Source organism: Aptenodytes patagonicus, chromosome 10, assembly GCF_965638725.1.
Source record: "Aptenodytes patagonicus chromosome 10, bAptPat1.pri.cur, whole genome shotgun sequence".
NCBI classification, from domain to species: Eukaryota; Metazoa; Chordata; class Aves; order Sphenisciformes; family Spheniscidae; genus Aptenodytes; species Aptenodytes patagonicus.
The window spans coordinates 19617392-19761570 of NC_134958.1; the positions used below are offsets into that span (position 1 = coordinate 19617392).

General features: G+C 37.2%; 1 protein-coding gene across 3 annotated transcripts; it reads right to left on the reverse strand.

The window, feature by feature from the left end:
- Positions 1–20929: 20929 nt before the first annotated feature.
- VPS13C (vacuolar protein sorting 13 homolog C) lies at positions 20930–121319 on the reverse strand. Of its 3 annotated transcripts, XM_076348376.1 has the most exons (85): positions 121114–121319; positions 119284–119327; positions 115282–115324; positions 114406–114501; positions 113329–113430; positions 110797–110859; positions 108593–108658; positions 106296–106405; positions 105370–105429; positions 104710–104769; positions 103880–103960; positions 99585–99642; positions 99127–99254; positions 98144–98250; positions 97290–97461; positions 96768–96830; positions 95409–95544; positions 94724–94818; positions 92688–92830; positions 91093–91285; positions 90832–90946; positions 90367–90503; positions 89519–89645; positions 88759–88876; positions 88279–88408; positions 87813–87891; positions 85978–86117; positions 85221–85374; positions 84711–84787; positions 84493–84552; positions 82613–82766; positions 81161–81277; positions 79727–79830; positions 79252–79419; positions 78163–78467; positions 77697–77844; positions 76741–76849; positions 76166–76299; positions 73979–74135; positions 73153–73232; positions 72234–72293; positions 70863–71028; positions 69745–69861; positions 69092–69195; positions 68464–68631; positions 67725–68029; positions 67179–67323; positions 65859–66015; positions 64918–65048; positions 63694–63863; positions 62892–63130; positions 61123–61352; positions 60270–60362; positions 58886–59251; positions 57516–57605; positions 56945–57100; positions 55634–55898; positions 54642–54802; positions 54007–54128; positions 53467–53761; positions 51724–52113; positions 50579–50683; positions 49672–49836; positions 49190–49318; positions 47490–47623; positions 46975–47101; positions 45310–45545; positions 44826–44976; positions 43636–43776; positions 42468–42549; positions 42294–42363; positions 41323–41434; positions 40203–40316; positions 38482–38618; positions 38149–38230; positions 37590–37703; positions 37262–37337; positions 36428–36591; positions 35120–35165; positions 33971–34094; positions 33163–33277; positions 26032–26123; positions 25416–25539; positions 25068–25151; positions 20930–22640 (listed from the first exon to the last, which is right to left on the reverse strand). In XM_076348376.1, exons 1-85 carry the CDS (start codon positions 121211–121213, stop codon positions 22539–22541), a joined length of 11289 nt encoding a protein of 3762 aa, XP_076204491.1. In that variant the 5' UTR covers positions 121214–121319; the 3' UTR covers positions 20930–22538. The 3 variants fall into 3 exon arrangements, with proteins under 3 accessions (XP_076204491.1, XP_076204492.1, XP_076204493.1); XM_076348377.1 differs by lacking the exons at positions 108593–108658; positions 110797–110859; XM_076348378.1 differs by lacking the exons at positions 20930–22640; positions 25068–25151; positions 25416–25539; positions 26032–26123 and adding an exon at positions 32111–32305.
- Between the last annotated feature and the right edge of the window lie 22860 nt (positions 121320–144179).

Genomic DNA, 144179 nt, shown 5'->3' on the forward strand with positions numbered 1-144179 from the left:
AGATTTATACGGAGCATTGTTGGTTTAACAAACACCCCAGAAATCCACGTAATACATTGCTAGATGGTAACAATATTCATGTATTAGATTGATTTTTAGATCTCAGTCTGAGATCTTGTCATAATAAAGCATCCTACAGTTAGTTTGCTCATGAAGACATTCCTGTAATCAGGCCGCAATAATTGGTATTTAAATTAATCATAAAAGAAAGAAATAACAATATTGAGGGTTGATTCATCTCAGCTCCGAATTGCTATTCTGGACTAGTGACCTTCCCTGAAAGTGCTGATGTTTGAGGACTTCATAAAATTACTTTCTTGGTTAATTCTCATTCATATCTTTTGCAACTACAATAGTGACAACATTTGACATACCTTACAAATACTTCTGAGCTCACAGGCTCAGACCATCTCCTGTTTCTGGTTACTTCAGTGTACCAGACAAATACATGATACAAGTACACAGTAACTTCTACTTGGGACAGTGTTTCCGTCAGTAGGAAAAGAGAAGCCTCCCCAGGGCTCCTACCAACACCTCCTGGATCGGTCATATTACTGCAACAAATGCATCCTTACAGCTGTATACCATATGGCAGGAAATAGTAAGAAGCAACTCTGACAGTTTAGAAAAAAGTATGTCTCAAAATTCAAAACAGCAAAGGATAAGAATTTCATATGACACACTTTACTTCTGGCATGCAATTTTGCAGTGCAGGTTAATTCTAATGTGCATGAGAACGCAGCAAGTAGTATCACCTCGTACTTTGGCTTTTAGTTTAATTGAATCACTGGTTCATCTGTGTATGAATTGTAACATCCCTCACGGACAGCCAAGTCCACTTCAATATCCTTATCAGGCCAGCGCAGTTCCTCAGGAACTTTGCTTCTTTGCTTTTAAGACTGGCACAACTATGAGAAAATTCAGGCTCTAGGACACAGTGCTTTCTTCCCTCATTCACTTCCAGAAACCATTTTTCTCCCTATAGTTGTGCAACTAAGAGATGTGCAGTAAGAGTTGTCTTTCAAGTTGTGTTTGGAAGAATACTGTATTAACAGTCACTAATGAATACTTCATTTACAACATTTTACTGTCTTCAAACATTATCTGGCTGGTCATAATAATTCACTGACATATTTTAATGTAAAAGGAATATACAGGGCCATAGCACCACTATTTGTACCTGTTGATAGTGCATGCAGTCCTTACTGAATTGGATTCCTTTGCTCAAGGAAGTAGGATCATATACATTATTTGTAAACAAATAAGACCATATCAAAGAAGTGTCTGACAGCATTGCTAATTTGTCTTGCTCATCAGAAACACAAAGAGAGACTCTGCATTTTGCTTAAATCCCTGTCTGGGGAGAGAAAGAAGGGAAAGCCTCACAACACACACCTCACATCTGCGCAAAGCAGCCTTCCCCTTGTGTTCTATGTCCCTGTTTCTTTTCAGAAAAGGGAACATTTTGTAAAGCTACATGGAGTGTGAATGCAAAGACATGTCTATTGCTTCTACTGACCTCTCTGTATCCAAGTCTGCTTCCTTCACATACATGCAGAGAGATAGAATTGAGTTTAGGCTCCAAAGTAGGTTTAAAAGGTTAGCTTGTGTGTGAGCACTAAGACACCAGGACAACTATTTTTTCCAGCCTTTCTCTATTTTTCATGTAACTCCTATGAGCAGTAATTGAGAGTGCATGCACGCACACACACTGACAAGTCACTATGTGGCTAGTTAAGGTTTAACCTCGGTGTTGCCAGGTACATAAGATGGTATCATTTATTCCCAGTAAGACCATAAATAGATTACCAGCTGTCTGCCACAGTAATGTATTTGGTCTCACATTTTTAATACCTATCTTTATAAGGTTATTCTCATAAGTGTCCTCTCCAAGGAGCTTTGCATCACCTAATTTATGGGGTATTAGCTGTGAAGTAAGTCAATCCCTTCAATACCTTTTGGTAGGGGATGGTTGTTCTTGTTTCTAACTGTCGCTAGTCATCACGACAAATTCATACCGTTCAGTATCCCTATGGGGTAACAACTTCCACTGGGGGTGGATTAAGGTCGGGTGACTGAAACAGTACCGCTGCCACAGGTTCCTGTCACAGCAACAGTAACAAAACCAATTCTCATTTGGTAAAGTAGTGCTCACCAACATCTCCCCACTACACTTGGAAAACAAATTGTGTCAGTTTGTTTGCTTTCTCACTAGCATCTAAACTACAGCACAACCAGGACAGCTGAAAACAGCCCTTGTCAGCTTAACAGATACTTAGCATCTGACATATTACTATAAAACCCTATTAATGAAATAACTTTTAAACAGAGAAGGTAGAAGAATGTTTACACTACATCTTCAGCAGCCTTTCTGGTGCACATGGTGACAAGCAGAAAAGGAGCAGAGAGGACAACTGACGACAGTAACTGCTACAGCCATCTGAGTTCGATGGGCTGTTGAACACAGACAAAAACTTCAGTCTTGCTTTTTCAGTAGATAGCCAAACATGAATTATGGCACAGATATGACCACACTGCAAGTCAGCAAGGCTAAAAGTCATTGGGATCATACCATTGCATAACATCTTCACTACATGCATCAATTCTGCATACACACAAACAGCTTCTCAAGAAGCTGGAATATGAGTTAGGTAGTAGATTACCACAGGTACAAATCATACTGTTTCCAAGTTATTCAGTTCTGTCACCCTATCAATCTAATTTAAATATATATTTCAAATATGTATTTTTGTTTTAATCAGAAATCAGACATGTTGCTTGCCGGTTCCCACAGAGTGTGCAAACCACTCATAAAAATCATCTATGGCAAGTTTCCTACAAGAACTTGTGTGTTGGACAGGCAATTGGGTGTGTTGCGACCACAGCTTATTAGTCTTTATCCTACTGTCATCTTACGTTCCTTCATCCAGTCAACAGTTATGTTTTGTCTTACCTTACAGACCAGCTAGGAGACATTTAGCATTAGTGCTCTTCAGCTGTCGTTTACAGTGGGTTTGAACTTACTGGAATTCTCAATCCTGTTGAATATGATATTTATGGCATACTTCAAGCTTATGCAAAAAAATAACAATTCATGGCAAGTTCTGCCTGTCTTATTATTTACATTAATGCATATTCATCTCAATTTGTACAGGAATGCATCAATTTGCAGAGGCAAAATCCGTATTTCTTTGCCACAAAAGGTATAACATATTGAAAATTTTCACACTGCAAAATGCAGTATTTTTTTGTGGGTAGAAACATCATGGTTTGGCTTCCCTGGCGTGTCTGTATCTACTAAAATACTTGCCGTTCATTGACTAGATCCTTAAGTTTCCAGACATATTTTTTTGGCTCTTTTCTCTGGCTTCTTGCTTTAATTAATTTTGGGAGTCTTGCAGTCTGTTCCCACTAGGACAGAACAAAACCAAATCTGGTATTTCTCTAATATATGACATCACTTACAAAGAATATATACAGTTCCTGTGTATCAGGAACTCAGCTTATCACATACCAGAGAGTACCTCTGTTCACAAACCAAAACATTTTAACTGGTCTTGCTTAGGGTATGCTTCCAGATACCACCTTCATAGTCATAGTGCCTTAAAGGGTTCCAACTGGCTGCTTGCTTCTGCCCTCAGGCTGTCCATTTGGTTGTGCTGATACAACTGTCTGCAAGGCCAGACTGTGAATCGGATAAAAAATTGACCCAGGTTAAAAAGTACTTATTTCTTTTTAACATTTACTTACTTTGTTCACAAGCATAAACATAAACAGCGGTGCTGCCACAACCAAATGAATAATGTGGGAAAACATTCAGCTAGCATCCGCAGCAGGATGATTACTTACTGAAGCAATCAGTGTTAACTCACAAGGCCCTTCACATAGCAGTGACTGGCACATTTGGTAATTGCCAGGTATCTGCTATCAATTCAAACTTTACTGCAATGTTGCTGGGTTTTTTTAGTGTATCACTGCCTCTGACAACTAGCAAAATAGCTAGTGGATACCGGTGAAGCTGAGAATGAAGCATTGTCCAAGGAGGACAGTCGGAAGTAGAGAAGTGGCAAAAACTATGAATAGAAAGCAGAAGAAATGTGCAGCAAAAGCAGCCTGTAAGGATCGAGGAAAGATGATTCTTCATAATTATATAAAGTACAAAGCACACGCTGACCCAACTTATACTGACCCACTACTGACACTAAAGCTGCTGTGAGTTTTGAAATTCAGGTTCTGGAAGGCCTCAACTATAACAACACAATCAGATTCCACTTTAAACTTTATGCCTGACTTATGTCCTTCCTCTCTACCATGAAAACAACACTAGTAGTGCAGTTTCAGATCTCAGACTTGGATCAGCTTACGGTAGCACAAATGCCGGGGGACAGCATGGTGAAAAAAAGGCATTTGCATTTAGTTCAACAACGTTCAAGGGCTTCAGCAGCACTGGGAGATGTTCAAGCTTAGTCAGCCATTGAGCATACGGCTACACATCCCTTCATAATTAATGAGATCATTCTGGAAACTGCATCAAAGCTATAGCACCCCTTTTCACTGTTATCCAAACCCAAGACTATTTTTCACATCAAGCTGTAAACATATTGGGTGGAAGCCCAACATGTCACAAACGTGGAACCTGGCATTTTCAATGTCTCCCATACAAGTAGTTTGGAGGTACTCAAAACCAGTGAAAATTCTGACCATTTGCTTTTCTCAGCTACAATATAGCAGAAAATTCAAAAGTTCTCTCTGAAACAGATTAAGCATCAGCTAATATTGAAACCTTTTATGAAATTTAAGTAGTGCATTTGCTTTACTATTTAGCTTAACACTTCAGTCATGTTTTTGAGGTGACAGTGATGAATGTATACTCATACCTAACCTGGTGCAGTGTCACGGCTCTGATGTGCTTGGTGTACATGCAGGACTTGCTGTCTTCCTAGAAAGATTTCTCTTTTTTTTTTTTTTTAAACTATCAGTATATCTTGATCACCAGAAACAGAGCAATTATTCACAAAGTGTTTTTAAAGTAATAAAATAGGCCTCAGAGTCAAAAAGAGGGACATTTAAGTATGCTCTACTTTATATTTGCCAAGAAAAGAAATGCAGAATGGCCATGTAAGTATAAATAGAGTACACCAATAAAACAGCAGTCCTAAAGAGTTTCCAGGAATTAATTCTCTAGAATTAAGATGGGAGTGTTTACTTATAGTGTGGGAAGTGTTTAAATCTTCATTTAAAAACACAGCAGGTGGCAGTGTCACTGACAGGTAGTATTGAGAAAATTAGTATTAGCAAGAAAGCAGGAAAACTCTCCTTCAATCCAACATTTACCTAACCAGAATGTGGGCAATAGAGTTATATGCTTATTCTTTATTTAAATGCCCTTACTTGAATTCTCACTAACAGAGAAGTTCTGACAAGAAAAGGTTGTTCATTTTAAAGTGGATACTTGTTACGAAATAGATGTTCTTCAGAAAAGGCCACAAACTATAGGACTCGATGACCAAATTGATTTTTTTTTTTTAAGATACATACAGATACAGAAACATCCCAGACATACGCACACAAAACCCTTTTGTTGGGCCTTTTTCAGGTGTTCCGTGACCATCCACTGTTTTAACCAAAGCGTGCTCACCCACACACTTGAAATATCACAAGCGTCACATAACAATGCTCCGTTCCACCCCTGAAGGACTTACCATTGAATCAGTACAAAGCTAGGTGAGGCTGGCAGCCTTTACCCAGGTCAGTACAGCGTTACTGATGACAAATGCTTCCTGCAGCATTGATTAATGCAATGGACATGCATAGGCCTCAACACAAGAAAGCAAGATTTCCTCTCCAAACGATTGTCAATGCTTATATCTGGTTTCCACACACTTTCTGGCCCCTGGGCTCCACAGCAGTTGCTAACCTCCATCTTTGACAACTATGCCATTGCATTTACCCTGTTAGCTCTTTGAAACTACGCAGCCCCAACCATTTTTGTATGCATTGTATTACTACCAGGTCTGTACATTATACAAATGCGTGTCATGCCCTTTGAAACTGCAGCACACAATCTCTTCCCTCCTGAGACTCTGACTTCCTATGCACTAAAACCGGTCACCGGATTTAGTCAGTGTGTGACTTGAGGCACCATGTTAAAACAACTGATATAAGTCACTTGCAGAGGAGGAAGATCTTAACTTTTCAAAATATTAATTTTGAATGGCATAGTTTTGGCAGGCCAAAACTATATAATCACACAACTCTGTGTTAACATCCTCTCATAGTCACAGAAATCTTTAGGATTTCAACAAGATATTTAGAGAATAGCACAGGAAATGGCAGGTTTTAACAGCAATACGGGTCTTTTACCAAAGTCTGTAGGCATTGTCATAACAATGCCAATAGAATTTTTACTTCATCTTTTTCCAGAATGTCCACTAGCATGGAGAGAAAGAGTTCATGTAATGGCAGATAAACAAGAGAGGAATGAAAAAAAAGCAGCTAAAATGGGGCCATTGCAAACAACCTTAAGGAATAGTCTCAATTTTTCATTACAGTCTGTAAACAATGTTTTCCATGAAAAGAAACAACTGTATGTTAAACGTAATCGTTATCCATCTCTTACTGCTTCAGGCTAGGCATGAGGGGTTTTGGTTTGGTTTGGGGGGGGGGGGGTGTGTGTGTGTGTGCGTGCATGTGTTTTGGGTTTTTTCCTTTCAGAAAAAAACCCCCAAAACTGCCATATTATATTGGTACCACTGATCTTGATCTAATTATTAGGCAGGAAAAGGAAAAAAGTGAGATTAAATTCAAAATTACAAGGCCAAAACCACATATAATTAAAAAAGACACATAAATTAAGGGTTTAAGAAACAAGTAGTGAACATCTTTTTTAGATGAGAAATGGAAGCTTCCAGGTACTGGCACAGACCTCTTATTTAGTTCTATAGACTTAGAAACCTGGTTTTTAGAAATCTTAGAGAACATCTGATCTCAAACATGGATGTAAAACTACCTGTGTGTTTGTTCCTCTGCTTAGCTGCTTTCTTCAAATACATAGAATCTACATTCTAAGGAACATATTTTCTCATCAGAATCATCATGGCAAAAATAACAACTCAGCAGTCACTTCTCTACGGTACTTAAATTTTAAATGAAGATAGACCAGAAGGAAAGACAACTGTGTGCTTTCTCAATGTTTCTGGATTTCCTTAAATGAGCCACTGCCAAGACATTGTGATCTAGAGTAGAATACAAACAGAATACAAGGATCTTGTGTGTAGGAACACCAAACCAAGGAAAACTTGTTTTTTAAGTAATTTTATCATCAGGTATCATTATCAGCCCCTCCATAGGCTCATTTTGGGTGAGAAAGTTTTAATTTCTTGCAAGGTAGTTAGAACTTCATATCACAACTTCTTTCTTAGAACTGCCAGTGCTAATACTTCCTAGATTTTAAACCACTGAAAAACACCTTTCTATGTGGTCAACAAGAAAAATAAAGACTGTGTACAAAATTAGCTTCAGCCCAAAGGAGAACGGAACCCAGGACTAATTATTCAGACTTTGCTGCACATATAACCTGTTTGGACAAACAAACAATGGCAACTGTCAGCTACCATCGATCATTTATGTTATGTTTAGAGCGAATCTTAAATCATTGTCTCTTTGGAAAGAAAGAGAAAATTGAGATAGATACTGAACTGTCAAAAGCAGAAAGCTTTGTAATTGAGGGTCCTTCACGAAAACTTTTGAACTTAAGTCAACCAGTGGCTATGCAAGCTATTGAGCTTTTAAACATCATGATGACTCACTAATGAGCACATAACTGTAGCAACCCTACATGAGACAAATGCTATAAGCTTCATCGCAAACTAGAAATAAGAGTCTTGGGAAATCTATGCCTAATCAGAGCAAAAGCCAATTTTCTTATAGCATATATGAAATAAATGCCTTAGAAAGTGAATTTCAGCAAGTAGAATCAGATTAGAGGTATTATAAACAGTGCTCACTGGTTCAGCACTGACAACAGTGAAGATAGAAACAAGTAAAACACACAGATCAGCTAATTTTTGTTTTTCAAAGTTTAAGGCTTTTTTAAACTTTGTGCAAAATCTTTGAGGAATTTACTTATTATCGTAGAGCTATGATTTTAACTAACTCAATGTAGACTTCAGAACACACAAAGTAAATACTTTAGAATTTAAATATAATCTAAAAACATTCACTGCCTTTATTTACAATCCTTCTAAAGTTCTTAGGAAAATTCTCCAGATAAGCATTATATCTTTTGTAAAAAGGAATGGCTAGCCATCTGAATTTCTTCTGTAGATTAGAACTCTGGTTTAATTCTCAGACTGTTACAGAAATATCTCACAAAGAAGAAAACAAAGTTTAAGCAGTTTGCTGTCCCTACAGATGGCCAATTCAAATGCTCAAACACCCACACAGGAGAAATATAGCTCCAACCTCTCTAGAATACTGATATCTTGAGGAGGAATCAGCATTGTCTTGTATTCTCCATTCCACAGTATCATGAGAAGACTGATGTACTCAGCACACAATTTTTTTTCTAAGGCTTAACAGGACAACATAACAGGACCAAGTTGAACTTAAAATCCAGCTTAGATTCACAGCTATGAGAAAATCTGATTTCCTGTTCCACTAATACCTTTTCCACTTTTTCCTTCATCACCCATTAGGGCAAAAACACTAAGTTTTGAAGGTTTCATGGTACAATCAAAGAAAGAAAAAGGTTTCATCAGTGTATGGTTACCTGGAATGTGGGAGACTGGTGCTCTAACCACCATGTTACTATCCTTAGCTGAGGGAAGAAGAGGGAGGAAGAAGTCTCTTGTTTTGATTTCAGTTTTTAACTGAATCTGAGCAACTCTCCTTCAAGTCAGTATGTGTCAACATATTTATGCTTTTAATTAATCTGCTTTCCCTCCCATTAACAAAATATCCCATTTATGAAAACTCAACAATAACTCTCTTTCCTAAACTTTTTCACATAACATTATTCAGAAAGCTAACAAGCCAGTGTGTTTAATTTGTGTGCTCTCTCAGAGAGTTTTGGCTCAATACATTCATTCAATTTTGCAAGAAATTCTTAAGTTTATCACTAGGATTGAAAACACCCACATTTCAAAAAACAGCATTTCCAAGATTTGTGTGCTGCCATAATAGGGAACTAGATCTGATCAAGCAATGAGTAGGACGTTTGGATAGCAAACGATCAGTCTGATTTAAACCCATTTCTTGTAAAAAAAAAAAATATTAAGTCAAGTTTGACATAATCCAGCAATTGTTAAGATTTTAGTGAATCCACATATTTTGATTAAAATATTGTTCAGCAATTATTATTGTATTTTCCAGTGCCCCACAGGAACTCTCCAAGTACTTGTTACAGAAGTGAAAGGCAAGGTGTACAAAGAGATAGACAGAATTTATTTGGCATGCTTTAGTCTCCAAGCATCAGCCAAAATGAATGTGTGTAAAGAGATTAATATTTTCTGATGTTTATAAAACATCAAAGGACCGCCAAGTATCTATCATACTTTGTTACTGACATACTTGCACTGTCAATGCACAGAATCACTTGAACAGAGATTTAACTTCAGTTAACAGTATTTACATAATTACATTTGATTACTTCACAATTTTAAACATCAAATACCAGTCAGTTACAAAAGCACTGCAATCCTATTTGCCAGATGGGAAACTGGATTGTTTAAGGGCGAGGCTTTAAAAAGCATGTAAGAACTCTGCTGCAAGACACAGTAGAAGTCTGGGACAGCATTAGTAATTGCACAACAATCCCAAACTAGCATTGCAGTCCCCAGCTCAACCTTTCTCAGTGAAAAGCAAATGCCTCAGTGAACCAGCTGTGAAAGGAAACTTTAAATTATTTTGATCAGTGGCTACATTATTGCTTATAAAGTGGCTAAGATACCTTTAAATGACCATCACTTCCATACGTTTTGTTGCAGAAGTCTGCTACTCTCACGGCATTCCCATGTTCCAAGCAGAAACTGTTTTTTATGCTCCGTAATAGACTACTCTTGTCAGCGCTACTTTGGAGATCTCAGCTAACTCATCTTGTATGTCACTTAGCTTGTACAAGCTGATAGGATTGTTAAAGACATAAAATTCTCTTAATTTCATATTCTAACATTATCATTATATTCTAATACAGACCACACAAACGAAGTAGTGCTCACTAGCATACAGCACCTTTATCACTCACACAAATATCTTTTAACATTTAGAAGTTTCAACATAAAAGTAATTTCCCCTATGATCCACCCTTACCACACTTATTGTAACTTTACTGAAGAAATGCAAGACTATATTGGGCTTTTTTTTTGGTCCCCCTCTCCCCCGTTTTAGTCCAGAGTGAATGCTAAGAGCAGGGTTTGTAATCGTCTTTATTATAAAGGTTTTTCCCAAATGGAAATGCATTCCCCTCGAAGACTTTATTTCCAAGCCCTTATCACCTGTAATAGAATAGGCCTGGTGGAACAGTTGAATAATATATTATGCATGCATTCACTTATGCTAAGATCTCCACCTGGGTGCTTAAAAAGAAGCACATTTTCTTAAGAAAAACTGAGAGTAGAAACATTCATCTGTGTTGAAAAGACAATGCTATTATTCTGCCCTGTATTGCTTTGTATGAATCTATTTCAGGTTCCACTGAAAATGCACAGTAAGTCTCTTGACTGAACTGCTAGAAATTCAGGTGGCCCCAGTTCAGACACATGCTGTGCTCTCACACCATTTTCCTTGTATATTTATAAACGTGAAATGTTAAGAGGTCTTTCTTCCCAAAACTCCTTGGAAAACACTATCATCTCGTGGCAAGTGGATAGCTGCTCTGACCCCAGATGTGTAGGTATCATAGAATAGTTTGGGTTGGAAGGGACCTCTAAAGGTCATCTAGTCCAACCCCCCTGCCGTGGGCAGGGACATCTTCAACTAGAGCAGGTTGCTCAGAGCCCCGTCCAACCTGACCTGGAATGTTTCCAGGGATGGGGCATCCACCACCTCTCTGGGCAACCTGGGCCAGTGTCTCACCACCCTCAGCGTCAAAAATTTCTTCCTTATATCTAGTCTGAATCTACCCCCTTTTAGTTTAAAGCCATTCCCCCTTGTCCTGTCGCAACAGGCCCTGCTAAAAAGTCTGCTGCCATCTTTTTTATAAGCCCCCTTTAAGTACTGATAGGCTGCAATAAGGGCTCCCCGAAGCCTTCTCTTCTCCAGGCTGAACAACCCCAACTCTCTCAGCCTTTCTTCACAGGAGAGGTGTTCCATCCCCCTGATCAATTTCGTGGCCCTCCTCTGGACCCGCTCCAACAGGTCCATGTCATTCTTGTGCTGAGGGCTCCAGAGCTGGATGCAGGACTCCAGGTGGGGTCTCACCCTGCAAAGCTTTTATTTCAATTTATCTTCACTAGGTACACTTGTGACTGGATTCTGAATCATGCCCTATTTATTGCACACTGGCATCTGTCTGACCAATGTCATTGGAAGGATTTGGAGGTTTAACTGTCTATTTGTTGCTCATCTGGCATAGGTCTTTGAAAGTGTCACACACTTGTGTATCTGTTGGTGGATTTATCAATTGCCTGCCTGCCAACAGCCTCTCTGCTAGAGTTTCACACTCCCTTCTTTGCTTCTTGCCTCTGGTTTTGGGGCATGTTGTTGACTCCACTCTGCCAATGTGAGCATTATTCACCTGCCCCAGAAACAGGTCACAGACCTCAGCATATAGAAAAGAACAGAGGTGATAAAGCCACCCGAACAGTAACATCTCATATCAGACAACACTAACACTTCAAAACCAGAGTATTTCAGCTTCCAGCTGAAATATTTTCTTACATTTCTTTTCTAGTACTCAATTCTTCAATGACAACAAAAATGGAACACTGTGGAAAGCTGTCATTTTTCAATGAAAAGCTTAGATCAAATGAAAATCCACATCTTTAGCGTGCAGCTTCAATTGAAAAATTTCAACTAATTCTTCAGCACTGCTAACTTTTAGGATGAAGCTCAGACAAACTAACACAGCTTGCCATCATCCAAAGGGAACATTCACTCCCCTCCTCTCCTTTTCCTCACCCTCTCTAGGTACTCAGCTGACTGTTAACCTGGCAAAAGATTAATCCAGCGTAGGAAAAGTGAAATATGCCTTTACTAAACTAATCCACTCTGGATAATTTTGTTGATTGTGTTTAGGTGTTGGTATCACAGTACTTAATATATAAGCAGAGAGTAATATTTAACATGTATATTTCCCACCCTTCCATTGTTTGTTTGATCTCAAAGTTAAGACAATTGGTACCGCTTCAGTTTCTTCCCAACATTAAATCACGCCACTCATTTGAATTTACAAGCAGTCTGCATTTGAACAAACATCATCTATGTTCCTTACCGGTTACAAGAAGCTGAAGAACAGCTAAAGCACAAAAGTCTTCTATAGCTGTCCTCTGATTAATCAAATATAGGCTGTGTCAAGCATACTAATGTCTACTGGATTGTAACCACACAGTGGTATACACTATACACATACACCATGCAGTGATACATGAATTTTGGTGCAGCTTTTGCCAAGGCGAGAAATGTAAGGCTGTCTTCTATTTTGGTGAACCAAAACAGAGAAAAGCAATCAGTCAGCACACAGATGCTTTGATTGCTGTGAATGATCAAAACAGAGGAGGAAGGTTGTCCATGTGTTGTTGACTTAACTAACTACTGTATTGCAGTAACCAAAATCCTAAAGTACATGGATAATTGAGTAGTTTCCCCAAAAGTTGTAAGAGGATAGATAAATTGTGTATACCTTGTGCTTAAGAACAGAAATAACCTTTAAAAACTCCAGGTTCTCATTCTGATGTACATAAGCATGACATGTCAAAAGAGTAGGCATAAAACAAGAGCTACTTAAGCTAAGTCTGTGATTTGACGCTACAAATCATTTGGTGGCAATCTCACTACTTCTTCCGACTGCTAGGTCCCACCACTGACAGGTTTCACTGGTGTTAAGCCCCATGAGTTTCCTGATCTCATTTAGAGTTTGGTTCGATGGCCAGTCAGATTTACTCAACTGAGGGCATGGCACAGAAACAGGAATGAGTGGCTTGGACTGCTTTTGAACTCCACAAACCAATATAGTTGCTAAATGCTTCATATTATGACACAACGTCCTGTTCCACAGAGCGACCGAAACAGAGTAAGGTAGACCCATGATGAACATCAGTGCCTCCTTGCCAGAACTGCAGCACTGGTAAAACTGCCTGCCTAACTGGCTTTAATACCACTTTAGCCATATTGTTTAATGCTTATTATTTGCAAACGTGGCCCTAAGTGTGCTTTCAGCAAAGTTATGTATTTCCCAAGTCTACAAGCTTGCTAAGTCCTTAGATTAGTGAGGGCTCCTACATATGCCTCCATGTAGGAAGGCAAACAAAAGAATAGATGGATAGCTCTGGAAATGGAGTTTTGTTCTCACAAAAAAGCACAAAACCCAATCATGTTAGTAGCCCTGTGAGTACTTCCACGTATTATTATATAGAATCATAGAATCATTAAGGTTGGAAGAGACCTCTAAGATCGTCGAGTCCAACCGTCAACCCAACACCACCATGCCCACTAAACCATGTCCCTAAGCACCTCATCTACACGTCTTTTAAATACTTCCAGGGATGGGGACTCAACCACTTCCCTGGGCAGCCTGTTCCAATGTTGAACCACTCTTTCAGTAAAGAAATGTTACATCTATTTTCAAAGACGTGCATAGAATTCTGAAGACTTGAAACAGATAACCTGCAACATCAAGAATATGTGCCCTACATACAGGTACAATTTACATTTAAAACTGCAAATGTGCAAATACAGAAGAAACAACTATTAGAGGCAGAACACGTTATGAGACATCTACAGAGGAAACGAAGAAATCCTCTATGTACTCTATCTATGACAGAAATTAGTGTTATCTCAGTCTAAGAAAACTTTTAAAGACTTCTTACGAGTCAAATGTAAATGTTACAATAGCTAAGTATTGTTAGGGTTTTAAACCTTGTGACTACAGATCACAGGGAGCAAGTACTAGAGTCACAACGTGATTCTCAAGTTTACTGGCCTATCCAGTTTTCTCCATTCCACTTTTTATTCGCCATTCTTCCTTTGTTCTAAGCTCCTAAATCTTTCAAATACCTCTAGATTAGTCAGGTAGGTGCCACAGAAATTACTAGAAAGAAATGAGAGGCCATCCAGAATTTGTTACTCAGCATATCTAAAGTGTGTCAGTGCCACCACAGCCAGCTCAGTTTACCCTTTGTGCCCATTGAAGTCATGAAGCTTCCCCTGAAAAAGGCCAGATATTAACCCAGAACACGATGTCTAGCAGAATTCCAAGAATAAAAAGGCTAAATTGGGAATTAAAAAAACATTCCATGTGTTACTTGCTGGCTACCCGGGATATACTAGATGGGACACAGAAAGTCACGAAGTCTTGTCTTCTGGATAGGATGAGAGCAGCTAGGCAGAGACTAGAAAAGGAGAAAGGCAGCAATCTTGTTGCAAGTGCTGTCAGTAAGCAAGTGCCTTCTCTCCCTCTTTCCTTTCTTCTCCACAGTTCTCAGCCCCTGCCTGCAAGCCCTAGATGCTACAGTTAGGAAATTGGGAGGGATGGCAGGAGGAACTGAGCAGCCCTCAGAAGCTAGCACAGAGAGCACTCTACGCCTGATAATACTAGAAATAACCCGTTTAAAAATGTTTAATTCTCCTACAAATGAAGATTGTCTTTTCTCCCGTATGTCTTCCCAGCAAGATTTTCTCTCATTAAATATTTTTTGCCAGTAAAAAGATATGGCCAAATTATTATTTTTAAACATTTAGATAGCCTTACCTACTCCCTGTTTTAGGTATTTCTTTCCATAGAATTGGCAAGACAATCTTTAAAAAGTAGGAATTGGAAAGGATCCTAAAAGCAGACAAAGAAAAGGACGCTTGCAACCAACAATACAGACTCAAAAAGAGCAAATGAGCTAATACATCTTCAATTCTTGCACGCTGCAAAGGAACATACATGATATTCTGCACAGCCCTGGAAGCTCACAAGTGTAAGAATGGCTCCTACAACTGAACTATAGAAGTTGAGTGAAGACTAGTTCTCTTAAGCAGCAGCTCATAGTGGCAATCTCTAAAGTAAAAAGTGGCAGTCATGACCCAAATACAGAATAGTATTGCTTATTTTTAATTTTTGCTTTGTTTGCAAGTATTAGTCTTAGGTAGTTTTTAAGTACTATTTGAAATAGGTGTAATATCTACCATAAAGTAGGCATTAGCTTTAGCTAAACAGTGCAAAGAAAAAGTACGCAATCCTGTTAAACAGTTCTGAGATGGCTTCTTGGGCTGCCTTAGATCTCTCTGAATTTATTAGCTACACAGAAGAAAAACAGGATATACCTTATATGACACTGTCTGTTACACAGCCATCTTCAGATCAATTTCTGCAATTCAACAGTAGCATTAGCAGAATAAGCACTTCAGTAAAAACCACATAGAAAGGCTTTTACTCTAAAACATTTACCCACTAAAGCAATTTGTACACATGGAAATCTGCACCAATTCCTATAACACTAAGTACAAGTAAGAAATAATATGTGAACATGTTGTACTATACCTTTTCAACACTTTAAAACTTCAGACTTGGATCTACAGTTTGTAAAGCTTCTGACAGTCTCTGATTTATAGCTCTACGCTCTGCACTGACCATATCAATTAGATGATTTTAACAGTATGGTATCCAGGCAGGAGGAGGGTGGGCAGGAAAGCTGTAAGACAACAGCAGTAAAATAGAAAGTTTCATTCCCCCACCTTGTGGGTAACTGCCGAAACAACAATTTACAGTAGCATTTCATCATTTGCAACCTAGACACGTATCCATCTATCAAATTTCACACATCGATTTCTGCTATACCACAGTGAGTCAAACTTAAAAAAAATCTTTGCAATTAACTCAAAGTTGATTTAAGTAATACGCTGTTCTATTTTTAAAATTCCACAAAAACTTAGAGAACATCTATTCTTTTGATGCTTATCAGCATCGGTAATCAATTACTCAAGGTTCGTGCGCTGTTAAAGCATGAAGAACGTCTTAACAGCGTACAGAAAAAAGTTAGCTAACTGGCATCCCTGTGACAAGCCTACTGATACTATTCTAATTTAAAAACAAGTGTACAATTGCTTCCCAATATGTTTGTCAGAATATCATTATACTAAACTTTCATTTTTCTCTTGTTATTTGATTATATACCTTTCAAGACAGGATGAGGTCTAAAGCTGGGTTGCTTAAGTATAAGTTACTGACTTCAAGATACTTCCTGTGCTGCTTTTACTGATCATTAACCTGCAACATTCCTATGGGATCAGTTGCAGAAATCTTTTTGGACTCCTTAAGAGCACCTTAGCCCAATGTCATAGCTCTTTAAAAGTCAACGGCAAATTTCTTTCCAGCATGGAAATGGAAAGCACAGCCAGAGGCGAAGGCGACAATAAACACAAGAGGAAGCTTTATAAGCACAATACAGTCCTCATATATCAACTAAGTCAAGGGCAGATTCAGGGCCACATTTATCAGAGCAGAGACTAGGACCTGTACAGCTCAGTGATTTACCTATAAGGCTTTGATTATATATGACAGGAACTTGTCATACCTGATGGGGAAATGTTTCAAACCCCTAGAAGTATGCTACATTATAGAGTGCATAAGCACCTTCCCTATTTTTCAAGTCTTTGTTTTCGACAAGCATTTTTCAGAATTATACATCCTTACTGTGCTTACCTTTGATAAACAGCAAGTCTAGAAACAATGTGGACACACACACACAAGATGAACACTGGAATTTGAGTGTTGTCATGTTATCAATAAAGAGGATTTTCAGTGTTCCATCTGCTGACTCCAGTAAAGTGTCTAGGAATGGCTCTGCCTCCCTGACTGAAATCCAAACAAAAATTTATTTTCCTTGTTAAAATTCAACAGTTGTTGTTTTCAAGTACTGCAGTTTGTCTTCATAACTAGATGAGGTATTTTCCCAGTTACTGATGTAAAAGGAATTTGTAGGAGGATATCAATGTATCGAGTTAGCTTTTTACCAATTTTTTACCTCTAAAGAGTTAGCCATTTTACAGATGTATCACCATCCTCCTTTCGCTTTCCTTAACTCCCAACGTACCATGCCAACATTATGGGGTTCCTCCTGCCTCCCTCACCCCCCCGCCCCAATGCAATCTGAAGACTACATCAGGATAGACAATGAACATTCTCACTCTAAAATAAATAACAAAGAATATAAAATAATTTCAAAGTAGAAGTTTGTTTGCTGACCTGTAGGAAGGGCGAGGATACAATGAACTGAATCAAGTTTTAAATTCACATGTTCCTTTTGATAGGTCAATTCTTTCCTTTTCAGAGTTATTTCTCCATTCATACTTAGGCTTTTCTCCTTCAGACAAGTCAGGTGACTAGATTAAGCTACCATCTTTGTTGCTGACAAACATCTTGAAAACTCCAAAACAGAAGCAAATTGCAGCACGGAGATAATAAATGCTAAAGTCTGGAGATCTGTGTATTTGCATCATTGTTACTTAGTGATTATGCAAATGAGATTCATAACTCAAGGAAGGGAATTGCATTAGGATCATTAGTAAACTGAATAATATTCATATACTTGGAACAAATTTTATTTTACATCTAGATGTCTAATAATTTTTTTTCCGTCAATCTGCCCTTCATGTGCTGTGTGGCATTGCATGTTTAACCGATAACTGTCCTCTCCCTCAAAAGCATACCTTTGTCCAGGAAATTTTAATAAAGAGACTAAAGCTTTGATTTTTCCGATGGAACCTGAAGTTGTATATGTTGATTCTCAAATCCCTCCACTTCTTTCTTATAATAAGAGTTCTCTTGAAGTGGTAAGTCCACTGGCGTCCATTTCAAATTATGTCTTCACACTCAGGTTTGAATAAATGCAACTTTATAAGCTGTTGAAAGAATTATTTTGTCAAATAGATGCTAGCTAGTTTCAAAAGGTTTCACAAGTCAGTTTTCACTTTTAAAATTAAATCCTTTTTATTTTATTTTTAAATACTCTGAGTGACCCAAGATCCTCTTACATAAATAATCCTTGTTTGTCAACCAAAGACCAAGATTAGGATATACCTAGAGTAATCACTATGTTACTCTACTACAACAAAAGCATATTTACTGCCAGCAATGAAATAAAAATATTGGTACCCTGATTGTTAAGGTGAATTACTTAATTTATTCCCTCCTTCAACTTCACAATTAATCCCCTCTAAAACTATTTAATCTCTTACTACGAAAACACTCCCTATTCAGTGTCTATAATAAATGAAACATTCTTCCAGACTCTTTTAAGTGATGATAAAATGGTTAAACACAATGGTGAAAGCTGTAAAGTTGTATAATTTAAATTAACCCAAGAAACACAGAACCTCACATGTTTGGGGTTTTTCTTTCTTTCGGGGGGGAGAAGGAGGTATTTCAGATTTCTTATTGCAAAAGAATCACAGAACAGCTGGGGTTGGAATATATCTCTTGAGATTGCACAGTCCAACCACAGTCAGCTAGAGCAGGTTGTCCAGGACCATGTCAACTCAGGTTGTTAATATCTACAAGGATGGAGATTCTACAATCTGAGTGTTTTTAAGTGGTGGGGGTGGGGTGGTATTTGCTTCTTTTAAACGTTCACTTCAGTAGTATTAAATTGTTGGCTTATTGTAATTCTGTAGAGAACGACTGGTAGTAGTAGACCTCATGAATATAGGGTCCTTTTAAGAGGAAAAAGTCTGAATAAAATCCAATTAAAATTCCCATTGAAAGATACCCTAAAAAATCCCTCTGAACAGTTAGCAGCAAAATGGACCAAGCTCATGTAATAAATTGGTAAAGAAGCTGACTGATAATTTTCATTGAATTTCTGTCCAATCTGGAGACTAGTAAGGCTTCACATGCTGAAATGTTGTACTTTGAAAATACAAAGTAAAATACTCCCTAAAAAAGCCCACAGTTAAGTGGAATTGATAGCACCACCCTGTGAAGAACCACATATACCTATTATCTATTCCAAAAGTTCTCATGTCTTTTTTTTTTTTTAAAGGATTAGATGGTTCCAAAAACATAAGCAAAAGCATATTAACATATTTTTACATGAAACAGTTTGATTTTATTATAATTTTCTGCTACTGTCCTTTAAAATGATTACTAGGTTGAGATAGATCTACACTGAGGAAGGACACACTGGTCTCTACCTAGGAAGCAACTGAGCATGCTGGTGGAGGGAGGGCATGACAGAAAGGACTGAGGGAGTTTCAGAAAGGAGGCTACAGCTCAAGCAAGAGACTGAGAAAACAGTTGCAAGGACTAAACACCCATCCAAGGCCTTGTAAAAAAAAGAAAATAAAAAATGCTTCTGAAGAGCCAGAGAAAGCTATGATGAGCCAGAAAGCAATGGAGTAACTGAAGCACAGCAGGGACCCAGGCCCAACCTAAATGCTTGGAGTTCTAATTAACAAGCTAGTATTCCATGTCTTATATTCAGTAAAACTTGGCTTTTGAGACAGCAAAAACTTCTGGGAGCTCATTGTAAGGAAAGGTCTAGGAAGATCTCAACAGTTCATCCAACTTGTGTGCTCAGTAATACTGAAACTCTAGAGCTTCATCGAAACACGAAGTCTTAAAGGTATGCGAAATCACTTCGTTGCCAGACAGTTAAAAAAAAAGCTGAAATCTTTGCAAAAGCTCTTTCACATTGCATTGCAGCACCTGGTTGAAATGCATCACTAAAGATTGTCTGAAAACGCACTCCACCCCAACAATGCCTCATTCCTACAGTTCATCTAAACAGGATTTAATTCTGCAGTTGTTCTTATGCTGGACATATACTTAGGAACTAGACAAGAGACCCTCCTTGTCCCTTAACTCCCTCAGCCAGCACTTCAAGAAGATGCACCAGCTTAAGGAAAAGGGCAGAAAGGGAACAGGAAAAGAAAGTTGCCACAGTCAGAGAGCAAAGCCTAGGTACAGCCAACAGCATTTACAGCTGGAGAGAATGCAGCAACGCAAAAGGCTGGATAAAAAACAAGAGCAAAGACAGAAGGACACATCATAAACCGGAATGGAACACCTGAAGAAAGCACAGGACAAGCACTGGAAACCTATTGGTCCCGAACATCTATCTTCATTTATTAAGAAATGGAATTCCTTAGCAAATGATCTTTCTCATGTCCTCTTGAGTGCGTGATCCAAGTGGTAAAGAAGGTCGTTCATTACTACTTCAGCTGGAATTTTTAGTGCCATCTACCAGTTCAAATTCAGCTAGCAACCCAAAATGCAAAGACATGCATTTCAAAATAAAAAAAAATTGTTCCATAGAACCCTAGTGCTTCTTCAGACTATTTTAAATAGGAAGCTACTTCATTGTACCTAATCACATATAAAGTGAGAAAATAAAATATCTACTGTTTACAATTCAAGCCAGAAAGCTTACAAATAAAAATGAGGAAGTACAGAACTGAATCAGGCAGAAGACTGTAGTCAAACGTGTCATCAGAACTGTTTTAAGCTCCAATTCTCCATCTCAAAAAAGGCACATGGTACCATCTAAACATGCACTGTGAGTAGACTGAAGTGAAATCTGTTTTCAACTATGAATTAAGAGACAGTACACATACACATCCCTTACATGCCAGACAACAAGGTGAAGGAAACGCTGGTCTGTAGAAAGCTCTTCTGCCGTACACTACTACTCCAATGATTTTTTCCATATAGTGCCAGTGACATGTGGTAAACCAACAGCATATAACGTATATTAGAAGCAACAACATTTAAAATCATAGCACAAATAACTGCATATAAAAATTTATTGTCTTTGTTTTCAAACATGGGCTTGAAATACATACAACCTAGACAGCTAATTTAGTTAATGTTTGAGCAGAGCTTTCTAGGAAATGGGTGATATCACAGAATTGAAGTTTGTACCACATTTTTTCCAATCACAGCAAACCAGATTAATAGCCATGTGCATACAATAGCAATAAAATCATGTCTGCAGATGCTCTCTGAAAGTTCTGTGTTTGGCAGCTTACTTTCAAATATCTTAAGCTTTCTAATTTTGGTGAGATCATAGGTACAGGTTAAGAGTACATTTATAGAATCCACCAGCCCTTAAGTATAAAGAGAGTTTAAAAATCTAGAACTAGTTCTCATGATTGCTCCACTTATTGAATAGATCTATGCAAGAATATTGCCATTTCTATTTATTGAGTTCATATCTATAGCTGTTCTCTAGTACAAAACTAAATAAACATAAATCATTCTTTCTAAGTGAAGTAAGTTAGAAAGAGCAAATTTTTAAGAGTAAGTATTTGCAAGGACACTTCATATCTTATTCGAGAGCCAAAGACTGACAGCAAGAGCTCTTAGTTTACTGATCACTGAACTAAAATCTGTTTGCTCATATACCCCTTGACCCAGACAGCTACTTATGTATGTGCCTAGTGTTAAGAATGGAACTTGTCTCAATGAAGTTTGTGGGATCATACTTTAAATGTGCTTAAATATCTTGCTAAACTGAATGCTAACAGTCTTCAGGAAGAGAAACTGCAACAAAAATATTATATCAGAACTGACTTTTAGTTTAATGAGATGGCACTCTTCCAGTGGAGTAACTATACACTGAAATATGGAAAGCTAATTACTTTGATTTAAGCTTTTGACATACAATGCTGTCTAAAACCAGCGTGCTGTTCCTCCTGGAGGAGTCTTTAAGCTACAGCGATACAACCAAAATCATATACATGCACATGACACGTGAACAATTTTTTCCATTTTTCAGGTGCAGAGTTTCATTTACAGTATAAGTGACAACATTCCCAAGTAAGCATTTCCAGACAACAATAGCCTATTTCTTTCATACATATTCAATTCTTACATTGCTCCAGTGCAGTATTTTCTGATACTAAACAGACAGGGATGAAATTATAGTAGCTAAATTGTATACACTTCTTTCTTAATTTAAAGAGAATGCTGTCTAAAATAGAAGTTTTTAATTAGTTTCAATCACTAACATAAGTACTTTATTTTGCAAAACACTAGAACCACAATTACTACAACCTGTCTGTAAACCATAAACTTAAAGTGCAAATTGGATAATCACTTTATTTTAGAATCCATTTACAAGAACTCCTGACATGAAAAAGGGCAGAAAAAACATTTCTGAGTGGGAAAATATTTTAGCAAAAGTTGTAATTTTTAAACTTAAATGCGTATTTTAGAAGAATGAAATCCATAGTTTTAGAAAGAGGCATAGCTTCTTAAAGTGTTTATGGCTGTTAACTTCAAAGGAAGACCTAAGATATTTTATCTTTATTTTCTGCACAACGTTTCCATGTGCTTCTAATCAATTTCAGGGATAAAATTGCATACCAAAGGTCAAACCCGACAAATCCTGTCATTATCAAGACAGCATTTGTGGTTTCTTCAACTGCAACGATGCTTGCTTCACCAACTTTTGTTGTTTTCTTGTTGCCTGGGCTTCCTGAATGGCACAACAAATCCTCTGTAAAGCAACATATTGAAAGAAAGAAAATTAAAGCATGCAGTCTGCGGTTTTCTTCTGTAAGATGCTACTAAAAATAGTAAAAGTTTAAATACTGTAAGAATAAGGTCTTTTGAGGAAAATTCACTATCAGATCAAATTAAGCAATTTTTTCTCCTCTAAAATGGATAGAAAAGTATTGAGAGCCCACAACTACTAGATTCAGTCTGAGGTAAAGAGCCTCAGAAGAGGACTATGTTCAGGCCAACCAACCAAGAGGTTTGCATTATCATTATCTGGAAACATAAGAGAATCACTCACGATAATTAAAAGAAGATATAAATGACAGCAGGCACTTTTGAAAATATTTACAATGACAAGCACTCTCAAACTGTATAGTTAGCGGAAATCCACAGAAGGATACATTGAAATAGAACCTAACAATAATCCTAAAATTACAAACAACTTAACTGAACAGAGCAGTGCAACTAAACCAGTCATTTTTATTTAATTCCTGAATCCAAACAATCTAATAGTTAAGAAAATCCCACATCTCAACTGTCTAACATTAAACATACTGTACATTATGAATAAAATGTGTATACATAATATTAACATAGTGATACATCTCTAGTGTGAGAAAATTAACGTCCATGTGATATGTGTAAATGCCTGGGGGAAAACAAAACCAACAAAAACCAAAACGTACTGGGGTAGCTTGGATGGTCAGTCTGATTTTACCCAAATAATTCCAGCATTTAGTGAAAGCTGAAGTGTTTGAAATGCTTGAGGGCTTTTCTTATCCACAATTTCAATAAAAGTAAAACTCATTTATACAAGGAATATTAAAATAAAGACTAAGTTACCTGGATGGACAAGTAACATGCATCAGGTGTACCTGAAGTATTTCAAACATTTATGGATTTCTGGTAACTCATGGAGGCCAGCGAAAGATTCAGAGGACTGAAGAAGGGCAAACCTAAAACCCTTGTTTGTTTTTTAGGGGAGACAGAAAGAACAAGGAAGCTACAGCTAACCTTAATCTGATCTTAAGGACATTTGTTTCATGCACATACAAAGGGCACCACAGAAGCCTTCACAGAAGTGACAATTATTTGTGAAGCGTACTTTTTTTGTGTCTTCCTATCAAATTGGTATAGTTTTACAAGTGGGATCTATGCAAAGAAGGGAGATGCAAAATGAAGAGTAATACTGAAACTCAAGAAACAGAAATCCACGGAAGTTAAATGGGTAGTGTTGCACTTCAGGGCAGAAAAATTTATTTTCAATGTATGCATACCAGCATAAACACTAGCAAAGGAACATGTAGTTAGGCAGTAACAGAAAACAGAGAATTAAACACAAAGAAGTATCCTTCTAGTGTGGCCTGTGCATTGTATACAATGTTCCAGCTTTGGCCATGACAACAAGATACAGATAAACTAAAAGGATTTAAATTAGTTAACCAAAAGTGTGATTTGGAAGACATGCTGTAAGAAAAAGTTGAAGGAACTTTTTCTTTAGGCAAGAGACAGTGAAGAAATAATATAGACTCTTCCAGCAGATTAAAAAAAGTGCCTCAAAATGATAGCAATTTTTTTTTTCCTTTCTGGTCTAACCCATTCTTTTAGAAGGCTTGATCAATTTAATAGAAGCAATTTGGCCCCTATTCTGATTCTAGCTGCTGACTTGCCATTTACTGGAGCTACAATTTCAAGTGTGCTTCCAAGATGCTGTGGGTCTAATCGATTTCACTTTTGGTACCAGGGAGAACTCCTCCTTTCCCATCATCTGATACAAAACTACAGCAAGATGCATGGTTTCCTAGGTAAATTTTTCTATTGTTGAAGGACCCTGGAATTGTTAGTTCAGCTTGTGTGAGTTAGCTATGAGACCCAACCATCCACAGAACAAAAGCTCGCAAAATAAATCAGACTCTCCAGCATCAATATGAAGAAATATTTAGAGATAAATGGTAGAAACCCCAGGTGCGGGGAGGGTGGGGCTGGGAAGGGGGAGGAATTTAAGTAAGCCTTTTCACATAAGGTACACTTATTGGGTTAGTCCAGTGATCTTGAAGTAATGAGGAGGCAGCAGAATTCAGAGGTATGTTGAATCCTAGAGACTATAATGAACTTTACCTAGTACTTTAGGTATTTGAATTTTTTCCTTTAATGAGTTTTAATATACAAAACATAAGACCATGCAACTTCAACCTTAAATTATTATTGCGTATGTTCTCTTGAATGCTTTAGACTATCTTGTGTCATCTTTCTCCTGGTTGAACTCATTTTTCAACATGAAAGTATGATAAACGGTCCTCAGGCACAGCAGACTATTCTATAACCAGTCTCTGAACGTTACCATCTTTTTTACATGCTGAGTTTCAACAACTGTTAACAATATCATACGGAAAGAAGATGAAAGAAAAAAAAAGAAAGAATATACCCTTGCTGTAGTTTCATCCTGAAGCTGAACTGTCTTTACACATTCATAACCTGTACTGTCCTTCCTTTGGAACATCCTTTGATCCTGTTGCAGAGGGGAACAAAAATGTACTTCAGGTGACTCACAAAACAAGAATGCAGAATCTGATACTGAAATGGCTTGAATGTCAACTTCAGGTTAGATTTCAATGTCACCTCTGTCCAACCCAACTCATACTTTCAAGAAATCTTAAGTAAATCCTGTCTCATAGTCCCATCGTTAGCAGTTAGAACCATAAATAAGTTAAGAGCATGTTTGGACCTCTAAGTAGTGTTAAATAAAAAAAAAAATTTTACATGTTTTACTTACCAAAAAAGTTATTTTTAAGACATTTGCTTCGTAGGAGGGACAGCATGTAAAGTCTTCAAATAAGTAACCCCACTCTGTTATTAAATGGCCCAAGATTTCCACTTCTTTTACATATATCACTCTCCTGTTCAGAAGAAAAAAGTTAACACTCAATTTCTCCCTGGGACTAAAACTTTGCCAGAAAAACAAAACAAGAAGAAATTTGTTTGAGAAGGCATTTTCTATGTGGATTAAAAGTATCCACTCATTCACAGTGGAACCATATTTCCTTAATACATATTCTGAGATAATCACTTTGTCCTTAAGACTCATAGATGATCTATGATATCGCATAGTATCCGCAGGCCAACTTAATTGAAACCCACCCAGCCCTCCAAATCCAAACATTTTACTAAAACTGGATACTAGAGGGTCATCAGTTAATTCAAACCAGTTCCTCAAAGCCAGCCTCTACCAGATGAAGGTAGTCAAACAGCTACATACTAGCTACATAATGACACAATTACTACTAGACTGACAGATGATCAGTTGCTAGTATTCACAGTTGCTAGCTAGCTGCCCCTTAATTACTTCAAAGCTCCAATGTCAGCCAGCACACTAAGACAAAACTTAATACCTATTGGTAACAATAAGGTTTGCTCTTCTGCCTCTTGGAAGCGCACAGTGGTATCGATAGCTCTCTTTTTCCAGTTTTCTGATGTGCAATTTCTGAAACAGAAATAGAAAATTTTTGGGCTGTGAAAAGAAAACTCAAAGCGGTGTTTTCAATTCAAAAGCCTTTTTAAAAGTTGCCTCGTTGAACTGGATCTTTAAAGACAGGCTCTCACAGTATTCTCACTCCTGAAGCTGAGCCACTGAAAGGTCTCATCTGTTCCACTCAAAAGATGGAACATTGACACTGCAGTATCAGACTATTTCTTCAGCTTTCATTTCCTTTCTGTGCTAATAATTGTTCAGTGATGTTCATTCTGTTACATCCCATGCTGCAGACTTGATTCAAGAGTGAAAATCCTGCAACAGTACCTTTAAAGGCGGCAGCATATGACCCAGACCCTTAGAAATAAACTGTCAAGTTACAAATACTCAATGGACCTCAAGGTCAGGCTTCTGAAGCGTTGAACAGACATGTCTATTCAACATCCAAAATAAGAAGGCATATGAAAGCATGGATCAAATTACTCATCACGTTTCTGTTAGACAACTACAACTCAAGTGGCAAACTGTGAATACAGAGGTTAAAAAAGTTTCCAAATCAAGTACTGAAGTGCTTCCTAGCTATTTTTTTTTCAGTTCTTCATTAATTTTTTGATTAGCTATTTTTCAGATTTCCTATTCTGTACATGCTGTTTAACTGGAGTAGAATACTTCCTAGAGCATGTCACCAGGTTTACAATATTCCATCGACTCCAAAAAGCAGCATGGAAGACAGTCTCACAGTTATCCCTAAATCAAGCTCACAATAACACTGGCTTCAAGGCAACAAGACTCACAAAGCGACACATCAACATATTTGTGGGAAATGGATACACATCAAAACATCATGTAGAAAAACATAAAATTGTGAAATGAATAATGTATTACGAATGGGAACCCAACCTCAAACTGGGTATGAGAATAAATCTGTGCCAACTACTGGTTCTCCTGCTATGAATTTGTCAGAAAGCAAGCAATCTGTTTCTGTCCACCCTACTTTGCCGCCTGCTTGATTAACTAATGTAACACATTAACTATGAGTTACAGGTAAATATACTTGGGTTACTAGCTTGAATGAATGTTAGTTTTCAGGACAGAAGTGGTCTGCTAGAATTAAATACATGTTTTCTGTTATAATCCTGTATATATTTAGTAGCTGTAAGGTTGCTAGAATTCACATTCCAACTGTAATTGTCATGTACATGATAAATACGTAATTGTTTTTCAAGAACCTTATCTGTACACAGTTTGTATTAAATGCAGAGATCATGAATTCTCTGGGTAGGAAACCTACCATAGTAACAGTGTCATATCACACACATCTGATCTAAAACCAGCTACCAGCAGAACACTCCAATGGGAAGCCCCTAAAATACCCATGCTTACTCTTCTCTTTGGGGAAGCCGTACATTGTTACATTTAAAGATGAAAACTCTAGCATGAAAAAACCTGAAACAAGGAATATACACATCAGGTTTAAAGCTAGTTCTGCATTTATTTTGGACTGCAAAGCTAAGTATAGTTGTAATATGCAATATGTACATTCCTATACTTCTATCATCTCATGTCTGAACCGACAAATCAAAGTGCCGCTGACGTTGGAATTCTGCGAAGTTATTCATAAGCAACTAGACAACGTTTAGAAGCTAGCAATATTAGCAATAGTAGAGCAGTTGGATTATATAGTGTCAACCTTGGGAACAAGTGTTGGAAAGAGGATGTGCGTACCCAGAACTTTGGCCTAAGACTCTAGCCAGTGAAAGCATCTGGATCCCATTTATACTCAAGAAACTTCTAACAAACACAGGGCTGCAGCACAGTAGTCACAAAAGCCTGGTCAGGGTCACTAACCTAGTTACATTCTCTGACAACCACGAGCTTTTTATATTTAAAAATTACGATGGTCATCAACACAGGATTTTACAGAAACTCCATTTATCACAGTCTTCCTAGGTCACAAAATAAAACTTACCATTTATTGCTAGGATCAAGAGATTTCAACTATCGCCACAGAGAAGTCAACTGAGATGCTGAAATTTAACCTATGCTACATGCATCTCAAACATCTACTCTACCCTCTACCACTAAGAACGTTAAGTCAGTGCAAAAAATCTTCGTAAAATACACTTTCCACTTGTAAATAACATTTAATTAGTTAAAATGAACAAAGACAGTTATATAGGCATAATGTCAATGCACATTAGCTTTGTACTCTCTAAGCCAATACAACCGCCTTTTTTATCATGACAATCTGTTTTAATGGAAAGTGTGCAGCTCCTGTGTAGGAACGTGAGGAAACATAAGGAAGAACGAAGGCCATACACGCTCTGCCTGGATGCAGAATGTATGCACCTCAGATCAATGTTTAGCAAGTGCCTGCAACTGGATGGCCCAAAATTGGTTTGATGTTCTTCACAGCAAAATAAGATGACCTTCGGTTCATTTTACAGCTGTTACTGTGGAATTCAGCCTCTGTATAACAGTATATTTCTCAAGTTGTTTCTGACAAACTAGTGAGAACAAATTAAGGAGGGAGGACTAAAATTCCAGTATGTTTTTAGTTATTCCTTGTAAAGATACATTTCCTTCTGTATTTCCATAGCTGGATCTATAAAACCGGTAAGATGACAACAGAAGCTAAACTTGACTCCACATGTATCTGTCTATGATCAACCACACAGGCTAAGAACTCTATGTAGTTTAAGTAACCAAAATGGAAAGATCTTTTGTCCACTCAGCTTACACCAGAATCAATTAAAAGAGGCTTCAACATTTATTTATATTTGCATTTTATTTTCATATATTCAAAAGTTCAACAAATGTCTTAAAGCATCATCATACATTGCAACTGACCCCAAAAATCCTTTAAGCTCAAAAGTGGATTAATATTCAAGAGTTTAAATCAACAGCATCATGTTTTCCTGTATTTGCTCCCTAGTGATGCAACGTTTTTGAAAAACATTTTAATTCAGCATTTTCCAGCAACCAAAAATATAGGGTCCATGTCTTCTGTAAAAAAAATATCACTTTCTGACCACCTTAAAAATTTCTGAAACTCTAAGACGTACATGAAAGGAAGAAAAATGCCAAAAAGACTGCTTATCTCAAAGTCTCTTCAAAACATCAGAAGAAAGATGGCAGCATAGGACTAAAATCAAAATATGAACTCACATTTTATACCTGAACCATAGCTATTTTAAAAACAAGTAAAAATTAAAGAAATACAAAACGCACCACCATGTAAGACTGCAATTCAAAGGCTGCAATCCATATTCTGAATCCTTTTGTTGGATATGCAGAAATGAGACATGCCACATATTTAAACAGATTTATTCATAAACATGTTCCTCTATTTCAACTCAAAGCTTTGGAGAGAAACCTGTTTCTCATAACTTCAGAAACAATCCTGATAGTATTTTTAGATTTTACATGCAATAAGTTACTAAAGTAAGAGTTCCCACTGAGCTCTGTGCTTAAGTGATGCAATATTTCTCTGAGCTATTCTCAATACACCTGATAGATATCAACACAATGGTGGTGGCATTATGTAAAAAGGGGGTTGCATTTGATGCAAATTACTCCATGATCTGCACACTCAAAATTCAGGCACCTTTATCAAAAGCTTTTATTTTTATGAGAACACTAGAGCACTTTAAAGAAGTTCAAGTCATTCTTATTTTACATGGAAATGAAAGAATCAGTGCAAATTCACACAGCAGAACAGTGACTCAACCAGAAATAGAATCTGCAGTTTCTTGAAACCTAGTATATTATTCTCTCTGCCAACCACTGTCTCACCACCATGTCTCAATTATTCACTAGGTGTTCTGCATTCTTTATAAAGCTCCATGCTTTAACTGGGAGGTGAAACAAAGTAACGCCACATACACTGAATGATGTATGAATTGCATCATGTCAGACCCTAAGTGCTGGGGTTAGAAGACAGTCTCCTCACCAGAGCAGGCAGCAATACCTGCGTATTAAAAGGCAAAGACTAACAAAGCCAAAGGCATTCATTACCTGTTCTAGCAAATCTCATCAACTACAAACACTCCTCATATGAAGATTAAAACTCATGAGCACTTATTCCCTGGAAAACAATTCTCCTAGAGTTGCCCTATTTGTTCTTTGATTTCTCCAGCTATACATACTGTGCATTTATGTTTAACAAAACGCATTCGTACTACTAAGCCTCACTGCATGAGTTAGAGACATGGCCTGCAAGATGTCAAATCTGACTTTCCAGGTTTTGAATTGGCTGAGGAGATCCCTATATAGCCCATATACATTAGATACAGCACTTCTGGGAAAATGCACTGCGTAAACAAGTTTACACAAGTGAACTGATGTACTCCATCTGGCTACTGTCCTCATTCTGCACAAAAAAAAAACCCTTCCGAGTGGAAAAAAGTAACTTGGCTTTCAAGACCTACATATATGCTCCTCCTAAGCTGAGCTCGAATGTCTACCAATGTCTATATTTCACATACAAGTGAGTATGTAAGTGAAACACTTTTTTTGTCCAACCACTGGATAGTATTGAGGCATCCATTCCTTAAGGTAACCTTACAAGGTTTCAACCTTGTAAGCGTATATTTATTTTCAAGGGACACATGCATTAAAGTTAGTTAAAATAGATGAGAGGGTAGGGATTCTGGTTAAACTACTTGTACTGTTGGGTCAAAAGTGGATCCAAAAAAATCAACAGCACTAGTATGTATAAGTTGTTATTTGCAATTAAATTTGTAAATGCATATAGAACTGACTTTCTGACTCATCTTCCTTGTTAAACATCTTATTTCCTGTAAAGACACTGTCCCTCCCTCTTGCTTGTAATTTACATTAGAAAACAAAACCTTCCCAACACTAACCTCTAGCATAATAATAAAAATCAGTCAGTTAATTGAATACAGTTTTGGGGTTTTTTAACTGACTTCTGAAAGGAAGAAAATGCATTTAGTGAACTATACAGAAGATTCATTCTTGGTTAGTATACAATTCCAATCTACACCATTTAGATCTAAGAAAAATACAAATATTAGATATGCAGGAACTGCATAATATCCAGTTTTCAGTGTTAATTGTGCTACCTTTTCCTTTGTGATAGATGGAAAAAATACAGTGCAAAAAAATCTCACTATGTGAAGAAATTTGGTTTGCTTAATATATCACAACTTAATTTCACTTAATTAGCTGAAATAAAAATTCACTGTTTTTTTAAAAACAATTTTAAGTTAAATAAGCTGTCTATTGACCATTAAATTCTAAAAGGCATTAGCAGCAGAGAGATGTCTCTGCTCAATGTGTTTTTTCATGTATGACAGGCAAACAATTTGTTCTAAGAACAGCTTGTTAAGCTTAGCTTGTTAATTTATGCGATGTTGTATTAGAAATTAAATTTATGGCATCACAATTTAGAAATATATTTTTTTTATTTATATATGTATATGTAAATTCATGTTAACAGCTGAAAGTTTACATTTAAGTATGTTGAACAGCAAAGCCCTAGAAGATTCTGTGAATGAAACCAGAGTCAACTGAGCTGGCTATATTTTTTAATTGATAAGTTTTCATAAAGAAGTAGTAGCAGTAGTAGTAACTTGAAGTGATAGTGGTTCATCAGATGTATAAATGACAGGCCTATGGCATATTACAGAAACCACAAATACAAGTTTTCTTAGCATTTATATGAAACAATTTCTATAGCATGAAATTGTAAGCATTTTCACAGAAGAAAATTCCATTCAATATCACTATTTTAAATTTTGCACAAGTATCAAAATGTTGCTTTCTCCCTTCATCCACAGCCCTAGCTCTACGAGAATGCTAATAAATGAATGAACGAACTCAGCGTCTACCCTACCATGATTTTTTTTCCAAGTGCCTCCTGTTGTTGCCATTCATAAGGAGCTAAGAAACCTTAGAAAAACAAATATACAGGAAACAAACCCTCCCTGTCTCTCTCCTTAGTCACTCATCTAATCCTACTGAAGATGGTTTGTTTGTTTGTTTTCTTAGCTTGGACAACATGAAATACTGTTTTATTTAACTGCTACACAGAAAAGATATGAATGAAGGGGAGAGGACACATTAAAAGCAATCATGCCCTTAGTCTAAATACTTAAGGCAGATAAAAAGACCGTGACGGAAATAGGGAAGAAATATGGAAAATGTTTACTCCGTTATTCCAGTTCTTGCTGCGTATGCCAGGAGAGAAAGAAAGTAGAGAAACATTAGAAATAGAATAGGAAATAAGGATTAAAAGAACATCTAGAAGGAAGTCGCAAACATGCAAGTTTTGGTCTTAAAATGTTAATGTAGACAGTTACTTTAACTTTTTAACTTAAAATGCTTATTTTGTTACTAAGTTTTAAGAATGTGAAGGCTGAAATACAAATTAACTGGATTCCAATTATCTAGGACTTGAAAACAACTGTTATTCACCCTCCATATTAGCCACATCCAGATGCAGAAGCAGGCTAAATGTCCACACAATGCCTGTAGCTATGAGATATTGCTATTAAGAACAAGATAAGGAAATACCAAAAGGTGGTATTTTGAGATTTCATGCAGTTTTTTCAACTGCTGATACCACAAAAAAAAAAAAAGGAATTTCAGTAGTTGTATTATATGCCAAACAATTTAAACTCTATTCATCCTGTTTAAAAGTTAGTTTGTAAACCAGCCTCAGCTTTATTATTAAGCAAAACATTAGAAGTGAGTATCAAAATGTTTTTCTTGTTTCCATATACTCAAATCTTGATCCTACTAATTCTTAATCCTACTACCTCCTTCCAGAGCATGAGGTCAGCAATTACAGAACATAACGTGCAGAAGATCATTTAACAGCAATGCTGCAGTTTTCTTGTCGCATTCAGCTTACTACAAGCACTGGGTCTTCTCTGCTATACAGGCTTGCTTTATGAAATAGGCTGGGGCAAATTTTTACTACGTAACGACTGCCAGAGATCCCTGGCAGCTTTTTTGTAACATAATCCTTTACGGAACCCTGTAGGTTAGAGAATTTTAACTGTATTTACAATGCAAGTCATACCTCAAACAAATCATAACCCTCAGCTTCCACCCTATTGTATGGCCGGATGATGCCATCTTCATGAATGAAACGTGGAGGACGGAGATTAGATACTTCTTCAGTCGATTCTGCCACCCTGCCATAGACAGTGAAACAGTATTCTGGTAAGCATACTACAATTCTGAGTTTCGCTAATATATCTTTAAAAAGTCACCCTTTCACTTGCCCATATTCCTGGGTACCCTACAGATGTAAATGGTAAAGATACACTGCTAGTAATAAATCCAAATTAACACTAGCGAATTAGACAGCTACAGAATAACTTGGAGAAGTTTACACCCAACCATAGATAATTTACTAAGGGTTCTCATGTTTATTAACACACTTTCCAAAGGTCCCCTTAAAACACAAGAAGCCCCTGATGTGCACTGCTAACTAAATTTCAAACTGGCAAGCTTTATTCCAAAAATTTCAATGGTCTATTTTTTACAGTAAGTTTAAATGACATTTACCTATTTGCATTCAGCAGTACACAAACCTACCTCAAAAGGAAAATTTACACATGATCTTTTAATTACTTTCTGATCGGGGAGGGAGTGAAAGGAGAAAATGGACTAGTTATCATCTACCTGAAGTACAACACTGCAAGATGTATTCTGAAGCAGCAATTTCCAGACATCATCATAAAATAAATTCATTACAGGGTACTAGACATCTCTCAACACCATATATCCTACCGCATATTGTATTTAACACAAATAATTGTGTCACTACTGGACCACCTGGTGTCCAACATAGAGTACTTCAGAACTTCCTCTTGACATTTCACCTTTGAATTCCCTGGAAGGTACTGCTTGCCATATCTACGATGCCACCTGTTGGGCGGGCTACCACTCCTACAAGCCCCTTTCCAATTCCTTTAAAGAATCCAGCTGCACCTTCTTTTTTAGCCCCTTTAAAAGAAAGGGAACAGAAAAAGAAATAGTTTTAATGACCTACTTGAAGACATTAACCACAGAATTAAACTATTACTGCTCCAGGCTGCACTAGAACTGTTTTGTATTGGAAAGAGCCCACAGCCATTGATTATGTACAATCCACTTCTAAAGCAGTTCTCTCTGAGAACTTGTTGTGTGTTGCTGTTCACTTAACACCTTACCAGCCTCCAAAGCCAGCATAACTGAGACGTTAACTAGATTCTCCTTCTCACGCTTTCAGGCTGGACTGTAGGCCAATACTCAGTTTTTATAGGTTGATAGTAATAACAAAATAATCTGAAGACTGTAAGATGCACGAATATAATGGAAGTTAACTATTTCTATCTCAAAATTTCATGTTCCTGGTAATACGTAACTATGGAAAAGCCAAGACAGCATTTAGAAAACATGTGTGTTCATCCACCTATGAGAGAAGGACTACACCTCAAAGTATCTTCCAATAACCTCTAAAATACAACAAAGTAACAATTAACTTCCAATATTTAAATCACTTGGACATGAATTTTAATAAGAAGCATTTTATCTTGGATTTTTTCATCATCTATGATACTGATAAAGTGACAGTCTTCACAAAAACGAATACTGATCTCGGGCATAAAACCAAATTTGCTTATTAAGACTTCTCCAACCTTTGGAGTCCCAAAAAACTTTTTCAATTGGTGCTTTTTAGTTTATTATTTTTAGTATCTTTATTCTGGCTTTAAACCATAAATTGGGTACTACAGCAGGCCTAACAAAATATGTCACAAAGACAACCATTCCTTAATTCATACAAAGGCTGAAAAGGTAGTAAGGGTTAGTTAGTAACAGCTATAAATATATTTGAGTAAATCATCATATAAGGTCACATTTGAATTGGAAATATAATCTTGCTATGCCTTAGCATCACCACACTTAGACTGATATTTCTTAAAATTACAAAATAAGTTGTAAACTATTGGGAAAGCATTTAAGCAGTGCGGTGCAACCTTAGTGCTTACCTTCTACAGGTTTAGTGATTATGCCTGTCACACCTCCAACAACACCCTGAAATGAAGAAAATAATTAAGTTCCTACTCAGAAACAGGAATGCTATAGTCCAACTGAGCAACCAGTTGTTTCTTATCCTTAATTTTAAAACTTTATAATGAAGTTCAATATTGGAAACATTGTTTGGCTGGGGTTTTTTGTTTTTTTACTTTAATTTTTTAAGGAAATAACAACTGAGGGAAAAAAAAGAGAGGGAAACTAAAATGACTGAAGAAACATTTATGCTGGCAAGGCAGACTAACAAATCTTTTGTACAGTAATTGGTCTGTAATAATTAAGAAAGTCGCTATTTCACTTTCACTACTAACAGGAAGCTACCAGAATACCCAGTCATGAGTGATACCGAATATTCAAGATAAATTAACATCAAATAACTCTCTGGAAGACTTTAAAGGTCAAGTAGTTTAATGACACTAAGGCAGAAGAATAAAAACCCACTGAGGTAACTTCCAAATTTTCAGCAAACTATCAGAAACAACTCCACAATGTTTATTACTTAAAATTACTTAGAAAAGTTGACTGGTTTTATTTTGAATGGAAAGTGATAGAATTTATTAGAAGACTTAATGTGCATTCAGGTAATACAGATCTCTCAGCAATTGTTTACATGACGTTTGTCTCTTACTTAACATTTTAACTAGAAATAGATGTAATCTTTTAGAAACCAGAAAAGGTTCCCGATTTTAGATTATAAAAAAAAAAATACAGGGGTTGCACAGCTTCTATTTCAGAAAAATCTCTCCAACCTAGTGTAGTACATACTTTTATACACATTCTACTTGCTTTATGGTCACATTCTTTTAAGCCAAGAAAACCTAGTTTTTATAAGACCTCAGACATATAGAAAGCCATTTCTACTACACAGCATGTGCCCAGAGCTCATAATTCAGAGCGAACTGACTTTAATGACAGAAGTGACTGCAAGGTAAAATAAGGGCCCAGTTACTTTAATTAGATAACACATTTGTTGAACATGAATAACTATTTGTTTATTTGTATAACTCACAGGAGAAATTGATGTTACTTCCTACACTTTTCCTGTCCAAGACCCTACCTTCAATTCCTCAGGTCGGCCAAAAACACAACCTCAAACACTAAAGCTGATACACTACACTGAGTCCCCTATAAACCAACTGCCTGTTTGTCTCTTCTGTTTAGTTCATGAACTGATAAAGACAACATTATCAAACTTGCTTGCATATAATTTTCAAGCATGGATTAAGAGTTGGCACATCATACCCTCAATTTCAAGTTCATACCCGTAACAAGCCTTTTCCTCCTTTGGCCAGGCTGTCACCAAAGTCTTTTGGCTGCCGACCCATTTCCTCTCTCCGTTTCTGCTGAAATTCTTTATCCATAGTAATAGCAGCCAAGCCTTTTCCAACAGAACCGGTGATCCTAGACACCACCCCTGCTGCACCACCTGATGGAACAGGGCAGAAAGCAAAAGTTACTGTTCTTTCACAATTTAACAGCAGACAACACACCAGAAGCCACAAAGTTCATAGCAATTTCCCTTCATATTCAGTTTAGATATTACAAATTCACACAGAGTGACTACCACATATTGTCCATGAGAAGAGTCCAGAATCTGGCCTGAAATGCATAAATACAGCAAAAGGTAACTCTTAAATCACTTCAGTACATGTTATATAGCATATTGGATGGAATCATATTTTCTCTACCTACTGTAACACATAGTTAAAAAGAAATAAAAATCTAAGGTAACTGTAACAATAGCTGGTCCTAAGAACACTTTCTCAGGCTTCTCCAGACATTTTAGGACCATTAGAATTATTTTCCTTATTCATCCACAGCATGTTACAAATTCATGTAGACATGCAATGTTTCTCAGTTTGCTTGCTCAGTCTACAAAACAGACATTTAGATGTTCTCAAGTAAGTCAGGTGTGAATGATATGTATCACAAATACTGGCAATAGTATCTGGCAAACTTAAATACGCATCAAAAAAATTGCCATGTAGATATTTTAAAAATATAACTTTCCCTTCAAAATAAGAAGAAAAAAAAAAACTGCATGCAATCCATGTCTTAACCTAATTTATCAAAACAGTAACAATACGGATACATACCCACTGTGTGTCCAAGAAGACTTCTAACACCAATTACAAAGCCTTCAGCAAATTCCTCAGGTCCCTGTACAGCACCCTAAAAATGAAGCTTATTATGAATAGCAGAAAACTATACATTTATGCATCTGTTTCAAGAAAAACTAGCAATTCCTTTACACTGATTAAAGCAAGGCCATTTGAATATGTTATTTCTTTAAAGTTAACATAAAAAATTACTGTTTTTTTAACTGTTCAGGGTGTAGAGTACAGTGACAACAAAACCACAACCCTACCAGTATATTCAGTCAGCCTACTATTCGTGCACAGTTGAAGAATCAGGAAGTCATACCTGGAATGGCTCATAGAAGAAAGCTTCAACTCCCTCAGACAAGCCTCTGATTAAGCCAAATGGATTTCCAAGAACATCTAACCCAAGTACAAGAACATACATCTGTTTCAGGAGCTAAATAATGAGGGGGAGGAAAAAAAGCAAAAACAAGAGCGGTGTTACTAGCTGTTGTTACACATAGTTCCATGTTAGAACCCAAGGCGGGTAAATTTTTTAATTTACTACCTAAGTATGGTGTTAGAGTACTCAACTAAGTATTCCTACTAGAATGAAGACAGGCTTAGGCAAAAGATGCAGTGTATGTATGGACAGCTATTAGAATACTTTGGCGAAGAAAAAAATAAATAAAAAGAACAGAAGCAATCACTTAAAATTCTTAAACACATTTGCAGGACACTTTCATATTTACATTTTTGTAATGTGCCACCAGATTCCTAACTTCACTACCACGAAATAAATTAGTAGCTTTTAGAGGTATTCACCTTTCCTTTCCTATTTTCTGCATTCTGTAAGATACTTACTCAAAATTTGACACAAAGGCTTGGCTAAATAAACTTACTTGTTCACTATAATGTATAACAACTCTCTTCATCAGTTGGTCTCTCTTGTAGAACTGATATTTAATTTCAAAGAAAGCAAGTCTGAAAGACAAGTAATCACACGTTAGTTATAGATACGCTTCCTCCTTCTAAGTAGTTCTCTCTTTTTCCTTCAGGTAATCCTGAAGCCCTATTCTCTTAAAAAGGTGCCCAATCCCCATCTTCCCTCCATTCCTCCCTTTCTCCAAAGGCTGTATACATTTATAGTAGTCAAAGTTTACCACGGACCCAATTATTAAATGTATAGTAGCTTTATTCAAAATATTAAAGAAAAAAAATCCTTATTAGCTTACTTGAAAATAAGATCATCCACATCTGTTAGAGTAGCTCCAATACTTTTCAACAGCAAATTCAGAGATTGGATGGCTATCATTTCTTCCCCCTTATCTGATGCTTCTCCACCAGAAGCCAGAGACAGACTCAAATGCAACTGTCACAAAAGAATTAGTAAAACAAGACAAATCAAGAACAAAGACACACACCAGACAGGTTGTGTGGTGCACATGTAAACAAACCAGTGGTGAAACAATGGTAAGTGTATTTTTACTCACTTTGAGGAAATGTACAATTTCAACAAACATGCTTGAACTCACAATGGTATTACTTTGATAACATGTTTAATTATATTTCCATACAGAGAAGTGTCAAATTGCCCTAGAATTTTAACTTTTATGTTTACATCTGTAAACTTCTGTGTAAACAATGAGAGAAATAACTTGTTAAATAGGTGGAGCTTAATTCCCAGTAAATTAAATTTTAAATTCTGATTTACTTAACTAGCTCGTGTATTTTTGCAACCAGTCACTCTTTTGGGGACATGCATGAACTTTAGAGAACTGTCTTTAACACTGTAAAATGGAATTGTTTAGTGTCGATAAGACACTTTTTTTAAAGGAAATCCACATACCGTTCTTAAGGGTGGAGAGGGCAACAGAAAATTATTTTCCTTTTCCCTTGTTCATCACCATAATCAATGCTGCTCCCTTCTATTCCCTTAAAAGAGGGCACAGCAGTTAACCTGTATGATTTGACTTTTTCAAGATTCCCCACTTTTGTTTTTTGGGGTTTTTTTGTTGTTTGGGTTTTGTTTTTTTTTTTTCCCCCTCCGAAAGGCCACACAGCCATTTTCACGGTCTTCCCACTATCCAGTGGTTTAGAATGTTGGGATGGGTCACTGAAGTACGGGGAAAAAAAACAGGGGAGAACAAGAAGCCCCTTCCTTTACTTAAGAGGCAGCACATCTAGACATTTCAAATAAAGATGCAAAAGACATAAAATTATAACCATTTTTTCAACAACTTTAACCAGACTAGCTAGAGGATAATGTTAAAATATCACAATAGTGTCTTGTCCCTCTAGTGTTTTCCCTGGCTTCACATTCTTGTAAGTTTATAAGCACAACCATATTAGAAAAAAACCCCAAGAATCTAAGTGTACCCTAACTGATATCTAGTGAAATAAGTAAAAAGTTGAAAAAAGTGCCAGAATTTAATAATCTGTATTGGGGTTTATGTCTTTCTTTTATACATTCAGTCAAAAGAAAAAGTAAGGTTTTTTTTTCCTCTAAATTCTTATTCAATCTGATAGCCTTAGGGGAACATTCTGTATATTCAGAATAATATATAATTACTGATGATCTTTCTTCCCTTGCTCTGAAAAATCTAACTAGTTCAAGAGAGACATGAAGACAAGCCCATGGAAGTGTATTTTATTACAACTTATCATACATTACTTAGACACCTCCAGGCCAGCATTTTATCTAGCTTTCCTCATTATTACAGGCATTGACTCTTCCCACTTAGCAATGGTTAAGGATCTCTTCGTATTCATGGGTAACTAAGAAAGTTTTCCAACAAAGTATTAAGTTCTAGAGAACATAAAAAATCCCCATTAGGAAGACAGCACGAAGACCTCAATTACTTAGAAGGTTGATCGGAGCATGTATTTACTATAAGGAATTAAGAGATCATTGATATCAAGTGTTTTATTAACCAAAAGTATCTCTATTACATACCTTAATTGGAGAAATATGGAAATGCTCAAAGAAGCTGAGCATTGACAGGTCTGTTAGGGAAGACTCCATTAGCTCAGTCTTAAGTGCATCTACATCTTGCTGAATTAATTTAGACTGGGTTTATTAAAAAAAAACAAACATAGAACAAAAGTTTATCTCATCAACATATATATAATTATGCTGTTTTATATGTAATATAATAAATAATGTTATATATAAAATATATGTAAAAATATACATATAAATATATATATAAATAAACAGCAAAAATAATCATAGCCAAATGTAATAAAACAGTTAACTAACTAGTTAAATAGCCAACACCTCCAAAACTGGAAATAGACTAATTACCTTTGTGTACCAGATTATAACTGTACTAATACTTCTCTTTAATCCAGGATTTAAAAAAAAAAAAAAGAAACCCACACAACAATTTCTGGGTGACTTTTCCGATTTATGCTATATCACTTGATATTCCCTTAAATTCCTCAATCACTTAAGGTATCACTTCTAAATTAATTTAGAAATATTAGTAAAATAACTAACTTCCTGAGGTTCTTGCATTTTTGTATTTCCTCACAAAAGTAAATTTTTATACAGTACATCTGAAGATACCATTTCTAAGAAAAAGAAACTTGTAAGAATGACTCTCCTACGCACAACTAGAACCAAATGTGACCTTTCTGAATACTATCCACCTATATAAGACTCAATTTAGAGCCATGAAAATCTGTTCCTTCTGCTCTCTAAAGACAAAAGACACTGTAGACTAACAATTAAAAGCCCACTCTACAAACCCTAGCCTTATTTCATCTACCACCCTTAACACTTTGTAGCCACAGTTGAAGCAACTGTGTCATCAATTAATGAAACATTAAAAGAGCAGAAAACAGTTACACATACCCAAGTATCAGTTACTCAAACTTGCCAATCAGTAATGCTCACAGCCAATGTTTAACAGAAATCCCAATGCTTCACTGAAAATTACCTTACCATGTCCCTTTATTCACTGTTGTCAAATGCAATATTCACTCATTTAAACTGAAATATTCAGAAAAATCGCAACACTGTTACCATAAATGCCCTGTTCTGGCAAAAATCAATTTCTCTCATATGTTACCCTTTGTCTTTCAGCTTCTGGGTCTGTAGATGGAGTGAAAAGTTCACTAAGTGCTCCTAAAAATCCTTGATCAATTTTCAGTGCCATTTCCTGGATAAGAACCATGAAGTATCTAAAATGGGAAAAACCAAACAGTGTATACTTGTAGAAGTTTAACTTAAATATCACATGCTTACCCTACGTAATTGAAGTTTTGTTATGCAATGTTGCATATTAAGACTTACAATCTACCGTATCAACTGTCTATTTATAGTTAGAAAGGCTTACCAGCCTCACAAAGCTATACATTATTGTAGATTATTCATATCTTAACACACTCAAAATTTACCTAAAAATATTAACCATCACGAAATACTCCTTATATTCATACATTATGATTCCATGTGCTCCATATATAACATCACCTCAACAACATATTTCTTCCTCTTATCCAGCTGCATCTCTCCAAAAGTCGTATTACTGAATATTTACTTTATTAAAATACACGATCCTCAAATATTATATCCACACTAGTTGGGTACAGATACTTGCATTAGAAACCATCAGTATAATGCTTTTGTCTCATTTTTAGTACAAAAACTTAAGACAGACATATTAACTAAAGAACATACATTTCACAATAGAACACGCTGTATGGGGCTACATTAGAGACTGTATGAGCTGCCTGTTGTTAGAACACTAAATAAATCCAGCACTGTACAGCAAATAGGCAGACATGCAACTCTGATATTGTAGTACAAGAGGGAAATAATTCTGACTACTGAAGAATTTGCGTAACAGTCCATGTGGTCAGTCCTTACTTTCTAAAAGTAAGTTTCTTTTAGAATGATGTTCTTTCACCGGAGACGTTTAAAAAACTCAATCCAAAGTCAAGAGTTGTTTGGATAGGAGAACATGAATTTTAAAACAAGGTTCACTTCCAAAATGCATTAAATCTCTAAAATCGTATTACAACACACTGTTAAACTCACTTGATTTGGAGTACTTTGCTGTATTCGTTGAATCTAGTGATGACACTGATGTCAATGAAGGGTTTTGGTTCTAAATAGAAAAAAAAGAAAATCTAAGTATATGTAAAAAATAAATTGCCAAGTTACTACTTCCAAGGCTGAATAAATCTGGTATTACTAAAGGCTTTCTCTTACCTGAATCCAAAGCAATTGACTTGGGAGGGGCTACAGGGTGAAATACAACAGGAAACATCGATCCTGGTAATTGATTATCAACCTAAAAAATTATTGCATAATTGCAGGAATATTTTAAGGACACAATAATCAGAGACTATTTCTATTTCAGAAGGCTTGAGAAACTTGTTTATAGATTGTGTTAGAGAACGTCATTCTTATTTTGGGGGAAGGAGAAGAGAGGAAGAGGATTACTCTGATATTATTTTCGAATGTTACCTATTTAGTTATGAAAGGTCAGATGGTTGGAAGTGTGGCACAAGGGATGCTTACACAGGTTCACACTCACAAAGGTTCATTTAGAGGGTCTGCAGCTGATGGCATACATTGACCTTAATAGTGAAAGCTACCTTCAGGCAAAAATAAAAACAAAATGCGAAAGAAAAGGAAAGAGGAAACTCTTCCCCACCAGCTGGTCAGGAAAAGCATCAGAGTCCTTGATGAGTGCCCTCCCCTGGGGTACTCTGAAGTGCAGCAAATGGAGATGAAGATGACAATGATGATTATGATTTCTCACCATTGTTTTTCTCTAGTACTAAACACTTCTCACTAGTACCTGCTCAAGCACTCTGTTGGTTAATTTAGCAACACTATTAGTACTGACTGGAGTATGCTAATCAGGTGCAAGTGTTGCACATTAATTCACTGTTAAGCTTACATGCAGATATATTATTGCATACTATTTTTGAGTATTTAAATATCTATTATCTACTTTCCATTAGACAGGTAGTTTTTGTACTAAAGATCTCTGAACCTCTAGATACACTCTCTAGAATAATATGTTACATGACTGTATACAAACTATGGTAAACAAGTTTTGAAAAAGATTGAGGTTTTTGTTTTAACACACCAAAACAACCTCTCTTTAGAAATGAACTTTCTATCATAGCACCCTGCTTTACACTAACCCACAATTTTGTGGATTTTTTTCCATGCTACTTGCAAAATCCTGGGGTGGCAGTTCTGCAGTACTTTTCCATCAATGGAGCATTCATAGCACTTCTGCTACTCTGATATAGCGAGCAGAGCACCACATATGTAAGATTCGGAGATACTTCTTCATATAAATGAATAAAATAAAAGCCTAGAAGTGTCTGTTTAGTTTATAGAACATGATGAAAGATAGTACCTGCAGCCAGTACAATTGAGCCCGTAAGCTTCTTTGGTGAGGTGACTGTTTGAATTCAACCTGAATTCCTGACAGGAAGTTGCGTCGGATGCTGCATCTGACTGGGAGACGCATTTCCATTGGAACCTTACTAAAATTCACCTGGAAATAGAAGGAAGCAGAGCTAACATACAGTTTAATTAAAGAAATAATAAAAATGTTACGTTACTAGTAAGCAGACTAGCAAATAAAACATGCATTTGTCCTTATTTCATGATCACATGGCTACTGAATTACTCAGTCCAATTATCTGCATGGAAAGTAATGAAAACCATTAGTCAGGCTGATAAGCCCATTACATTGCAACTTTAGCTGCCCCAAGCAGGAACCTGTGTGTCATCTTAGTAACTATTTCTTCATGAGTTATATATTACACACTGGCATAATTAAAGATATTTACATGCAGCTGACTACTTTCCCAGCTGATGCTTCTACCCTGATCCTGAAACATTTAAGTTATGAGAAGCCAAAGGAAAAAGCTCTCCTTTATTGCGAGTCAAAGGTAACAACTTACAGATACAAGTTTTTGATACCACGTACTTTAAAGGCACTACTGCAATGTACAAAACTTAAGTATTCATACAGCTGAGGGTATATATGTTTTTCAAATGAAAGGGTGATACAGAAAACAAGCCTGAATATGGTACTATAAAATGCCTATATTTTACTTAGCCATTTCAACACATTAAATTTATGCGTGGAATACAGGTATGTATAATTAACATCTGTCAAAGCTCAGGTAAGTGAATTCATTTCAAGAGTCTTTGAACACTATAGTCTCCTTTATCATATCAAGTCATGGAAACTGCAGCTTACTAAGAAGCTAAAACCAAGATTTCTGCAAAGAATTTAAGTTACATCAATGAAAATACAGGTTCATAACTAACATGCAGATACCAAGCAATCTTTTCTACCACACAAAAGCAAAATTCTTTGAGATTCTTACTTCATAATACAATACCTCAATACTGCCTCAGTATTACCTCAATACAAAAGTATTCTACTGTACAAAACATGTAACTATTAAAAAAAAAAGCTTGCTTTTTGGTTGTGTTTCTCTTAACGTCTATCCTTACTGAGCAAAAAAGAAGTCTGTTTTAACTGTTGCACATGTTCTGCAATCATTTAAACACTGAAACCTCAAAACATACCTCAGTACTGCTGTCTAGTTTATGCCAACCTGGAGCTTGGAAAGCACTCTTACAAAGATACTTTTGATAGGCTTGTTCCAACAGATTTATTTGCTTTTGATTAAATGGTTTCCACTTTTGCCTCGGTTTCAGTTCCCAAACAACACCAGAACTGCAAGACAAATAACAAGGTTAACAATTTAAAAGTACTTAAACCTTTCTTATGCATGCAAACCACGTAAAGAGATATTATCCTAATTTTTCAGGCTCAAAAACCCTATTGTTTACTTTTTTTTATAGAAGCTAAGAAAAGAGGCAGTTAAATCCTATTTATTCCAGTTGCACAATAGGAATAAAGGCAGAACTTAATTTTACTTAAAAAGGTTTCACTTATATTAATTTCATTTGAAAGACATCCCCTTCAACTCAACTGTATTGCTAAAATTGTAATATGCTGTCAGATTTTGATTATTCAAAGGAATATTTAGGTTTCCATGTGCAGTACCTAGTAATTCCTATATAAGAGATTTCTTTTTTATTTTCATTGTTAACAAGAGAAAGTCCAAGACTATGGATTGACAAGTTTATTTCTTGATCAGGTTGCTCCAGCTCCTCTGCTTGTCGTGCTTTAGAAACTAATGCAACATCATCTGTGAAAAGTAGCACTCGTTGGCGTCCATCGAGGAAAGACACCCAGTGTATTTGAGTATTTGCATTGTAAGGGAATTGGCCACATTCATCCTGTATTGGGGAAAAAAAAAAAATGTATATAATAAGTACATTTCAGGAGTAAATCCAGGCTGTATGTTTATAAGCAAGCAAGTTTACTGGCACACATAAAAACCAGAACTCAGTATTTTTCTTGTTTGTTCCATTTACTGCATTGTACTGATTTGGTGGCATCTTGTATCCCAACACTAGAAAGAAGTTGGGGGTTGAGATCCCCCCTGCCTTTTGAAAAGTAGGCATTCCAGCAATATTTGTGGATGAGAATAATATTGGAAATTATTAGGAAACAAAGGCCTTCACAGCAAAGAAAAAGACTTAGAATCGTAGGTGATGGGGGAAGAAGGCGTTAAATCATATACCACGAAACAGTAAAACCAGACAATAATTAAGATCTCTGCTCTTCAAATGCAGATATTCCTTATTTGTTAATTTGTGAGGCAAAACTGAGATAGTTAAAGCCCTTTTCTCAAAAGCCCAAAATAATCATGAACGTAACCATAATTATATACTAAGGAAATCAGTTTCAAACTAAAAACATTTCTAAATGTAAAAAATTTGACCCAAGAAAGTGCTTATACGGTAAAGCACACTGTAACCGGTTAACTGTCAGAGTTCAGCTGTGAGAAACTAAATCCATTCCCAGTATAACTGAAACACAAACTTGCTTTCATGTCCCTACTTTGAGCTACTAGTATTTTCAGTTTTCCTAACTCTGTGCCTAGTCAATAGAAAAGCCAAGCCACCTCTGAAGGATTCAGAGTTTAGTAAAAGGTGCAAGAGGGCTGCTATTTAGAGACAGACACATAGGACTTTATTTAGCCTACATTCCAGTTATAAGTGAGAAAAAAAAAATCTTCCTCCATCAATGCTTGCTTCCCCATTCTTTAACAAAATACTTGCTCAGTCTTATCCTAGATTTACCTCTGCTTGTAGTAACAGTTTCCCTCTTCTCCCCACTCATTTTCCATCTTGATCATTGTTATTTTGCCCCCACTTCACACATTTTCCTATTTTAATATTGCATGAGTTACAAACACCGAAATAGCTCTTAGTGAGCAACTCAGAATTTTCTGCTCCATGCAAGCATTTCCCACAGGAATCGAGAGTCACAAGTGTCAGGGATTTTCTCCATCTTTAGGGAGATACTTAAGCCGAATGCAGCACTGCTAGAAAATTGGTGAATTATTCATCCTCTGTACTATTTAGATACATCCACAGCTCATACACTTTATCCTTCTGCTTCCATACCCAAGACAACCATGGAGAAAATGCAGGTTGGAGTTTGTGTCCAATCCTCCAATTATATTAGTCTAAACATCTAAAATCTTGCTACTTGACAAGACAGATGCAAAGTTACTGAAGAAGCTTTCTCCCAGATAATTTTAATCTTGTTCTAGTCCTAGAGTGGTTCAGTATTTACTTCTCCCCCTCTGAAATTTACCTTAAGTAGGTCATGTTCACCAAAGTTTTGGGAGTAGCCCCAAGTCAATTTTCTTGTTTTAGTTGGATCTGTCCATGCAAACAGGCATACTTGCTTTGGTTTCAACTCCATTTCCTCTTGTAATCCACTGCAGGTTAAAAGAAAATGAGTAAAATGACAATATTCACTGGTTAAGACCACTGACTGAAGTGGTGCAAGCAGATCATGGTGCTATATACTCCACCCCTCCAGCCTCCTGAGGTGAGGCACGAAAGGCCTAGGCTATCCACTCCAAACAAGTCCAGCTGTAGCTAGGCTCTTGGTGAACTAAGGTCCATACTCCCACTTTATTCTCTCCACTTTCTCAAACTATGGAGACTGCTTAAAAGTAGACGAAATACTTCATTAAAAGAATATGATAAAGAAAAGGGTTTTTTCTATTTTTCAAGGTACCATAATGGTAAAAGAGAACTACTTTCTTCACAAAGGATACCCCCTGGTTAAACGACCGATGGCAAATTGTTTCCTTCACGCACCTCTGTTTATATCTGAGAGAGTCCCATGAAGTATGGTTAACAATAAGAGCTGGAGCAGCTCCCTCATGGTAATCCGAGAAACTTATGAGAGTAGAATGCTCAGAAACATTCACATCTACCAGTAAGCCCCCATTCTGGAGAGAAAGTTAGACAGAAAGTTCAATATTTGTTCTATGCATAAATTCAAGTTAGAACAGACTAAATTGTTATTTTTAGATCAGTCTTTCACCGGCCTCTTACAAATGAAAAAATGAAATGTACTCTACGCTATCTAGTAACGGTAAGCTCAAACACATTGGTCACTGGCTTAAGAAAGACGTTAGTAGCATCCACAAACTATTTGTTGATTTAATTGAAAAATTATATTCAAAGTAAAACATTTTTAAGAATTACTTTATTTGGTTAAGTTTAGTAAAAGGTATAGGCAAGCATTCCTTTCACTTTCTGTTAGAAAACTTAAAGTTTTATTTAAAAACTGCAATTTCCTTAAAAATCTGAAAGGCTACTCTAGACAAACGTACTAACGTTTTTAAAGATATGACAAATATAGCAATAGTGTATTAACAAACTGACCACTGAGCAGAAAAGTTCTATTGATTAAACCTCTAAACAAATCATTGTAAGTCTTTCTTCTACTGGCTTTCAAGATCCTGCTTTCTTCCAATATATTTGCAAGATATTTCCGAGATATGCACAGCACATTTTTTCTCATTTGCTTATGCAAAGGAGGTACCTCATGCTTTCCCTCTTGGAGAGTCTCTTCAGATAGCTTTCTCGAATGCTTGTCTAGCAAGATAAATTGATGGTTTTGCTATGTTGTAAGGTCTGGAGGAGAGGTGGGAGGGGACACATCTACCTTTGAAAAGATGACCTTACAGATTCTCCAGCTCACATCAGAGGTATGTGAGAAATTATGTTTAGCACTCTACACAGTAGTAGTAAAACCTCATTGCATACGGGACTAGAAAGGATTCTCTTGCAAAGCTGAGCTATCTACTATCTTAGAACAGTGAAGGAAAACCCCCCACTGTTCTATTTACGTGCTTCAACAGAACACCAGAACATTGATGACATCTTGTTCCAAAAACATTTTTTCAAACTGCTTCAGCAAACTTGGAGAGCTAGATTATCCTCACAGTCACTTATATTTCAGCTAATTATGATAAGCATTATCTCCAAAGACTTGTCTGAACATGCTACATTTATATATACATTCCCTAATGCTAGGCTAGGGTGAGTTCTGAGATAATTGAGATTCTACTAATTGAATCAAATTATTTTAGCCATGAACAGTGTGTCTCCAACATGCATTAACTTATCAAGAAAACAAAAAATACGTTCTATTTTAGGACAACTATTTAAACAAACTGAAGGTACCTAAGAAATACCCTCTGCAAAAGAGCAGATGTTAGAGGTGTATACCATTTTTAATTTAATAGCAATAGAGCTGTTCGGCTTCCTAAAAGCTCATCAAAACTAAATCAACTTGACCACTTCACACAGCTATGAAAACATTAACAACATAGCAAATTTGATTCACAACCTTTTTTATGTAACAGAACCTAAGTGCAGTGCACCAACACCTTAAGGCACAAAGGTTTCAATCTTGATGATCTTGGGCAGTCAAGCTTTCCTAAGTTCAATACCATATGGCTAAAATGGGAGTATTAAGATCACAGATCACACAAAGTCAGTCTCACCAATTCTTCCAGCCTCAGCAGGGTACCATTATCCTGGGCTTTAAATAGGAATGGTTTGGATGAGCTTTCATAGCCAACTACTCTTACGCAAAGTTCACCAGATGAGTTTTCAGGCCAAAATGGAAGACACTGTAAACAAGAAATATGCATGACTTTAACAGTTCATGTATGTTCAATATAGTAAGCCAGCAGTAAAACAGTCTTGGGTGACTAAAACTATTTCAAATGCCTTAGTTCTTACCCCAGTATCTACTGATGAACATCTCATTCACATTTAGTAAATTATCTAAATTGAAGGACTTGATTAATTTACCAACATATGCAACTTGTGCTGTTCAAGTTGCTCTGAGATGTGAAGCATCCACGTCATGCCATCAGAAGGGACAGAGCTTCTCCAAGAGAACTGCTTTTTCCTTAAGTGACAGCTAGAGACCAGTTGTTTGTCTACAATAACATCCGAAGGAAAAAAATGGAAACATTACCTCTGAAGCTGAGATATAATTCCATTTATTAGTTGGAAAAGAGCCATCAGGACCAATTTCTCCAACTTCTAGCTCCAGAGAAGATTTGTTTGCTATTGTGTAGAATGGAGTGAAGGTAACTATCCTGGTAAGGTTAAAACTGCTCATTTTGATGCTAACTCCTACCTGTTGAACAAGGACAATTTGAGCAAACAATCAACAACAAGCTCAAGAAAAAAGTCAGGATGGAAAAAAAGAAAAGCTAACATTACTGTAGTTACAAAGGCTAGCACACAACACTCCTGTTCTGAACACCTGTAATGAAAGAACCAAACAGCATGCAGTAACATCAGCAAACTATGCAACACAATTAACACAATAGTAAAGAGACAGTTTTAGCTGTAGCATTTGTGAGGAAAATCCAACAGGAATCCCTCTACAATAAAATCAAGACAACCTAAAATGATTGTATCATCAGAAATCAGTTAAAGCGTATATGGAAACAGAACTGCCCACATATCTGCATATTATTATAAAGAGTATTCTATATTCTGCTTAGTTGTGGAAATGTAGTCTTAGACAAGGCTGCTGAGTGGTGATCTAAACACTTGCAAACAATCATGAATTTTGAATGTGAACTGTTATCTCCACTATGCGAGTTCACCATTGTATTTTCGAAGAGCCTAGTACCCCACGTTTGTTATATAAACCACGTTTAAGAATTACACTGAAACTTCTGTTGGTGAAACTACTTTTCGCCAGGTGCAGACCCGAGGAGCTGGGGCATAAAAATTATTACCCTAGATGTTGGAAATATTTCCATGATTTAAAAGCAGTGCAAGTAGTCAAAGAAAGGCCTTAAGGAGAAAAAGAATTCAAGTCAAAAGAACCCCAAGAGAGCTCCACAAAACACAGAAATCTATCTTACCAGATAGTCCATGTTATTAGCTGAACACCTGACACATCCATAGCTTCCTACAGTATCAAGGGAAAAGCTACTGGACCAAGTGCTAGTTGAAATACATAGCTGGATCTACACACAAAAGAGAACATGGAAAATACTTCAATAAATTCATTTTAATTTTATAGTTCATGCATTATGGAGTGCAATTTATCACATCTAGCAGTATAACGACGACACTTAAGTGCTTTTAAAACCTTCTATAGGTTAAGATAAGCTTAAGCATGTAATATCACTATTCATATTCTGATTCATTAGCCTGTGCCTGAGTTTGGGAAAGATGTTACAGTAAAAGGTAGCAAAATAGAGGAGTCTTCATTGACTCTTATGTTCATGACAGCACACGCATAGATGGGAAAAAAAGCTACAAGTTTGTGGTGCTTCACGAACTTGAAGAGGGGGGAGGAAATAATCAAAAGAACACCTTGTCAAAACTGTTTCTTCAACCATTTCATCAACTATTGTTGGGTGAAAAAAGATCTTTAAAAGGAAAGAAGGGCTGCATCAGAAAAAAATCCTCTACTACAGTACTCCTCATTTGACCCTGCAAATATCACATCAAAACAAAATCAAAACAAAAGAAGTATGTTTAACATAGGACAGAATATTTACATTGTGCATTTTAAATGTCAAAATACCTAGTTGAGTAAAACACAAGCCTGTGATTCCTCTTTATTCAGTGGAAAATGCCTCCACAGGAAGATTCAGAGCAGCCTTCCTTTTGACTATAAAGGGAGTCCACACTCTTAATTTACATATCTACATTAAATTCCTCTCCCCAAGGAAACAGTTTTCTGGTAGGGTATCCACTGAGTTGTCAAGGACCTAACCACTCTATACCATCAGCCAACTTCTGGCCGGGATGAAAGTTAACCAATGGGATGCAGTGCAAGACCTGGAAAAAGTTGCAGTAGACTTTTTGTCTACCTGCCTTCCCTTCTACTGAGTCCAAGAAGTATAATTAACAAGAAGAAAGCAGCAGCCAAATGAAAGCCTATAGATTTAAACACTACAAAAAAACTCCTTAGACAAAAACGTATGCGTGTTTTTTCCCCCTCAAAGCAGGATTTTAAAAACACCACCACCACAACCACCGCCTAATATAAGCATACCTTATTTTTACTGAAAATATTTTTCTTTTTAAAAGAGAACAACACAATATCTCTGTAGTCTGCTGGATGCTTCACATGAGTGTCTTCTGCTCGATACTGGAGAATCCGGGAAGTCTTGTTGATTATCCAATAAGGACTGAACACAGACAAGATCATACGGCTTCCACTTCGCCTAGTATGTATGTAAATATCCACTGTCATCACTGTCACAGAATGGGATGTGAAACACACGGAAAAAAATTCAGGCATCCCATCACGAATTTTAAGATGCCCATTCCAGTCCTTGCCTTGATATTTTATCAACACAAGCTCCATTATTTCTCCATTGATTCTTGAATGAAAAACATCTGCAGCACTCCCTTCCATCAATTCACGGGCTTCTGCTGTTCCCTGTAGCAAAATTAAAAGGGGCAGATTAAGTTTTTAATATATAAAATTTAGGTATGCCAAAACCAGCATCTTATTCTTCTCTTGCAGGATGCACATGTTTCAGATATCTCTGTACCACGTCTCAGTCTCCAATCACTTTCATTTGAGCCTGACCCTATGAATAATTGCACTTTTCTTGCAGGACAGTAAAGACTGCTTAATTCTGGATTTCAGGAAGGCAAACTAGTTCCAATGTATCCCTTGTCTCTGTTCCCTCCCTCCCCGGTCCATGATTTTCAGTGGATTTGGGCAATGAGTTCTTATTCATGTATTTACAATACTGGGTGCAACACTGAATTGGACTGTGCTACAGATGTACAGCCAGGACTTTTCACATTAAAGAACACCCAAGGCAGAAAGCCACCAGCTGTGCCATACTGTTTGGTAGCACAGCTTTCCTCAGGTTGTAGCATCCCACAACAGCAGCTTTCCTAATTTTTACTGAGAAACAGTGTATTTTACTGTATTGAATAGTGGCCAGGCTTGATTTGTTGAGGGATGTGAAGACAATAAGCACATACCCATCTACAGGTATAGTGACTTCAGAAATAGATTTAAATTACTAGTTTCCAGCTCCTCAATCAAGGCAATGGCACTCTGTTCTACATTCTGTGACTCTGAGTACTGAAGTACAGCGAAGGTAAGGAAACTGGAAATAGTGCCATTAGGATGTTGGACAGAAGTGAAAGGAAGATCTAAATGAATGCCACAGCCCGTTATGCGAGTAGGACAAAACAGAACAAACTAGGATGATAGTTCTAAATCCTCACACCTTTTCTATTTACTAAAATCACTCAGCTCTCAAAGAAATACTAGATATTGAAAATACTGAAAGAAGAAGAAAAAAGTCTGTGTGGCATCCCGCAAAGAAATCCTCCGATTTGTGCAAGGGAGACCCTCACAATAGTCCTCAGTAAAGAATCAGTGTCAGAATGGAGAGAAGTTGTGTTTTCTACACAGAAGAAAAGCTCCAGAAATTTTAGATCCTTTTTCTTATGCCTTTCCCTGTGAAACAAAAGGTATCTTGCAAAACACAAACAGGATCTCAGAAGAACGTAAAAGAGAAAGACCAATTCAGTACAGGATTCATATTTAAGAAGCAAGGCAGAACTAGCCAGGTACACCCAAATTAAAAACAATTAATCCTCCAAACTCCCAGAATCAATCCATCAGCTGACTCACTCATTTACAATACAAAATACAAAAAACAACATTCAGTGTCTTCCACACTACATTCACCTCCACTTCTAAGGAAATATGGTCTTACTTAAAATCAAGTAGAAGATTTACAAATAAAACCGTAAAATAACTTACCTCAAGTAAATATCTCAAGGAATATGGTAGAAGATTCCTCACAGTCAGTGTAGGGTAAAGGTGGATAATGTAGGCAGGATCCCACTCCTCTCCATAAGTTGAAATAAAATTTAGTTCATCAGGTACAGCTGTTGAGCTGATTATTAGAGGCAAGAAATTTGTCTGGATGGCTGGGCACTGTAACAAGCACTTCACTTCATTGCTCCTATGTAGCTCTTCCCTCCAGGCAATGTAAGTCGTGGACTCTTTAAACTGACCCTCTAACATTCCTGTTGGTCGAACATATAGATGACACCTATGGGAAGAAGACAGGTAATGGTACACAATAGCTTTCCATTGACAGCTAACTTCACCCATTTTAAAGTAATTGCTAACATTCTGAAGGGCTTTTGCAGCACACTAATTACCTAATAAAGGTAGCATTTTGGGTTTTTAGCCCAGTCAGGAAGAGTTCCAAGTGCAAATTTAAGCTTCCACGCTAATGCTGTATTTGTGCATCAGTCTCACAAAGATTAGCCCTACAGAACAGAAAAAGTGTACCTGTATGAATGTAAAGGAACATGAAATTCCTCTTCTGGCTCGGATATGCCAATTGGCTCCAGCGACCTGGCATCTCTAGCCAGTTTATAGATCATAAATGGGATTGAGAAATGGTTCTTGATCTAGGATCAAAATGCATAATTTTCATTACATTTCTATGGTACAAATTTCTAAAGGAAAAAGTATGAATAGCAACAAGGAAAAACAACATTAGTAGATTTAATTAAACTGCTCTGGAAAACAGACTTCTGTGCATCTTAGTAAGAAATACAATTCTGAAGGAGAACAATATGCAAGCATATGAGAAAACTATGCTACTTTTAAGTTCCATGAATTGAAAAACATGCTTAAATGCCAAGTCACATAAGAAGTACGTATTCCAACTTCAATGTTGGGGATATTAGAAAGCCAAAAGTAAAAACCGAATTTTTCATTTATCAGGAAGACACAAACATACAGAATACAGATAAAAATTCATGAAACAAATAAGAGTAAAATACTTAATAATTTGCCTTTAAGTAACTTTTTGGAAAAGTACAATCTTAAAAAAATGCATTAAGGAAGAAAAGCAAAGTCACTCAGAGAAGAGCACTGCTTTTAGGCTTTTGGTTTGGTTGGTTGGTTTGGTTTTTTACCTGCAGAGGAGATCGTACAGTAATAACCTTATTTCCTTCTCTAGCATCTATCTGTACAATGATCGAGTCTGAATGATCAACAAGAAGGTTTCTTATGTTGTACAGTCGTCGACCTGGTTTGGCTATGGGAATGTTTACCACTTCTTTATATCCTTGAAGTTCTAATCCATAAAAAAAAATACAAAAGTCTTAGTTAGGCAAAACAAATCACAATACCATTTTCTGTTTGCACAATACTTTAGCTTCTCTAAACTCAACAACCAGGATCAAAGCACTCTGGCAAAAGCACCTTGAAATGGTATTTGAGCAGCATCGAAGGAAAGCTTTAAGGTCAGAATACTCTTGAAGACTGTAACTTATGATTATGATTTATACACAGCACAATAAGTACACCAAATTGTAAACAAAGATATTTGTTGGGTGAGTTAACAAAATGCAACACAGAACATGATCTTCATATCATGGCCAAATACCTTCATATGGGATGAGATGGAAAAGAAAATAACAGCAGATTATGTATTAGTAGTTATTATATCCTATTGTCCTAGGAGTATTTTCTGGAAAAGCTAAAAACACAGAAGAATCATAACTGCTTTCAAGTAACTGGGTAACTACAGAAAGCCGAATGGTAGTAGGGATATAAGAAATGAAGATCCTGTCTAACAGGAGTTGGAACCCACAGGCCTATGTCCCAGGGGTCTGTAAGATGGTCTATCAATGACTCCACTAGAATGTCTTCCATTTCTTCCAAAGGGGGAGAAAAAACAGTTTACTTTCCACTCTCTGAAAACTGGAGAGAAGGAATTTTACATCTTTTTAAGAAGTCCAGTAGCTGGTTTAATTTTTTTTTTTTAATTGCCATGAGTATTCAAAAGTAGTTTCAACACAATGTACTTCACCTGAGTTTTGATCACATTGAATTTAACCATGTTGACGTCCCCATCTTCCCATTCTCAACACGTCATAACACACAGTGTTCCCTAGCATAATACCTAAATTTAAAGAGAAGATGGAGCTTTCTTGTCGGTACAATGCAGACAACTTTCCTCGTTGCGGTGCTTCAAAAACAGAGTATTCCAGTTCCATGTTCTGACCAATTTCTAAATCGTTCATGTTTTCTTTTTCAACTGAACCAACTATTCGAAAATTGGGGCCAGGAAGCACTTTGAGAGGAACACCTAGGGCATTTTTCACTCTGAAAGGTGCAGTGTCTTTAAAGGAATAGTCAAACGTGGATGCAGTCCCTTCTGAAAATGCCTGTAATTAACAACATATATAATACGTCATACATAAATAGCCACAATAACATATATATAAAGGCTTTAAGAGACAGGTCCCAGCAACTACCGTTTTAAAGAAAAAAGAAAAAATATATACATATAGCAACACCCATGCTTTGTATAGTAGTATTTCAGGGAATTAAAGGTTACTTCCAGAAAATTTCATTACTATTCTGTGATTTGCAGCAAATGTTGATGCTACAATAAGCATTCATGCTCCTCACAGGGAATTTTTTTTACAGTTGTCGGGTTGTAAGAGAAAAATAACATCTGGGACACAGAAGTCCCAAGCATGTTCACCATGTACATACTTCATATTCAACCACAACTTATGCTTCCAAACATTTGATTACATAAAAGCATGGCAACTGACTGCCAATATAGACTTACAGTATAAGCAAGTACTTAGAGAACTGTTGCCCATTTATAATTAAAAAATAAATAGGCATAAGTCACATTCTGTAAAAATAGCTGGATTTAGTAACCAAAATTTCTTCCTCCCATAAAAAAGGGGAAAAAAACCTAGGACGTTCATAAGCACACCTACTGTCATAAGAAAAATAGGGAAAAAAATATTTTTAACACACTGGACATTCTACTTCTACAGTTTGAAGGCCAATCCTAAAATGCACACTTTTCTTAGTATTCTATTAAGGAGAAAAGATGGAAGGGAAGTAAATTTCTCTTTTCATATTTCAGAAAAAGAACTGTAGGAAATAGTTGTGTTTATTGGAGGGTTTTATCTTCATTCAGCCTGCTTGTAGGACTGATCCTTAAGTCCTTCATAAGCACATTTGTTGTTCTAACACAGAAATTGCTTCTTTCAAAAGCTAGCGCCACCTTTTTGTTAACCCTAAAGGACTAATCAGAGTAAAACTCCTTAGCCCTGCTAGGTAACATTTGTCAGGGCTGCAGAACAGTCATTGGCTTGTGACTGACAGCACAGAAAGTTCTTTAAAAAAAAAGAAATCAGAACTTCCTACAGAACCACATAATTCAGCACCTTCTGCCTGTTAGGACTACCTTGGCTAAATTACTGAAAACAGCAAGACAACATTTGGATATTGTTATATTCATTGTATCCTTCGAAGAGATGTTAACTGCAGTTTGTGGCTCAGGAAGAACAATGAAATCATCCCCAGGCATCAAACTTCTCTCTTGGACAGGGTTAGTCTTCATCTAAAACAAAAATTTCATTAGAGGCAATTATGAACACATAATTACTTTCTTCTATGTTAAAACAGGAAAAAACTTGACCTACAATTTTGCCAAGCAAAGGAAAACCTACTTTACCTTGTAAATCTCAGACACCTTACACAAACACAGAAATTTTATACCAACAATGAAGGCAAGCAAGTTATTTTCTTTCCTCTCTGTATGTGTGGTTACACGTTACATTTTGCCCATGCACTGGACAATTAACATTATTCAGAAAAACCTTAAGATGGCTAAAGAATGATTTTTTTTTCATGTGAAATTGCATAGCTCCCTCAAAGCAACAGCATTCGAAAGGTCAATGTTCTGTCACATAAAAGTTTTAAGAAATAGCTGCCTATTCAAGTTATTTCACGTAGTTTCAAGTATGTTTACATACTTCCAGCTTTAAACTCCATTGCTTCTTTCCTCCTTCAATTCGTTCAATAAGCGGCTCCCACACTGCATAGGTTTCATTGTAATAATGAATCTAAAGAAAGAATCAAAATTAAATAGAGCATGTAAAAATAAAGGACTGAGTTCCTTCCAATAGCATTTAGTATGAAAAACATTAATAAGAAAACAATCAATCTTTCTTTCACATTTTGGAGGTCTAGCATTAACTTTTAATGGCTTAAAAAATTAATAGACAGAAGTGTAATATATCATACATTTTTCGTAAGCAACATCATTTTTGGAAAACTGATTACCTGGCTTGCTTTTAGAGCTTTCAGAAAGCCTGGTAACTCCATATGTTTTTAACACCTTTGCTTAATACAATGCAGTCTCTATCCTCTCCTACACTGTTTGAGAGAATGACTGAGATCAAAAACTTCAACACTGCAAGTACTTCATTGTACTATGAAATAACAATTAGTCTGAGCAAACTTTAGCCTGAATCTGGTCCGCTGGAACAATTCATCTAACTCATAGCCTACACCAAGTTTTTACTTCCCTTCAGCCACTGCAAATCTGAATAGAAGTTGCGGACCAAATAGTTCTGGACACTCCCTTTCAGCTATCTTCCTCATCCCTCCCGACTTCTGGAACCGCAGTGCCTTCCCCCAGTTGTATAGGATTAGGTATGCATCTTCCATACTCTATTATGATATGCACATCTAGCAATGAGAGAAGGCTACTTGTATATCCACAGTACAGAATGGAGTATGAGGCACATTTGGTAAACTGACAAAATATAACTACGATGTAGTTAACCTATTGCACAGAGCAGCTGCACATCTGGTTGTATGAAATTTTAACATGCTGCCTCCATAAGAGACTTACACCACCTCGGAATTTACCATATCTTGGGGAAGAGAGTTGCAATAACTGGCAAAACAAATATGGTGTGATTACAATGCAAGATGCAGAGAAGATTTTGAAAAAAAGAGTGTAACTTCTATCTTACCAATAAACACAATTCTAGAGAAACAAAAAAAGGTGGGCAATAAGAGTTCAATATGAATATTCAACTAAGCCAAGCTCATTGTTCATACAGCAAAAAGTGAATATGCAAAAGTAATAGAGAAACAGAGAAGACTAGATTATTCCACAGTAGCAATTACCATTAAAATCTACTATTGATTGCAAAGTTTCTCTAAAATCCACATTATGCTTAGTCATACTTGCCTGACTACTAAAAAAATCCTAAGAGCATAACAATTTAAACCTATTATTAATTTAGCACATAGAAAGTGTACTAAAAAGTTATTTGAACATTATGAAACGTGCATAAGTGTTTTAAACTGTTAACAATTTGATTCTACATACCTCCAGTGACATATCAGCAGTGACCTCCATCAGTGAGGACCAGTTTTTAAGGACACCTGAAAACATAGATTCTACTAACAGTAAAGGGACAGTACGATGTCCCAGACCACATTCCAAGGTGATCTGAACCGATTTCACTAGAATGTCAAATTTCTCTTGTTTCAGAACATGTTCACGGTCCTTAAAAGTTTCTGTTGCTTCTGTGGCTACATCAACACCAAGAAACCAAGCACTGCACTGATCTATAGGCTTCACTTGCCACAAATTCTCAGAAACTTCAGTTGCTCCTCTAGAATCCTCCTCTGTCGTTTTGGGTTTTATGGCAGCCATAATGGTCATCACAGTATTCAGAATTATTGGTGAGATCTTGAACAAAGAAAAAAAACATCCTTTATAGCTCAAAACATTTTAAAAACCAAATTACCTTACAAAATATATGATAAATGGAAACAGCAAATAACTCTTCATTTCTTCATACAGGTACACAGCATTAAGGGCCCTTATAAGAGATGCGACTTAAATTCCAAGATAAAGAAACAGAATCCATTCATGGACCTCCTCTTATTTTCCTTTCCTAAAAAATTTCCCAGTTCCTCCCTCACAATCCCACAGGCTCAAGAACAAAATTCTCAGATTGGAATTTCACTGTTACTGATATGTGGCACTCCTATAACAGCAGTCAATATCAACCTTTTCCCTACTACATCGTAAAACGTGAATTTATTTTTAAGATCTTCGAGGTGTTCAAAAAAGCATGTTTGCAGAGTTATGTACACCACCATTTCAATTAGCAGTACGGTAGATCTGTCAAAAGCTTTATGCTTTAGGAACAATGTACTATTGCTTACAGTTTAAGACTTCACCACTGACCACCTTTTCAGATCACAAATGTGAATTTGGGAACTTTTTATAGGAGAATTAGCAAATTACATTCAGAAAGACCTTTACTATAGACACAATTATTAATTTACCTATTAAGAACAAGGTATTTCACATTGTATATCATTCTGGAAATCATGTTAACAGCCTTAAGTTTACATGCACTTGTGTGCGTGCTCCTGCTTATAAGTCTCTCTGAAGAAAAAAATAGCAGTGGTGGCAGCAGGGGGAAGAGTTGTTTCATAAGTTTGGAAGAAACTGGTAGGAGGAATCCTAGTATCTGAAGTATTTAAATTAGTCCTTTTTGCCAAAAGATTGCCAAAACAAGGAACATGTAATAATTTTTTCCAACACAGAGCAGCTCTAAAAAGGATAAATGCCTATTTCTGGAATTAAACTAGTGGGGAAAATGGAAATTTTAAATAGCAATACATAAATTAAAAAAACCCAAGCTACAGCTTGAGAAACACACCTGCTCTTCCAAAGACAGTTTTAATAATCTTACCTTTATAGTAAGTTCTTCTACTGTTACTACCACAGTTTGTAACCCTGAGACATGCATCATATTTTCCATGACCAAAGAACATGGCTGTAACACCTGAGTGAAAAACATAATTTGATTATTAAGGTAACTCCTGGAATCTAACCTTTTCAAATGGTCTTGTATTTTTTAATCCCATAGGCCAAAGGGATACCGATCCCATAAAATAACACCACGTTTCAGAGTATCAGCATTCTTTCCATAGCGTTACTGCGCTTCATTCCACCATCCATATTTGCACAAGACCAATTTTGTACTGGAAGATTAAAAGTCAGTGAAATAAAAGCTTTTGACATAAGGCTTAAAAACCAGACAAAACAAAAACCCAACACACAGATAGACTGATGGTATAGTCAAAAACCTCCTGAATCCTTAAGAAAACTAAATGCATAAGGAAAGATACCACAGGCCACCTTTGTGGCTCAACACTCCCTGCCAGGAATAAGTAGATGAAGTTCCAGACAACACGCTGATCAGCATACTCTACTGCAACAAGTAAACTGACAGGCAGTAAACAAAGTGGCAGCGAGGTATTCTTAGTCTTCAAAACCCTTCATACAATTTGTTCACTATGAAATTTCTAATTTAATTAACAAATGCACTACACAGGTTTTAGACAGAGTGATGAAGTGATGCACCTACTGATAAAAGATTCACCTTTAAATGGCATACCACAGATGCACACCCCCTTCCTATCTTCATAATAATCAATGATACAAAACCTGAATTTTCTGAGTGCTATGGATATGTCAACTGAAGGACACACCTGCCAACAGTTCTCATTACTTTTTTCATTATGAAAAACAAATTTTCTTACCGTAGTAACACTCTTGTCTTGTTTTTCTTTGAGAAAGGCACAGGCCAACACTTTGAAGCCCTTCACTTGAGCAGTCATCCTTTGTGCGGGCTTTCCAGACGTCAGAGAAAAGTCACATTGGAAGGAAACTTTTAAGGTGGGGGCATCAGCATTGGTCAAATTAGCAACAAATACAATTTCTGGATCCATGATCACAGCTTTTACTGTCATATTTGGCCGTACAGATATTTCTATGAAAATAAGTAAAAAAACGCCTTGAATATAAAAGGTTTGAAAGCATTATTATGTACATAATACCTAAACCATGCATAAAAATTGCTACATAAATTTTAGAGGTACAAATTTCACAAATAATGTCTCGATTTTTACAGGAATACTTCGCTGAAACCGAGTATCACACAGTGCCCAGGAATCAGCAGCAAACTGGTCAGAAGTTTTGTTTTGAAGAAACTGTTTGTTTCAATATTGTAAAGACACAGTATTACCTCTATACACTGTAGTCAACCTAAGCACTGGCTCTACGAAGCTGAGTTGTAAATAGTTACCTTCTGGCTCAATACCTAAAGTAACTAACTTCTTTAGAGTGAAAATTTACTAACTGAAACCAAATTAGCAATATACAATTTCTTGTCTGAATATCCACTCAGTCTCCAAACAGGAGAGAACTGTATTATATTTATCTCAGTTAAAAGCAAGACACTCTAACCTAGTGGTGGATCAAGTCACTTTGGTTCCCAATGACAGACAGTATAGGTATGTGTGAGCCTCCTGCGCACTAAGACTCATTATATGGGTTACTCGCGCCTACCGCTTGCTGGAAATATCAGAATATCACACCTATACAATGGAACAGGTGCCAAGTTGCGGCTTGGTGCACTCCAGGAAAAGCAAAGAAAGTTAGGCATCATGGGTTGCAGCCAGCAACACATTTGGGTAGTCCTGAGCAGCACCTGCAAGTGCCATTTTTCTGGAGTGTGTACCATCTATCTCATCACAGGACTTGTGCATATCTCCAACAAGGGAAGAGGAGAGGAAGTGAACTGCTGACATCACTAGGGCAATTTGTAAAACCTAAGGCTCACTCCTCACACTCTGCCAAGTTCCCCAAAAGAAAGGAAGGGCTGTTGGGAACCAGCTAGACAACACAACCTACAGTTGAGGTCTGACCACAACTCAGGCAAGCCTAGCAATCACTTAAAACCAAACAAATAAAATGAAAAAAAATCACAAACCCTCAGAAGTGGTCTTTCTTGCCCTTGTTTCATCATGCTTTACCTTCAGTCTTCAACCAAAAAGAGGAAAGCTGTTCATCAAAAACTTAGTTTTCTATAACTAAACTCAAATAATAACCTACAGTTTCAAAATACATAGCTTGCAGAAGTAAGGGTAAGAAATTGTTCGCCACTCGCTTTTAAAGAGTAAGTTGTTCTTTTTACTTCCTTAACTACTATCTACATGGCGCTTTTTACCCTAAGGATGCTTCCTTTGCAATATTATATGGGTAAAAATCCTGTTCAGCACGAGTGATTTTCAATATTTAGCTCTGCTGAAGAGCACAACTCCACTACTTAACACAGCAGTTTTAGAACTACTACTGCTTACAACAATCTATGGTACCAGTGGCCAATTTACACATTGTGAAGAATAAACTAATTTCTTAAGTCTGATAGCAAGATAGCATCTTGAAAACTTTTGGATGATTTATTTTCAGCATGAAGTCTGTAAAAGGAGGGGAATGGGGGTGGGGGGTGGAAATCAGTTTTACAGACCTGTTTCTGGCTTGGATTTCCCAGAAGCAACATGCTTTAATTGGAACTGTGGAGATCTTTGAGTTGAGGATGCCGGCATTGAGTTAATGAAAAAATCTGCTACTGTCAACAAAAACTCCATGCTGGCACATATGTACAGCTTGTCAAGGACAGCAACAACTTCAGTTCCATTTTTGTCCTGCTTGTAGCTTATATCTATCATAGAACTATCATTTGTGTCATCTTTCTTGTCTATAATTCTGGAAAACAAGTTTAATAAGAAATATTTCAAACATCATAACACATAGATGTAGAAAGACAAGGATGCATAAGTAGTGCCAATTTTTCTCCCCGCGCCATTATAAATAAAAATTACAACATAAGCAATCAGTGTTTCCTCCAGAAATAAGAGGATATAGACTTCTCTAACAGAAGAGTAATCTCAATTTAAAATCTGTATGCTAGTTTTGGAACTACATATGTGGCATGTAACAATCAGACTAAAGTTTCAGTGCATAGAACTCTCTAGCTGGGGCTGGTTGCTCTCTACTCAGCTGTTCTACACAGTTTACTGTAAAATACTCAGGCCCCCCAGGTACTTTTTTTGTTTTGGATAACCTGGGAAATCAACATATAAAAGAAGAAACTTGCTTAACATTATTAAAATTACGTCATCCATTGCTTTAGCGTACAGTATGACAGGCAACAACTGACAGCCCTACTAAGTTTTATCAATCCGATGTGAAGCAAAGCATAGAACAAGGAAACAGTCTTCCTCACAAGTTGCATGGAGTTTTTTCACTTCTGTTGCACTCAAACTTACCTTGCAGTCACATTCTGAATTCCTTCTCTGAGATCATCCAGGGTACATGCCTTGAGTTTAACATTAATATCCATTGAACCATCTGAAAACATCTTCCCTGATGATGCCATGAGATGCAGTCGGAGTTCACCAAGGCGTAATTTGTCACTATGCAGCGAAAGCAGAGACTTCTACGTAATGAGAAATACTAGGACTAGTTATCACAGAACAAAGTAATAAGCACATTTTCCTTGCTGCTAGCCGCATGCATTTTGATCCATGAATTGAAGGATCTGATTAGCCTGTTGCTGTCATCAGTCCTCCAATCATACAAATTAGTCCAAGAAACTCACTGAGAAAACAGAAAAAACAAGTTGGGTTGTAGTAAAGTTGTTTCTTCACATTTCTAGCAGTTGTTCAGAATGCGTGACCGAAGGATAATCCATCTCAACTCTGAACCTGCTACCAGAGGATCCCTCCGCTCTCATCACACTAACTCATTTACAGCCAGGACCTCAGCAATAAGCAGAAAGGATATGAAGAAATTAAAATAAAATCCCATTACAGTGTGTTTCTTCCCGTGATGCTCATTTCACAAGAACTTTTTAAAATTATACACCCCTCATACAAAAAGCACTACAAATTCCTGCATTATAGTTTGTTTAAATGCAAAGCTACCACATGTCCGCTATATACCAAGACTTATAAAGCAAGCACCTTCACATCTGGACAAAGCATATTAAGTCATAAAAACAAGGCAACATTGCACATCTTTCTCTTTTGTTTTCAGCACAGGAAGGATGTTCATTATTGCTCACACTCAGGGATATGTAAGAGGGAAGTATGGGCCATGTACACCTTGGATCTCCTTACTAACTATCCAGGCACTATGCATAGAACTAGCATCATCTAGGCCAGCAATCCCTGCTTTTCAAATTTTCATTTTTATTTTAGATAACTGGAACCAAGGCTTGAATGACCAAATCAAATGGTGGGTGGTTTTGATTGGTTGGTTTATTATCTTGTCTTAGTGTGATTTTTAGAAATGCACTTACGTCCTTCAAATTAAGGACATTCTCTGCCCATAAAACCTCAAAGTTCCAGGATAAATTGTGTAAGCTCCGTGAGGCAAGCATTACAAGCCAACAAGCCAATAAAACTCTTTGTTTTAGTATCCTGAGTTCTGTCCATGTGAGAAGCCTAAGTTCCCCACCCCATCTGTATGGTAAAAGCTTTGTCACAAACCTGATGCGTATCACTATTGTAGAGAGTTACTGAAAGTGACTCAAAATTAAAGTCAAATTTAAGCGTTGTATAACATTCCGCAGAAGACTGAACTGTAGAAACATTTTTTTGTCCAAAAGCAAGAAGAGGACCTGTCAGTGAAAAGAAAGTATTTTTACATTTCTTTAGAACACTTGGTTTGGCGATGGTTTTCTGGGTTTGAGGTTGGTTTTTTGTTGTTTGGGTTTTTTTTTTATTTAGTTTTTTCAAATTAAGGTCAGAAAGTCACAAAAAGAGGAAAAGCTCTAAATCCAGAAGACTACTCAGAACAATTCACACTTTTATTTACTCAATATCACTTCGTTCTATTCAATGCATGCTAAAATTACCTAGTACAGAGTGGTTTAAGAACCTTAAAAAAAGCTGTCATTAATTTACTGCAGTTCTTCATTTGTTTTAATGAAGAATTACAGGAAATACCAAGACTGCTCAAGGAGTTTGCACTGCTCTTCCTTCCAGTTTCTTCTCATAGTATAGCAATTCAACTATTGGTTGAACAGTAATTTTTTGACATTGAGAATGTTAAGTTTTGGACAAAAACAGATTTTGGCAAAATGTTAACAATATTTCATCCAGAGACATACAACATTCTGGGGTAGTTGGTTTGGCTTTTTTCTTTTTTAAACCACCTGCAACTTACAAGAGTCATTGATATAGACTGAAGAATACCTTCCTATAAAAGATGAATTGCAAAAAACACGCTACAAAAACTTCTGACCATCAACTGCTCACACTTCATGTATGCCATACATTTTTTTATAACTTTTCGTGTACTCAGTACATATGTAACAATTAAGAAAAAGGATTTATTTACACACATTTAAGTGCTTCAGATAAATATGATGTTTGAATTTGCAAATAGCCCTCTGCATAAACATATTCAGCTTTTGAATTGAACATACCCTCACAGAAATCAGATTCATTTGGAACTTTCCCTTTTTTAAGTATCTGCATATCTTCAATGTTCTCTTGCACAGTATTTGGCTGGGAAGAAGCCCCTCCAAGATTTTCAAGTAAAATTTTCATGACAACAGTTAGATCATCTTCACTGAGTGCAATCTGTAAAGTGATAAACCCACAACTTCATTTTTGGTGACAGTATTTCTTTCCAACACAGAACCCTATCTTTATCAATAGCATGCAAATGTTGAGAAGAAACAACATGCTGCTTCCACCATAAATAGGCTGTCTAGTCAAAATGATCCTGGCCAAAACACCCTAAATAAATAATTTGCCCATTTTTCCTAAAATATCATTTGTTACTTGTTATGAACAGGAGTTACAACAAGAACTAACACTCCACATGATAAACGCTTTCTAGTCTTGTAAAGGCTCTTTGCCTGCTAAAAATACGAGTAATTGATGATCATAAGCACTTCTTAACAATTCAGTAACCCAGAAACATAATGAGATAACATTAAAGCCAAGATTTACATTGTATACACTAAAGCAACTGTCATTCAGTAGGCCTTTAAAGAGTTAATGAACCTGAACCCAATTATAACAAAAATGTTCGTAAAACAAAAAAAAGCAGTAGTAAGTGACAAAATGCAGTCACTTCGCTCAGAATACATAGCGTTAGAATATTTTTTCTACATTTAATTTTTTTCTGGTACTCCTTCAAGTATTTTATTCCTCTGTGCTTCATCAGTGCTACATTTGGCCACAGCACAGATGCAGGAATGAAACAGGGTTTATGAACAACTAAAACACCCCCTTGTCCATTTTTACCCACTTAAATTCATATGGTTAAAGTAGAAAAAGAGAAAGCCCTCCCTCTGCAGAGACATCAACCATAATTTTGAACTGTTGTATATTAGAGATCCACATCTACCCTTTTAATTTCTAATAAATCTACTAAACACTCAAATAACCTGAATGTTACAGATTAAACAATTTAAAATCTTAAATCTAGGTTTTAAATGCTAACTCAACAGGTAATCTCAATGACTTTACTGACTGTTGAGTCAAAGGATAGCTCCAACAGACCCCCAGAAAAATAAAAATAGGTTTTATTCCATTTGTATGCAGCTACACCAAAACTATTCATTATACAATATCAAAACTAACAGATTTATAAACCGGACAGTCAAGCTGGAAGTCTTTTAACATTTTGTAAAGAATACAAATTGCAACAAGTTTACAAGCTCCTTAACTAGGCTAAGTACTATTCTGAGAATATATGTAACTTTTGATGTAGCTCTGATTTGCCATGATATTACCTGCATTGGTTTTAGGTCTCCTTTGATACCAATTGTTGGGGTTTTATGATACCAAGTTGCTGCTAAATTTCTCTGGACCAGTAAAGTCAAACTCACAGGACACAGAATTTCAGAATCTGGTTGAGAATCTGTGGATATAATGCACCTACAAAAGACAGTGGAAGCAGCAGAGGAAAAATATTTAGTAGTAGCAGAACCCCAAATAATGTCATACTAATCTAGCAGAATTACGGGTATACTTATTTTTAAATTAATAATAACGTGTGCTTACATGCCCAGGTATGCACTTAAGTTGAACTCAGTTACTGTCCTATCAATCCTTTATTTCCAAGAAGTTTTAGAGATTGTGGACATGTGTCCCTAGCTAAAAGCACTCCTAAACTTAGTTGAGGGGGTGGGAGGTGCAGGGGGCAGGATGTGTTTAGTTTGGTTTTAGTATGTTTTCATCATCTATCATCTTTAAATAACAGAACAATGCTGCGTACAGAACATGGACCCATTTTCTTTAAAAACACATTTCAACTCAGAAGAAAACTCCATGTATACCTTGATAATTTCAAATGAGTTAGCTGCACATCCATGTTGTCAATGACTGGAGGAAGAGAAGATTCATCTGAAGACACCAGCTTGAATTCATTCTGAACTCTGATTAAGCCAAGATCAGCTACCAAAGCATTACATGAAGTTGAAGATTCAGGAACAATTATAACTGGAGCTTTCAAGTTGACATCCATTAAGAGACGGAAGCTCTTTTTAGCAAAGTCTTTCATGCTGGAAGCAGCCATTTCTGCTGCCTGGGCAGTGACTGCAGTCAGGGCTTCTTGTGCCGTTTGGAAATTGTTTAGGAAGTTCTGTTGATAGGTGGTGAAAAAAGTAAGAGTTCTATGAGAGTAAATAAGCCTCACAAAAAAGGCAAGCCCCAGGCAAAATGTAAATTTAAGAAAAATAGTACAGCTGTGGCAGAAACATGAAACTTCTAATTCAACCATGCAAGTTTCAAAAGAGAAAAAGGTTAAAGTCATGCACAAGCTAAGACATTGCTTACCTATTTAATTCTTAAGATATTACTAAAGCTATCAACTCAATTCCTTACTTGTTTTGTCATCCTTCTCCTTATTTGTCATTCTTCTACAAAGCAGTGCAACTTAAGTGACACTTCTTCAGGAAAATACTTGTATATGCTTGTACAGCAGCTCACCGCAAGGTACAGGTCAAAGAGCTGCTTACATTTTATTTTATTAAAAAACTTTTAATGTCAGGATAAGAACTGAAACTGATGTCTTACCAAGAGAGACATAAAGAATTTATGTAGGTAAATTATTTGGATGCAGCCCACTTTCAGAGACATTTTACCATCCACCCTTGACATATCAGTGTAGGCTTCCCCTGCAGTAGCATCTGGATAAAGTGACATGTGAAATCTAAAAACTTCATCTCCCATTATGGAGACAGCCTAGAAGATTAAGTCCATATAGTTAATACCCCCAGGCAGTAATCCGTAATAGAATTATTGCTTAAGTTATCAAACCAAGAAATATTTCCACAAAAAGATCAACTGCAACTTATCAGCAATACTTGGACACATATATGCCAGGCACAAAAGGAAACAGAATCAGCTATTTTATGGTATGTCTCTTCTCACTTGGTTATCTATAGTCCATTTTATATTTAACCTATGCTACTCAGAATTAAACACATCAATGCAGACATGATTAAAAAGAATTAAATACTGAATGGAAGCATGTTTTGCTTCCCTGAGATAAAGGAAATTAACCAATGAAATGTTGCTTAATATTTGGTACATTACATCATACTTAGTATTATACAACACAGCAAATCAACTGCAGTGCTGTCATTAAATAACTTAAAGAACTAGGTCTTTTTGTTTGTTTACAATCTGCACAACACATCACCTTTTTATGGATTGTTTTTGGATCAACATTGGTAATTACAATGTCCTCAAGTCTGGAGAACACTTTAATCTTTTTAGTTTTCATAGCTACAGATGCATCCATTCCTGATTTGAGACAAAAGGAAGAAGATAACAATTTGTTGAAGTGCATTTATTAAGTAAACAAATTTTAAAAAAGAAGCATTATTTATTACTGAATATAAGGAATAAGAATAGCTTAGAATCCAGCATTCTACTATGTAACAACCAATGCTAAACCCAAGACAGAAGTCATGACCTTACTACATGTGACAAATTCACCAACATAAATTGACTCTGAGACTAGAGTAAAAGTTCCCAACACTGTCTAGGATCTAGATATTAAAAAATGGAAGCTTGTGTTATTTATAACACAGTGCCTTCATTTCTTTTAATTTTACTCCACCTAGAAATTAATTGCCTTCTTTTTCCGAGTCAAACATTTTCTTCCCTCACAGGCATTTTGGCTATTAAAATACTTAACCGCAATCATATCATACAATCAAAATGTATTCAAACATATGTTAGAGACATCTACAGTGCACACACTAGCCTTTCAGAAGTGAATGAATGGAGGGAAATAACATATTTCTTGCTACAACCAACTAATCTAATATTTAAATAGAAATCCCTTACCTTGTATTCTAATGTCTGCAATTCCACAGGTCTGATCACACACCGTAATACTGAATGCACTTAGCTTTGCAGTGAGTTTTAATTCACAGATATCATCGTGGGCTGCATTACTAGACACTGGATAGGAAACACAAGAGGCATACAAGAACTTCATTATAAGTCAATTTTTTAAAACAAATGTTAGATTATTTATTTTGTACATATATGAACTATTCAAAAAGCAACCCGCAGTTATTCCCTAAAAGCTAATTATTAGTCAAGACATGAAATAAGTCTTTTATTAATACAGTTTTCTTCTGGCACAAGAACAGTCACTGACACAGGCAAACAGCAATCAAGATGATGGTTTTTCTCTTCATTAGTATCTAGTTTTCACGCAACAGTATGCTGAATACAGTGTACACTTCATTATTTGAAACACTATCTCACGTGAGAAATGTTCCTTTCTGTATAGAGCAGCAAGGCCAATTTAGGCATATTAGGTGAAAAAAGTTTCTGCAGCAAAATTGAAGGTGCCAGCAGAACACAAAATGTAACAGCCAGCCACTGTAAACTCAATCCCAATAGATTTAGGATTAGAAAACCTTGAATTTCCCGAAAAACACTGCAAACACAAGAATCAACCACACAGGACCTGACAAAACATTCTTAAGGAGCTTCCATACAAAAACTCGTACTATTTCAAGGTTACAGACACCATTTATTAAAATAAGCACAACGCCCTTCAGTTCGGAACCCAGGGCTCAAGAATGTTTATTTTCAGCAATGTAAGCACTCTTTAGAGCCTTCAGATTGGAAAGCAACAAACTTGTGACACTGATGCTTTGGAAAGGCTTTGGTACTGTTCACCGCAAAATCATTTATTTGACTTTTATTATAAAAGTCAGACCACTACCTAGGAAAAAGTTATGTTGAGTAAGGAGAATTTGTAAAATTAAGCAACAGCAAAAGTATCTAGCTTTTTTTAAATGAGATTATTCCTTCCCCACGTACAGTTGTGCATGCCTTGTTTTTCCACCAAATAGACTGCAATGCTGTTACCTGAAATGGTATCCTCTGAAACCAAAGGCTAGATGCTATTAAGCAACAAAAGTATGGCCTTTCTAATACTGCATTACCTGGTCTAAGAGTACTTCCTTTTTCTTGTTCTTTTATTTGCGGCTTGTGGTCTGACGCTTTATCAATACTGGGAAGACCACCTGATGGAACACTGAATGTGAGAAAACTCACGATGGAAAGCAAAGCCTCTGTGTGAAGTACTATATCCAAACATGAAAAGATGACCTAAAATGAGGGCAAGGAGACAAAGTAACATTGTTATTTAGTAGCAGTCTACTGCATAACAACTCAAAGTTACTGTCATAGAATTGACAAAGAAGTGTCTCGTTCTATTTCACAAGTATCTCACCCTTCTATCTCCTTCAACTTAACACCACACAAGCTCCAGAACAGATGAAGGAGCTATGGAAGGGAAGCTTAGAACAGCTACAGAGGAACTGTGCCAATCTAAAAATTGATGCTTCGTATGCTTACGCCTTTTCAGTAAGCTCTTTTAGTTCTGCTGCATTTCATTGTGGACTATTGAGCACTTTGGTTGACATCGTCAGAACCATGTATAGACATATTTTAGTAGGTATGATACAACAAAACAGTAAGATTCAAAATTTGCAATCAGAACACAAAGTATGGGAATAGCAACTACCCTAGCCAATATTACTTGGTGAAACCTAGCATCAGCTAGCTGACTTTTCCTAGCCCAAAGCAACTCTTGGTAAGTGCTGGTTTTACTGATACATTAAGGGATGTCAGCTTTCTTGACTCTAAAGTAGTCCAGCCACTTCAAGTTCCACACATGGCTGTCAAGAAGCAAGCTCCACCCACCACTAATACTTTAAAGGAAACATTTTAAAAGCAAAATGACCTGCTTACTTCAGAAGTCACTGAAGCCGTGGAAAACTACGCATGAATAGTTGCTTTCAGGAGAAGTAAAAAAAAGGACTGATTGAACACAAAACCTCTGAGAATGCTTGTTTGACATTTCACCTCACATCTCAATTTCACTGTTACGAACTTTCAAGCTCTGAAACACAAGGCCTTCGTTTCATACGTTGCTAAGTGTATCACTCCAGAAATAAAACACATCCTATAGGCCTCAGTTAGAAATATGTCCTTATAAATTTTAACTAGCTAAAAAGTACAGCTTCTAGTTAAAAAAATTAATACAGTAAATACTTCTATTAAAAAAAAATTTTTCCTCCTGGATTTCTTTGAAGTATATAACATGATAATGAATATATAGCAGTATAACGAATATAAAGCAGTAAGCTTGAAGTATGAGAGGGTCAGGGTTTTGGTTTTTGGGTGGTTGGTTTGTTGGGGTTTGTTTTTTTTTTTTCTCTCTTCAATGAGAAGAGAAAAAGTGGGCAACTAACAAGTTTATACAGCTGTTACTATTTGTGAAGCTTAAAAAAAATACATCCAGTACTTACATTGATGTTTTGCTTGGTGCTTCTGTAAGTAGTAACAAAATCTGGTCCATCAGCATCAGCCTAAAGGAAGAAAAAAAAAAATCCAAGCACACAGTCAGTCTCTATTGAATTAATCAAATTCATTAACTGAATTAATTGAATTTACCACACACACAAGGATTATTCCAATTGCAAAAGAAAACAAAGGAAAGTGATGAAGCCTGAAGAAGTCAGTCCTCTAAATAAAGCACATGATCAAGACAACCAGAATGGAGTACTTGGAATACTCTGCTCAGTGGCATTTTATAGCACATATTTTGTGAAAGTTCAGCTGGCCAGTTACATAATTTTCTCTTACCTAGGATCTATTTAAACTGGATCAATTTATGCTTAGTACTTTGTCAGAACAAATTAACTTGTTTTTCTCTACAAAAATTATGTCATTATAGACAAAAGCATGAGTAGCCCACTGGTTCTACAACCTATCAAATTCTCAAGTATTCGTGCAGTTTTTGAAGGGCGCTTTTTTTTTTTTTAAATAAAAGCTCAAAAACTCTAGCAACCAACAAATAACTCCTCAAATGCTAGTTTCACCACCTGTAGAGAGCCACCTATCACTTACGTAGGCAAGGACTAATCTCACCTATTAAGTTTCACAGAGGTACTAATCTATTGTTCACAGAGAAGAATGCATGCAAATATTTGGCTTCACCAGCAATTTCAGTAACTGTGTTGACTTATGAAGCAAGCACTATATGGAAGCAGTGGAGAGTGAAATGAAATGGTAAGTTGAAAAATCGGTATCTGAGAGAAGACCTAGATAAGTTTTAGATACAAATCCTACAGGTTTTAAAACAAGCGAAAAAGAAAGTCTAACACAGGCTAAGTATGGAAGCCTTATTTTACTCCCCATATAATCTTAGTTAAAAGGTATTTAAACCTTAATGTATTCCATTTTCAGAAGATGTTCATCTGTCTCACTTGAAGAATTAATAATGCAAAGAGGATCTCCTTTTGAGTCTGCAAATAAAGAAATAAAACTGTAAAGTATTCCCACTAACAAGCTTTACTCAACCTATGGAACACCTCCATGCTAATTCTCAATTATATACTAATTATATACTATTCTTGCTGAAATAGTGAAGATAAACATCTCTTTTCACTGAGAAGCTGCAGATTAAGCACTACCTTGTGAAATGCTGTATTCACTTTTTTTTTAATTAAACTAGTCAAAATTAACTTATCTTGGTCCTGAAAGAAGATTCAAAACTGGAAAGTTATTTGCATTCCTATAATTAGTTTTGCATTCCTGTCTCTAGGTTTTTATATTCAAAACCATACTTTTCTACTTTGAATACATGGCTATTTCAGTTATTACTTCAATATCACTTTGAATTGTTACCTGACCAATCAAGGAAGCACACTGGATTTCCAGTGCTGCCAGAACTGGTCATAAAGCACAGATTCATCAAAACACTCTGAACAGATAGCATACTTCTCAGGACGGACCATTCCTACTCAAAGTAGGCAACTAACTCAAATAAATTAAGCTAATTCGAGCAACAGGAGTAAAACTTGGTATCAGTTAAAACAGATTAATTGAATTTAATTACACAGGACAGCGTCATTAAGTGAATTTGGCATGTAACCTCCTGCCCTCTCCCCCCCCCGCTAATTATTATTATTTTTGACCATGCTATTCTCTTGCTAAAAAAGCTGATTGCACACACTATACTGACTGCATACCAGTTTTCTAGAAGACTTACCATTAATTTCAGTGCATCTCATAGTAATTTTTTTCAGATATGCTGCTGCAGTCAATTCATGATTTCTAATTTTGGTTTTGGTTCCAAGCTGTAGCACAGTTAGAATATGTAATGGATATCTCTCCTTCTCAACCTGCTTCATCAAGGTTATTACAACCTTGAATATGGAAAGGGAAATAAGTTTACTGTTTCAGTAAAGCTGTCCAGATATTACGGCATGCAGTTATAACTGGGCATTATCTCCTCAGCTAAGCCTCAAAAGTAGTATTAATTTAGACATTTTGCCTTTTTACAAAGAGAACCTACAACACCAGTTTGTTAAAGACTCTCCACCCTCTGTTCCTCTTGGCCAAGCAACCAATCACTTCTTAACTCCTTCAACAACAAAACAAAAATCCCAAGTCTATTAATTTGGCTAGAATTTAATTTTGTTGGCCTAGCAGTATATCTTTACTTTGTCAAGCTATGCTTTAATTTTGTAATCGGACACTACACAGTGCTACATACGGAGTTTGAATATGGAACAAACAGTTACTACAAATCGTACTGGTCTGGAAGGAAGGGCAGTAGAGAACAGAAAGCAACATGAATCAATCTTTGAATATGTGATGCTATGCAAATAATAATAAAGGACACAGAAGTGTTTCAACATTACAATTCTTCATTTATAAAAGATTTTAAGCATTACACTGATGGGAATGTTGAAAGTGAGAAAGAACTTGTAGCTGAAAATTTAAGTAGAAGAACTATAGTTATTAATGAACAATTTCAATGCAATTATTTCATGAAGCAATTATCTTCCATTCTTGGGAACTAAAAATAGTGCCTCAGCCTAACAATTTACAACACAAGGAATTTAAAGAATTCAAGTTTGTCAATACTTTGTCTGCATCATTGTGGCGTACTCTTTGTACACTAACAAATTAGCATTTTATCATTAATCACCCAACATATACAGTCCACAGACAATATAGACACTACCTTAGCAAAAATTTCCATGTGAGGTGTGTGTAAAACCATATTAAACAAAACAGAATTGTTCATAAGACATATTAAATAAGACAGCATGGAACACTACTGGTTAGCCTGTAATATGCCTCAGTCCTACCACTAAAAAAATTCTTCACAGCCAGGACAGCAAATCTGAAAGTGAGAAGCTGCCAAAGGTACTAGTGATGTGTGTTGGATAACTGTGTGCTGTTTGTTGACAGGTACCTCATCAGCCAATTGCAACTGTAATTCTGCAAAAACTGAGAAAACCCAAAACCTGGGACGGTACCAACTTGCCACCTGTCTACACTTCAGCTGTGGGACAAATATTTCTAATGCCCTTAAAACTAAGTTTTCTTATATGATTTCATATCACTCACACATTCTGTGATAGGGGACATTCCCCACATTCCTGGGGATAGGAAGAAGTTTCTAGTCTTTGAATACAACTCTCACCTGGCAATAGAATAATTTTGGGTTTGAAGGTGGTTTTTTTCCTGTCTAAAAAATAGGAACCCAGATTTTGTATGGACAAAAGCATCCACAGAGATTTAGCGAAACAGAGATTACACACACAAAAAAACCCCCAAACCAAAAAAAAAACGCAAACCCCCCAGTTACTTAAAGTAACCTGTATACCTAAGCTGTTTGGTCCAACTCTTGAAAAAATGAAAGGCCGTGCTAAGCTCTTCACATTTAAGTATCACAGACACCTTCAGAGAAGAAACATGCTTGTATGATTTCTTATACATAGGTATCTTTGTTAATTGATTGCTTGTGCATTTTCCCAGTATTTCACCTACAACCTAACCCTCAGACTTAGTATCTCTCAGGGAAAAATACTAGTTCTAGCTTAACTATTTCAGCTGGTTTGTTACTAAGAGAATCATATGCAGCATTATGGAGGATTAAGGCTAGGTGAGTGCAGAACATCCAGAAGAAGCCTGGTTTTCCCTGTTAGATGTATTGTGTATGTTCAATATTCTATAAATACAATCTCACATAATATAGACAAAAGAAAACAGCTAAAGAAACAGCTGAAGAATCTGGGTTCTGGGGGTTTTTTGTTAGTTTTCTTTTTGTCGGTATGTACCATCTTCTTTAAACAGTTAAAATGGACTTTATAGCCCACTCCTCCTAAGAAACAGACTTGAGTACTGGATTCGGTAACAATAAAATTTACAGATGGACACATACCTCTTTGATTTCAAAATTAAGTAGCATATTGATTACATCTTGATTTAATGTTCTTTTTCTCTTTTCAGACAGCATTCCTTCTGGAACACTCTTATCCTGTGTCAAAACCGATTTCTCCATTTCTTTGGTTTTACCTGAAGCATTCAATACGTTGGTTACCTTTTGAAATTGCCACCACTTGTTTAGCTCAAGAAACATACCCAATTCTTTTATTCATTTAGACAGCTTACATTCACCTAAGATAAGCTAGCAACATTTCCACAAGCCAGAGCCTTTAACTTCAGAGCAGGCAATGGAAATAGAAACAGGTTCTGGCAACAAGACAACTCTGACATCTCAGTACCTTGCTAGTTCCATTACCATTTAGCTAACATGACTACCAAATTTTGTCTTGTAATGTTTCCACTTTTTTGAAGCATTTAAGTATGAACACTGTCCTTGCAAAATTAAAAAGGGTTTATCACTTACACATCATACTCTCAGATCTAAGCTTGCTTTCCAGATAATAAATGCTTTTCATTATTCCTGAAAGCTAACACACTTAATATTCATGACAAACAAATTCCATCTCTGACCTTCCTTTTGCAGTACTGATTTTGCATGAGTTTGTTTTTCTTCTGCTTCACCAAGGTTTTCCGTCAACACTTTGAGGAAGACATTCAAATCCTCTTGACTTAACACAACCTATGAAATTGCAGATCACAGTTCTCAGGAAAAACACATTGTTCTTTAAATTTATCACCAGCTAGCAAAGCAGAACAATGTTTCCTGGCAAGAAGAGTGCTTATTTACAGGTATTTTGTCAGCAACATCGTCCCTCAAATAACACAATGACATTCTTTTAACTGCTTATTGTTAAAGGATTAGGAGATTAAAGGAGGTTATGACTTCTAAAGCTGTATCAATATATATTGCAGCCTTTATTTAGCGTATCTATGCTTTTAATACTTTCCTGTAAATGAGATGCTACTTCATGGTATTTTAATTCCAGTTTCACCCAAGATGTACCTGGTATTTTCTTTCACAGTATATCAATTGCCACAAAAAACAACTATCTTGAGGTCATTCAAGGGAGATAGTAACCCCAGCTTCAAAACCTCCTAAGGCAAGTATTTGCATAAATTTAAATTCCTCTCGAGAAGATTCCATTTGGAAAAAAAAAAACCAAAACAAAACAAAACACCCCTGAAAAAAAGACTTGCTCAGAGAACTGGTCGCAAAGACATTTGATTTAAGTTGGTCCTGCCTTATGGCAGGGAATAAACAAGACTCCTTGACATCCCTTTCAGTTTTCTCTTTTCTTTCTCTCAGTTTAGTAAGTGTACACAACAGTTCGGGTGTTTTATATGACACTTTCAAACCTCTACATTCACACAGGTAGTTTAAACCCTGTTGACATCCCTGAAACTTACTCCACAGTTACTAAAAATTTGCAGCTTATTGCACCTTTGTGTCCAGAAATAACATAAAGGTTAGTCTTACATTAAGTATTATCACGAGCTTCTCATCACCTTCTTTTCACAAGACTTACGTTCATTGTATCCAGATACCCCGTGATCTCCAATACCGGTAATTTGTGAAACCACACTGCAGATAGATTTCGTTCCACAGACAGGCTTAAATTAATAGGGTGAAGTATCTGAATGTCTGGATGCAACAAACCTGTCTCCATAGTGGTCCTTAAAACAAAGGGGGAGGGGGGAAAAAAACACCAAAACACATGGTGGGGAAGTTAGAAGTCAAGTCATATGTTACATTTTCGAATTAACATCTTAAAATCTCAAATGCAGTATCTCTTTAGGCTTAAACAGCTTCCGGAGCAGAACAGTATCTTATTTTACTAACAATTTATTTGCCCTTAAGATAACAGGTTGGTATTTTAACACCAAATATTGGACACTGTTACCAACCATGGTTTCTAAGCAATTAGATTAATATCCTATAGAGTATTAATATTACCAATTAGCTAAGGCATTACTTAGTAAAGTGCACTTTACCTAGACAGTTTCAGCTTTGTCAGCTGCACATCCATTTTGTCAATGACTGGAGGGAGCGAACTGCCTTCTGGAGACACCAAGCTGAACTGGTTCTGAACTTTAATCAAGCCAAGATCTATTACTATAGCATTGGGGGAAACTGAGGACTGAGGAATTACTATAACTGGTGCTTTCAAGTGAATGTCCATTGCAAGTCGAAAACTCCTTTGAGCCAGGTCTTTTACACTGGTAGCAGCCTTTTCTGCAGCTTGGACTGTAGCAGCACTCAGTGCCTCCTTAGCTGTCTGGAAGTTGTTCAAGAAGGTCTAGAATAAGCAGTTGAAGAGAAAAGAGAAATGTCTGTAAATAGTTTTTTAATCTAAATTACTCTCTCGTTTTACATCAACCACCAATTATGCTGCCTACTGTGTTAAGTTTTCCCTGAGGAAAGACAACAGAGTGCCTTCTGTCATGACCTCTAATAGAGGGTCAAAAATGTACTAACCAGCACAATCCACTCATTTTAAACCCATCTCTACTTTTTCTTCCTTCATTAGCTACAAGATCCCTTTACCTCATTAGCTTTTGGGGACACATATTTTTAGAGCCCCTCTTTGCCCCCAGTGAATACTAATTCCTATTAAAGCCAGCACTGAATGACAGAAAGTCCCCTAGTGCTTTATTGAAAAAGCCAACATTAGGATACTTGATGAAGAAACAAACATTTACAGTAATTAATTTGCAGTCCTCACAGCATCTAACCTTGCAGATAGTTTTGTCTCTAATGTTAGCTCAGATATGTTTGCAATGAACTCAGGTTTTTGCCAGGGTGGAGAGGGCAGTGAACACAAAACCCCCAAAATACCTTAAATAGCACCAAGCTTTTCTCTATTTCCAAAGCAGAGGGTGGGAAGTGACCCACCTGCACTGTGTTAGTTTTTTGAAATTCAAACCAGTTAAAGCCTACTTAAAGTTTTTTAATAGTATACATGAAAAATTAAGCCTATCCTTTCTCTTTCAGAAACTTGTTACCACTTGTACTGAGGACACAAACAAGGAAGACTAATTTCAGAATGCAGTAGAAACATACAAAGGAAAAAAAAGACTTACCAGAAGAGACATGAGAAATTTGTGAAGGTATACTATTTGAATACAGCCCACTTTCAAAGATACGGTACCATCCACTTTTGACATGTCAGTGTAGGCTTCTCCCTCAGTAGCATATGGATCTAATGTCAGATTGAAACTGAAAACTTCATCTCCTACTATAGACACAGCCTAGAGAGAGAGAGAAACAGTACCTACCAGCCATCAGCAGCTTCTAAAAAGGTACTTAACACAAAGAATTAAATATATCATTAGCCTATCAGATGTACAAGTGAGATTTTTTTTCTTCAATCTTTATGGACATCCATTCTTCTACTATAAAACCTATGCTTTACCATTTATCATATTTGAAAAGAGGTATTCATGGCAAATCAACTGTTTTTCAAAGAGTGGAATAAGAATATGTATTACATTTCACTTTTATACACACAAAACTAACCAAGAATCAAGTAAAACTTAAAATCTTGTAGTTGAGTACTTTTTTATGAAGGGTCCTTGAATCAACATCTGTGACAACTACGTCTTTAAGTCGGGCAAAGAATAAAGTGTGACTTGGCTGCAGGAGAAGAGATGAGTCAAGACCTGTAAAGTATAAAGAGAGAAACAGCAGTATTGCATAACAGAAGTAGCATTTTCAGGGTGGAGACACACAACACCAGTAGGGAAGGTGAGAAAAGTTACAGAAATTATATATTGCAACAAACAATTGTTTTGTTAATACTTTGCTAAATTTCACAAAGATTTAAAAAAAAAAAAAAAAAAACCACAAAAACCACACTTGATTCTCTCCTCTATTTCCAAACGAAATAAGTTACCACATCCCTTGCTGAAGGGACTGTAAATAAAAGCGCTCTATTCAATCCACAGCATTTCAGTCTCCCTGTATCCAAATCAGAATAATTAGAAGTAATTCCCCAACTACCGTAACTTCTCCAAGATAAAAAAAGTATTTTAAGTTCTGGAAATAGAGACTTTTTGCATTTTGTCAGTCAGACACAGAAGAGAAGTATATTGTGTAGAGTTCAAACCCAAGTCCATACACTATGCTGTCTGTTATTAAGCTTTGAGAATGTGACCATATTACAGCTTTAAATAAAACAAAATAGAAAAATGTCTAACACAGACACTGTCTCTATTAATCATCTCTGGAAAGAAATGAGCTACTATTCATAGAAAAATACTCAAACAATAATCCATCTTTTAATAACCAAGCTACTGAGTTAGTTTACTGAGACTGTCTATCAAAAAAGATGTTACTATACCATATTTGAATACAACACTTCTGCATACAAAATCTTGTGTGAATACATCATATGATTTAGAGATGGGCACAAGCAAGAGACTTTTTATGAACTGTATTACATATTCATGTATATCACACATTCTTAAATATTCATACTAAGAAAGAGTTTTGGCAGCTGTTAGGATGACAGCTATAGCCAAACTTGGAAGTGAAACTTCCCCCTCACCCCTCACCAGAATTATTGATAGCCCCTCTGAGGGGTAAAAAAGAATCAAGAAAACAAAACCAAAACAAGAAACCCAAACAAACCCTAAGAGTTCAAAACCAAAACAGTTTTAAGGTTTTTTTAATCCTAAATAAATCAGGTATAGCAGTAAAATACCCAAAGCTTAGTACAACATGAAAAGCAACCCATAACCAAACTCCTTGAAAACATGAACCTAATTACCTGAAGAATAATATATCATGCTTTTCTAGCTGGAGGTCAAAGCATTATGACAGACTAGAAGACCAACTTTGAAAACAATACCACAAGCCATGTTTGTACAGATAACAAAAAAAAAGTCAGATGCTGAAGGTTTACACCTTAAATATCTTTTAGTCCAATTATTAGCAGTTGCTTTGAAACTAAACTACTAGATCAGTTACTACTAACAAAGAATTTAATACCTTGTATCTTGATCTCTGCAATGTTCTTTTTTTCATCGCAAATATTTAAACAGAAGGCATCCAGCTTGGCAAAAAGCTTGAAGTCAAAGACATCCTTATCTTTGGAAGGTCTAGCCACTAGAAATGAGAGGGGGGGGGGATTTAAGGTACATGTAATTCATATTTTCACTTAAACTCCTAAGAATATTTGAGGGTTGTTTTGGTTTAGGGGTTTTTTTGGCATTCAGATGACTTAGTTTTGTTTCCTATAGTTTCTTTCATCACCACTATCATGATTAAAGTCTGTAGCATCCCATCTTAGAGCAACAAGCCTTCCTCTGAAAGCAACTCTACTGATAAGAGTAAAGAATTACAAGCAAATGCTGACATTTTATGTCTGATATTACTCCCATCTAGTGATGACTCTCTATTGGAACAACTTTACTTTTTTTAAAAGAAGGGTAATTGCTGGGTTAAGAGGAAATAAACTGCACAGTATACTTATTTTTACCATTAAAGCCAATAACTCAATAGGTCCACAGTAGTGTTTTTTTCAGGTTATCTAATTATTTCCTATTCCAAGATTCTAATGTAGGAAGTTGTCTCTTAAACTTCAAGCTCATAAGAAATGGCAAATCTTGGAAGCCTATTTCAGGCAGCCAACACCCAGGTTTTACGAGAGCAAGTGTTAAGGCTAGGGAGAGTAAGCTGAAGTCACACACAAGTGTAAAAACTATCTATGGGGAAGACCAGAAGCCATCAGACCTTACTGATGGTCTGCACCTTCACTAACCAAGAGTAGCAAAGTGTTAATCCAAGAGCTCAAATATTTATGGGCTTTGTTAAACTGTACACAGCAGCAGCTTCTTTTTCAGCCTGCAGATTCAAACCCAGGACACTTAAAATTATAAGTGATTCTGAACATTCTTCACTAGACACCTCATTTCCAGCTCACCTCACGCTTGAATTTTGCACTTAGTATTACAGACAGTGCAGCTGCTCCCCTCTGAGCCTATTTTGATATAAATTCATTTTTTGTTTCAGTGCTACAGGAACAGCAAGATTTTCACTAGGCTAGCAAAGGACTCAATTACTTCTTTGAAAGTATACTTAAATTGCCTAGATTAGTAACATAGCATAGTCATCACAGTACTGCTTATCTTGTTATTTTACCACGAACACTAAGATCATGCTGCTGTTTGAGTCCTCTAAGCTCACAGAAATCTCATTTACTCAAATTCAAGTCTATTTGTGAAATGGCAATGAAACACAAGGATAGAAAGCTCACCAGAAGACACAAATTTAATCATGGTTTCATTTCTTGTTTTTTTGAAATTAGTCCTCCAGCCAGTCACGTGAGCTTTGATCTTCACCCCACACTACAAAAGCTAATCAGGTTTCTCTGAATTTGATCGTTTTGCCAGCATGCAACACACCCTTTCAGAACCATCATTTTGACAAACACAACTATACCTTTCTTCAATCCAGTGTCATCTTCTTGCTTTTCGTCTTTAGTTGGTGTGCCTCCACTACTTTCATTGCCTGATGGACTAACAGCTGTTAGAAAACTGACAGCAGACATAAGGGCCTCTGTATGTAGTAGAAGGTTCAATGATGAAAAAGCTACCTGTTGAAAACATGAGACTCCATATGACAAAAAAAATAACTTACAAGTATAAGAGTTGGACTGAGGTGCAAAAGCACCCAATAGAATTTAACAATTTCTCAGAAACAGAAAAGCTGCATGTGTTACCAGCAACAGATCATAAAGGAAAAAAGCTTTCTGTAAAGCAGAGAAGTGGTAAGTTTAGAAAATAAGAAAACCTAACAACAACCCAACAGCTGTAACTGTTAACCTATAACCTCCTCAGTACAAAAGCAAAGTGATACAAAATTAATTTAGAAGCATTAAATGAGTGAAAAACTCATTGTGGAGAACTGCATTAAATAAGTGGAAAACTTCAACAGATGACTAAGAGAGCTACACCTGGAGTAAGGTATTCTAACTTAAAGGATTCAGTATTCTCAAGCAATATGCTCTGTCAAACACAGACTCGCTCTTGAACGCTCCTGCAATAAGACAGTACTACATGAACAGATAAGAGGCAGGTGGCTGCCATGTAGATACTTAGCATAAAGGTATCTTGCAACAAATCCACTAAAGGAGTCCAAGAGGTGAAAAAGTGCTTGCCGTGTAGTTTAATAAAAGTTATCCACTTGAATGGACTTGAAATTGGAAAAAGAGCCCAAATGCAATTCTTCCAGACACAGAAGTCCCATTGAAGAGTTGCAAGGCAACACCTTGATGATGTAGAGAAAGTTGAGTTCTCTTAACATCAGCACTATTCCATAGAGCAAAGTCAGTCAACTCAGTATGTATATCCACCTCAGTAGCATTGGAGTAGTAAAACTGTCATCCTCCACCGTGGCTTCAGGAACCTTTTCTTGGCAAAAAGATTCCAGTATTAACTAGACTTCCCTGATGAAATGTATAGATACTCTAAAACTATTAGGTGGCAAGTGAAATGTTTCAGTCTTCACACCAAAAAATGGCAGGCAAAATAATGCCACAAAGTTATAAAGGGAAGAAAGTACCTATCACAGAAAACTGACAGCCCTTTGTAGTGTATTTCCAGAATTCCTCAAGACACCGTTTTTCCTTAGATTGAAACCTCTGACTCAAAAATACACCATTAGTACAACAGTCAGAACTTAAGAAGTTAGGTACTTGCTGTCTAAAAACATTTCCCCATATTGCAGTAATTTTTAAGAGATAAAATTCTCATTCTAGAATCTATGACAAAAGTGATGGAGAGGAAAACGCAGTATCATAAAAAGCTCCTGAGTCATATTTCAGAGTGAAGAATTAGAACATGCTCCACTCCACCCTCCCCCTGCCAAAAAACAAAACAAAACAAAGATCACTCATAAATGGCTTTAGACTTCTTAGTAAATTTAGCCAGCAGAGTGCCTATTATATGGAGCTCACAATACAAACAGATTATTTGACAGGAAAGGGAAAGAATTCTAGACCCCACTACATTTTCCCATACTGGGCATTTGAACCTCATGATCTCATATGCATGAGAAGATGCATTCTTAAGTTATTTTGAATTTTATCCACATGAGTTAGCTAGGCAAGTTTTTCATCATAGTTATAAAAGCAGTATGTTAGTCTGTTTCTTAATATAAGTTGTATAAAAACTTTCAAGTACATTTCAACTCCTTAAATCTCCCTGCTGCAAGACCAGAGTCAGGGGCGGGAACAGGAAAGCCAGAAACTTCTTATTGATTTCTCCCTTCTAAGCAAGTAAACCAAAAGAAAATAAGCAATAAAATCTGCAAGCACTCACCTGAATCATCTGTTCAGTGTTGTCAAAAATTGTCTGAAAGTGTGGCCCATTTCTGTCAGCCTGAAAATAATGATTCACATGAAGGTTAATATTAATTCCAACCAGTCACTGTGCTCTTCAGAAGACACAAAACAATCCACTGGCTCTGAATAGTAGGTTTAAGACTTTATAACATATAAAAGTGCTTTAAAAATAAATTTAAAAAGCTTTATGTATACCTTGATATATTCCACCTTCAGAAGGTCTAAGCCAGGTTTATCTGAGGAACTAATTAGATGAATGGGTGCTTTTTTACCTGTAACATACCACATGAAATACACAAGAATTAGGGTAATTTCTCTTCTTTCAGAGAACCAAAGAATTTATGCCTTGAAGATAGGGATTAACTTTCAATACCATTTGTTAAAATACAATGTATCACCAAATATGAATCACTGGTTTCTCTTTGTTAAGTCCAAAATAGCAAGTCTGTACCCCTTCTCCATCCAAAGACTGAGCACTAAGCTATTTATTTATCTAATAAGCATTACAGTGGGAGTCCGGAGCATATCAGCTGTACCGATGGGACAAGCACTGCCAATGGACAGTTGCATACTAAGTATTTTAACTGGAAAACTAGAACAACATTTGGATTTCAGTGAGCACAAGACACAGGAGAGCCACAGTTTCAGACTAACGGCTGTACATATACACACCCACTAGTATACTTCTCTTCCACTGCTTATTACCTCCAATTTCATAGTAATCCAAGCTTATTTTCTTTAAATAAGATACAGCTGCTAAATTATAGGTTCTGACAGTAGCTTCTGTCCCAAGATGCATTACATCAAATACAAGTACCGTTTCCTCAGTTTTCTTTTGCCTGGTGAGTTCTACTAAAACCTGGATGAGCAAGAAATACACAGTTATACCATCTTTTCACATGTGGTATTCTCACCATTCAAACCAACAATGAAAAAAAAGTACAAAATTAAAGCCTTGCCTGCTTTACTGGAAGTATTATTTTTATTACAGAGTTAAAGTGTAAAAATAGAAGAAAAAAGTGATTGTTTGATGGTGAGAGATATAAATATCAGAAATATTTTGGGATTTGCTCTTTGCAAGTGACCTGCCTGGGTATTTACTTTGTTCTTCCAGTCCAAATTTCCTAACCCCCACCCCCAAAATATGACTTGGTACTATTATTTTCCAGCAAAAATACTCCAATACAGGGCTTTTTTGCTGATTTTTTTAATACATACACACAGATGAAGTATGTATGTGTGTTTTATTTACATACATACCATATATTAATAAAATAACTCATACGCATACCATATATAAATAACACACAGAAATATGTATGTATATACATGTGTATTTTTTTGTTTGGTGGCTATGTTTTTGCATCCATTAAATCTGGAGAACACTGGTAATAGAATTTTGGATTTTTTTTTTTTAAATATTCTTTCTGTAGAAGGTAAAAATAGAATTACAGAGACATACCTCTTTAATTTCAAACTTCAGCTGAAGATCTGTCAGTTCCTCTTTAGCAGACTCCTTATTTCTTATTTCTTCTCCTTTAATTAGTGACCTGTCAGTTGGTTCAGAACTTTCCTCAAAATCAAAATATTCTTCTTCAGAGTCTACAGAAGAGAAGTGACTTCCTCCTTAGTAAATTTTTTCCAGAAACACAGGTAAATATCCCACCCTCTCTTTCCCATTCCAATGGGATTTTAAACTGTATGGACAGTTTAAACCTAATCTGACAAAGTACACTTTTTAGATCTATACTGCTTTCTTACCCATTGCATGAAAAGTGAAGAAAATTAAAGCCCTATTAAGGAAAGCACTAGAGTTTAGCTGTATCATCAGATGTTCAAGCACACATATAAGGAAAACTAGTTATAAAGTAAGCTCCAGGAAACAAGTTTCCCAGGTTCCACTATAGGGAAGTTGTTCTTCAGAACAGCCATGGCAGTAAATGCTCAAATCCCCAGTGTCAATACAGCAATTCGCTGTTGGTCATTCTAGTTCCGCATTTTCAGAGAAAGGAGAGCTTTGCTAATGTAAAACACTCAGGACAGTACACATGTGATGTTTGTAACAGTCCATTTTTACCACACGTTGGCTGCTTAATGCAAGTGTACACATCCTGTGTACACTTTGCCTGGCAGAAAAGGACCTGGGGGTGCTGGTTGACAGCCGGCTGAACATGAGCCGGCAGCGTGCCCAGGCGGCCAAGAAGGCCAATGGCATCCTGGCCTGTATCAGAAATAGTGTGGCCAGCAGGAGTAGGGAAGTGATCGTCCCCCTGTACTCGGCCCTGGTGAGGCCGCACCTCGAACACTGTGCTCCGTTTTGGGCCCCTCACTACAAGAAGGACATTGAGGTGCTGGAGCGTGTCCAGAGAAGGGCAACGAGGCTGGTGAGGGGTCTGGAGAACAAGTCTGATGAGGAGCGGCTGAGGGAACTGGGGTTGTTTAGCCTGGAGAAAAGGAGGCTCAGGGGAGACCTCATCGCTCTCTACAACTACCTGAAAGGAGGTTGTAGCGAGGTGGGTGTCGGTCTCTTCTCCCAAGTAACAAGCGATAGGATGAGAGGAAATGGCCTCAAGTTGCGCCAGGGGAGGTTTAGATTGGACATGAGGAAAAATTTCTTTACTGAAAGAGTGGTTAAACATTGGAAGAGGCTGCCCAGGGAAGTGGTTGAGTCCCCATCCCTGGAAGTATTTAAAAGACGTGTAGATGTGGCACTTAAGGACATGGTTTAGTGGGCATGGTGGTGTTGGGTTGACAGTTGGACTCGATGATCTTAGAGGTCTCTTCCAACCTTAATGATTCTATGATCCTTTAGACACGTTACTCACCTTTTCTATGTGCCCACCCCAAAGTACACGTCCTGAAGTGGCGGCAGCAGCAGATTACTATTTGGCTAAATCCGTTTTTAAATTTAAGTCAATTCTGAAATAACAGGTTCCTCAATACTCTCTGCTAAAAAGATGTCTCATGATACCTGAATAATTAAATTGGTTCGCTAATGACAACCTAATACAGTTGTTATTAATAGCTCACTTACATGTGAAGAGGTTGCTTATACATAATATTAATTAATTCCAAAAAAGGGTTTTTTGCTTTTTAAAAAAAAGCAGGTTTATTATTCTGAGGTATCATCAGCATCTTAATCGAATCTTCTTATGCACTTGAAGTTAGAGATGATCAATCATACTCATCTCTACTGTCCTTATAACATGTTTTAAGATCAATAGCAGCCTGAAAATGTTAGCCATTCCCTAAGTTATGGACTTCTACTTTCACAAAGGCATATCTGTAGCTTCTTACCTGACACTATTTCTGCTAACAACTGGGGTGTATTAAGTAACCCTTTACTAACAACAGGAATTGTGGGAACAGCCGGTACCTAGAGAGAGGGAAAAAAGAAAAAAGAGAAGAAAAATCACTATTTTGAAGTTTGTATAACTTGGTATGTTCAGTCATATTTTCTACCGATGATGCATGTTTCACCTTGTCTCCCCCATACTACTTAGAAAGATCAGTTTTGCCAATACTTATATTGAAACCCGCAGGCCACAGGACAATGACAAAGACTAAGCTAGCCTTGTTTGAATAAGCCCAGCATGTTCTGATGGTAAGTCATAATGAAGACGCTTTGCCTAACTCAGCTTGGCAACAGATCTCTTATTTCAAGTGAAAAAGACCACAGCCATTAGCCGGAATTCACACTTACAATGATCACTTTAGTGATGTCATTTTTTTATTTCAGTTTTCTTAGTTATAGTCAGCTTACCTTTGTGCTTGGAATCGACACAGATGACTTCTGAGGCAATGGAATGCTATCAATCAGATCAAAAATTGCCTTGATTTTCTGGTCAGAGAGTCTGACATGCACCAAAGGAAGTCCTCCTGACACTTTAAACCTTTTTTAAAAAAAATTTGATTAAACTCCAAGACAAAAAAGCACATACCAATTCTTGGTTTAAATCTTACCAGTACCTATACTCATACATTAAGATCACATCACAGTAAAGCTAGTGACTCTGCATTAAAAACAGGTCTTGGACTCAGTTTAAGCAGTATAATTAGCAACCAGTGAAGGCGACCAGGGAACTACTAGCCAAAAAAAGGTTTCATAAAAAGTAGTAAGCTAATTCTATTTCTTAAGTTAATACCTTCAAATTATAAAGCGTAACTGAACCTTTGGGGAAAATACAGTTTTCTGTGAGTACACAGTAATTAGAAAGGAGTCCTTTCAACATTAATATATTACTTTGCCATCCTGGTATCTCTTTCCACCATCGATTTTGCCAACTGTACATGAATATCCATAGGCTGTAATATATGCAAAGTTGATGGATGTTGAAAACGAGCCTTCTTCCAGTCTTCACCTGCAAATGTTCAGTAAATTTAGATGAAAAAACATTGCTTGCTAATTGCTTTAATTAAGGTATCATTAAAGTAATCAAATAGCATCACTAGGAAAGGATAAAGAACCCACTCAAACTAGGGAAACCTAGAACAATTTGGGTAAAGTATTTTAAGAGCTTTTGAACCCATTTTCAGTAGTTCTTAACACTATATTGCCTCAGCAGCCTTAAGCCCAGTTCTACACTGAAAGATGTATCTGAACATAGAACCCTAAAAAAAAATAGATACATGGATAGATAAATATAAAACAGTAACCTAGCATTCTGTTGACTTCACAAATTTAAGTCCAAATGAAGCATTAAGGCCAATTTTAGCTGTATTTTCCTGCATACGACAGTAAACTTAATAGTTCTATGCATTTATGTTGCTTGCTGGCATCAAAGTAAAGAGGTGATACACAAGTCCAAACAAAATCAAGCAGCTGTTTGAAGAGAAACTGATGAATTTTTTCACAGTTTAATACCAGACTTGAGTGTTATAATCTATCTTTTAGTTAACTACTGGTTTTGGTTTGCCTTTTTTCTTTAAAAAACATTTATTTATTACACGTAGGTAGCCTTCATCAATCATTTGAGTAAACAGCAACTATGTTGTTTTGTTACCTGTTCTTCCAAAAAGAAGTTGCACATTTTTTATTTGCACATCAAACTTGTCATAAGCTTTGTCCATAATCTCCTCTAAAGATGAAAAGCTAGAAGCTTGATTACTGCCTTGATTTATGCTGTTCAGCTAAACACATAAAGGACAAGGTAAAGTTAAGTCTAAAACTTACATACACGTGCTATTAATTCTAGTGAAGATGAAAAAGATAAACTCCTATGAATCATGACTGACATTTGAACTCCTATAGAGAAGAGATCTTAATTCATTTCACAATTCACTTATCAAGAATAAATAGATTTTTTTTGTTACTTCTATCAATCCACTTAATTCAAGTTATGCAAAAACAATTTTTCTTATTAGTTTACAGGTTTACTGCTGCAGTACAACTACAATAAATGTTTAATCAGTCAGCTAAAAATCAAGTTAAATTATTATAATCTTTTAATTTTATAGAAACAAGGGAATCAACTTTAAACCTCCAAGAGAAAAATTATATTCTCTTTTATTAATAAAAGGCTATCATTTTACAAAAAAGGAAACAAAACTTCATGTGTTTTGCTGAAGAAATGAAAGATATTAAATGATAAGCTATTACAATCATGGTTACAAAATGAAAATGTTTCCTGGGGAGATTAACTAGTACAAGTATGTCAGACAATTTAACAGCTCTGAACATTGATCAAATTGCTGACCCAAATTTATTTGCAAAGAAATATAGTAAGTTAAAACACATTCACATGGATGATCATCTTTGCCTTCTGAAAACAAAATAGTTTCAGATGACAGCTATGTTAAGAGAAAAGAATATTTTCTTCCTTTGAGCTTATAAGAGAGGGCATTTACATACCTGAAATGTACCAAAGTCCAAAATCAGCAAATCTGATTTTTCATGGTAGAAACCCGTCTGTGGAACCACAAGGTAGGAAGGTTTCAGATTAATCTTCAAGTCAAGGACCTTCCGCATTTCAATAATATGAACTAATCCTTAAATAAAAAGGAAGGGGCATTAAAATTGAAATGCTATTCACAAGTGAAACATTTGTGCCCATCAACATGTAAAGAGATGCTATCTATCTGAAAGATTAAGTCTTTACTCAAGATGCGTTCTTTTGTAACATTCTACTGATTTCTCACTAGACTCAGTGCTCCTCCCCCCAAAACATCCACTAACTCTCCAATTCAAAAACTCAAGGAAAAAAACCAATCCTATTTGGCCAGCAATCAAATCATAAGCAAAGTGCTTAGAAAATCATATTGAAACATTTTAAGACATTCATGGGTTCACCTCAGGTGAGATTTGTTATTATCTTACCTGTAGCAGTTCTTTCCTTGATTTCTTCCAGCTTCATTAATGTGGCTGATGTTAATCTTTCAAGATCCATTCCTTTACTTGTCTGAAAGAATTCCACCATTGCATTTATTGTTCTCTTTTCAAAAAAAAGACAGACAAGAATTATCAATATACACAGAAGTCTCTGAGTAAAACCTCAAAATAGATCTTGACAGAGCAAAGAGAATAACAGCAGAGAAAGGAGAATCAGAAAAAGAGGTAAGAGTTTTGGTTACTACTCACTGCATCGTATTTTATTTCCACAGGCTGTGATTCAATAGTAAGGCTCTGGTCAGCAGTACTATCCTCTGGGTTAACATTAAACTCTATCTTAAGTAGAGAAGACTTGCTATCCCCTATGGAAGCCACAAGAGATGGTACAATGTTTTCTTGTCTCAGGCCTGTAACGTACCAGTTTTCAAGCTTTGCTTCAACCCTAAAGATGATGGTTAAACATACTTAATTAGAATACAGAACACAGTTCTATCTAGGAAAGACAAGCATGATGAGAAAGCCTTTGATAAAGCCAAACATAACTAGCTTCACAGGACTAACATACCACATGGTTAAGAAATTGTTACATTAATAAACTGGAAAAATAAATAGGCAAGTTGTTCACAGCAACACAAGGGTGATAGTTTCTTTTTACTTTCTGTTACCTGCAAGGTGGACTGAATATAACTTTCAGCTCATGTTTATTAAGAGAATCACTTGCAAGAGAAAAGAAAGGCAGAATATTTATGCTACATGTGAAAAAGAGTAGGCATGTTAACTATTATGTATTGATTTCAAAATCAGTTACGGACTTGTTTTGGTGCAAATTGGTATGCTTTACTGACAGCTTCCCTGACAGTAGCGTTAAGTGCAGTCAATAGAAAAATGCCTCTGAAAGAAAGCCGTGTGAACACCACCAAACCACACAAACTTCATTTGTCCTTAGAAATACTTATTAGATACAAAACTGATTTTCGGGTCCTGGGTCTCCACCATTGGAATCCCTGACTTTGGGAGGCAACACAGTTTGGGCATAATCAGTCTCACAAGCCCGGCTCCATTGAGATAACCTAATTACATTTTTCCAGAAACTTAAAACCAACAAAAGTATCTGTTCTACTGTTTCAGTCTTGCCAACTAAATGGCATGCGTTATGTAAAATATTCTCAAAGCTCTTTTTATTTTTGTGCAGCATTCAGGCTGCACCTTTAATATTCCCCAAAACAGTTCTTAGCAAAAATATTTCAAGAGTCAGCAGCTGAGCTGGTGATCTTATGCATAAAGTCAGAAGATGATGGAACTGCAAATGAAAGTATGAAAAGCGTACAGACTCATTTTTCAGACACTGAAAATCTTATTCATTGACTGTATAATCCAGTAATTTGTGTTCAATATTTCTGGTGTGCCCTCTCTTAAAACACAGGAAGGACTCCGTCTCCTACATGCTGGTTAATCCCCTAACCACAACACACAGATGGAGTTTTACATTTCTGTAGGAAGTAAGCAACACATTCAGTAGCTTGGCTGGAGTGTGTTAGCCAGACCATTTCACACTGCTTAGGTATCACTTCCCAAAAGTAATATTCAGCACTTCAACATTTGGATTCAAGAAAAAGCGTATTATTGTTTATGAAGACTAACAAATAGTATTCTTTTCTTCATTCCATTCTACATTATTCACCAAATTACGTGACCATAACTTTTCAACAGAATGCAATTGCAGAATGTCCATAAATTTAAAAGTCAATATACAACATAATGCACTACCCAAGAGAAGATGTAAAAAGTTGGGGGGGGAGAAAGGAGAGGATGTTTCTACAAAAAGAAGATACCAATCCAATTACTTAATGGCTTGTGCTCCTGGGCGCTGTGATATTTTGGTACTCAGATCAATTATCTGTACTTTAAGAGTTTCTGCCACATTCTTGTCTTCTTTAAGTGTAAGAGAAGTGCTTAACAGCTTCAGTGTCACAACATGGGCAACATACTAGTGAGAAGGACAGAGAAAATTGAAATTAGTCATCTTGATATGAATAATTTTTCAGAACTCCTAATTTCAACAAAGCTTTAAATACCACATTTTGTTAGATATTCCAGCCAACAAAGGTAAGAAACACATCCCTAAGTAGGAAGGGGAGAGTCTTTACTTTTTTTCAACCCTTATCAGTCATTTCTTTAACATAAAACAGCGTATTTCAACAAATGCAGAGCAGATCACTACACACAGATCTGTATCACTTTTCAAGGTTCAGGGAAGCTTCTTTAAACTGTGAAAGCAAGCGTAGCTAAACTACACTCTGTTAGCAGATCTAGCAAGATCAATGAACAAAATCATCATAATCCCAACAAATAGCTACATTTTAGAAGACATTGCATATATGCCTGTGTTGTTCTTGCTGCTGAATGTCATCTCTTGACTTTGTCAAGAAAGGGTTTTGGCTTCTTGACACACGTACCATTTTATGACTGTGTCAATCAGCAACTTCAGAAGAATCAAATAATACTTCCTATCTGAACTTGAAGCCTGCACCTTTCTTCAGGGTACTGACAGAGATGAAAGCACCTTTACACCTAATTTGTCTGAATTAAAAAATGGAAGTTTTTCTACACAGGTAAGCAAGGAAAGCGTGAAACACAAAGGAAAAAAAAAAGCACCAGTACAGGGCCCTGTTTGGGCTGTGTCTCTTCTTTGTTGGTAAGAGACACTTGCTGCTGCTCTGCTCTGTTCGATTTGACAGGAACACAAGTTCACACAATAGCGCCCAGGCCTCCATGTTGCCACTCAAACAATTCTGAACTTCCCTGTGTGAGGCACATGTCAGCTTATAATTAAATTTAACAAAAAAGATACAAGGTTGGAAAGTTGGGAGTGTTGGGAGGCCTGTTGGGAGAAAAGACAACACCCTCCTTGAAGGAAATAGTCTTAACATAAAAAGTGCTTCTGTAAGTGATGAGCAACTTAAAGCAGAACCACCAGTCACGTTAAGATTTACAACAACAATGTAATAGCGCCCAAAGAAAATAAGTATAGTGAGAGAAACCTTACCATTTCACATTTTCTTAGTTGTCTACTTTCTAGCTTTCTTCCTACAAGCCCTCTCAAGAATACTATACCTGTAAAGTTCTATCTTTTATTCCTTTGCTTAACAAGCCAAAAAATATCTGTCACAAAGATGTTTTTTAATTTTATGCTTTCCTTTGTGTAGTAGGAAAAAAAAAAAAAAAAAAAGAGTACTACAACTGAAATTTCCTAATATTAATCATTAGGACAAACATTTTAATAGAAACGTAACATGATCCTTCTAATAAAAGCATCACTGAAAGTTATAAACATTGGGTCAAACAGGAAATAATCACATGCTAATGTTCACCTTTATATAAACAACAACTATTCAATTATCAGAATCAAACTGACTTTGGATTTAAAAAAAAAAAAACCAAAAACCAAGAAAACCCCATCAAACCAGAAAGACCATACAGACTAATTTAGTTTTCACCACAAAAGGTAGCAAGAAATAGATGCAATGAAAAAGCTAACATGGAATCTTTTTTCATTTACAGTTAGCTTTTTTAATTCTCTTCCAAGTTGCAAACAGGCGTCTATCATTCAGTTTCTGTTACTTCTAAATCACTCCAGATTAGGGCTGTGCACAAGGCAGAAGAACACCAAAGAAAACATTAGCCATTCTTTGTGTTTTCTGAATAATTTTTTTTTTTAAAAAAAATCTTCTTTGTACATTCAACATAGATTTGACTTGCACTGACACACATTCTACTGCTTAAGGCTAACATGCATCAGAAAGAGGTTTTTTGTTTGGTTGGTTTTTGTTGTTTGTTTTTGTTTTTTTCTTTTAAACCATCCCCGTGAGAAGTTGCTCACCTGCTTTGGTAAGGAAAGGTGATGGGAGCTGTCACTATATCCTATAGCAGTAAAAAGCTTAGCTTTCTCTTCTGGTGTCATTAGTTCATCAATAGCTAAAAACCAAAAACCCACAAAAATTTGCACTTTAATTAGTAACAATAAGCATTTTTCCTCCCATTTGTTTTCTATGGTACTTAAGTTCTGCTGACACATTTTTTTGATTCTTCATATTGCACTAAGTTCCATATTGTAAAATAATTTACACAGAAGCAGTCTTTGTATATGGCATTACATACGTAGCACAGAAATCAGTATAATTTATATTACAAGAGTACCCATAATTCCCAACAATTAAAATAGCTTTGAGGAGTACTATTAGAACAAATCTCTGGTCCAGACAGCAAATCACCAGAATACAGTATTCCAATCATCACCTATTACACTACAGCTATAAGCTTGATACTCTTTTCCTTACCACGATTCTGAAATGCTTATGGCCATTTCAGAAATATGCCTTATTTGCCAGCTCAATAATTATTAACAGTAAGTAATACTATAAAATGGATCAATACTTCATTGCACTGTTTATGCCATACTCCCTCCTTCTGCATAGTAGGAAGCAAAACATACTATAACTTTCTTCTTAGTGTATACAAAAACTTGAAGTCTCTATAGAAATTAGTGCGCTACAGTCTACACCTACTTTCAGGAACAGGTGATTCTTGATCTTCTTTTTTTCTAGATTCTCTTTTACCCCAGAAACCACCAAACCATCCTCCGCCTTTTTTTTCTACTTCTGTGGTTTTCTTCTTCAGTAGTTTTTGTCCCGACCTTATTGTCTACAAACCAGACATTAAAATACATAATTAATAGAATTACTATATATTTTGTTTTTCTGTAAATAATGCATGTATGTATGCATGTTGAACAGACATTTAACTGATGAACAGCAACACCACCCCACAAGGGATTAAGAGCACTTTGACTCACTAGACAGAAGCAAAAAGAGATCGGGGTGGGGGACATATGTGTGTGTGTACGTGCACGCACGCGCATGTGTGTGCAAACAAGCATGTGTTATTTTTACTTTGGACAGCCTTTTTCTACACATTTCACTAGCATTTAGACTACAAAAAGGCAGGAACCACATGAGAAGACAGTATTTAAGAAGATACAAGAAGCAATTACATTCCTCAAACCTAGTAGTAACAAACCTGAAGACTGATCCTGTACCATTACACGTATTTAGAACTTTTAATTTGTACTTAGGCTTTCACCTTGCATTTTAAAAATCAAGGTCTGATCACAAACACCTCAAAAATAAGAAACTTCATTATTATTTTTCCATCTTCATTTTACATACATTCTGGATGTGTAGACAAACACTGAGGCTACATTGGCATGAACAGTAATTACATGATGCAACTACAGAGGTTAATTTTCATGTTAGGAGAATAGCTACCAGTAGCGTGCTTCTCAGGACAACTATTCTGAGCTTGCCCTCAGTGTGCTAGGTGTTTTTGATCTTAACTGCAGATACAACACTTCTCATAATGTTACAACATGCCACTCCTTGTTAAGTGTCACAAATGATTTCCAAAATCAAATGCAGCTTGAGACTTCATCTACCTTTTAACAATTCTCTCAGAGTTGTCTTTTAATTAGATTGGCTGTCCCCTAAAAAGAGAGTATCTAAAGGTGTAGGTAGGATGGGAACAGCTGTACATGCTTGATCTTGAACAGCTGCAGAGCCAGTGTTGAAATAACAGAAGTCAAAGGAAGAAAAGAATCATTAAATCATCACCCTTAGACAATTGCCTGAATGGTACAAAGTGGGTAGCAGTAACACTGTGCACACCCAAACCTACCAAAACTGGTAGGTTTTTGGAACTGGCTTCCAGTTTGGAAATTGATTTATTCTTGTCCTGAAAGGATAGGAAACTTGCCTTCCCACCTCCCTATCCTATCATACTCATCAGCACAAATTTTTTCAAGATACTATCATGACAAAACCATCCAATTCAAAGTGTTACAATACTATAGAACAAAAATTATTTCTTACCTCAACTTGTGCTTGTTGTCTTGCTAAGATTATATTGAAGACATCAAGCTTTCTTTCTAGGTCCTGTAAAAATATATGATGAAATCATTTGCCTCTAAAACACATTTAGGAAAGGCTCACCACTACAAATTCTCTACCAGGTGCTTCGTATTTACACTCCAATTTCTTTCTAGACCTGCTCCTTTCTTTCAAGGGTATACCTCCCCCAGAAGTTCACTAGAACATGAAACCTTATGTTAGGCAGTCTAATTTTTTTTTTTTTTAAATAGATTAATCTTGCACTTCCTTAAATGCATCCAAGTTCATTAATCCACAACTGAAAAGGGTTTATTTAAATGGCATTTTACTAGTATTTTCTTTCTTTCCACAACAGGTTACACTGAACTTCAGATTAAAATGGTATTTCCACAGAACTCTTGTGCTCTTGTAAAACCGACAACCTTGATTACTGTCATGTATATTTAAAGAATTATTTAATAAAGGGACCAAGACATACTTTCTCCAAAGAGAAAACACACATACCTGAATTTGCCTCTGTGTTTCTTCTGACAGTTTACTCTGTGTCAGCTTGTTCTTGTACATATTTTTGTAACTCTTCAGAAGCTGCCTATGTTGTTTTATGTTACTCCATGACCACATTCGAGTATGTCTTTTGATGTGAACTTCAAGAACACTGTTACCTGCATATTTCCACCTACAACAATTCCACACTTGTAAGCAACTTCCCATTTCATTTGTGCATTACAACTTAAAAGTTGCAGAGGTAGTTTATTAATATGCGAACACTTCACTTACCACTTGTCATTTGAGTAACTTTGTTTATAAAAATTTTAAATGGTTTCAACATCCCTTTTGAAAAATAGACTGAGTGCTTATATTTAATGCCTGAAGAACTATAAATCTGCATTCTCTATTGACTTCTGCATGTTTGCAAATTTGGTCTGTAACAGAACTAAGTACACTTAAGCACTTTGATAATCAGCATCAGTTAGTACTTAAAAAAAATCCACAAAAATGTGTATCAGCTCAAAACTTTAAAAATTACAGTTGCCATACATGTTTCCCTTATAATACATTTGCTAATTTTTTTCGTTAGTCTTTCTAGAATTATATTCTAACCTCTAAAGAGAACATCGGCATTTTGTTCAGAGATTTTGGGGACCAGGGTTAGCTTTGCAAGTCAGGTTTTCATCACTTGATTCTTTCACATGTTCTCTTCTGCAAGCCTTTTCTACTTGGCTAAGCAAAGTTCTGTGAAAGTCATAATGATATATGCAATCTACTTTTAAAACTACATTTAATCACAAAGGAGAATGAAAAGACTGGAGAGGACTCCAGCATCTCCCAAAGAATGCATGAACGTACATACAGCTTACCATTGTCTGGCATTTTTATGGAGAGAGACATTTGGCCTAAATCTTCTGTATGGCGCATTGCGAACCATGTAATCTAGGGACTCCAGAAGGTCTATCATGCTGAGGTACTAAACACAGAAAACCAAGTTTCTTAGCAGAAATTCAGATTTTGTTGCATGCAGTACTTAAAGTATACCATGGTCTTCAGTATTCCGCAACCTATACAGAAATTTAAGCCTATGCATTTTCATTAGTATGTAAAAGTGGACCAACTATACCCATTGCTCTCAAAGGACACCACGGTACAAACTTCCGGCTTCCTTGAAGAACAAAAATAATTTGTATTTCTGCTAGCCTGCTCAGCACAAAGTCTTAGGTTTTCTCAAACCAATCATATTCTCTTCATTTGTCAATACACGGTTTCCCCAATTTCAGAACTGCCTTTGCGTTAGTTAACCTTATTGGTACTGTTCTGAACTCAGATTACACTCTGACATCAATAAGAGCTAAAAAGCTATCTAGCAAACTAACTAAATTATCACTTACTAAAGGAAAACACTAACATTGCCAGGGAGCTATCTAAATGAGTTCCTTGATACTTAGCAGGCTTTCTTGCCAAAGCCACTATACTCCATTCATTCCCACCCTTGCTTCTATCTTGGCATCTCTGCAGTTATAATGTTGGCTTATAGTTTTTTAAGATAAGGGCTGCTCATAAGAATGACTCCATTCTCTATGTGAAAGGAATGCTATTGGAAGGGCTGAATACAGATCTGATGGTCCCCAGATAACAGGGTCAGAGTATCAGGATCTAGCACCAGGAAGTGACTGTTATGCAAAGGGAAAGTGATCCTACACTTTTTCCACAGTTACTGCTAAACAGTTTAGACAGTCTACTTGCATATAAGCAGAAAATTCCCAAAGAAGAATGTTTTCCAACAAAAAAATCCTACAGTTCATCACAAACTCTGAAATAGGTGATAACGGATACCAAGCCAACTTACCTGTGGCTTAGTGAATTCAATGACAATTCTCTGTACTTCTACATTACAATCAAGCTTGGGAGTTTTTAGTTCTACTTCTGCATATGGGTTGATATACAGTCTTGCAGAGGCTGATACTGGTCTAAAAACTTAAAAGATAAAAAAAATTGAGATTAATTTTATGTTTACAATTAAAGTATGGGAAGCGATCTTAAAGCACTTATTTCCACTGCCTGAAACATCAACCACTTTGTACTGATAATGTGTATGCTCAAGATCCACAGAATCAGGATGCAATTCTTGCCAAAAATTAAGATAGCCCAGCAGTAGTCAAAAAGCATACAAGCTCTAATATGTTCTATTATGTTTAGGTTTTTGTAAAATAAAGTTAGTATGGGCATGCCTGCATGACCAGGTCAGGCTGTTGTATACTAACATGCTCAGAACAGTTTATATTCACTCATTCCTAGCTTACTTACTGTACTGGTAGTCTTGAGGCTGGTTACCACTAGATGGAATTCCTCTTTTCAGCTGATCCTGTAAAGGAATATGATACTGTCTAGCAATTTCTGAAGAGCATTACTTGTTTACAGTTCTCTAAGCTTTGAGTAGACCAACTTAAGTTCACATGTATTTTGCAAGGGCCTCCTTGCCCTAAATGGGAAAGCTAATATAGCACAAGCACTTAAGAGTGAAGGGTTTAAATACACCAGATTAAAAAGAATTTTAAGTTTCTCTCATCAAGTGGAAGGCTAGTACAGTTTTTATTCAACTTCTGTCTAAATCTTGCAATAACAACTAATGTGTGTTAATTTTGAAACATACAGCTCACGTGTACCTTCAAACATGCAGCATCATAGATCAAGCATTTGTTTTTAAACTACTTGAAGGTACCATTTATTCACATTCTATCCTTCCTCATCTTTAGCACATAAGGAGGCAACTTGAGCCTTCTGGTATTCTGCAGGTATGAGAGGAATTAAAGACAGAAAGAAGTTAGGGAAATAACAGAACAGCCCAAAAGGCCTGAGAAATATCATGCTAGAACCGAGTCTTAATTCAAAATGAGGTCTGTCTGATGCTGTAGTTCTTCGGCAATTTATTGAGAACGCTAGATCCGTGCCCAAACATTTTATCTAGTTTCAGAATTGCAACGGCACAATCAGTTAAGGCAGGAGACCTGCTTTTAGGAAGATGTACATATTAGCTATTACATGAAAGCAGATGAAGTGCTTGTTCCCAGTGTATTTTATAAAGGCTATGAATATTAAGAGTTGTTTTTACAAGGAAAATATTTTGTAACTACAAATTTTTTCAACCTAATCCTTTTCCCAGTTCCTTATTTAAAAACTGTTTTGTATTTTATAAAAGGTACACTTTCTCATTAAAAATATTTGTATTTCAACTTATTTCCTGTCTGCTGATCTATATTAATAAAAGCTAAATTTCAATGAGATTAAGTATAAAACAGCTAATCTCACAACCAGCCATACACTCATGTTATTTAAATACAAAGACTATTGTACGAAAGTAACAGATTGCTACAGATTACACAGTTTATTCTTACTACAACATAGACCAATTAGCTACTACGATAAATCTGATTTCCTGATAATGCTGCTTAAAATTAAGACCAAAACAGCCTGTCTGGATGGAAGATCTAGCTTTCCAGGAAACAAGCTACACTAAAAATTACATATAAAACGTATTCAGGTATTTAATACACATAATGTTACTAAAAAAAGACATGTTATTTGCTATTTGTTCAGTTCCTGTACTGGTTTTAAAATTCTGAAGCAGAGAGGACTTAACAAGTAGGAGAGAAGATTTACACAAGTAATCTTATGCCCATGATGAATTCCATTCTTCCCCTGTGCTTCTTCAAATCTTCTCAGATATGTTTTGAGCTTATTCCTGCTCTCCCTCTCTTCCCCTTTTAGGCACAAGGACACAAAGACGACTAATCACAATTGACAAATTTAAACTAACAGAAGTAATCAAACAGTCAAAAGATGCAAAAAATCCAAATAATGGAGATGATGCCAGTATGCAGTGATACCAGTATACAGCACCAAAATTGCTAAGGATTTCAAGAACTGGAAAAACTGCAAGTGGTGAGATGCTTCAAGTTAATAGGTGGTAAGAATACTGGATACTATTTGCACACTGGAATTGCTCTGCCTCAGCACTCAAAGAACAGTTTACACACAGGACATGCCACAGGTTTTGGAAACAAGCAACTCCACTTTCCAGTCATGGTGAGCAAAACTCCCAATTCTTTCAGAAAGAACCTGTTAATAACTTCCTTGTTGATGGAATAGAAAGTGGTACTTCCTGATACATAAAACTTTAGTTCAACAAAACCACACCAGCATCTTCACTTGCAGCTTAGTCAATAGCAAGTTGAAGTCTCCTTGAAAAGGACTGAGATCTAAGCTGCCAGACAGTGTCAGGTAAGCCCACAAAGCCATCTGTCCACAAGCATGTCAAGGACTGATTCACAAAGGATCTTTCTGACGGTGCCAGAATAACACATTTGAAGCACTAAGACTTTTGCTGCTGTCAATTCAAACTGTGTATTGGTTTGCATTTACATTTCACTTCAGACTGAGATACAACAGAGAAAATATCCACAGACAGGTAATTCTGAAGACTCCCATAGCTAAAGTAACTTGGCTATTATTAAAAATACATAAGCATTTCTGCTAAACTAAAAAGGCAGAAGTGGAAGTGCTCTGAGGAAATTCAGCTCTTTAAAGAACAAAGCAAGAGACTGTAGACAGGAAAAGAAATCAACATATTCATAGTATCTTCTACATACAATGAATTTACACCCCGATTTTGAGACAATAAACAGTACCCTACAAGGGGAACCAGAACAAAAATAAAAGGACTTAGGTCTCAAGTTCCACGTAACAGACCAGATTCAAAGAACGTTAAACGACTGGCTGGTTTTAAACACTTCACAGTTTTGATTCAACCTTCCATGCTAGTACCAAGCTCACCAAGTTAAGCGTATATTTTGTTAAGGAGAGAATAAAACAAAAATAAAGATACCTGTAAAAGATGAGCACAAAAGAAAAAAAGGAAACAAGTAGTATTGTACAAGGACACACAGAACACCTGTATAACCTTTATAAACATAATGGGTCAAAAACTGCACCATTTTTGCACAGAGCGCACCTATTCACACCAGAAACGGAACGCAGATATACAGACAGCATACACTGCACACATGATCTTCTCCACAGTAAAATGAAATGAAATTCAAACTAACAACGGTAATCATATGTCTGCTATTCCAAGCAAAGTGACTTGTTTTCATAATACGTTCTAAAGTTCAGAGTATCTTAGGTTCTGAAAGTAATGTACTACCCAAAAGCTGAGTAGAACAACTAACTGTTTCTCATTACCTAAAGATGAGCTCTTTTAACCACATGAATGAAGTGGCCATCTGAAATAAACTTCTTAATAGTAATGATGTTTTTACAACTCAGAAGTCCTCAGCTGTTGTACAGGAACAGGATGTGTGCCCTTAGCCACAATTTATGTCTATATAACTGCCCTATTCATACTGCCAAAGTTCCCAGTTCCTCTTCTGGGAAAGTAGGACTTAGAGGATAACACAGCAATGAAATGAAAGCAAAACAAGTACTTCACACACTTAGAATATTACAAGTTGCAGTATTCCACTGCTCATCTAGCTAACAGCAACTCAAAACATGAATGAATCAGAAAAAACTAGACATAGCCTCCAGGAAGCGCCCCCCCCCCCCAAATTTGATTTTATCCTTTCCCTGTAATTACCATTTTAAGATATCTGCCTCTCGTTCTGTCTTGATTTACCCTCACTGCCCTCATGCTGCCTCTCATCTTCTGCACTGGAGCACCATCATCAATTTCTCTAGTCTCTACACCACCTGAGTTAGCTTCATCAAGTTGGAAAAAAGTATTTCCAGCATCATCTTTTCCATACAGTCTATCTTAATTATGTTCCACCCAACCTCATTTTCAAAAGTCTTCATTATTCAGCCCTACTGCTCATTCCACATTTAAAGCTGTGACCCTCTTCTGTCTATCAAGCATTGCATACTCATTCACCCATCCATGTAATTTATTCTATTAAAGCTCTTCAACAAAGCTACTTCCCGTAATAAGGGTTGCTATCTTAAAGAACTACTACATTAGCCCCTCTGCAATTTTTTGTTTCTTTATTTAGGTCTGACAAATGGATACCTACCTACCTAAGCTTTGGTTTATTAAAAAGCAAAAAACCCTTTTTTGTTTTAACATCTTGTTCTTCTATCTGGCTTCACTCTATTGGTTAATGTCAGCCATGCAGCTTAGGTAATCTTGATAACATGGATGTAAGTTCCTGTTCCGATAAAGATCTAATCTTCTGAATTTTTATTAATTCTATGCTCGTTTACTATCTCAATATTGCCTTTTTCATTACAGTGGCTATGCAATAGCTCATATAGCCCAGATATTCAGTAAAGAGTACTGGGTAAACAGCATGAAGTCAAGATGAATATGCCAATAGAACTTGATTTTACAGACGCAGTTTCTGACCATTTCTAAAACCTATAGGGGTTGATAACACGAAGGTCACAAAAAAAAATACTAGCTATCAATGGTGCAATGGATTAACATATGACCCTGGTATCAGAATACAGTTGGCCATAAGTGTGAGGAGTGGGGTGGAAATTAGTATGGTGTAGTTTTGAATACTACAACAGCTATAGAATATAGTACGCATTTTCTTCTACATTACCAGTATTTGTTCACGGGAGCCATGATAATACATTTTGCTGTGTATGTTCCAATAAGCACTGAGGCTGTCCAGGCACAAAAGCTGTGCAGGAAAGAAAACATTCAACAGATTCCATAGTCAGTATTCAACCCATTCTATGAACTTAGCTTTCCATTTGTGGTAACAGAAAACAAATGAAAGCAGACTAGACAGCAAATCCACTATTAGCATTGAGATGTATTTAATCTTATAATACTATTTTTGAAGTGAAAATTGAATTGCTAAAAAGCAAGTTCTTAAAGCACACAAGTTCATGCACAAGTTAAATGCGACTCTGGATTGCAGGGGCGAGGGTGCACAAAACCAACATTTGGCCTAATAAAGAAGCCAGGACTATTAAACCCTTCCTATAATCATTCCTATAATTTCTTAGATCTTTGCATACTCCTTTCAGCATGGGGTTGGAGGGCAGGCAGAACAGAGAGACTGCTTAGCTACCAGAATCCCAATTACGTTAGGCATACAAACTAGAGTAGGAAATGGCAATTTGACAACCTATTTGAAATCATAGTTACCACGCAGACTTGCTGGATAACGCATTTAATGAGGGGATCGCTGTTTGCATTTAAGGCAAATCATTTAAACCATGGAGTTGAAAGCTATGCCTTACATAAAGCCAGTTATTTGTGCTCTACTTCTGTTTGAACACACAGCAAAATTAAGGAAAACAGAAGAATTTGCAAGGTAAAATATTTTTCTAATTTTTATTTAGAACGCCAGATTATTTCTCTCCAAGATCAGTTGCCCTCTTCACTTGTATAGGGAGAAAAAAAACCAGACACACACATTACCTTGTATATTATTTTTGCAGCTTCATTCAGAATAGAAGGTGTCCAGTTCTCATTTGTTGTCTAAAAGTTCAAAGCGATAAAAATCATTCTGTGCATCTTATTTAACACATTTGCAGTTTTATCCTATACTTTCAAGCACAGAATGCATCATTTTGGTGCTACCTGATTACAGAAGCCGGTTTCTCTAGACTGCATTCACACAAGTCAAAATCCAATATAAAATTTGTCAGTTTATTTTTATTTTCAACTCCTTATCCTACCCATAACATCCTTAACATCTAAGGAAAACAGGGGTTAGCTGAAATTTCCTCCCCCCGTTTCTCAAAAGGCCTGGCAAAATACCACATTCTTTATCATCATGATGTAATGTTTGCCCTAATTAGGCCTGGAAATAACCTGCCCTATGAAACTAAACATATTCAGTTTTAAAGATCACTCGGATCATAAGAACAAAGCTCTCGGAAAGTGTGATGTTCCTCAATTGTCTTCCCTTCTACTTGCACAAACTTCAAGTACTAGTTGCATGAATAAAAGATTGTCTTCGCTTCCAGCTGTATGCATACTATCATTATATCGTCTTAATACGTTACTTTTCCTTTCTGCTACTCCAAAGACAAGTAAATCGAAAACATAAGAACATGCATGCAACACACACGTTACCAGTAAACTAAGCTCGCCCAATGTCATTCCCAAGGAAATCGGACACTGCGGATCTGTGATCTACAAAAACAGAAAAACAACAGCTATTTATTTCTCTTGCTGCAAACAGAGACATATCATTTAATTAAAGTCGACTGAAATCCTGAGCTGTTTTGAGGATCTTCCTTTACTTAATTATTCTAGCTCAAGCATTCTTGGAACCCCCTAAGTTGGGCCAAAACTAATACTAGACTTAGGACTTCAATTCAAGCTGAAAATTTCCTTTTGGCTTCTAAAAATCTTCATACAGGAAAGAACCAAGAACTACAGAGTACCACATCTCAGTCAGCTATATCATTTTATGACTTCCATTCCTCCCACCTTTTTAAATTTAGTGTCTCTGAAAATAGTCCTAAAACAGGTTTGAGAAATACTCTATATCCAATGCTTTTCTTTTACATTCAATTATCTCACCACAAACTGCTTTATCATTTTCCTAAAGGAAGCTGGAAGCAGGCTAGAATAATACCAAGTTTGGTTCATATAAGCATTCTCATTTATCAATTAAGTGTTTTCAACTATTTGCCTTCTGACTAATCTGTAACCCACCCAGTTTCTGCCATTCTGGACTTTACCCAGGACACTGAAAAGTTCTGGACATCAAGTGCACACACTAACATATGATGAACAGCCATCATCCACATTTACTGAGCAAGGCACCACTGGAAAAGGCAAAAGAGGGAATATCTATTTTACATAACCAAAACATTTCTGGCTTTCAGTCATATCTGAGGTACTTTATTTGAAGAGGTGCAGAGGAAACAGTGCAGAAGAAACCACAGCAACTTTTTCAAGGCGGCAGGTAACAGTTTCTCTCTGTGGACTAGACAACCATGACTGCACTGGAGTTCAATTTAAAGTGAAGAGATTATGTTCCAGATACTTACATCATCTTCGTATTTAACATGAATGCCTGTGATTTTGACTTGCACATTTTTTATAACTTGAGTCGCGAGCTTTTCTAAGAAAGTATCTTTCTTCTCCTCCTTTGGTTTTTCTAAAACAATAATTTAAAAAAAGTCACCATTCAGTGTAGTAGTTGCATCTTGGGTTTAACCACACCAACTGCTATACTAATGTAAATTTAATGTTTACTCTAACATGAATATTTAACATTTAAGTTTTCACTTATTTAGATTACATATTTGCATTTTTTCCTTTTCTGTACATCCACATTCTGAAGATGTGATGTTAGCTGTGTGTGCACAACACAACCATAGGAAAATTTATGTCTAAGTTTCAGTCAAAACAGCTCAGCTTACAGCAAGTTCTTGTTTAATATACTTCTCCCCACGCCTTCCAAGGTAAAAGGTGCTCTCTTAAGAGTCCCTCAGCAATTAACTAGGGGTTTCAACAAGCAAACAGGTAAGACGGTGTAATTTAGCACAAAATACCCTCGCATAAGCAGGTAAAGATCATACTTGCACAAGAGACCCGTCCATTAGAGCCTTTCATACAACACTGCCCGAGAGAGTTAAAAAGCTGGCATACCATAACTGAAAATGAACAGTTACTCTGAAGTATTTCATTTCTTCCATACTAGACTTGTACCGTGACCATTTAAGCTAGGTCCATATCAGACTTTGCTATGCCACGTAGTGATACTTGAACGTATGCTGAACAAGATAGGGTAGCAGAAGTTGCATATCCACAGAAGTTAAGCATTCTACCCAAGACAAATATACACATGCCGAGGCAGGGAGGAATATTTACAATCTCTTATTATTTAATGAAATAACTCTGAAAATATTATCTCAGACTGAGCTTCTTAACATTTTACCTAAAATATGGCTCCATGAGCCGCTTGTTCTCTTGCTATCTTTACAGGCTACCTTGTCTTGTTCAGTATCCACCTTACAAAGTGGCTATCCCGGTGAATGCCACTAATCAACCTACCAAGCTTGTACATTTTTGTTGCAAATGCTACAGATAGCTCAAGTTGAAGAAGCAGTCATGGCTATCCAAGTAGAGATAAATAAGGACTACAGGTTTTGACCAAGTTTAGGGTTGCACTCTGAGTTTGACTTCTCGGCTTACTTTAACTGTCTGTAACTTTTTAAATATGCAATGCACGCTGAACACCACAGATATGTAACTTTGTACATCTTGCTATAAAAATTAGAATAATTTTTTTTTTTTAAGCTCTAAAAGAGGTTCAGGAGATTCCTTTAAAAATGAAAAGACTTCGCTATTGAACATGATATAATGCTATTTTAGTCAACAGCACTTGATTTCAAGTAAAAAAATTAGTCAGGAACTCGGAAAAAAACAAAACATTTTACCACTTCTACATGCAACTCACATTTCCTCCTATTAATCATTTCTTCACAATTCCCACTCCCTATTAACAGAAACCAACACAATACTGATAAAGAAAAAAAAAAGGGCAGAAGTGCTTATTGAAGCTTCAGGACCTTCAGGTGCAAGCAGGCAACCCATTAACATTTTTCTAGCCAGATGCAGCTACCAGCAGCAATAAAAGTTTGATTCCTTACAAAGCTTACCTAGGGTCCCCACAAAGGTTTTACTCCAATTGTAAGTCTATGCTGCAGCTTCCTCCAAGATCAAATACGTAACAATACAACCACATGGGATATGGCAACCCATTCTTAGTCACATGCTAATACTGAAGGCCTGTATGGTTTGGTACTTATGGACAATGATTATCCTCTTGGGGAAAAATATCGGTTTCATTGCTGTCAAAATATCAGTCATAATACTATGCTAGCTATTTAGAACAGAAGCTAAAAGGTGCTGAAAAAGACTGTTTACTGCTATATCATCAGTATAGTATCATATTTACTTTACATAACTGTTACTGGAATATTACAGAAATTAGACAAACAGATACCTCTTCCACATGCAGTTTTTCCAATAGTCATAGTAAAGTGCCACTAATCAGCCTACCAAACGTGTACATTTTTGTTGGAAATGCTACAGATAGCTCAGGTTGAAGGAACAGGCACAGCTATCCAAGTAGAGAGAAACATGGACTCTCTTCAGTCTTATTGGATCCAGAGAATGCATAAACAGCAAAAAAGAGCCCTCTCCAATTTACATCCTCTCTTTCAAACACGAGAAAAAACAGGTATGAGTGGATGTATATCCAAGACTAAGAAAAACTAATCCAAACAGAAAGAAAAAAAAGTCTTTAAAAAAGTTAAAAGCCATAACTTTTACCCACCTTTTGAGTGATCGTGACCTTTAAAGGGTCTCTTAAAATGCTTTTTATACTTTTTACGCTTACGTCCTTTTTCAGTGCAAGCAATTTTTGGGGAAAAGGATAAAATTCAAGTTAGTAAAGCAGAAATGTAAGAAAGCATAAGAAAAAGATGGAAGAAAGTTTAGCTTGTCTTAAAGGAGAATGCCTTAGAGTAAGGTCTCATTAAAAGCTTCTGAAGAATTTCAGATCTGTTAAGGAAGCAATCAGCTACTTCTCATAGCACAGAGCCTTGTTTCTCATAATTTATGTATACCTAAATTCACTTTCAGGGAAGCAACTGAAGCCTTGCTTTCTGCACCACCACCACCCCTTTTTTTTTTTTTTAAAAAGTCATTGAAGTTCAAAGCCCAAGTAAACTAAGCAGCCAGTAAAAACTTTAGATTAAGTATCCAAATTTCTACTGGATCAATGGTCCTGCCAATTATAAGGTCAAGGCATTTAATTCAACTTTCATATATTCCTTATGTAACATCTCAAGAGTTCAAGGAATTACAAATAATCACCAGGCTTCTCAGCAAATACATACCCAGACTTCTTCATGACTGCATTGCATAACATAATTCCAGATCACTTATGTACAAGAGAGCTAAAAACAGAGCCATGACTGCTTATTAGAAACCCTGGTGAATAAGTTTTTCTGTAATCCAAGTGTTTGTTTTTTACTTAATGACCTCAGGCAAAGGCATAATTGCGGGGAAAAAAACCATGGAAGTTTAAATCCAGAAGAAGCTTCTACCGTACAAGGGCATAACTTCCAAGTTAAGATATTTAAGATGTACGTAGAAACCCAAAAAGCACTTTTCAATATGATTCTTATGCTAATCAACAGTATGGTATGAAAGCGATCTGAAAGAATGATACCAGTAACTGCAAAAAAGCATACAAAAATGATGACTCTTTAAAAGCTTTATATTAAATAAATTCTATCATTTACACACAAATTATGACCCACACAATCACAACCATTTCATGAATTAAATTAATGCTCATACTTTTCCACATTTCTAAAGAAAACCGGTTTGGTGAGTTGCACTGTTTCTTTCCCCTCTCTGGCTGCACAGGGGAAAAGACCGTAGCAACAGGGCTGCCTGTCTAAGAGGTTGTAGCACGAGAAGGGTGTATCCCACTAAAGCAAGAAGGAAGCAAGTGCAACAGTGTATTTAACTCTGGGGAACAACTTTATTTGTATGTAATTTGCATGCTTGTTCAAACAAAGGAGGAGAAAGTGCCTGCCAAGATTTCAACCTGTCTTGCAGGTAAGGTGATCATCCTACAAATAACCCTAAAAAGGAAAAACTATGCCAAGTAGAAACAACGTTTTCTCTTGGATAGTTCCTTTTAGCAGTACAAGTAATCCCCTATAAATGGTATTTTTAAAATACAGCTTCCTTCACTTACTACTGAATTTGTAGTTCTCAGGCTTTCAGTCCCATTTATGACAAAACTAAGGGAACTGATTTTCCTCTTGATTACCCGCCTCCATTACTATGGAGAAACTAAATGTATGATTTTAAGCTCATTCTAAACCTGCACTCAGATAAAAGTCCACTAAGTAATTTTGGCTAAGAATAAATTTCTGAAAATCTGGTTCAAGATGATAAAAATACAGCAGGTACAACATAACAACAGTTTCTCTGAATTTCAAAGGAAACTGTTTCCTTGCCTAACTTGAGAGCAATCCAAATAAACAGAACCAGGGAAAAGCATGCTAAATGCCTTCAATCTGCTATGGTTCATGTTGCCTGTCCACGGTTTCAAGACCGCCTCAACTTACAGTATATTAAGCCCAGACACTTAAGTAAGGGTAATTACCCTCTATTCTCAAAACTCCTAAAGATAGTGTTTTAAAACTACAGTAGAAAGTTGTCAGCATTTTATGACATTCTTGAGCTCAACATGGCTGATGGAAATCTTTCTAAATGGTCTCTTAGTCTTCTTGAACAGCCACTCAATTACAACAGGACTAGTCATTGCAAATTTCCACTTGACTCCACGGTCATTAAAATCTTATTTCTAGAACCACCAATACATGGATGCTTACCAAACAAGTATTGTTTTCGCATTTCTACATTTGGCTGCTTTGAGGAGGGGCAGGGGGGTGTGTTTTTAAACATGTAAGCTGCATACTCATCATGCATGTGTAAAATGTAACCACGCATACCCACCAGGCTTGGTGTCCTTGTAAATCAGACTCTCCAACCCATACAAGGAATCTTGAGAATGAGTGCCTTGGTCCACATGGCAGCAAATAACCAAAAAAACGCATTTTGTTTAAAAGAAGGAAATCAGCTCCTGATTTAATGTTAAGTTTATAAAACTCATATGACACGTTACCATTTCCATTACAGTATCTGACAGCCAGAGGCACTTCAGAATATCTAGTTTCAAAGATTAGCTACGTAGGCAAGTTATGCAATTTTCATTTTATTTATAACCAGCAAAGGACAAGAGCTGCAAGCTTTGGTCTCCATATATGGAGTTTCGATACTGATAGATTTTAATAGCTTAGGAAACAGAAGATGATGTTTTGTCAGCTTGTGTCAGCAGAGCTTGTTACCACTTCCCCATCACACTACACTAACCACACAGTGACATGACCATTTTCCTCAATATTTGAATAGCATGTCTAAAGAAAATATCCCCAGGACTGTTTATGCTAAGAGACTCTTAAATAAATGCAAGTACTGAATCAAGATTCTTTACATTAAGGTAAAGTTGAGTACTAATCAGAAAAGCAAATACAGCTGAGAATTCATGGACCCTGGTAACTTTCTATTCAATATATTTCCTAGATTTTCACCAGCTATTGTGTGCTCTTAAAAGCCTACAGAAAGAACTGAATTTCTTAGAAATTTATGGTGCAGTAGAGCAACTTGGGCCCTAAGACTCCTGTATCTAGCAAAAGCAAGGGATCTGCTCACACAAGAACTACACAAGTCCTCCTGAGCACAATATTCTAGTACAACACCAGAAACAGAAATAGCTACCACTGAGATACGATCACAGAATATCTCAAATTGGAAGGGACCCATAAGGATCATGCTGCAGTATGACTGAGAGGATAACTACAGTTTAAAATAATCCAATTTGAATGTTCCTCTAGCTTTTCCTTCACAAGGCTGGAAGTTTAAAACTGCAAAACATGACTAAATCTAATTCTAGTTCTGTATATAAGGAGTTGAGCTACTGAGGTATCTTTTTTTTTTTTTTTCAAAAGCCTTACAAATGCTGGATGTAGTAAGTTTCTTTCGAAAGAAAAAAAGATGATTGTCGCAGGTGCACAGACTCACTCTTAATTATATGAAGTTCCAGAATTAGAATTCCTCAAGCAGTGCCCATTAGGTTAAAATTCTTGTTATGTTATCCCTTCATCCCATTGCTACTGGTGCAAAGAATAATGGCTGAAACACTGCTGCTTTACAGTATCCAAGTCCTACAAAACCAAGGTTAAACCTCTATGAACATTCCTTTGCCCCAGTATGAAGTAATGGCTGTAAAATTCATTCACTGAAGTTGCCTTAGCTCTCATACAGTTTCTGGCATATTAAAGACAAGAAATAAAGCAAGGCTTCTTTCTTCACTGTAAATGGATTGCCAGATTGCTGTTTGAATGGAAACTGAAAATGTACATCTCAAACTAGCAAAACAGGAACAAGGCAGTAGAGAGTCCTGTAACTGGAAAATTAAATAAGCAAAGAGATTACAATCTAACTATCTTTTTCCAAGTCTTCTAACCATCACTTCATTTTCAGCAACTTTTCCAAAGCAAATCACTTGCAGCATTACAGGTATCCTAGAGATGCATCTTAAGAACCATTATACCACCCAAGAAATAGGTCTCACTTCAGAAAACAACTTCAGAAATAACTTCTTCCTCTACCATATGTAGTTACCTGTCATTGGTTCTGAGCTTGGTTTCTGTCCAAACAAGCCTAATTCATATCATAATTTTGTAAAAGATATTTGTTATGACCAAAAAAACCAACCAAACAAAAAACCCAAAACCCACAAATCAGATTAACTGGACTGAAATGACAAATTATTTTAACCTATAATTGAAAGTTTAAAAATTTTTAATGACCTAGATCAAATGTTTAAGTAAAGTTTCCTATGTTCATGTTCAATTGTTTTCTTGTGTCATGAATTATTTCCTGCTCAAGAGAGTCTCATTTTTCAAACCAGTCAAAACGCAGTACATCATAAAAGGACAGCAGAAACTGAAACAAAAGCATTATTGTTGAAGCAAAGATTTACAAACCTTACCACTGTAAAAATTACAAACCTTACCGCTCTTAAGCAAAGAACAGCCTGTCACATGCACCTCAAACACATTAAATATCTATTACTGAAGCTCTAAAGCAAGGTAACAACATTAGCATCATGCAATGTAGTTTCTACTTTTGGTCCTGTTCCCCTACAGCTTTAAAGAAAAAAAAAGACATACCAGACTATCAAATTCTCATTTCCAATAGAAGCTGACTGGATAAATGAATGGTAAACAAAACAAATAACATTCCTTTCAAGCTTTAGAGTAAAAAGGCTTTTCAAAGCACTGTAGTAAGATTAGCTAGACACTTGAAAAAACAAAATTCATTAAGTCAATCACAAAACAGGATTTTTCTTTCATAGCACAGTCCTCAAATTCCAATGGAGATTTTTTTTTTTAAAAAAAGCCACGACAATTATTAACTCAGTACCTTTTTCTGCCGCTTTCTGCAAGGCTTCCTCAATTCTTGCCAATTCCTTTTGTTTATTATCCTGCAAGTATTTTTCTTCCTTCTCTGCATCATATTTAATGCCTGTAAGCCAAGTTGGGACAGCTTTAATCCTAAATTTCATAGAATCACAGAATAGTTTGGGTTGGAAGGGACCTCTAAAGGTCATCTAGTCCAACCCCCCTGCCGTGGGCAGGGACATCTTCAACTAGAGCAGGTTGCTCAGAGCCCCGTCCAACCTGACCTGGAATGTTTCCAGGGATGGGGCATCCACCACCCCTCTGGGCAACCTGTGCAAGTGTCTCACCACCAAGTTCATTTCAAGTCATATAGATGCATAATCCAGCAACGCACACCATATTCAACATTATGTAGCACAACACCTTGTCTGAGGTAAAGGCTATTCTAGGTTTAATTGCTTGAAAGCTGCATCCAGCCTCTGAAATTGTTATTTCTACACAGTAAGACACAAAAGGATCATACCAACGTTTAAGCACTACTTCATAGGAGAACCTTTCTGTGGAAATTCATACCCTTAAGTGTGGTCTGTGCAATATAATGCAGGTTTGTAAGTTCTACTACACAAATATTTGTCACTCTAGAAACTTGCAAGTTTTCTTAATATACCAGAGGTTCTGATTTCAGAGAAAACTAATCAAGTTCTCTGATCTTGATCCCTCTCCCTAAAAACAGTTCTAATGGAATTACTACTTTCAACTGTTGACAGTTAGAAGCAGATGACCTATACCATGCACAGCCAAAAGATCTAAAGCATGCCAGAAAAGTGGATTCAGGATAAGCACACTTCAGAGGAAACTTGGTTGTTGAATTGAACTTGGAATGGATACAACCAAGGATTTCCATAAAAGCAACAGGTGCTGTTTCCTCCCACCCTTCTTCCACTAGCTTGCCAGCATTTGTCTAGAAATTTCCCTGAGGGAACAGAATGTAAAAATGGCAACTTACATGAACTACTTGCTATTATATACTCAATTACATGGTACCCTTAGATATTTTTCTCTTCCGTTATTTAACTGTGTTGTTGAAGAGTTTACATACTTGCTCCCGGAACTATTAGAAGATACAAGCCTTCTAGAGTCGCAACAACTGCCTCGCCATACAGATTCTTCCAAGGAATCTTCAGAGTAAGTTTATCTAAACAAAGCAGATACAGTTACATCAAAACAAAAATCTACTCTATGCCTAGTCCAAACAACACCTCAGGCATTGAAGAGCATTAGCCCTATATCTTGATGTCCTAAACACCTTAGAAGGTAAGGAGAAACCGTATGGGCCTAAACATTTTATAAAGCCCTTGAAGCGATAAAATACATGCAGAGAAAACATAAGCCATAGATTTAAGCAAGACGATGCAGTTTGAGTCAGAAGACTTCAGATCAGAACCTGAGATCATGACTGAAGTTCAATTCACTGGGATGAACGTGATTTTCCCACGGAAGTAGAAGAAATAAAACACACATTCATCCCCAACAAATGTTTCATGTGAAAAAGCAATGCTGACCACCCAGGAAAGGAATTTTTTAAAAACCATGTATCTAGAGTTCCTAAACCCTTGGCATGTTTGTCAGTTTCAGGAATCTTACTTAAATTCTTCATATTCCTAATCTGTCCTTTAAAGAGCCACACATATTCTGCCTATGCTAAAGAGCTCCCTTGATCATCCACGTATCTGGAAAGAACCTCTCAGACATGTTTTTCATTCCAGCCTGTAAAGTTACACAAACAGGGTTTGCCAGATAACACTTTATTATTTATCCAGGGCAGCAACATTAAACTTCTATGCTAGTTTCAACAGCAAGTACAATTACAGAGATCACTTAAGAAAGCTTGATAAAAGGAATTCAGAGGCAGGACTGACCTTAAGGCCTGTACTAAAATTTCCATTTCAGTACTTACACTGAAACAAAAACTTACCTATCTGACCAACTTTGATTCTAAAAGGTACATCCAGTTCACTCTGTGAAGAAAAAAAAAGTATTAAACAGATCCATGTATTTTAAAGATAAGCTGGTTTATACAGCAAAATTATCTTTACTTCTGTTAAAACTATTTTCCCAGAACTGAAGTTCCAGAACAGAAACAGTTCTCCATATGACAGAGATTTAATTATTTAGCAATACTCACATGAACTCAGGAATCCATAAATATCGTTAGGCTTGTAGAAAGCCTTAAAACAATGCATTTACACATTTCTGGCAATTCTCTCCTACAAGTATGATAATGCCTCGCTCCAAAGGTTTCTAAAAAGTAAAGTTTTATCTATATACAAGAATTTAATTTTACATTTTTATTAATTTGGCACATAGGTCTTTTCTTTTTGATAATAGCACTTAGTATTTACAAACGTATAAGAAGTCTGACTAACAATACTGAGAAGTTCTTTGCAAAATGCCTGCCAAACATCGAGAACATGAGAGGCTCATAAAGATGAGGAACATGTGACAAGTCAGCAATTATTAACATCAATTAAAACCTCACGAAGTATCTCTCCTGTATTTTGCATACCACAAAAACAGGAATATAACCACAGGAATACCAAGATCATAAGAGGGACAAAGTAAAGAGGAAGTAGGAGAAAATAAATAAATAAATGGAAAGATTACAAAGTCAGTTAAAATATCAAGATTCCAGACCTGTCTTCCACTTCAGTATTCTTTTCAAATAAGTTAACCATAATTCAAAGACCTGAAGAGAAGCCTTAATCTCAAAGATTATAAAAACCAAACCCATTTTCCCAAATGAGACAGATATTAACCACTTCTTTCTTCCCATGTACTAGAAAACAACCTTGACCACCACTTTGCCAACAACTTAAAAACATTTAACAGGGCTCCTCCAAAAAAGAAGATTAATACCCAAATTAACATCTCTGCCAGATTTCCAGTTTTTAAAAAGCATTCTGAGATGCAGTTAGGAGCCTAACATCAACCAACTTCAAGAGACTGAACTAGTGACAATATTTCTGTGGCTTGTTCTTTTTTAGCACCTCGAAGAAACAATTGAAAAGCAAGAGCTATGGAATACTTTAACCCTTTTCTGGTTATAACTGCATAGTCCTAGAAACTTTTCCTCATGCTTTAAATTCTTCCTGATGACAACTCCTCTTCAGCAACTCCCAAATATTTCTTCCTGCAGGCTGCTGCGTGTTAAAAATCTAGTCAATGAGCTTAACTGAAAGCTTTCTTCTCAGTTTTTATTTTTCACTGAAATGTATCAGGAGAGAAAGAGAAAATAGACTCACTTAAAATAGTTTGATCTCCAAACTTTGGTTTTGGTAGTAAGAACGCGCATAAGAAGAGGGTGAAAAACTGTGAGAACAAAGAAAGATCTCTGCTCTTGATAGAGCCAGGAGCAGTCATGTAGAAGCAGATACCAGCAAACAAATCCACCCCATTTAATGCTGCATTTATGACTCACAGCTGAATTCTAAGGGGGACCAGCTCAGTTCGGCCTGCTGAAAGGACATGACCATGAGTTTGACCTTGAAAAATTAGTTTTCAGAAGATTAAATTCCAAGGTGGAGGGGGGAGGCAGGATATGAAGAAAAGGCTAGAAATTAAAGATGTTTTAAAGTTGTTGAGTAAAGACAACAGATTAACATAAAATAAAAACTGTGTGAGAGCATTGAGGTTTGATATTAACATGAAAAAAGATGATTTACTGAAAATACTTCAAGACTAACTGAGAAGGAACAGGCAATATTAGCTTTGAAGATTAAGAGCTGTGACCAACTGGATACAAATTCACAAGTAAAGAAGCTCAGAGTTCAAGCTTTTTGATGGTAATGACTCTAATAATATAAGCTGAGAAACATGTAATAGGTTGCTAAAGAGCTTAGGTCATAGTTTGTCATGAGTCATTTTTCATTATGATTGAAAAATAGGATAAAGATGAAGAAATCCATCGGAAATAATTCATTTCTATCACTACTACAAGTTTTTAACAAAGTAAAAAAGGAACATTAATAGCAACTGCCCCATTATACTTCTGTATTTTTATAGCTGAAGTCACACAAAACAACAGCCTCAAAAGAAAAAGTACATATTTCACAGAATGACACTTCAGCACTTTGTGTCAGCAAACTGTCTAACATATTTTGGGAAAAAAAATGGTTACATTTTCAAGGTGTCTTAGAATTCATTTGTAAAATAATTTTGTACAATTTTAGATTTTAGAGATCTTACACTAATCTTCTTAAGTTGACTTTGCATGAGCTGAAGCCTAAATTTTCACTGACGTCTGACAAACTTCCATTTTAATGAAATGCTCTTTTACTATGACTAACGAAAAAAATAGACTCAGCAAGCGGAACACTAAAAGTAACTATTTGCTCGTCTCCCTTTCCCTAAGGACTTTCTTTTCTTACATTTGAGAAATACTGTATCTATAGACAGAAATTAAAAGCTAGTTATTTTCTGGTGGAAAACCTTAAGAGGAAAACAAAAACAATCCAGACTGCAGCAGACAGGCAAACTAGAGAAGAAGTTGGACCATATCACGCTCCTTTAATCCTTTCTTTTTGAAGAAGGTGTAGTCTAGTTCTCTAAAAATGGTGTTCAGCATCGACCTTCCTTTAATTACTTTTGCACAGAAATCTAACATATTGCAATTGTAAAGCAGTCAGAAACATCCCTTGTTTTCAGTTCTTGAATTTCAGCTCTCTTTCAGCTATGGGCAGCCACATACATGACTATGCATTTTTGTAAGTCAGAACTGCTAGAACCATAATCAACCTTGCTGTCATCATAAGAAGGAAAGACGTGTACAAAGTAGGTAACACTTTCTTCCTCCCTTTTTTAACTACCAAATTACAAAGATATTTGTATCAAGAGTTTTAAAGTACAAGAAAGTTATCAGGAATGGATGAAATGGGCAGGTAAAATATGAAACTTCAGAACAATGAAGAAAAACCAATGATTAGGTCATACAAAGATCCAACATGTTTTCAGTTCACAGAAGAGTAACAGTTCCCTTCAGTGAAATTTCAAGCACACTAAAGATAGCAGTAAGATTCTCTCGATCATGAGCTCTATTAAAGAACATAAAAATCAGCCAAGTTTTTTTTCAGACAAGAATATGGGTACTTAATGCAAATTATTTCTTGTTTTTCCTTCACGCCGTCATTCCTATTTTAAAAGGAACAGAATGGAGCATTTGAATAACCACATTTACTTTCAGAGAATACACATCTTAAAAATGTCTTCCCTGCCAGTTTTAAATAAGCATGTATTTACACAGAAAGTCATAAACATAAGCTTCAATCCCATCAACTGATGTAGAAGGATGAACTTTTCCCCCCCTTCATTCCCACACCAACAACTGAGAAATGAACCACTATCTTTCAGAAGACTTCAATGAGATCAATCAATTTGCAGGAGTCAGGCCTTGAAAAATCCATTTATTCAACCAAAGCTAAAATAAAAAGAATACGTAGGCCTATGTAAACCCCTTAGATCTAGTAAATCATTCAGAAACATAGAAACATCTACTGCGTGGACATACAAGTGAGGAAAAAACCCTATGACTTAACGAACTATGATTATACAGTAGCAGTCACAGCAGAAATTAAATCCTTTAGGTGGTACTGTATGACCAAAATGGTAACAGAAACGCACCAATATCTTATTTAAAGTTTTATTCCAAGCCTCAAACACTGGGAAATTTACTTTAAAACCCTACTGCTAACTTCTCAGAAGTTATTCTTCTCTTCTGAAGGAGCACACTTACCTTTTCACCCATAGCTTCTTTTCTTTCTGTTCCACTAACATGAGCAAAATTAGAAGCAGTTAACCAAGGACTCACTTCCAATAACCAGTAAAGGCGGCATACTGTGTAACGTGAGACTACAGTAATAGTTTATCCTATGACTTAGTCTTTAGACCCATAAAACAATTTTAAAATTATTAGAATACTTACTAATGCATTCTCCTTGATCTGTAAGTTGTCAAGTGCTACATTACCTATTTAGAAGAAAAAGAGAAGTACAGAACAAGTGACTTCAACTATTATTTAAGTTGTAACAAAGAACACAGCTACAACCCTCCCCAGTACACATGCATAAAATCTGAAAACCTGACTCCAGTTACAGAATAGCACAATTTAATTTAAGAGTCATTAAACACTGATTATTCAGACAAAATTTTATGGTGGAAGAGATTACAGAAGAATCACCACCTTAGATGTCTGCATGTTTCTACCCTATTAAACATATCTACAATAACAGGAAATCTTTCTTATTATTCACTTTGTTGTCAATGGTAATTACAGTTCTATCAAGGTAGGTAGACTACAAAAATTTTATCTCGTTTTTGATGATTTTACATAACAGAAAAATCATGAACCATAGAAACAAAAAACTCATGCCTATTTTCACAAACACGTTAACTTTTCCTGACACAGGCAACGTAATAGGATTTCCAAAGGGAATGCCAGCACACAGAATTATACCTGAGGAAAGCACATATAATATACCTCTTAGTGCTTTAATGCCAGATTCCTTAGAGCTATATTCCATTTTTAATATAGGTATTAATAATTTATAAATGTTAAAATACTTACTACCATGGCAAGAGCAAAATTAAGATGACGAGAAAAGTCTCGTCCCTTGTGTATGGAAGGCATCTAAAATAGCCAGCCTTCTCTAGACAGTACTTCAACTGTTTTTCTGCATGCCTACAGGGTAGCAAACTGCAATGCTTGATATATTCACTGAGAATAGCTACTCCACAATATCGCACTATCACGCCTGTTTAATACACATTATTTACACCAATAAACTAGCAGGTGAAAGACATAGCTCCCCAAGCACCACATCAGCTGCACCGCAACAAAGGCCTCCCCTCCTCCTGCATGAGCCACCCCACGCTCCACTGCACCGCAGACAGACCCGACAGCACACTCGTGCTTCCACCCAGTATACTCTCAAGAAAGGTAAGGAAAAAAATACCGGTTTTTTTTTTTCTTGCCGACGGTTTCCTGCCTCAGAGCTCACCAAGGCCAGCGACATGCGCCCACGCCTCAGCCTCTCGGAGCGACTGCCACAGCTGGGAAGCTACCCAGGCACCCGCGCCCAGGCCCCGCCTCGTGTGGAGGGAGACCCTAACTTCGCCCTTTCTTCCCCCACAACCTGCTGCCCTGTAACTGCGCGGGTATCTCGCCCCAGGTCCCCTCACAGGCAGACCCCCGCCTCACGGCGGCGCAACAGCCGTAGCCTCCGCCCGCCCGCCGCCGGGGAGAGCCCGCCGCGGGGGGGCGCCGCCACCGCGGGGAGCCGCAGCCCCACAGACCGACACGATCGACCGACCGACCGCCCCTCACGAGGCGGGAGAGAGAGGGGGCCACAGGCCACGAGCAGAGAACGACCGACGGTCCATCACGGGGAGCGTGGGCGGGTCCGCGGCCACAGACTGACCGACAGCCCCTCACGAAGGGCCGCGACTCACAGACCGACCGCCCCTCACGGCGGGAAAGGGGAGGGGGGTAGGTCCGTGGCTACAGACTGACCGACGGTCCCTCACAGAAGGCCGCGGATCCGCAGCTCGCCCTCTCCTCACAGGGGGCCGCAAACCCACAGACCGACCGCCCCTCAGAGGGGACGGCGGTCCTACAGCCCGCCTACCCCTCACGGGGGACCGCTGCCAACGAGACCCGCTCCCCGCCGTGGCGCGAGGAAGCGCCCGCCCCCGGTGACAGCGGCGGCCCCGCAGCGCCGCGGAGACGGGGAGGGAGAGGGAAGGGGTTCCTTACCCCCCCATATGCCCAGCTTGAGCTGTGACTTGTTCAGGTTCTCCACATAGTCGCCCAGGAAGCGGTTCAGCAGATCCGCCACCACCGACTCCAGCACCATGGCGGAGGCGGGTCTCACTGCGCGCCAGCCGCGGCCCAGCGGCAGGGGAGAGAAGAGGAGGGGGCGGCGGGGCGCGCCGTAAACCAGCTCCGGGCGCGTCCCCGGCAGTCAGGTGACGGGGCGGGGCGGGGCGGGGCGCGGCGCGGCGCGGCCCAGCGCCTGACGGGGCCGCACGCCTCCTCGCGCCGGGCCCGCGCAGAGGGCGAGGGGCCCGCGCCGCGCCGGGCGGCGGAAGGGCTCGGAGCGGCTGCGCGGCAGGCCCCGGGCGTGGGCTGGCCCGTGGGTGTGTTTCCCGAGGCCGAGGGCCGGGGTAGGGGAGCCCCGGGCTGGGAGAGCCGGTGGCGCCTCAGAGCCGCGGGGGCGAACGGGCGCGTGGCGGCGGCGGCGGGCGGCGCCCCCGCGCGGCGTCCCTGTGCGGCGTCCCCGTGCGGCGCGGTGCCTGCGCCGGAGCGCGGCCGCAGCCAGGGTTCCCCCGGCTCCTCCGGACGCGAAGCGACCGCCGTGCGCTAAGCGTAGCCACGGAAACCTTCCTGGCTCTTACCGGCACCCCCATCTCGCCTCCTCACCAGCCCCGGGAAAGGCAGGCGGGTTTGGGTGGAGGCTGACGGGGCGGTGCGTGGAAGGCGCCCGGCCTGGTACCCCTCAGGCGATTCCCGCCGAAAGCTGTGTTGATACCCGAGGTACAGCCTAATAACTTGTATATGCAACCGCTAGGCTTCGGTGCGATAGTGCCATCTTTCCTGTTCAGCTCTTTGTTTAGGATACACGCGCATGCTGAATGCAGCCTCCAGGATGAACACCTGTTTGCGCCCGTTCAGCGGGGATTGGACGGAACCTGGCTTGTGCTTACGGTTCATAAGAAAACTGTCATCATTTCTGTTAATCTAGCCGTTCAAGTGACATGAAAACTCACAGACGAAGGGAACACAAGTAAGAATGTTGATCGTAAAACGCAGGTTGTTTAGAGTTAATAGCACTGCAGAGAAAGTAGACGAGCATGTTACTCCGTGTGGTGAACCTGCAGGTAGCGATGTCAACACTGGAACAAGTTTTTAAATCTCGGGAGGACTAATCTCAAACCGGTTATGTAATATCGTTCTGAACTCTATAGGACCTCCATTATTCAAGGAAGAACAGCACTTTGAAGCTCAAAATGACACATTGAGTCTAAAAATGTGTTCCACAGAAAGGAAATTAATATTAGCAATAGGATTCGACCTCAAAAATATATGAAAATACATCAAGACCACATGAACTTGACCAGACTGTTAACAGGGTGAGGCAAATACTGCTTTAAACAGCATACAAATATATTGTGGAGCTTAGTGCAAGAAGATGTTACAAAACCACAGTTTAAGGAAAATAATTAAGTAAACTGAGAAAGGAAAGGTCCGTCAGCGACTGTTACCCCTCTGGTTCTGTTACAGCCCATGTTTCAGGCTTGCAAGCTCCTTCTTGCTGTAGTTGAGGTAAAACCAAAGAGCTCTGCTTGGATCTCTTTTGACTTTATTTGAATAGTGGACACATACATGAGATCACCCTCATCCAAATAATGATGTGCCAAATGCATTTTCAGTTTGTTAAATATGTGATAAACCATAGAGTCCAGTCCAGAGCGTGCAAGCAGCACAAAAAGATTTATTATTTAGCACCTTTTTTGACATTGTAAGAGACAAATGCCACAACTGTGCCCCGTAACTGTACGTATATACACCTACATTTCCTGCAAGCATTTTTAACATCAAAGACTCAATGGATAAGTCACACCGTTACGCCACAAAGACCAAAGTTCAGGCCTGCAGTGGCTGTTGACACAATGGTCCGGATGCAGGTTTGACTGGGGAAGTCATACTATCGAATGCTGGAGAAGCACGGAAATGCTAGGGAGGTTCGTCAGTGGGAAGTCTCTCCTTGTGCGCTTCCATAAGCAGCCACTAGTAATGGCTGCGATGTATCAATGCACACGGGAAGCCTTTTTCCCTCCCATGTACTGTGGCAGTTCTTCAACAAGCACTGTCAGATGCTTTATTAATAGTCACAGTATTACTCAAAATCATCTGAGCATGGTGCATTCTAGCCCTTTTGCAAAACTGGTCTATGCCTGAATGTGGATAAATTGGTTTTATGTTGTTAGTGCCGTTTTTGTTCTTTATGAGAACTGTAGCTGTGGCAACCCAGAGGTGATTTCAAGGACCATAAGTCTGTCTCTGTACCTTCAAATTAAACACATAGTGATTCTGACATGATTACTTTAACAAATGAGATTACAGTTTTTTTATTCGTGGATGGCATTAAAATAATCTAAAACTGTGGAAGAATGAGGCGTGCTTTAAATGATTTTAAATAAAGCTGTACAAAAAAACGGTGTTGACTAGAGCCTCTCTAGTAAGTCATTGAGTTAGGGAGTGAAGGGGTAGAAGGGAATTGTGAATGCCAGGTACCAACCCCCACAACTTCTGTGTGACTGCAGAATTCAGCATACCAAGGAGTAATGCCAGGTTGTTTCCTGGAAGACAGTTGTCGTTTATTGCCAGTTGAGCACACTTTTGCCCCAGTAAATGGGAATAATGTAATAAGAAGAGACCAGCTATTATGAAAAGTTTTTACCGTTTTAAGTCAGAGCTGAAAACCAAAATCATCAACCCAAAACTCTTTATTTCTCATCTCACGATAAGAACTATCAGCCCGCAAAGACCACTACAATTATGTGTATACCTACAGCTAAGGTCTCTACTGTACCCTATGTATGTTCTAGCTAGTGACTTAGCAATAATGTTTGTCACAGATACAAACTTACATTGGAAGGTTTGTTTTTTTCCATTATAAGAGGTTGCACTGACTCCTAGAATAAAGCAACTGTCTTACAGAAGTGTTTCCTGCAATACCTGAGCAACATTGTGTTAATTTTATTGAACAAGTGCTTTCATGCCATTTTTTTCTTATTTTCCAAAGTCACATTCATTCCTGACAATTTTTTTAACCTTAAGTAATGTGTTAATACAACTTATCTTCCATAATGCCTTAGAAGTTCCTCACCACTTCATTGATTTCTGCATATCCTAGTGCTTGAAGTAGAGGAGAAAGTTTTAGTCAAAAATTACTGAATTCTCATTTTATGGTCTATTTAGCTTCAGGTAGGAAGACAAATTGCTAAGTAGGTAAACTATAAAAACTATAGAAAATGGCAATTTATATTTTATTTGTTTACTTCTTTTGTGCAGCGTTGGCTGTTCAAAGCCATTCCTATCATAGGGAAGTGGCAATGCAAGAAAACATGACGGGAAATTGTGACTAGAGCTTCTGCTGCCATTCTGTTAGGTGACAAACTTCCATTTGTGATTTTTTTAAATGACGTTTTAAAAGCTTTTAGCTTATTGTGCTTTTGTATATACAAACCACAAACCACCTTAGCTGTGAATAACTAAGGTTTGAGCAAAAGTACTGGCTAATCAGTGGCAGCTCACGCTCTTAGTGTGTGTAAATGTAAGAACAATCGTGCAAATCAATGGCATTAAATGTTCTCCATAAAAATTATACAATATAGCCAGGATGATCTATCCATTTTCTACTTCGCTTTTCAGAACAGTCATAATGATTTCTGCATAGTAAAAAACAAAGAAAAGTTAATCACAACTATAATAGGTGTTGAAAAACGTAAGAAAATAGTTTGTATGTGGTTAAATAATTTCCTAATTGACTGAAGTGTTTACCTAAAGAACTTGAAGAACTCTGTGAATTTTTAAAATCATCTTGTTATAGCATATATTTGAGTAAATGAAATTTCTACTGCTCTTTACAAACATGCTCTGCTAACAAACATAAATATATTACGTAGTGGATCAAAAAAATTGCTCCTGAAGTAATGTGATTTCACCTGGAAAAGAACCCCAGCAAGCCACGTCTGTGTCATATATCCTGTTTCAGTAAAATCTACATAGATTTTAAAAAATATAAGGAAAATGGAACGGAATTAAGAATGGAAAAACTGTGAAGGCAGCAGTTTAATAGATATTTTATCAACCATATGTGTGGTTACTTTAAGTACTGAGATATTACTTGAAAATAAAGATACATATTTTTGCACGTCTATTTCCAAACAATCCTTTGTTAGTCTTCCTGAGCATCCCTTGCAAATAGGACGCCACTTAAAAATGACATTAACACGGCTCTGTCTGTTGGTAGGTACCATTCCTTGTGTGTTCTCAATGAAAAAGGTAAACAGTCCAAAACAGGCTGGGGGGGGGGGGCAGGGGACACCAACCCCAAAAAACCCCTCATACACAGTTACATGACGTATGAGTTCTGTATCTAGAAGAACAGATACAGGACAAACAGAAATTTTGGTATTTGCTTATCATTGATTGAATACACAGATAAAGTTCATTCGCCCGAGAGAAAAACCCATGCATTCCGCCCATTTTTTCTAAATACTAACATTGAATAGACATGACTGGTTTGATAAATATGAATGGAATCAGTAGTTTCACTCAGCTGAAAGTCATCAAAAACAACATGTTCTGGTTGAGGTATAGAGGCTCCTTGTGTATTATTGTAGCACTTCATTAAGAGAATTTGATGATTCCATCACTGCATAATAATTTAGTAAAAAGAAAATGTAAATACAACACTGTAACACTTAACTTTGTGGTTTTGCTATTTATGTGGCAAGATTTGCTCAAACCTCTTAGGAAAAGCCTTTACAAAAAATGAAGCCTAAAAAAACCAGGAAATCTGTATTGAAAGTATCAGTTAAAGCTTCAGTTTTATGAATAGAAATACACATTGCAACAACAAATACTTGTTTAGTGTTGCCTGTTACACGATCTTGCATGCATAAATAAATAATAGTGACAGCAATTCTAATGCTAATCTGAGGTGGGTACATGGATTGATCTCTCAATAACCAAGCTTTCTTCTCCTGTTTTACTGCATTAATATTACAAAATCTCCAGCTCCTACCATCTGACTGTTGGCAAGTGAACAGATGGCAAATTTTATCCACTGTACCTCACTAAACAGAGTGTATGCCTATTAGCAGTTGGGAAATCAGCCAGATAACGTGGCATCAACTCTCATCACAAAAGCTACAGAGAGGAGGGGACGTTGTGATTAGTTAGATCAGGTTGCCAAGAGCTGTGTTTGGACAAGTTTTGAAAATCTCCAAAACTGGTTATGCCACAGCCTCTCTGAGCAACCTGTTCGTTACCCACTCTGATTATGAGGGGTGTTTTATTCCTTTTAGCTATTGAGAATTTCCCTTGCTGCAGTTTTTGATTGTTATGGTCTCAGAAGTAACTATATATTTAAGGCACATATTTTTGGGCTTAACAGATGGAAGAGATCAGTATTGATGATTTTGCCATATTGCCTTTTCTAAAGAAAAGGTTACTATTCTGCAGAAATAACAGTATTTTATATTGTTTTTAAATTTATTTACTTTTTGATTTAGAATTTTTATACTAATGTGCTGGTTTTGGCTGGGATAGAGTTAATTTTCTTCCCAGTAGCTAGTATGGGGCTATGTTTTGGATTTGTGCTGAAAACAGCGTTGATAACACAGGGATGTTTTCGTTGCTGCTGAGCAGTGCTGACACAGGGTCAAGGCCTTTTCTGCCTCTCACCCCACCCCACCAGCGAGCAGGCTGGGGGGGCACAAGGAGTTGGGAGGGGACACAGCCGGGACAGCTGACCCCAACTGACCAAAGGGAGATTCCACACCATATGGCATCATGCTCAGCACATAAAGCTGGGGGAAGAAGGAGGAAGGGGGGGATGTTCGGAGTGATGGCGTTTGTCTTCCCAAGTCACCGTTATGCGTGATGGAGCCCTGCTTTCCTGGAGATGGCTGAACACCTGCCTGCCCATGGGAAGTGGTGGATGAATTCCTTGGTTTGCTTTGCTGGTGTGCGGCTTTTGCTTTACCTATTAAACTGTCTTTATTTCAGCCCACGAGTTTTCCCACTTTTACTCTTCCGATTCTTTCCCCCATTCCACTGCGGGGGGAGTGAGCGAGCGGCTGGGTGGTTGCCAGCTGGGGTTACACCACAACAAGTAACTTCCTTTTTCACTGTTTTTAAGCTTGTTTCTAAGTAGTGCACAGGAGATTTCATTAATGCTGAGTGCATTTGCAGAAAATAAGGGAAAACAAAAGGTGTCTCAACAATTATGTGAAATACTAAAATAAACACCCAGATTACATTACAAGAACTAGAATAGCAGAATAGTTAGAATAACTGCTATTAGCAGTTAGAAAACTGCTAAGTAATAATTATTAAGATCATTCTTAGAAATTTTTGCAACACTTCTCTCAATTACATTAGCAATAAGTAAAACCAACAGATTAAGAACTATTGAGATGTCTGAAGCACTAAGAAGATGCCAACACATAGCAATCTGCTTTCCCTTTTCCCCTGTGACAGCTGGAGACTCTCAGTTCTCAGTGGAGAGCCTGGAAGAACTCACATCTGCAAAAAGCGATGATACTGATTCAGTGTGTCCACTCTGTCCCTGTGATGGAACAATAAAATACAAAAGATTTGGAGGGACTAATATGTAAGAACTAAGCAATATGCAAATGAAATGCTGTCAGTATATGAAGCCAGTGTAAACTTCAGCTACTTAACACCAAGGCACAGCCATTTTACAAAGGGACAAAGCTGATCTTTATTCACAAAAATAACTTCAATCACCTGGAGAAACCCCAGTTTTGTTTCTCAGGATAATTTTAAGCCAGATACGTTGTCTAAATTCTAACACAATGACTATATTTTTCGTCTATAAAAAATGCCACATCTGTTTCTAAATAAATAAATGTGCACCCTTTCCCATTATCCTCCAAGACCAACCTTGCAAAATTATCCTCACTGGCTACTGTGAACAAGTTTTCAGAGAAAAATAGATAAAAAATGGCATTCTCACTGACTCTTCTTTGTTAAAAGCCTAGACCCAAAGCTTTTCATAGCTTTCATGTGATTACAAAAAATAAGGACAGCGTAGCGTAGATACCACATGGTAGGAAATAATGCTGTATCCATGAGTGAGGGTAGCTCCATAGACAATCTGTGACAGGTGGTTTTCAAGAATCATTTCCTTTATCTACTGCACCTTATCTGCATCTAAGAGATTTATCAATTAGAATCTGCATTTCTGCACGAAATTTCTAAGCCAAGAGGCTTAGTCTGTCTGATCAGTATTGATCACATGCATGTCATACCAACTGAGATTTGAAATACAAGTTACATTGCTATCTTTTATCCTGAGCCAGGGAGTCTTCAAAAAACAGCTAAGTTCTATCATAAGAAGAATCTAACTTAATTTTTCATGAGGGCTTTATTTGATGGTATTTCTGAGAATCATAGCTTTTTTTCTTTAGTGATGTGCTGTGAAGATGAAAAAGCCACTAGCTATATAAGAAAATTGGTTGAAATAAAAATGCACTTGTTTTAATGAATATCTTGCCTTTGAGTGGGGAAGGAGGCAATAATAGTCTAGTCTGGATCAAAACATTTGCTTTTAAATTGTAAGTGTATTTTCATTCACTTGATAAGAACTTGAACTTATTCATTGTGAAAGCACATGTAAGTATCTATTAATCCAAAGCCAAGCCATTTCACTTGCTAAAAATTTCAGTCATTTGCACATTCACTTGGACATTGGAACAGTCCTCCAGCAAAACCCACTAAGTCATAAATGATGATAGAATTGTTTGAGATAAATTTTCTGAGTGGCTTTTCTGGAAAAGTACTGACTGATACTGTAGCACAATCACTTAATTATTATCAACCAAAGTTTGATTTGGAAATAGTTAAGAACAGTAGGATGTTGCACAGTTACTGTTTACTAACAGAGTTAGTGAATTCCCAGATGTGGAGGTCAGTCTTTAAATAATACAGTAAAGAAAAATTCCAAGTGTTCCACTTACTATGAACTCAAAAAAATCAAAAGTAAGTGTTTCTTTCTTCTCACAGAAGTCACCCTTACTCCAGACATTGCTGAACTACACAGCGTTGCTTTTGGTTAAAAAAAAAAAAAAAATCTAAGGAACAGGAAATACAAAATGTTTACTGTCACCTACTTTTTATAGTATCTATTTATAAGATGCCCTACAATTTTCAAATCTTAGTGGAGGCTGAAAACATTAATATAGGTTACCTTATTTGCTAATGCATTACGCCAACTGCACAGTCAGCCAGGAGGTCACCTAGCAAAGCCACCACTTAAGTCACAGGAAAAACTCTGAAAAAAAAGATCTCTGAATAAAGATGGGCTAACTGCTTCCAAAATAAATCTTAAACAGCAGGTATTATTCCAAAGAGCTATTGTCTTCAGATGTTTCTTCTTGGCAATATTTACCTCTCATGGCAATAGATGTACATTACATAACAAAGCAAACACCATGTGTGATTCTTTTGTCTCTTCTGTAAGTTTAAAACTGTATTAACTCTGTTAGCATCAATATAGGTACAATATACAGAGTCAACATGTGTTAAGAATTATTCCCAGCATTTTGTGTGTCACAGTACTCTTCTCAGCAATTTGTGGCTCAGACCTCTTGCTGTTTACCAAAAACTGTAAGACAAAAAAAAGACATCAGTTAGGATCGATGAGTCAGGAAAAAACAAATGCGGTGTGTAACTTTTATTCATTTCACATTATCCAAAAAAACAAACAAAGCAAAAGAAAACCCTTTCTTGTATATTCCTGAGTTGTCAGTGGCAGCCAAGCTCTGCAGCATTTGCACGACTTCAGAAAAGGCTTTCAAGACACATAGAAGTGTCTATAATATAATGTCTGAAGAGCTAATGAGAAATACCTTTTGTATGAAGTAGGGACTCCTCATATCCAGATGGCATGTACTCGATAGCTGTGGTGGCTGTATTAGCAGAGGTAGCACAAGTACCCTTGAGAATTACCTAAAAAAAACAGCTCAAGGGATCTCAATTTTTCCATAAACTGTATCACAGTCTGAAATGATTGCCTTGTGGGGCGCTGTTCCTTCCACCGAAAACCCCACGTTCATCTTTTAACATTTAGTTTCTGTGCATATTTCATCATCTGCAATGTATGAATATGTCAAATTTTGGTAATTCTGACTTTTTCATACTTTCTTGCACAATATGAATTACATTTATCACACAGAAATCTATATGCAGTATACAATTAACATGAGTAACATGCATCTAGGTCAAAGCACTTGCTATTAACTTAACCTAAAAACGAGTAGTTCCACCACAAGGCCCTAATTGTTTCACTCTACTTTGACCATTTGCATAGATATATCAATACGGTTTTATAAAGTCCAAGGAAAAAAAAAAACCCAACCTTTAACAAAACCCACGGCAAGCGGCAAGCCCTGGCTTAGAACTGCCAGACAGGATAAATTATTGGAAACAAGGCTAAGGTGGGACTTGCAGCACGTTCCTGTGGCAGGCAACCTGTTCTGCAGAGAAGCAATTGAGGCTGTGCACTATCATGTTCTTACCTTCTTATTTTCTGGAGGCCTGCAGCGGACTTTGAGAGTTGTCCATCATCGCAACACAAAATGAGACTCTCACAGTAAGACTACCTGGATGCCTACCTTAGTGTTCCTTGCAAATGGTATAAGTTGGAAAATGCTCTCCTTCCAGAAGCAGACTCCAAAAGAACTAGAATTAGGCCCTACCTAAAAAAAATTGTTCATTGGCAACAGAAATTAATTGAATTCTTTGTATTTTTCATTTCATTCTAAAAAGCTTTTTAAAAATCAGCATGGCAATGAACAGAAATTAAATGATCGCTACAATTTTTTGATAGCGACAATCAAATTAGCGTCACAAGAAAACCTTACAGATGTTCCTCTACGTTCCAAGAGAAACCTGTCAAGTGCGCCTTACCATTTCACTTTACCCATTCAAAGGAAACTTAGAATCACAGAATGATTTTAGGTTGGAAAGGATCTCTGGAAACATCTAGTCTTACTTCCTGCTCAGTGAGGAACTAACTTCAAAGTGAAATAAGGTTTCTTCAGGCTTTGTCGACTTCAGTTTCAAAAATCTCCAAGGTCAGAGATTTCACAGTGCCTCTGAGCTACCTGTTCCAGTGCTTGACCACTCTCACTGTGGAAGTTCTCCTTATATCCTTACATCCTGAACTTGAAACTTCACTTCATTCCATCCATAATTAATTTCACTAGTTAGATATTATTTGGGTTTAGATTTTATTTACTTACTATCTTGTTCAAATTCACTAACTCAAAAAATCAGATGTGGAGATGTGTTTCACCTATGCAGTGGTAAACTCCACTTCTTTCTGCACCATTAGTCACCACTCATAATTAGGTATGGTAACAGGTAATTTCCCTCTGTCCCAGGCTGCAAGGACCCACCTTTCCCCAGGGAGAGTTTTCTCCCTGCACCATAGGAGTGTGCTGACGTGATTCCTGTACAGTCTTAGCAAGGTGTCAGTTCTGGTGAATTTGCTAAAGGAAGGTTTTTCCTGCAGGAACAGAGTTGGAAAAGAGCAATGATACATAAGTAGTTGACATCATAGTTACCATAAGGAAAGAACAGGTATTAAGCATTTAGAGGAATAGCAAGAAGTCAGATGTGATAATACTGGTTGATAGTCAGACTGCTAGATTGTTAAATTAAAGAGATTACTGGAGGATTTTGCTTCTTCCACAATTTAATTCAGCAAAGCTATTTTTAATACAATATGTTGATTATATCCATAGCTATAACAATGCTTTAATCCTATTACTTTATTGTGTTAACTAATCAAGTAGAAATTGAGGCTCAGATACCTGTTTGTTGAAAGTTCCCCCAAAATTTTGAAAATGTAGTCCATGATGACTTGTTCATGAAAATATACTGAGCCTAGACATTATGACAGTCCTGAAAAGGGACTGTTTACTGGAAAGCTTGTCTGTTTTTGGAGACAGAGAGGATTTACAGACATATCAAGAAGACTCTGCATTTGGTATTTCTCATTGTATAAAGGGGCACAATTTCACCAAAATGTCTTCAAAAGTCCACAAGCAGAAGCCAACCAAAAAAAAAAAAAAAAAGAAGGACTAGTTACACAACACAATAAATTCTCAGTTAGGTCATTCTACATGAAAAGAGGAAGGATATGACCTGATCTCCCATATTTCTACGCGATGATCTAGTTCTAACAACAGGGAAGGAAGGACCGGCAAGGAAGAGGAAAGGGGTAGGGGCCGGGGGGGGGAAGACTTCCATTCAAGGAAAAAGAAGGTTTCCGTATCAGTTGCTCCTGGTGGTTGAACCTTTGACAGTAAAAGCAAGAAAGACCCAGCTAGAAGCCTGCAGAAAATGCTAACTTCAATACAGACTGTAGCAACTTGCTACATCAGCCATTTCAACAAGTTGAGGCACAGGTGCGACACAGAAGGACTCTTATAATAAATTATAATACTATTAGTACCAATAGCGTAGGTTTATATTTGTGTTTCTTCCATTATTGCAAATCCATGCTTCTTAATGGAAATATGTTCTTTCTCTCCTTTACCCTTAATAATGAAGTTGACCCAGGGTTCCTCTTGCACACAGGCTGCGTGCTTCAAGGGATGCAAAAGCCGTTATTCAAAGCTGAACTTATGCAGACTTCTCCCCAGTGGGTCATGAGTTCTCCAGACCCTGCAAGGCTATCCATCACTGCACTTCAAGGGCATACTCGTGAGCAGGTCAAGTTGCTAGTTTTGGAGATATGTCTTTCCACACATCTCAGCAAGAGCGCAAAGACAGCCTGACGGTTACTGTTATCTCTCATTACAGAAGAACGTAGTCTTTATTTATATTTCCACTTCACTGTTGAGACTAACTGTTCATATGAGAACAAACCTTTGAGTAGTGTTTTTAAAGCTTATCTAATTCTAGAGTTTATCGTATTTAAATTTCCATTGAAGATAAATACACTTACCATTCCAACTTTATTGTTTTATATGCATAATCTGGGTGTTCATTATACCAGGATCCTCACATAAGAAGTATGTATGTACATGAATGTAAGTGGCAAGTTATCAGTCACCTCACAAGTAAGGCACTTGAAGGTTAGGTCTCAATATATAACATATTCAAATACTGTACTTGAACTCAAACACGTAATATCTGTCCTTAAATTCTTTAATTTTTAGTTCTTCTCAACTGATAAGGGATACTGAGCAGCTCAAGCCTGATTTTAAGAGCAAAAGCCTGCCTCAACTTTCACTCTTATATTTGGCCTTCCCCTCTTCTCTACGACTTGGTATTCTTTGGCTTCTTCTGACATTCAGATACTTGAAGTTGTAGCCGAGAATTGCAACTTTTTTCCCCACAGGCAATGCGACAGTCCTGCACTGCCACCACCCAAATAGCAGTTCCGTATAAATATTGATACTGCTTTAGTGAAGTCTAGACTTCATTTCCATTGGAAACTTTAATAGTGATAGTTCATAAAATTGTTGTAGATGTCAAGTTTAACACTCAGATTGTGCTAAATCCAAAGTTTTTCAATGCTGTAATATAACTGTGCCAAATCAGAAAGCGGGACTAGGGTGTCATGGTTATTAAGCTGTCACCACCGTTCATTTTTCCATAGAATGTAAGAGCATCCTTCAATGAAAGATCACAGAAGAAAAAATGTGTGCGAAATGGTACAACATTTTTCATTTGCAACAGGAATATGATATATTCTTCTCTTGCAGGTATACATGTTAATAAAATCACTCAATTCCACAAGAAAATTTGTAAAGTGCTTTTGAATGCCTGTGATCTTCAGAAAGTACTGAGCTTACCTGCTGAAACTCTTACCTCTTTTTGACATCTAAAGATGTGCAACTAAACCCAAATGAACCTAGAATCACTAATTTTTTTTCTGACTGCTGAGGCCATATAATCAGCAAATTTGTAGGTGTAAAGACAGAATATGAAAATTTTAACAACTCCAGGAATTTGAAGACAGATGCAATTCCACTATCCTTTGTAATATAGTTCTGCTGTACAAGTCAGGAATGGTCAAGAAGAGAAAAAAGCTTCATTTCCAGGTCATGGAGTTGCCATGTGCCAGATAAAACAAACCCGCTTTGCTTTGTCTTTTGCTCCCCAAAAGCTTGTGGAGTTTCTCATACTGCTGCACATGTTGTTAAGACTGCCTTCGCCTCTCATCAGACCGTTTGATGACCTCACCCAGGGATCTGTAGCTGCGGTGTGACCAAGCTACGTGCCAGCGCAATGTGACTGAAGCAGGAATACTGTTTCCTTGCCCTGGGGTCAACAAGGGAAATGTTTCACTGTACAAGAACTGTCAGACATTATAAACTGAACTACAATACCTAAATCTTCTGAGAGCTGTCATAATTTAAAAAGAGGACATGGACTGGAGAAGTGGGCGACCAGAGACGGGGGAGACTGTGGGCAATGTAAACGCAGGCCAAACTCTAAAGGAAAGCTTCCATTCAGTTTTTAGTAAAGACAGGGATGTGCAGGAGAATAATGTTATGGTACCTAAAGCAGCAAGTACAGAGAAGTAGAAATCACAGCTTTTCAGGAGAAGCCAGACATGAGCTGTTCCTGGTGATCTCTGTGACAGAATATTGAAAGAGCCAGAACAAAAAACTGTAAGTCCTGTAGCAATGATTTTTAATTATGCTGTCAGTTCAAATGTGAATCTCAGAACAAGTATAGTACCAAAATGCCAGGGTAAAAAGTGATATAAGTAGATACAACGCCTGTAGAATTGACAACAGCTCTAAGGAATGTCTCACACAGATTATGTCAGATTGCACTCTCTGGTGCCCAGATTACGTGGGTGGCAAGTTCAAGCAGGAGGAATAAGCACCTGCGCTTACCTCTGTCAGGGGAGGTGATACCCTGCCACAGACTGGCGCCTGGCTGGCCGAGCACCTCTGTCTCTGGTTTAGCTCCAGATTACTCCTCCTGTTTAACTCATCTGTTCAGTTTAGACAGGAATAAAGTTGTGGAGGAACCCCCCAAACAGTAGTTAACAGCACTGCCTCTCATAACCCCTCCACATCAAATTAAAATCCAAATTCGGTCCTACTTGGGTCTGTTGTTCCCCTCCAGCACTACAAGCCATGCAGGCCCTAGGTTAGAACATAGCCCTGGCTTAGGATATGAGCGGATGGTAGCTAGGGAGGAGACTCTAGGCTGAGGATGCAGTGTAGATATCCAAATAAATTAAGCCTCAGTCCCCAGAGTGGAATAATTTGCAACATAGATTTATCAAAAGTAGATCATGTCATACCAGTTGCTATCTGTCTTTGACTGAATAACTAGCTCCACAGACCAGAAGAATTTAGTAGACCTCATCAAGGTAAATATAAGCAATGCCTTTGATACAGTACCCAGTGGCAAATCACTGTTTTAAAAATATTACTTAAAGTTTGATTATACTTTCAAAATATTCAATTTTTTTAAAATCATTGCATTAAAATAGAGAGGACAAGAATACCTATGAGTATAAAGTGGATAAAGAGGAGATTTTAACAGGTTGTGTTATGGAAAAAGAATCCATCGCATAAATGTTAGTTTTTCATAATAGTGTTCCTCATGGATTGCTATTGATGTCCACTATGCTTAATATTTAATAGTAGGGAGAGCTGATGTTCCAGAACAGCCTGGGTACTTACGAATTTTGCAGGTAAGCCAAAGCTGGATGGTATGACCGATACCAGTAATGGCTACTTTATCATTCAGGACAACAACGTAGTCTAGGCAGATTGATGTCCTGTCTGTGCAGAATCTAATTATCAAATACACTAGCGCTACTCTGAGTGCTCATCACTGATCCCAGTGGTTGTTATGAGAAAGAAGAGCGTGCCAAATGACAGCATCTCCCTGAGCTCTGCCTCAGTGGTCCCAAAAAGACCATGCACACAGCAGCCTCGCCTCCTCTCCCCTCCCCTCCGTTAACTGCTGGAGTCAGTCCTCTGGTGTGGGGCAAAGCCAGCTGTCATGTTCTCTCTTTATTATGTGCCTTCAGCATCAAACTACATCACCCTGGCCAGAGAAAACCCAGGGAAACTATCCCTACTGCTCTGTTCCCTACCTTCGTCCTTCTCAGCAGAGGGGTTCCTTATTTGTTACAGCTCTCCTACCAATTAGTGCCACTTCCTTTTCCTTGTCGTTCATTACAATATGAATGAAAAGCTTTCCATAAAAAGTGAGAGAAAGAAACCCCAAAGAACCAAGTTCTTTAGCAACATCCAATTCAAGTTGATTTTTTGGCAGTTCTAGCTGTATTCTAGTCTTCCTGACCTCTTAGGTAAAAAGGGAATTGCCCCCACAGCCTCTTGAATCCTGCTTAGGAAGCAGTAAAGGCAACCTGGCCTAGACTACATAATTTGTTAACTGTTTGTAGAAAATATTGGGAATCACAAACCCTTTGTTTTCAGCATATTCCACAACCCTAAACACCAGCATTCAATAATAAAGCTATTTATAGATTTAGCCTCATTTCATAAGCTTGCTTTTCTCATGAAACATTAACACTCTGAACAGTCAGCATACGTGACTTGGAAAGGCTGAAGCTTAGGGATGCAAATTGTATTTTAAGTCGTTGTACGTATCGTAAGCTGTCCCTTATCAGAAGGAAGTAAAAGCTATTTAGTAATACCTAATAAAAATAATAGCATAGCAACTACCTTTTACAGGTGATTGTTTTTTTTAGGTGAAAGGTTGTACTCAGCAGATGAGAAAGAAATTAAAAGCCTCTGCTTACCGTGCTTCTACGTCTTTATTTTTGACAGCAGCGAACCATATGTACTTTTTTCCTGTTGTTACTATAACAAAGAAGCACTCTGTTAAATATTAAACGTGTACATGAATTAAGCACTCACATGCTGTGCTGCAGGAGTCTGTGCAAATCAGACTATTTGAATGACAAATCTCTTGGTTTATGCATTTTAAGAATTCAAAGTAGCAATCCTGAACTACAGACACACATCAAGAGCCCTGTTACCTTACACATTATACCACATCCCAGTCACATAAATGGGTTAACTGCATGGGCTCAGCGATCCATCTGAATTCCACTGCTAGATCGAAAACCTCTTATGTTCAAACATTTCTCTATTTTAATCTCAGTTTAAAAATCATTTAAAATACCAAACTAAATGGTTTTGCTCCAGCTGAAACCTCTAAATGGTAATCTCCAGCACATCTTGTAGCCTGCCTGTCCCTGCTGCCCTTATTCAACTCATTCACCTTTATATAATACTAAATTCTGTCCTCGTTAGAGACCTGAAAGTGTTTTGTCCCAATATTGAACGTTTCTCCTGCAACTCTGAGAAGCAGACAGTCCTTGTCATTTCAATTGGTTTTTTATTTTCTCTCCTCTAAAATGCACAGGATAAGATCTGCGCTGGGTTTAAATTAGACACTAATTGTTTCAAAAGCATATTCCCCATTAAATAGGGAGCAACTAGTAAGAATAGAACAGCCAGTCCTCACTTTAAAAACCAAGGACTGACAAACATGGAAGATATCTCCTGATCCTTTGAACTGAAGAAAAATGTCTGGTGCTCTCTCATAGAGAAGCTGGAGTCAGCATGGAGACACACAGCCTCCGAGCAAAATTCAACTTGTGAGCTGGCAAACTCCCTGGTGAGACAGTGCTCTCCAATGAGGATCAAGGCAGCTGAGCACACGTAAGTAGGGTGCAATTGCCCACATAACACACGTTCTCTGTAGTTTGTCCGTTTTGACTTTATGAGAAGAGATATGTAATGAGCACAACAAATACTTGCCCTTACAGCAGCTAGCAGACCAGGTTCTGTATTCAGCATTTTAGTATAACAGCACAAGAGTAACATGCAAACCATGACTGTGGTGTTGAAACTGTCTGATCTGCAGTGAGATTTCTTCCCTGTAGAGGCTGTGGGGCCTGTGAACCTGATAGCTGCTATCAGAAAGTTCCCAGGGGTAAAACTGGGAGCTTGAGATTTTTTATGTACAACGTACAGCGCCAGGGAGCATATGTAGCTTTGATAAGCTGAATTTTGCTAGCATCCTACTTCTGAAACTTGTCACCAGCATGAAAGGAAACCCACCTCCAGTCTCTAACAGAGTTTAGAAAGATCCTTCCACTATCCTAAACTTCATATGAAGTTTATACTTCCTACTTGATGTATACCTCTGCCATTAAAATAATGAAATCTGAAGATGATGCTACTTCTCTTGAGAACAAGAAAAATATTTGAAATCAGTGGAGTCATAACCATTTCCATAACACAACGATTTGGCCCATAGCCACATCAAATTTTATCTACTTTGAGAATATACAATTTTGAGAAAAGCCATTTTAAATTGAAACACTCTCCAAGGTAGAGCTATCCAGAAGTAAACAAAAACGTTCCTTGGCGCTTAGGTACTTAAGGCAGTAGGCACTGAAGCTTCCTGTCACCCAAATCCTTGAACTCTAGCTGGCATTTGTGAACATAGGTATCATCTGGTAGAACTAACATCACCTGGTTTCTCATTTCATTATAACAAGACAATCTGTAGGAACAGATGTATTTCTTGCCTAATGCCCTCAGTCAGCTGCTTTTACCACTGAGGTAAAAGTTATGCAGGAAGGAAAACACTGAGCAGATGGGTATGTTTACTAGGGAGTTAAACTGTGTGCAGAAACACCACTTACTGTATTCATGGGAATTGGTGTAGTCAGGAAAGGATAAAAGCATATTATAATTAATAATGGCATCAGTCAGCTCAATCATAAATGAGTTTTTCAGGCTGTGATGGGAAAAATAATTTTTTTCCAATTTTTATCTTTCATAGTTAATGATATTAGCTGTATAAAAATACATTTTTTCACTTTCAAAATATTTTGAAAAACACTTCTTTTTACTGAATATTTAAGAAGCACTAAGAATATACAAACATACAATGTTAGACTAGGATCTAAAATGGGTTGTATTTTGGAGTTTGACCTATTTGCAAACTGTAAAGACAAGAGATGGCAACTTAGAAAGATACACTTCCAACATTTTAGAATATTTTTTTTTTTAATGAAAGAAAATGCACATTCAGATTACCCAGAAATTGGAAAACTTCAGTGGACACAGAAGAATTATCTCGAAAAATACATTTGGCACATAAATTATTATATGTTCTCAGAGGGAATTAAAAAAAAAAAAAGGAATGTTTCCAGTTGTATGGTTCTCAGTACCTACCCTAAAAAAAGATAGATGGATCCTTTCTGAGATTTTCTTCTTTAGCATAGAGTGATGAAGATCAGCTCTGAACAGGACTTAAGTTTAAAGATTTCCCACTTGAAGAGGACCGGGTCACACAGATTGTGTCCAAAGAGCTCAGCTAACTTGACTGTCAGCCAGTGCAGAAGATCAGGCAGCACTGATTTGAAGAGAAACTCCATAATTAGCTAAAAAGCAAACCCCAGCTCATAATCCTGTTGTTTAAATTGAGATCAAAAAAGAGCCATCTGAAAGTAAGCCATTTTGACCTCCTGTTGTTAGTCCTAAGGCTGGTCCAGAAATTAACCTTGTTGCAAAACCCTTGGCAAGATTTGTGCTCATATGGGCGAAGGCGAGTAATAACTAAGGCTGGTAAACAATAGCTCTGCAACTGCAATGAAATTTTCAGGAGAAAGCGTTGAAGTAGAAAACTGCAAAAGGCCTGCTTAGATCTCTGTAGTTCCTCAAGACCAGCTAAATAGGCTTTATCCTCTCTTCCAGGCAATGTCCTTTGTTCAGTGAACCCTGGCACTGGCAAGCCCCGGGTTGCTCAAGTCCTCTATTACAGACAGGCCTTTACCAGAAGGAAACAACTCCTCTTTCAGACACCTGATGCAAAATTAACAAATAGCAATTCTTCTCTTTGTTGGGCACACGCTTTGATTACACACTGTACTAACTTTATGACTTCATAAACTGGTGAACTAAGCCAATGTAATTGGTAACACGTGATCTAATCTGAACTGTCATTTTGGTTTGATTATGATACTGTTCATTTTAAGTTTACAGTAGTTGAGCCTATGTGATGTGCTTCTGTGATGTTAATATTTACCTTTCTCATTTAAAATAATAAAACAAGAAAAAGCACACGGAACTAGATTATGCCTTCATATTTAATAGCCCTTTGCGGGTCTCTCATGTAACACAGGTTAGGACTTTTAAAAACAAAGGCCTTTATTAGAGTAGGTCACCCCTTGCCAAGAAAGAAAGATGAATTAAAATGTATCCACTGGCATGATCAGAGGACAGGTGATGATCAGAGCGTATTTTACAAAAGAAGATTAGAAGAGCTTGGCTTGATTAGCCTAGCACATTGAAGGATGATAGGGAAACAGCTTTTCTTCATAGCTCTCACAAATGTTATAGAGGAAGAAGAGCTAATGAGGCCAATGCTGACAGAGATTGACCCTGGTTGAAGATAAGGAGCATACTCATCCAGAGGGTGAGGCGCTGGACAAGCTTTATAATAGGACAAGACCTAGAAACCTGCAAAAATGGGAGTGCTCAACAACACAGTTCCAAATTTTTACATTTCTGGTGTTTCTGAAGAACAGTTTCTCTTTAGCAATGTATTTTTCCTCTATTGATTGTGTCTGTGTTGTGCACCTGGTGATCTGATTTGCAGTTTTCACAGCCATAAATTTCCCTGGAAATATGAGATAAATTGCCATGCTTTTTAATTAACTTGAATTAAAATAAAAAAGTCTTGCTCTGCAACCAAGAAAGATTAAAAACTGTTTCTTTTCCCAGGAAGCAGATCAAAGGATTCTGTGAAAGAAAAGGAATATTTCCCGAACGGTTCAAGTGCATAGCAACATGATGTAATTCATAACATCAGTGCAATTTATGAATGTTCCTCTTATCCTGAAGCTTGGCAGGAACTGTACTTCACTGGCAACTGGTAAGAAATGTTCAACTACTATGAATGGAACAAGTTCCTTTAAAAAGAGGCAATGTTTAGACTAACCAGTGAGTAAGATTTTTAAGTGGCATGGCTGACATGCTAAGTCTTAAAAGTAAGATATTTTTACATGTTTTCAATATAGAAGGACGACCACAAGTGCCAGATGTGCTGGCCAAAGAGCACAGGCACAGAAGAGCCACGAGGCATGACAGAAAATGGAACATGGTAATTCCAAGCAATCTGCTGTCCAGCCTTCCAGTCATCAGCTGAGCACTGAGAATTGTGTGATCCTGACAATTTCATATAGTTCCATTTATAGATACGTTTCAGAAGTTAGTGCCTCTGGACACTACCGTTTGAGAGAGTTCCTCTGACTAAGTCCCTATAAAGAAAGACCCTCACGTGGGAGTCTCTTTGACCTCCTCCTCCACTATACAACCTGACCCATTTGTAACGGGTTTTGGTATAACCTTTTATTTGATGAGCCGTCTTGTATATACCATTTCCTCAATGAGCCTTGTAGCCCCTCTGGCAGGTTTTTTACTTTAGATGCATTTTGCGGGGGGGCATTATTAGTTCTTACGGCTTCCTTTTTTGGGGAAGTTAACTCTAAAACCAGAACTTATGCTCTTCTCTGTTTTTGTGATTTGGATGTGATTTTTTTGGAGGATGTTTGTTCACTTTGACAAGGCTCCCTTTCCTGTTTAGCCATATCACTTTCTTTGTGATCTGATCCTTTTGAAAGCATGTTAGATAGGGGTGCACACATCCAAGTCTCTGATAAGAGTTCTTTAAATGCTCTCTGCACAGCTTAAATTAAATTTCCTTTTAGCAAGCCTCCTCATTTGTCTGCCATTATGTATTACTGTAGTGAATCTGGTTTTCCCTCCTACGAGGTTGATATTTGAGCACATGATGGTCTCTGCTGCAATTCACAACTATTCATTCATTGTTATGTATCTTGCACACTGGTCAGGAGTATGTCAGGACTGACTTCTCATGCTGTGGGTCTCTGGCTACTTGAAGAATGAAGCAATTACTCTGCGCCGTGTCCCAGCAGGGCATTTACTTTATGTCCAGGCAGTTTGAGTTTCTCAGTCTCACATCTGTTACCATTTCATGGTCACCATTCAGATTTTATGACGGATGATATTACCGCAACTCCCCTCACTTCAAGCATAGCATTTCAATTCATAGGATTTCAGTGCTGACATACTTAGCATTAAAAAACAACACAAAACAAGCCACCAAAAAAACCCCAAAACCCACAAGACTTACTAGTTTTTGTAACATAAAACTAGAGTTGAAATATTTGGCATAGACTCTTCTTACATACTCATCAATACCTAACAGGTTTGCAACATCCTCTGATTGCCTTTCCTTCACTGTGAGCCCAGGTTTGTCCCTAAGTTGCAGTGCTTAGCCATAAAAACTTTCTGTTCTCTGCTCCATCAGGAATGCTGGATGTGCACTTTCCTGGAAGATGCTTATAACTAACTTGTTTGCTAATGCAAACAGAAACCAGTACCAGGGTTTTTTTAGACCCTGATAAATAGGGCTGTCTAAATATTAGACAATTGAGAGAATTAATTTTGGCCTTCACTACTGATGCTCCAAAATGGTTTCTATGCAGTCTTACCTAATCCAAGCTATGGGCTCTTAGCTCTGTGCCAGCACAAGAGTGGGGGGGTGTGCCAGATTTCCCAGACCAACCTGCTCAGGACACAACCACAGAAATGCAGACTTCATGGCAGCATCTCCACTGTTACCCTCCTCTTTTGGCTCAGCTCTCCATAATTTCAGGCTCTGTTTTGCACAGCACAGCAGCATAATCCTCGCTCAGGCTTCTGAGAAAACCGCTAAGTTGTGAGAAAGAGCTGTGAGACAGTATGTCAGCTAGAACCGGACAAAATAAGAAAGATAAAAGTCACAGGCAGAGGCAAGATTGTTGAGATCGGGAAGGTCGCTTCCTGGAAAGGCATAAAGCCCTAAGGAAAAAACAGGGAATCAAGGATGGCAACTCAGAAACTCTGAGGGTGAGCCCGTCCCAGGGAACAAGGGAGGCCCACGGTCATCCCCCCTCACTGCCAGGTCCCTGCCAACTCTCCTTAGCCTGGGAACTTGTTAGTCCCACCTATCAACTGAGTGCATAAGGCAATAAATAATTGCTTTGTACCTTGAAGGTGTGTATATCCTGCTTGCAACGTCTCTTTGTATGCACTCAGAGTTGCCAAAGCCAAATGACATAGAGAAGAAAGAGGGCACCTCCAGTACGCCAAACACACCAGCGTGGAGAGGCTGCCTGACAAAATGTCTTTCTCTGAATGACGGTTCATACTCTGCATACAAGCAAGGGAGAAAACTGTTGGTGCTTTGTTACATGCAGACAGATTGCCACTAGATGGAAAAAGAAAAATCTGTTCACTTGTAGCAAACGTTGAGGGGAAAGGAAAAAGAAAAACCAAACCAAAACAGAAATCTGATCACCATTCATCTATTTCCATCTTAGTATCACGCTTTATGGTCTACCAGTTTATTAGGGCCACTGCCACAAAGACACCCCATCCTCATAGCTGGCAGCACAGGACATGGAAGCACAGCCCAGGAATCCTATTGATGCTCAGCAGTCACAAGGTTGGACTGATAGCTGCTGTTTTGAAGCGTGATACAACTTTTTAAGGAGTAGCACTCTTATTTGCTTGCTTTATCTGTAAGGCTCCTGAATTTACCTGTGTGGCTGTGGAAAGTTCGTCTCATTTATCCACAAGCCAAAAGGAAGTAGAGATTGATCTTTAATGTCAGACAAAATCTGAATCACTGCCTAAACCAACGTAAACTAACTATTCTATAATCTCTCAGTAAATTAGTTTTACCTTTCCATGGCACGAGGAAATGCCAATAAGCTTAGAAACAGGAAGCTGAAAATAAGGCACCAGCAAAATTACATCATTTGTTTAACATAGTAGGGGGTAAAATTCAAGAAATACTGGCAGCCATAATGTAATCATTTTTCTTTCACTTTCTTCCATAATTTGGATTTGAGAAATTCTTAAATGAATGCATGTTACCTGCAGGCATTCATTGCTAAC

Bases quoted from the DNA above. Each gene is read 5' to 3' on its own strand.
- VPS13C (XM_076348376.1), bottom strand. From the start codon at position 121,213: ATGGTGCTGGAGTCGGTGGTGGCGGATCTGCTGAACCGCTTCCTGGGC. The intron at 88,409-88,758 runs GTAATATATTAA...TTTTTAAAAAAG, and splicing joins AGAGATACCAGGATGGCAAA to GTTTAAAGTGTCAGGAGGAC. The intron at 71,029-72,233 runs GTAAGTACTGGA...CCCTCATTTTAG, and splicing joins GCACCAAGCAAAACATCAAT to GTCATCTTTTCATGTTTGGA.